Source organism: Colletotrichum fioriniae, assembly GCF_027942845.1.
Source record: "Colletotrichum fioriniae strain IMI 355084 chromosome Unknown scaffold_4, whole genome shotgun sequence".
Taxonomy (NCBI): domain Eukaryota; kingdom Fungi; phylum Ascomycota; class Sordariomycetes; order Glomerellales; family Glomerellaceae; genus Colletotrichum; species Colletotrichum fioriniae.
Genome location: NW_027076840.1, coordinates 82,657 through 219,830, shown reverse-complemented (window position 1 = coordinate 219,830; position 137,174 = coordinate 82,657). Strand labels below are relative to the sequence as shown.

General features: G+C 53.1%; 28 protein-coding genes across 28 annotated transcripts; 14 read left to right on the top strand and 14 right to left on the bottom strand.

The window, feature by feature from the left end:
* Window positions 1-9,361: 9,361 nt before the first annotated feature.
* N0V96_003926 (uncharacterized protein) lies at window positions 9,362-10,673 on the bottom strand (the record flags this gene model as incomplete). Its single annotated transcript, XM_065756979.1, has 2 exons — window positions 9,362-9,883; window positions 9,942-10,673. 2 exons carry the CDS (start codon window positions 10,671-10,673, stop codon window positions 9,362-9,364), a joined length of 1,254 nt encoding a protein of 417 aa, XP_065614192.1.
* Window positions 10,674-13,482: 2,809 nt separating this feature from the next.
* npr3 (Nitrogen permease regulator 3) lies at window positions 13,483-15,778 on the top strand (the record flags this gene model as incomplete). Its single annotated transcript, XM_065756978.1, has 4 exons — window positions 13,483-14,314; window positions 14,367-14,763; window positions 14,820-15,275; window positions 15,325-15,778. 4 exons carry the CDS (start codon window positions 13,483-13,485, stop codon window positions 15,776-15,778), a joined length of 2,139 nt encoding a protein of 712 aa, XP_065614191.1.
* An 890-nt stretch (window positions 15,779-16,668) lies between these two features.
* Window positions 16,669-18,279, bottom strand: N0V96_003924 (uncharacterized protein; the record flags this gene model as incomplete). Its single annotated transcript, XM_053187988.1, has 1 exon — window positions 16,669-18,279. The coding sequence occupies one exon, from the start codon at window positions 18,277-18,279 to the stop codon at window positions 16,669-16,671; it is 1,611 nt and encodes a 536-aa protein (XP_053053950.1).
* A 6,675-nt stretch (window positions 18,280-24,954) lies between these two features.
* SFT2 (protein transport protein sft2) lies at window positions 24,955-26,245 on the top strand (the record flags this gene model as incomplete). The annotated part of the gene is made up of 4 exons (XM_053187987.1): window positions 24,955-25,177; window positions 25,391-25,511; window positions 25,881-26,031; window positions 26,093-26,245. 4 exons carry the CDS (start codon window positions 24,955-24,957, stop codon window positions 26,243-26,245), a joined length of 648 nt encoding a protein of 215 aa, XP_053053949.1.
* Window positions 26,246-31,808: 5,563 nt separating this feature from the next.
* Window positions 31,809-34,251, top strand: N0V96_003922 (uncharacterized protein; the record flags this gene model as incomplete). The annotated part of the gene is made up of 2 exons (XM_053187986.1): window positions 31,809-33,122; window positions 33,190-34,251. The coding sequence occupies 2 exons, from the start codon at window positions 31,809-31,811 to the stop codon at window positions 34,249-34,251; spliced, it is 2,376 nt and encodes a 791-aa protein (XP_053053948.1).
* Window positions 34,252-37,707: 3,456 nt separating this feature from the next.
* Window positions 37,708-38,626, bottom strand: N0V96_003921 (uncharacterized protein; the record flags this gene model as incomplete). The annotated part of the gene is made up of 3 exons (XM_053187985.2): window positions 37,708-37,912; window positions 37,968-38,459; window positions 38,553-38,626. 3 exons carry the CDS (start codon window positions 38,624-38,626, stop codon window positions 37,708-37,710), a joined length of 771 nt encoding a protein of 256 aa, XP_053053947.1.
* A 3,678-nt stretch (window positions 38,627-42,304) lies between these two features.
* Window positions 42,305-44,422, top strand: N0V96_003920 (uncharacterized protein; the record flags this gene model as incomplete). Its single annotated transcript, XM_053187984.1, has 1 exon — window positions 42,305-44,422. The coding sequence occupies one exon, from the start codon at window positions 42,305-42,307 to the stop codon at window positions 44,420-44,422; it is 2,118 nt and encodes a 705-aa protein (XP_053053946.1).
* A 2,566-nt stretch (window positions 44,423-46,988) lies between these two features.
* CLF1 (NineTeen Complex (NTC) component) lies at window positions 46,989-49,063 on the bottom strand (the record flags this gene model as incomplete). Its single annotated transcript, XM_053187983.2, has 2 exons — window positions 46,989-48,658; window positions 48,715-49,063. The coding sequence occupies 2 exons, from the start codon at window positions 49,061-49,063 to the stop codon at window positions 46,989-46,991; spliced, it is 2,019 nt and encodes a 672-aa protein (XP_053053945.2).
* Window positions 49,064-49,482: 419 nt separating this feature from the next.
* PRP31 (U4/U6-U5 snRNP complex subunit prp31) lies at window positions 49,483-51,408 on the top strand (the record flags this gene model as incomplete). The annotated part of the gene is made up of 2 exons (XM_053187982.2): window positions 49,483-49,809; window positions 49,909-51,408. The coding sequence occupies 2 exons, from the start codon at window positions 49,483-49,485 to the stop codon at window positions 51,406-51,408; spliced, it is 1,827 nt and encodes a 608-aa protein (XP_053053944.2).
* A 13,423-nt stretch (window positions 51,409-64,831) lies between these two features.
* Window positions 64,832-65,728, top strand: N0V96_003917 (uncharacterized protein; the record flags this gene model as incomplete). Its single annotated transcript, XM_053187981.2, has 1 exon — window positions 64,832-65,728. One exon carries the CDS (start codon window positions 64,832-64,834, stop codon window positions 65,726-65,728), a length of 897 nt encoding a protein of 298 aa, XP_053053943.1.
* Window positions 65,729-67,998: 2,270 nt separating this feature from the next.
* On the bottom strand, window positions 67,999-69,313 carry N0V96_003916 (uncharacterized protein; the record flags this gene model as incomplete). The annotated part of the gene is made up of 2 exons (XM_053187980.1): window positions 67,999-68,488; window positions 68,550-69,313. The coding sequence occupies 2 exons, from the start codon at window positions 69,311-69,313 to the stop codon at window positions 67,999-68,001; spliced, it is 1,254 nt and encodes a 417-aa protein (XP_053053942.1).
* An 823-nt stretch (window positions 69,314-70,136) lies between these two features.
* N0V96_003915 (uncharacterized protein) lies at window positions 70,137-71,711 on the bottom strand (the record flags this gene model as incomplete). Its single annotated transcript, XM_065756977.1, has 6 exons — window positions 70,137-70,224; window positions 70,428-70,437; window positions 70,547-70,570; window positions 70,637-71,209; window positions 71,269-71,393; window positions 71,500-71,711. 6 exons carry the CDS (start codon window positions 71,709-71,711, stop codon window positions 70,137-70,139), a joined length of 1,032 nt encoding a protein of 343 aa, XP_065614190.1.
* Window positions 71,712-74,419: 2,708 nt separating this feature from the next.
* On the top strand, window positions 74,420-76,941 carry N0V96_003914 (uncharacterized protein; the record flags this gene model as incomplete). The annotated part of the gene is made up of 8 exons (XM_065756976.1): window positions 74,420-74,506; window positions 74,670-74,758; window positions 74,831-75,101; window positions 75,183-75,204; window positions 75,273-75,355; window positions 75,414-75,858; window positions 75,977-76,450; window positions 76,523-76,941. 8 exons carry the CDS (start codon window positions 74,420-74,422, stop codon window positions 76,939-76,941), a joined length of 1,890 nt encoding a protein of 629 aa, XP_065614189.1.
* Window positions 76,942-77,191: 250 nt separating this feature from the next.
* N0V96_003913 (uncharacterized protein) lies at window positions 77,192-79,527 on the bottom strand (the record flags this gene model as incomplete). Its single annotated transcript, XM_065756975.1, has 6 exons — window positions 77,192-77,572; window positions 77,663-77,743; window positions 77,833-78,016; window positions 78,089-78,183; window positions 78,252-78,745; window positions 78,879-79,527. 6 exons carry the CDS (start codon window positions 79,525-79,527, stop codon window positions 77,192-77,194), a joined length of 1,884 nt encoding a protein of 627 aa, XP_065614188.1.
* A 665-nt stretch (window positions 79,528-80,192) lies between these two features.
* Window positions 80,193-83,301, bottom strand: N0V96_003912 (uncharacterized protein; the record flags this gene model as incomplete). Its single annotated transcript, XM_065756974.1, has 7 exons — window positions 80,193-80,987; window positions 81,038-81,280; window positions 81,330-81,993; window positions 82,046-82,315; window positions 82,386-82,463; window positions 82,523-82,883; window positions 83,010-83,301. The coding sequence occupies 7 exons, from the start codon at window positions 83,299-83,301 to the stop codon at window positions 80,193-80,195; spliced, it is 2,703 nt and encodes a 900-aa protein (XP_065614187.1).
* A 2,772-nt stretch (window positions 83,302-86,073) lies between these two features.
* Window positions 86,074-86,301, bottom strand: N0V96_003911 (uncharacterized protein; the record flags this gene model as incomplete). Its single annotated transcript, XM_065756973.1, has 2 exons — window positions 86,074-86,247; window positions 86,296-86,301. 2 exons carry the CDS (start codon window positions 86,299-86,301, stop codon window positions 86,074-86,076), a joined length of 180 nt encoding a protein of 59 aa, XP_065614186.1.
* Window positions 86,302-88,842: 2,541 nt separating this feature from the next.
* Window positions 88,843-91,611, top strand: RIC1 (WD40 repeat protein; the record flags this gene model as incomplete). Its single annotated transcript, XM_065756972.1, has 3 exons — window positions 88,843-89,342; window positions 89,556-90,456; window positions 91,168-91,611. The coding sequence occupies 3 exons, from the start codon at window positions 88,843-88,845 to the stop codon at window positions 91,609-91,611; spliced, it is 1,845 nt and encodes a 614-aa protein (XP_065614185.1).
* Window positions 91,612-92,088: 477 nt separating this feature from the next.
* CKB2 (casein kinase 2 regulatory subunit) lies at window positions 92,089-93,179 on the top strand (the record flags this gene model as incomplete). The annotated part of the gene is made up of 3 exons (XM_053187975.1): window positions 92,089-92,145; window positions 92,333-92,578; window positions 92,703-93,179. The coding sequence occupies 3 exons, from the start codon at window positions 92,089-92,091 to the stop codon at window positions 93,177-93,179; spliced, it is 780 nt and encodes a 259-aa protein (XP_053053937.1).
* A 1,022-nt stretch (window positions 93,180-94,201) lies between these two features.
* N0V96_003908 (uncharacterized protein) lies at window positions 94,202-95,607 on the bottom strand (the record flags this gene model as incomplete). The annotated part of the gene is made up of 2 exons (XM_053187974.2): window positions 94,202-95,297; window positions 95,366-95,607. The coding sequence occupies 2 exons, from the start codon at window positions 95,605-95,607 to the stop codon at window positions 94,202-94,204; spliced, it is 1,338 nt and encodes a 445-aa protein (XP_053053936.2).
* A 5,006-nt stretch (window positions 95,608-100,613) lies between these two features.
* N0V96_003907 (uncharacterized protein) lies at window positions 100,614-101,905 on the top strand (the record flags this gene model as incomplete). Its single annotated transcript, XM_065756971.1, has 4 exons — window positions 100,614-100,761; window positions 100,893-101,275; window positions 101,389-101,480; window positions 101,560-101,905. The coding sequence occupies 4 exons, from the start codon at window positions 100,614-100,616 to the stop codon at window positions 101,903-101,905; spliced, it is 969 nt and encodes a 322-aa protein (XP_065614184.1).
* A 1,069-nt stretch (window positions 101,906-102,974) lies between these two features.
* Window positions 102,975-104,650, bottom strand: CLB2 (G2/mitotic-specific cyclin; the record flags this gene model as incomplete). Its single annotated transcript, XM_053187972.1, has 4 exons — window positions 102,975-103,117; window positions 103,169-103,307; window positions 103,361-104,560; window positions 104,645-104,650. The coding sequence occupies 4 exons, from the start codon at window positions 104,648-104,650 to the stop codon at window positions 102,975-102,977; spliced, it is 1,488 nt and encodes a 495-aa protein (XP_053053934.1).
* Window positions 104,651-106,562: 1,912 nt separating this feature from the next.
* On the top strand, window positions 106,563-107,831 carry RML2 (mitochondrial 54S ribosomal protein uL2m; the record flags this gene model as incomplete). The annotated part of the gene is made up of 3 exons (XM_053187971.1): window positions 106,563-107,541; window positions 107,598-107,671; window positions 107,730-107,831. 3 exons carry the CDS (start codon window positions 106,563-106,565, stop codon window positions 107,829-107,831), a joined length of 1,155 nt encoding a protein of 384 aa, XP_053053933.1.
* Window positions 107,832-107,837: 6 nt separating this feature from the next.
* Window positions 107,838-108,510, bottom strand: N0V96_003904 (uncharacterized protein; the record flags this gene model as incomplete). Its single annotated transcript, XM_053187970.2, has 2 exons — window positions 107,838-107,913; window positions 108,143-108,510. 2 exons carry the CDS (start codon window positions 108,508-108,510, stop codon window positions 107,838-107,840), a joined length of 444 nt encoding a protein of 147 aa, XP_053053932.2.
* An 871-nt stretch (window positions 108,511-109,381) lies between these two features.
* N0V96_003903 (uncharacterized protein) lies at window positions 109,382-109,669 on the bottom strand (the record flags this gene model as incomplete). The annotated part of the gene is made up of 1 exon (XM_065756970.1): window positions 109,382-109,669. One exon carries the CDS (start codon window positions 109,667-109,669, stop codon window positions 109,382-109,384), a length of 288 nt encoding a protein of 95 aa, XP_065614183.1.
* Window positions 109,670-114,832: 5,163 nt separating this feature from the next.
* Window positions 114,833-120,755, bottom strand: CCH1 (calcium channel protein; the record flags this gene model as incomplete). The annotated part of the gene is made up of 4 exons (XM_053187968.2): window positions 114,833-114,926; window positions 114,980-116,751; window positions 116,804-119,188; window positions 119,241-120,755. 4 exons carry the CDS (start codon window positions 120,753-120,755, stop codon window positions 114,833-114,835), a joined length of 5,766 nt encoding a protein of 1,921 aa, XP_053053930.2.
* Window positions 120,756-123,363: 2,608 nt separating this feature from the next.
* On the top strand, window positions 123,364-125,773 carry N0V96_003901 (uncharacterized protein; the record flags this gene model as incomplete). Its single annotated transcript, XM_065756969.1, has 5 exons — window positions 123,364-123,528; window positions 123,598-123,692; window positions 123,760-123,865; window positions 123,931-124,029; window positions 124,085-125,773. The coding sequence occupies 5 exons, from the start codon at window positions 123,364-123,366 to the stop codon at window positions 125,771-125,773; spliced, it is 2,154 nt and encodes a 717-aa protein (XP_065614182.1).
* A 7,225-nt stretch (window positions 125,774-132,998) lies between these two features.
* Window positions 132,999-134,488, top strand: N0V96_003900 (uncharacterized protein; the record flags this gene model as incomplete). Its single annotated transcript, XM_053187966.2, has 3 exons — window positions 132,999-133,052; window positions 133,122-133,193; window positions 133,250-134,488. 3 exons carry the CDS (start codon window positions 132,999-133,001, stop codon window positions 134,486-134,488), a joined length of 1,365 nt encoding a protein of 454 aa, XP_053053928.2.
* A 935-nt stretch (window positions 134,489-135,423) lies between these two features.
* Window positions 135,424-135,938, top strand: N0V96_003899 (uncharacterized protein; the record flags this gene model as incomplete). The annotated part of the gene is made up of 2 exons (XM_053187965.1): window positions 135,424-135,479; window positions 135,554-135,938. The coding sequence occupies 2 exons, from the start codon at window positions 135,424-135,426 to the stop codon at window positions 135,936-135,938; spliced, it is 441 nt and encodes a 146-aa protein (XP_053053927.1).
* Between the last annotated feature and the right edge of the window lie 1,236 nt (window positions 135,939-137,174).

Here is a 137,174-nt window from a genome sequence, read left to right as displayed (position 1 = left end):
CGCGCAATAATAACAGGGCTCGTTCGAGTCGCACTACCGTCATGTGTCAATGAACCTACACCAGAAAGCTGTCGTGGACTATGATTCTTACCGGTTGCCTGGTAGCCATACAACGCAAACATGGTCCAGAGTCTTGAAGCAACCTGAGCTCGCCAATCGACTGGAGGCGAGACTGGCCAACCCTGCTACGCTTCAGAGGGGGCAGCAACGGGTCGACTTCGGAATCAACAGAGCCGCGTCCTGGAGCGGAATACTCGCTGATTAGCGAGTAGGATTGAAGAGTATCGCGGCGTTCTTTCGGCTGGCTTGTTGTCAAAGGGGCTAGCTGGGTGCCGGGCGATGGCTTTGGGAGTTGAAGGGCCAGCGGCTGCTTTCCTGTATCGGGACCCCATGGTCGCAAAGTCTGGTATTCGGGAAAAGAGATCGGCGGTGTGTTGCCGACTGACATGCCCGAGTCGCGATGAGGGTGTAAGGTATGCTCTCGGGCGTGATTGTCTCGCTCGTCCTTGTTGTGGAAGCCGTAGATGTAATGTATGCAGCGTTCGTCCCAGCACTTGAAAGAGGACGTGGACCGAGACGACGGTGACAGGCTTTCCCTCATCTTCCATCCACGGACTACCGGGTCGTGGCCCTCAAGATTACGGTCTAACCAAGCCGCATAGCCAGTCGGCGCTTCGTCATACAGAGATCGTTTGAGGGCATCAACCATGTTTGGGTCCAGCAGATCGTGCCCTGGAAACTGTGTTAGAAACCAACTGTGAGTCAAAATTTGGGCGGGACGGGAGCAATTCACCTTGCTCTAGGCAAGCAGTCTCTATACATTCGCATCGGTACTGCAAAGACCTAGCCTCCTCGAACTCAGAATTGACTGGTATACCAGCAGAAATATCTGAGTAAATTGTCAGTCGGACGACCAAGAGGGAGATCTGGCAAGAAATCATTGGAGCGCGGCATCTTACGGTGATGTTCAGAGTAGGCTTGCAGAACCCGCAACTTGTGGCGGAGCATATCAAGCTCCAACTTGACATTGAGACCATACTTTGCGGGCAGCAAGGCAGCAAGCCTCGCCTGAATCTCGGCCTGCTGATCGAGAAGTTGTCGGATGGCGCTATCGAGGCCGGGATCGGTGAGGTCGGCCGCCATTCCTCCCGGGCCACGAGGGCGTCCTCCTCCCACCAACGACGACGACAATGTGGGCGTGCTCGAGGATTGTAGTGGACAAGGCGCAATGAGAAATTGCACAAGTAGACATGAGTTGTCGTCTGTTCTGCTTCTCAAAAAGCCCTTTCGTTTACACGTCGAAGTGACTGGTACGAGTGCATCAGATACGAGCTTCTAAGAACCGGTTCACGCCGTTTCTCAAATCCTCTCCAGTCGCAGACGCAATGTGCATATCATCAGTCGTTGGGAAGGCGTCTAGGGGTGATGCTATCGTTGTTTTTGGCGTTGCTTCTTGTTGGCGGGTTTGCCGCGGGCGTTTTTTGTGTAAGGTTGGAATGGAATGGGCATGTATGTGATGGTCGGGTTCATGCTTTTTCTAAAAGATTGATCAATGGGTACCGGTGAGTATGTTGCATGCTGTTGCTCGCTTTTCTTCCCGGCGTCCGCAGATCTTTCTCTGTCTTTGGCGGATTCGAGTTATTTCCAACTTTTTTGCCTCATTCCCACCAGGGGTGGTTCGTCAGGATCGAGCGAGGTGATGTAAGGTACAACAGGCGAGACTTTGGCAGCTTGCTTGGATGAGCGGGACCCTTGATCGACTTTCCATTCCAGTTCCAGGTCTAGCTCCAGTATCCAGCTCCAATCCACAGGTGGCTGAGATGTCAGCGAGCGAGAGACAGGTAAATGGTGGTAGCGGTAGCGGTAGTAGTAGTGGTGGTGGTGCTGTTGCTGGTATGCGGTCTCCGGTTTTGTTTCCGATGCAAGCTTGGTCCTCACTGCCGCTCAGATTCCCGTCTCTTTTCTGGGCCGATCTTGGAAGAAGAAACACACAATGCACAGGCGAGACGAAGGAAGAGGAAGAGGGAGAGGGAGAGGAGGAGAAGGATGATGCAGAGATTGTGAAGAATTGAACAGGCCGGAAAGATTTCAGGGCAGGAATCTCGGTATGGTGGGTTTGAGGGTCGGATTTTGGCGGGAATGGTCTGGATAGCGAGTGAGCGCACCGTACCCGATCGCGGTGCTGGTGTGCTCCTCCCTCATTGGGGAGACAGGACCTTTTATTGCCTTAGAGTACCAGGCCAGGGTTCATTTGGGGAAGTGGGGCTATCGTGGCCAACGGTCTTGTAAGGTACTCCGTAGATTAGAGCAAGATATGGAGCAGAGCAACGCGACGGCGAGCAAGCTGCAGCTGGAAGAGAGCAGCAGGGCAAGGATGGAGAGAGAGAGGCGACGTGACGCTGGTGTCTCGTCGGAAGACAGAAAAAAAAAAAAAAAAAAAAAGGACCCCAGCTGGGTTCCAGTTTGGACCTGGAAAGAGGGGGGGGTGGTTTGATTACAAAAGTGAGAAACGGTGCCACAGGGGAGACGGGTTGAACGGTGGACAACAGACAATGTACGAATATTATTGTTGATGGTCCGGACTGACAGGTAGATGGCAGGGACACCGTGACAGAGGCTGACAGAGAGAGGAAGATGAGGATGAGAAGGCAAGAGGGAGAAGAACACCAGAAGGGGAAAAAAAAAAAAAAAAAAAAAAGAAAGAGGCTGGATGCACCCACTCTACACGCAGCGTGGTAGTTTGGGGACGAGGATGGGGACGAGCCCAGGACGATGAAAACCAAGACCGGGACAGGTGAAGAGCAGCGACAGGTCCAACCGGGATCTGGCAGGGTGTCTTTTGCTTTGCCGCCTTGCGCAAGCAAGCAATTGGATAGAGCAAGGTAAGGAAGGTACGGTAAGGAAGGTACTTCGTCCACAACACACCTCACTTACCTAAGTGCCTCCTTACCTTGCCTTCGGACCTTGGGTAAAAGCGTAGGTAGGTAGCTGACAGATATGGTTGGCTGTGGGGCAAGCACGGTAAGATATCACAAGGTCCTGGAGGGATTATGGATGCTGGTTATGGATATGGATACGGAGGACCTTGCCTGATGGATATGATGACGGCACGGAATAGCTAAGGAAGGAAATAAGGAAAGTCTTCAAACTACCTTACCATAAGGTAAGGTAAGTAGGTAACTCGTTCGCTGCGGAGTAGGGTACACGCCAGCTGCCTCGCCTCGCTTCTTTCATATGTTGCATCCCATTGCTAATAGTGCTCTTTCCCATGTCCGCTTCGTACCTTCTCCTGATCACCTTTCTCCTTTTTACGTATGGTGGGTGTCAGGTACTTTTTATTTATTTTATTTTATTTTACACTGATGTACCCTTTGCGCTTTCCTCACCTCCACCTTTCGGTACCTTCCCCAAACATCGACGGAATGCATTTCAACTCAAGGCAGGTACTTCCAAGTTCCAAGCCGAGCAATGCGCGATACCTCACTTCAGCTTGTCCCGTAAGGTAAGGGGGCTGGCCGTGTGGCTGTGTCTGTCGACTTTGACCCAAAGATCTCACTGATACCCGCAATGATTGTGACCAAATCTCCAACTTGTACCTGTTAACGTTTGCCTCCTGCCGGCCCTGATTCCGTCGAGCCCTTCAGCAACTTCCCTCTCTTCAACTTTGCCCTCCCGTCTTCTCCGCTTCTTCTCATGTACTTACATTCCGCTTGGAATAACCCTAATGAAGCACTCGACCTTCAGTGCCGATACCTCATCCATCACGATTCACTCACCAGCTTCGTTCGCCGACCACAGAAACGACCGGAGACATCAGGTGCTTCTCAAAATTCGACCACCTCGCCACGGGATATCCCTGGACCATGTATCAGGGGCTTTCCGTCCCAAGGTTGAGGTACTTTCTAATCAAGGCACGTTGTCCCTCATCGTCTTCTATGCCTGCCGGCGCAATCATCACCGGCATCATTCCATGATCTGGATCTGCACTGACGAACCCACGAAGAGCACCGAACAGTGTCATGGACGGTCGTATTTCTCCTTTTCTCTAGCTCGGTGCCGCTCTCTGACAGTCTGCCCTTCGCTACGTAAAGGGTACAGCCGACTACCAACAGTCCATCCTTCTCCATCACGCCGAACGCACAGTGGGAGACTTCGGCCGCCATCCGACCGATGTTTATCCAAGGGTCTCGATGTACCCTCACCGTACCTGCGCATCCGATCCATGGCCGGACAGACACTATGTACGGACGGTATGCTTGCCTTGCCTCATCTTGGCTGGCCTGGCAATGCCGTCCTTATCGTCTTTCCATTCCCATGCTCAGCCTGTTCATAACGCCCTTGAGCCTGCTGGCCTTCTGACTCCCTTCCTCCCCTCTCTCTTACACCCCCAGGAAGAGTCGACAGTCGACCAGTGGCAACACAATCCGCATGACTGCGCCATGGACGTTTCTGGATCTAGCAGGTAAGGCGGGAGCGGACTTATCGAGCATATGTTGGCCTCGCACGCCTTACGCCTCTTATCAGCTCCCCCTTCGGCCTTACCTCGCCCGTCTCCCATTCAATGACGCCCGTCTTCGAACCGTACCGCCCTCCGATTCGCACGGGGCATGGGCCACAACCAATGCACACACCTCGAGTCCCTGTTGTCTGGCATCCCACACCCCCGCCTCATCCCAGCTTCTTCCCTACCAAGTTACATTAGCCACTTGCTTGACTGGTTAGCTTCCTAGCTCTTTTGACCAGCAGCTCGCAACAGAACGCGTTTCTGTCCCAACTGCCTTCACGCCGCATGCCGTCGCCGTGGTCGCAGCGCAACCTCGAGCTGCTATCATGATGACTGCTACATCACGGAATCTTGAGCTACTGCGGGCTGGGGAGAGAGGAGAGGGACAAGAAGTTTACAGCCGTTGTGTCGTTGAGGGGGTGGTCAGCCGCCGCACACACACTCTCTCAGTCAACCACAACCAGTCTGGCACGTTTGCCTTCCACTTCCGACCCCTTGAGCCTCGACTCCTCCATGAATCCTATCCTTACCTTCTAGTAGGGTCTCCTGGTAAGTTCTGTTCTTTACCGCTTTATTTCCCGCCTTGGGAGTGGAGGAGCTGCGGCAAAAGCAACCAGAGTGATGGGCAAGTGAGGGCTTAGGAGAAAGATACTAGTGTAGCCAGAAAGCTCCGTCCAACGGGTTCATGGGGCCCATGAGCCTGGCTGTGGGCGTCGACGACGTGGGGCCGCTTGCGCCATCTCCGACTCCCCGACCGCCGGCCGCTGCCCCCAAGTCAAACAAAAGCCGACTAGTTACAGGGAGAGAAAAACATCAGACGAGACCACACTAAACGTCTGTTTAGCCTTACTGCCCGTCCGCCGCCTCCGTCCTGTTTGTGTACCCTTCGGCTTCGTCTCGAGCCAGTCCGTCTGCTCCTCGCACGAGTCTTGACGTCTGTCAGCTGCATTGGCAGCACATAACCACTCGCTGCCCTGACCGTTCAAGCTTTCCCTCAGTACCTCAGCGGGCCATCTTCCATGCCGGCGAAAGCCCAACTGCAGTCTACGAGCTTCGCGCTTCTACGTCGCAATGGTGTACACTACACAGCAGCTAACAATGCGTTCCATGGACTGCTGAACTTGGCCTGGCTTTCCCTTAGGCTTTTCGCTCGCTAGTGCAAGCTTGCAACGTCAGGTTCTATCCGGGTTGGGGGCGGTTCTCGAAGCATCACGCGAGTGCAGGGGCATCCCTCCGTGGGCAAGAAATTGCGACATTTCCGCCTTGCCCGCCAGTCTGCGCAGCCACCAGCCTGCGCAACAGCTCCTCGCTGCAGCTCTAAGAAGACAGCCCTGACTGGTCTTCGCCTCGAATCTCATCTCGCTCTGTCGCTCGACGACGCGGGTATTTCCCGTCACAGACGCATCTAGAAGGCACCTGGAGCCAAACCCACGTCTATATGGCCACGCCCACGCCACACGGACCAACTTGCTAGGCTCCACGTGGGCCATGGAGTCCGTGGTACGATGCTGGGGGGCAGTCCCGGCAGAAACAAGCATGTGCCGAGTCACCGTTACAACCTGCAGATGGCTGCTGCGGGTGACGGCGAAAGGGGTGGATCACAACCACAGCTTGCTGAGCAAACCTGCCCTTAAAGCAGCGATAGACATGCAGCGTCGACCGTCACACGGCGGATGGGGTTGCCAGGCTCTAGGCCTCAGGCCTGGCAAGCGGTCTCTCGATCGAAGCACCACGACTGGATGGACGGTTCTCTTGGAACCCTTCCCCACCAATCCCTGCCGTTCTCCTCTTGGACGAAGTCAAAAGTCACTTTAACGGAGAGTGTGTGAAGAAAGATATTGGACCAGTCGTAGTACTCTCTAATCGTACGCAACGTCTCGGACACGAGACCAACTTGACTACATCCTTCTTTTGCAAACAGAAGCCCTGGTTCACAGTCGTACGCGTCGGTTCATCATCTAACACGGTCAAGACAACTTACTTGACGAGCCGAAAACTCTCCTTGGACAGCACTACTAAGCGATATGAAGTTGGCCGTTGCACACAGGGGAGAGTTCAGCCCAACTAAGAGGGCCCGCAAGACATCGAATAGACCCTGTTCACGGCGAAGGGCACGTAAAGTTCAACGATACTCAAATGTTCGCGGCTTGAACTGCAATAGCCCCATGGTTAGACCATGATGCCCTGGTACGTGCTCATGGCTCGTTCGCCATGGCACATGAGCCGTGTCTTGCCATGAAGTCAAAAGTTTTCCAAGGTAGGGATGTCGCTAGATTTTGAGTTGTAGTTGATGAAAGCAGGAGATGAGGAGCATGCAGTCCATCTACCCGTCACTGCCCGTACCACACCTGGCAATCCCAGCATCCTCCTAGCCGCTTGAATTGGTATCCAGAGGTTACCATTTGGCATTTCCGGAACGTTGGTTGGTCGGACGTTTTCTACCGCACGGCAGACTTTGTATCGACATGAATAACCCCCCGATGACTCTCGGGCCATCAGCTGGCTCTGGTTCGGTCCAGTGGGGGAGTTCATCCTCCTTGCAAGCCAATTAATTCTGACCCCCGGCAGCTAGTATCCTGATCCCTGGATTCGGTACCGAACAAGACATCATCGTACAGGACGGCAAATTAGTCAAATAAGCCTCGTGAACAGAAGGCGACGTACCCGATGCCCAAGTAGATGGCCGAGGTGTCTCATCAATAATACTGCGTAATCTGGCAGTTTATTGGGGTCAATTCGGGCGCGGACACGTTTTCGTAACCCTCTGGCAAATCAGACGTTCCGCCAGATTTGATTTTCGAATAGGCACATCGGCGAAGCCTTCACCCGTTGTTTCGATCTGCCAGTTCCACGCGCGTCAGAAGCAGCACGGTTGGCCCAGCGGCTCCAGCCTTCGAAACGAAACCTCTGCAAAAGGACAACAGGATGGGATGGAAAACAGCGGAATTACTGCCCCGTCACCAGGTTTCCTAGTCTTTTAGGTTTCTCGTCAATCTCGACTACCCGCCTGTCTCATTCCAACAGAGACACGAGCGAGGCAGCCGGCTGCCTCTCGAGCCCCCTCCCCTCGATCTCCATGTTCGACTCGACAGATCTCGATTGGACAGCGCGTACCCGCGAGCGAGTCGTCTGTGTCACTGTCAGTGCTGTGCTGCTTGCCGATGTTGTTATTATACGCAGGCATGCAGTCTTATGGCTATACACTACTGCTGGTTTTGAGCCTCTTTTATACTCAGCCCTAGGCAAAATACCTTTTCTTATCGTGCTTATGTGTCTAGGTTAGGCAAGGTACGGACGGCGTGAGGGAACCTGATCGAATCGGCAGTGTGTGAGGTTGCCAGGTCCTTTAAACCCCCCGCCTCCCAAACGTCAGCATTCGTCTTCTCCACGATCGATAGGTTTGGTAAATGTATCGGTAAGGACGCACTGATGGCAATATGGAGGGCACAGAGATCGATCCTCATCAAATGCCCAGGCGCCAGAGATGTGGTCAGTGCTGAGGCTGAAAATAGTGAGGAGAGAAGGACGGCAGGGTGTGTGCAGCTGTGCTTGTCCAAGCTTTGCTCTCTCTCAGTCTGTCAAGGTATTCGTACGGCAGGAATGAATGAGGAGGGGAACTTGGAAGGGGAGGGGGTGGGTGTTCCATTCTCGGGCAGGGTCCTCCGTACACATACGGACTGACAGAGTACGAAGTGATACGGCTATGTACGAAGACAGGTGAGGTGGGCAGAATTTCCTCAATTTTAGCATGTGCTTGCAGCTCGCAGATATCACACACACACACACACACACACACACACACACACACACACACACACACACACACACACACACACACACACACACACACACACACACACACGCACACGCACACATACGACGCTGCGGGCCACATATGTTGCTTTCTTTTTTGTATTTTGCAATATTGACTCTATTGCAGCCGCCTTTACCCACTTGCTTGACTCGCGGCAGGCAAGTGGACAGGCGGTGGATGTACGGATACCTAGGTGCGTAGCTAGAGCTCTGAGCTCACGCCCAGCGGCTGTGGTCCACCAATCCGTCTGGCCGGTATTAAGACGGTTTGGTTTGGATTTTTGGGGGGCCAAAACGGGGAGCCGGGGGTGGCTAAGGTAGATTGCCGTCGTCTGCTCGCCCGGAAAGGAGACCGTCGGGTAACTTGGCCCAGTTCGGGGGGCACGGGGGGTGGGCTATTGATACCTTATTACCAAACATGTTTCTCGGACTTCAGTCTTAATCGGGTCCAACTTGGTTTGGAGACTTGGAGTGTCGCCTTGGAGTCGTTCTTGGAGGTTTTCTTGGAGACTTTCTTGGGGTCGCCTAGCGCAGGAGTCTGAAAGTATCATCTCCTTGGCAGTTCCGTAGGAATTTTTTGATCCAAGTACACTACTTAGTTATCAGGTACGTTTATGTGTGTATCCTTTTAGTAACTCACTCATGAAACCCGACTCCCATTCTCCGTTTTCGAAGATGGTTTTTTTCCCCCGTTGGTCAAGGAAGTCAAGTTTTATTTTATTTCCTAATTCTCGTTCTTTGCGTGGTATTTGATGGATTATATATGAAGAAAACTCCCATCTAACCCCTCCCCCAAACGCCCCGGAGCTCGGTCCCGGCCTTCGTCGAGCTCATGTTGAATGACGCCGGCCCATACTGATACTATGCTTCGCTTGCTTCAATCCATTTCTGTTTCGCAGTTGAGGTTGACGTCCAGAAACCCTTCCTCGCCAAAACTCCCTGGAAAGCTTGTTTTCTCTCTCTCTGTTTTGTCCCTTAAGGACTGGCAGTCTTCAGATCTCCGTAGCCTGCCGAGTCAAGTTCGATCGTATCAAGGTCCTCACTTTACTCCAGTTGCTCCCAGCGTCTCTCACGCAGGGGCTTCTCTTTGCCAGCCGCGGCTCTGCTGCCATCTTTCTCTGCCTTCCACGCCCAGTACTCAGCCAGGCGCGTTTCCGCATACGAGGCGTAATCAAAGTCAATCTCTGAGATGACGGCTTGGATCAAAGCCCAGATGCCCCAGTAGAATCCTGGCACGCCACGGAAGAGGTCTACCTCGTGTGTGAGCTTTCTGACCTCCGCCTCGATATCAACATTTGTGTTGCTCTCGGAGTACTTGTAGAATGAGCGGATGTACTCCTCAATGAACTCCCGACGCTGGGATTGGGTGGGCATAAAGTTATAGTCGCAGTCGAATCCACCCCACTCGGCCAAGTGATTGGCAATATCGAAAGCGGCTGGGGACGGCGTGGCATACTCATAGTCGATGAATGTCACTGTGGCTTCCTTCTTAGGGCCTTTGGCGGGCTGGGTACTCGGTAACACGATCACGTTTCCGCTCAACAAATCGCAATGGGCAAAAACCAGCTTTTACGAGAGAACCGTTAGCAACCATAGCGGATCGTGACGGCTCTATATGACTTACGCCTTCAACACCTAGCCCGGGGCGTTGGCTGAACTCCTCCACAATGTATTCAAACTCCTTCTGAAGCTTGTCTTGTCTCTCCCTCTGCACCTGTGTGTCGCTGGGTAGGGCCAATATCCATTTTTGCATCACTGACCATAGGTTCGGCACAGGCTTCCCAGGTGCGGCATTGTCGATGATGGCGTTCAGGTCCTGATCGTGGCCCTTAACATTACCATTGGTCGACGTCTGGTGTGTAATGCAGGGCACAGTCGCATGCCACTGCGCTAACCTGCTGGCGACGGCTCGATAGATGTGTGGCTTCCTCAGGTCCTCCGGGGCTGTGACGCTGCCCTTGATGAAGCGGTATAGCATGCCATTTTGGAATCGGGCGAGCAGTTCGGGGGCAAGACCATGCTTCATGAGCAGTTCATGGTTCTGGGCTTCGCGCTCGCGATCGATGAGGACAGCGGTTCCATTTCCATATGCGCGCAACAAGATGGCCTCCCTGTCTATATCCTCCTTGGACCAGCCCTTTCGCTTGTTGATGGCTTTGAGAAGGGTATTGGTAATGCCGTCGGTGAAGCGAACGAATTCGATGTTGGAGTCGTCGGAGGCCCAGTCTGGTCGAACAGTCAGGATTAGACTAGTCGCAGATTGCTGGGAGTCTTCGCTGTCGTAGAAAAGGGGAAGTGTTCGGACATGAGGCAGCGCCGACCCGTTAGGGTGGCCGTTGCTTGCACCTTGGGTCATGATTTGACCGAAGGGATGACCGAGGGAAAGTATGCGGGCGAAGGAAGGGATGGGTATGTCGAAAGGGCAGGGACAATACCGAAGAGGTCAATCGCTGGATGAGGATGCCTCTGTGGAATTCGGCGGTTTGTTCAGTCGCTAGTGTCGTGCGGCTTTGGTGGTCTGAATATTCGCGGAAAGGGGCTCACGGCGGTCTGCAAGACGTCAAGGGGTAGTAAGGATGAGGCTCTTCGGGAGAGGAGCAGAAGGCGATAGGATAAGGCGAAGTAGGTATGGATAGGAGTAGGGCGATATGTTGGTGGTTCACGCTTGTGGGGAGAAGAGATGTGAGTGGGAAGAGAGGAAGGTGGGTATTGTCGGATTGATATTGGGAAAAAGATGAGAGACGAGGGGGTACTGGGTTGGGATTGGCGCCGTCGAGATAATGGTGGCCGAGCACGAGACCTTTTTCCTTCCTCGTGCGGATCCCGCAAGGTATGAAAGAGAAAGGTAGTACTCCGTATCCTTAGGGAGTACCCAAGTGCTAAGTGGTAGTGGCTCTGGGAATGATGTGGTGCGTTTGGTAGTTTAAAGTGAGATTCGCGTTGGGGAAATTACGGTATGTGCGTGTGGCTAATCTTCTTTTGTCGTCGGTCAACGAATCGAGGTAGGAAATCAGAAGGAAAGAAGGGAGAGACTGTGGACACTGGACGAGACACAGAGACACAGAGACTGAGCGAGAGAGAGCATGTGAAGAAGGTGCAGAACAGAGCAACTTCCCACTTTCCACCTTCAGGGACCTTATGGAGACCACACTCGCAGAACAAGCCAATTACCTCGTGCCTTGCTCAACTTACGACCGCCACATGAGTGGGCCTGCTTCTACTGTGTAAGGTAGGTAGGTACCTTCCCTTTCTCCCAAGACCCTGATTCTACTATTAGTTTCCCGGGTGTGCTGTGTATGCGCGTACGGACACAGGAAAAGAGCTTTTGATGGAGCAGATTTTCACTCTTCATGTTCAGGGTCTCTCTGAGCGGGGGCAGTGCCGCAGTGGGAACCCGTTGTGATTGGGGGACCGGGGCGTTCCCGCGGGCGCTTTTTCCCAACAACGCCTCCGCTAGCAAGGACAGACCTCAAGCAAAAGCTCAACCTGGAATGACTCTACCCTCGTTTGTTGGCAGTGTCTCTGTTTCTGCACAGGACGCAGGACGCGTGGCACGAGCGTCACGGCATGGGCACCTAGGAGAAGGGACCAAGGCACGCTGCCATCCATCTCCGTGGCTTACCTATACGCAGTCTACCTACTGTCTAAGGTAAGCGTCTTGAGGTAAGTAGGCACGAGGAAATGAATGGGGTCCGAAACCACAACGACTGAGGCGCCCTTACCGTCATTGTTGCCTCTCTTTCCCCAAGTCCTGTTCCCTTCCCCCTCCACACCTCGGGCTATTGGGTGGCCTACACTAAACCCGTACCATACCTTACCTTACAAGCATTGACTTCTTTCAAGAGTCCATAGCAGTGACATCTAAGGGTCCTGCAGCTGCTCGGCAATGCAGTGCGACAGCCACAACGGCCTGACGAGCCTGGATTGGATCGTAGGACCTGCCTTCTGGACCGTCTCAAGAGCTTCCCCTCATCCAGTTCCATCCAATAGTTGTTTCCGATTCCCAGGAGCCATGCTAGAATTTCGTCATCGTTGGAGTTGACCCTAAGGTACCTAAGGTGTTGTATCCGCAGAGCACCGTCACCTTCTCGGAGGCTTCTCCTCGCCCCTTTCTCCAGTCATGATCAACGCGGAAACCCGTATCGACTCACCATCTCTACAATGCAACTTTGAATGACGACAGTCTTGCTTTTGTTAGTGAACCAGGATCGGGAACTAAGTGCCAACATTGCTATACATACAACGATCGCTCGTTTCGCATCCGGCTGTCGCAGAGGCGCATTCCCTCGATGCACCTTTATCTTCGCTCAAGCCATACTACCGTAGGCTACCTTAGAAGAGGCCTCACCGACTCTGTGTCTTTCGTCTCCTGCAGTCTAATCAAGTCCAGCCCGGCCTAAGCATCTTGATCGCGAACTGCAGTCGGATGCCGTGTCTCATCTTTTGCGTCAAACCGGCTAGCTAATAGGCATCCCTAAACGGGCCACACCTCTGGCTGAGCACTAATCATAATCACTCCAGCCAAAGGTATGCGATACCGAAAGGTTCAAGCTCGCATTCTCGCATTACATACTGTAGGAGAAGCCTTTTGAGCCGTTGATAGACTGAGGTCTGACGGGGCTTGCCGGTTGTCCACTTCTCACTCCTCCTGCCTTCAGCCGAAACCTTGTGAGCCTCAACCCCACCTTGAGGTGCCGCCTAGGAAGGTGACGGGGCCAGGCCGGCGGTGCTCGGACCACCTTGCACCTTCCGGTGGCTGCTGGGCCGTTTGTACGGATACGTACCGCGGACTTTGACGTCTATTGGTCGTGCTCGTCGACTTCCAATTCCCACGATCCAGCCACCACCCTCGTCCAACCTGGGCTTACTACAGCAGATCGGATCGAGCCTGCGACCTACCTCATCCCATCTACGGTCCAGCCACGACAAATAGCCGCATGTACCACTCTCGCCCTGCTGGTCTGAGTCCCATGGAATGTGGACTGCCAGTTCCTCTGGCGCATCAATCCACACCTAGGTTTTGCCGACTCTCCTTGCACACAGCCGCCACGGTAAAAGACTTCTGAGCGATGATCGCCGGGCACGGCACCGTTGACATCTTGGAGTCCTTGACCGCCCTGCCATAAGCTTTCACAACCGCCATTGGATCTCTTATCGCTCCCGAAATGGCGCCGCCCGTGCTCCCGAATCCGTCCAACTTCTTGGCCGTAGCGCTGGTTATCAACAGGTCTCGTGATGGTCCCAACTTCGTCTTCCATTATCCCCCAAGTGTCTTGCCGCCCAACGCGCAGTCCAAGAGTCACGAGCCAGCCGATGGCTCGGCCGAGTATGACGATATCTTACTGGAGCGTCTTAATGCGCCCGGCTCAGCATCTCTCGACTCCGATGCTAACGCGGACGAGCTCCAACAATGGACTGCCGGGGATGATCACTTAATCACCGAAGATGGTACGCAAATCGTACCATGGGAGCATGTGGCTGGTTTTCCTACCAAAGACCTTGCCAGTATTCTGACCCCGGGGAGAGCGTACCACAAGAAGCTCTTCCAACTCTCTCTGGACCCTTTGTTCTGTGTTTCATATCCCATCCACGTTCCCGAGAGTGGGACGTGGAAGAAGAAGAAGAAAAACAAGAAGGCCAAGTCAGAGAGATCCAAGTCGGTGCGCACGGAGGAGTCGGCAGTATATGTCGACTTCGACCCAAATGAGGATAATGAAGATGCCCCCAATGGCACCGAGGCGTCGCAAAATGATTCCAAGGAGGAAGAACAGCCCCAGCAAGACGAGCCTGACGACAAGCGGGCGTCCATGACTATGTTCAACCTGGTGTTTTTTCTAAACCCAAAGAAACATGAGGCCAAAGAACTCATCGAGACACTCTATTTCAACATCATTAAGAAGATCAACAAGGCATTTAAGTACTGCCAGCAACGAAGCGAATTCGTGTGGAAAGAGTCGAAGCGTATTTCAGCCCTGAAGGATAAGGGACGAGAAGATCGTAAGCCAGATCACGGAGCACCATCGGATGTAAATCGCTGACATTCATACAGGGCGCAAAATGAGTCTGTTATGGGACGAAATTCTACAGACATCGTCTCTCGCAGCTGCTGTCCAAGACATTTACGAGGCCGTCTCCCAGAACAAGATTGCGGCCCTTCAGCTCGACACAGCATTGGGCCCAGTCACACCATCTGTGCAGATTCCCGTGCCGTTTTATGTAACGGACTTGCACAACTATGGACAGACAGAACAGAGAGGCCTCTGGCTGACGACCGCCAACTCGTTCATCGGCGAAGATACCCTAGACGAGCCCGGTTTCTTGGACCGCAACTTTGCCCTCTTGCTGATGGGTGATGAGAAGAAGATCATCGCCGAATTACAGGCAGATTTGGATCCAAGCACTGTAGCCATGGTCGAGTTCGCCCGACTGTCGAAGCCAACGCAATCGTAAGTGGTGAAAGCCCTTCAAAACCCACCACGTACTCTTGCTAATGTTTGTTCAGTTTCTATCAAGTAGGCCAGAGCAACGTCCTGACTTTGAGCCAAGTGCGCAAGTACGCGCAACACTTCATATTTTGGCGGCGTGCTATAGCAATTCCGCCCCTCCATGCCCGCGACACATACATCATGTCACCGAACTGCGATACCCGCAACCTCTCCAGGGCAAGCCTCGAGTGGCAAAAAACGTTCCCCCTCGCACCGCCGCTCACCAATTTCCTCGCCGAGCTTTCGTACGCGCCGAGATCATATAAACACTACTGTCCGAGTAAAGCCCATCGGCCCACGTACCTCGCTATGCTCGCTTGGCTCATGCGCGGGGCATGGGTGACGCAATTATGCACATTCGCCTACGTTGTTGTCTGGCCCGAGATAATCTACGAAGTCGAGCACAAGCTCGAAAGCGATGAACTGCGCAAGGCCGAGGATACTTCTTCCCCTCAGCACCAGCAACCCACTTAGTAGCTCAGTACTCGACGCGGCAGATGGGAAGTCTGAGGGAGGGAGCAGCAGTGGTGGGAGTGGAAGCGGCGGTTTCGGCAGCGGCATCGCAGCGTACATCCCGTCGCACATTGAGCAAACGGCAGAAAAGGCACGCCTAGAACGCATCGCAGAGAAGACGCAGCGCGAGGCGGCCGAAAAGGCTACGGCGCACGCGCGGAAGCTACCGCCTATGGCGACGGATCATCCTTCGACCAACGAAGCGCCGCATCTGGCGCGAATGCCCCCCCACATCATCGTGGACGCCAAGAAGGCGACGGGCAAGGAGTCGCTCTACCTCGCGGCCATCGGCAAGCGGTTCAAGGATCCCAAGGTCGCCAAGGCGTGGCAGGCCATGTGGAAGTATTTCAACGGGCAGACGGCTCTAGAGAGGATCGCATTGCAGGAAGACATGAAGCGTAAGGAGGCATGGAACCTGCTGACGGCGATGAGCGAGCATTTGCTTTGTGTGAGGCACTGGTAGGCGTTTGGTCACTTGCATGGCATCGCATGCGAGGAGGGATTTTTAAGAGGGTCATTTCACGAGATGCCGCAAGCTGAGAGTCTCGGACATGGGCAGAGACAAGAATCACGACACGCACTGTGCTAGTATGATCATGTAGAGGAACATACGGCAGGGTCACCGCTCATACGTTATGGAAAGAAAGGGAGGGTATCATTGTATGTGTGCGGGAAACTGAAGCAGCAAGCAGGTGGAAGCTACTTTCCCCCTGATGTGCCAAACGCAAAATGGACACGCGAAGTCTGGAAGACAAATCACGCCAGGGTACAACCAACAAACAGAACCAAGTGATCCCAAGCAGATGTGTTGAACCTGAGACTGCGTGTAAGCATTGAGAGAAGAGATTTGTAGAAATAATTCCAGGACAGGGAGAAGAACAATTGTGGACAAAAAGATTGCCTGAAAGATATTGAACCCGCGAACCTTCCCCCATACCCGCCCTGCAAATTAGAGATGACCTTGAAAAAGAAAAGAAAAGACCTTGTGCAATGCCCATCCGAACCCAGAGGTATCACGTCTCCCAGTAGATGATGATGCTTAACAAACCCAGAAAACAGAAACGGAAACGGAAACCCAAAAGACCCCGAGCCGACCCAACCAAACACATCCCATTCCTCCACGTTGTGCTTCACTGGCTGTTGGCAAGCCTCTGGCCGCCCATATAACTGAAAAAGACCTCTCAACGCCGTCTCCCACCGAAATCCTTGACCGCCCCAACGCGCTTGGATGCAACAAAGATGCCATGGCTGCGCGAATGCATAAACAGAGCAGGAACCTGAATTGAGAAGATGACCGCAGTAACATCAGAATGAAGACGACGGGGAAATCGTCATGGATTCTAACAGTCCTTCCTACTGTGTCAGATCCATGCCGAACTCGTCTTCCTCCTTGAAGTTCAGCGAGGTCGGACCACTGTCGTCATCATCCGGATCATTCCAGAACTCGCTGCCGGCGTTGAGATCATTGGCGAGACCGGTGCCGTTGGTAGCGCCTGGGCTGACAGAAGTGCCGTCACCAGCGTTACCTGAGCCATTCATCGGCTCGCCGCGGAAGTCGGTGTGGTGAGGCACTCGAAGACCAGATCCGGTCGTGCGAGAGTATCCTGGTACTTCGTTCTTGGAGATGGCTTCCATCAACTCGGTTTGCATACGCTTCTCATCCTCTGTGAGCTCAAACGGGAAATGGCCACCGAGTTCCGCAATGGCGTTCATCAACTCCTCCTGCTGCTGCAGCTTCAGATGCAGCATCCACATCAGATCTCTCGTCCAGCTGACTGCGCCATTCAGAATATCTCCCTTGTTGGGGCCCTTATCCTTGTCCTCGAGGGGAAGGCCGGTCGTGATATTGCCTGTTGCGCCAGCTGCGCGGCGTGCGCCGGGACCAGCAAGGCCTGAGGTGGCCTGAGAGGGGTTCGAAATGCCGGACAATGTAGGCGAGAGCGGGGTACCGTTCTGAATCATCTTGCGGATCTTCTCATCCTCCAAGCGATGGGCGGGGACTAGTCTGCTGAGATCTTGAATTCTCTCGTTGATGTTGTCTCGGCGGCGTCGCTCGACGAGGTTGTGAGACTCCCGACGCCGCTTGCGCTTCATCTCTTGAGAGGAAACCGCACCACCGGGTTGAGCCCCCAGCTTTGCGGGCATCGATGTGCCACCCTTCATCATAACCTCGTTGAGCTGAGCGAGGCCGGGTTGAATAGGCGACGAGAAGCCAGAGCCATAGGACGCCGCCATGCTTCCCGTTGGGGTCTGCATCCACTGACCTCCTGATGGTGATTTCTCATGCATACCTTGGGCCCGAATAGATTGAGGACCGAAGCCAGTAGATTCCTGGGTCGCCATGGGTACCGAGTGCATTGCCGACTTGGGAGTCATGGGGCTGCGAGTGTTGGAAGATGAGCTCTTCCGTTGCATAGCCTGTGCCATTCTAGCTCTGTTCTTCGCGTTGAGGTAGTTGGTCTCGGCAGCATCACCAGTGAGGTCCGAACCAGCCAGGGGCGAGCCCGAGTAGGAGATGGGAGACTGAAGCGACGTGCCGAGAGCCTGGCGGTGGTGCATCTGGGCGAATCCCGAGTTGTTGAAACTGTGCACGAAAGGGCTTTGAATGGGGTCACCGTCGGGGGTGTTGGAGTAGCCGTTGATGTGGTTTTGGTCTAGGCCATGATGAGAACCGTAGATGGGTTGGTTGAAGCCCATATCCATGTTTGACATTCCGCTACCAAAGTCCTGGCCATGGCCATGTAGCGGCTGTTCGGTAGGGCTTCCGAGGCCGTCGAGTAGCTCATCGTCTCCAAAGAGGGCAGAGCCGCTCGAAAATCCGTTTGTGTTTCCCGAGTTGGAGTTGTAGTTGTTGGAGTAGGATGATCCATAGTTTCCGCCCATGGCCAAGTCGTTGGGATCGATGCTTCCGCCGCCACCTCCACCGTGGCCACCGTTGAACTGGCCGAAGCCGTGTTGTGCCATTGTGTGTACTGTTGACACGACGTGGATTTTGAGTCCGCCTCTAGTATATGCTGGATCGGCGATTTTGCGAGGTCTCGCTGACTTGTATTACTCACACCGCCTCTTTCGTCAAGAAGTGCAATGACAGGGCTGCACTGTGATGCTGGAATAATTCGGGAAAGTTTGACTCGGAGAGGTCAGAGCTGTAGTAAGTTGACTCGTCAGCGTTCCGGCCGAATACGACAGTGAGGTTGCGCAAATCAAAGGTGCTCCGAGGGTCGCTGCGCGCAGTTTTGCTTTCCTGTCGGACAGACATGAACCGGGGATTGTATATGCGGATATTCTCCACAAAGGCGCAGGCAGTTTTGAACGCCACCTAGACAAAGTAGGCAGGGAGAGCGAGCGGGAGAGGAATGCGAGTATGGGAAGGAGAACGCGACCAAGGCAGGACTGACTCACCGAGCAAAAGGGAAAATGCAGGGAATATGTAATGTTGGTCGACAGCACACAAAACCGTTGTTACACGGCCATTCACTGCAGTGATATGGATGGTGCGGGGATGTGTCTTAAGTAAGGAAAGCCGGTGTCGTAGATGGTAGCGAGGCGAAAGGCGGTTAAGAGGGGGCGTGTGTGTGTGAGTGTGCGCGCGAAAGAGACTGAGAATGCGAGAGTGTGGGAGTAAGCGAGGTAAGGTTTGCGATCTAGGTCGCCTGTCGCACAAATGTATAAAGATGAGTAGAAAATCGCTGCCTGTCCGGTTGCAGAAGCAGAGACAGGCGATAGAGGACAGAGTGCTTGTCGAGTCTTGAAGGGAGGTGGAGAAGGGGAAGGAGGAGGAGAAGTAGAAGAAGAAGAGAGTTGAGTCTTGTCAAGTTGCGATGGAAATGCGGTGTCGGGGAGTCGGGGGTTTGTAGTGTGGTGCGCAGGCGGTTCGATGCGGGTGCGGGTGAGCGAAAGTAGTAGGTATGAGTAAGAAGTTGGTGTAGGAGCCTCGGGGCTGGGCGCTACGGCTGCGCTGGACTGGGCTGGGGAAGAATTAGTTTAGGACTGTATTGAAGGAGAAGGACGTGTGTAGGTAGTGTCAAGTATTTGTTCAAGTGCACGATTATCCGTACATGGGGGGAGGGGGTGCTGAGGAAAGCCCATGCGGGAGACCGATGCCAGACGCCGAGGGCGAGGGCGGGGAAGAGGCGAGGGTACCCAAGTACCTTGTACTTAAGGTACCTTAAGGTGAGTAAGGTAAGGTAAGGTAAGGTAGGTTTGGGGAAAAAGAAGAATTGGGGACGGGGGCGGACGGGGACTGGGACTGGGACTGGGGCTGGGGAGGGCCCTCTTTCGGCTTCACCTTACCTCTGCCAAAGCTGTGGGGGAGCGAAAAGGTAAAGCTCGTGTCGGTGAGTTAGTTGCCTTTGGTTGGTGACGGAGGTGCAGCGTCTTTTGCGTCTGTTCAGGAAATAAAAATGGGACGCGTCCGCTGCAAGGGAGGTTAGAACACCTCTACTGGAATGAATACGGATACTTTGGTCGGCGTGAAGCACGCCTCATGGCTTGGGTGATCCAGGCCCAGAGACAAGGGGTCGTGAAGGGGTTCAAAGCAGGCAGGGTTTGCCAGGATAGGACAAGACAACTTGTGGTTCAGGACCTTGAGGTGTGCTTGTGCTATCGAGCATGACATGTCTGCAGCCCGGTCCGTGGGCCGAGGGGCAAAAAGGGAATAAGAGCAACGCGAAGGAGAACGGACGAGGTGAAGTGACGGGACACGGATGCAGACTTACAGAAGAATATGGCTGGTGGGTAATATTCACCCAGTCTCCCAACTTTACACGGTAGATGCTGTTCCTTTCGAGAGGTGACGACGACAACAACGCTTTGGCTCGGCTTTCCGCCTGACGCTTGACGTTGCACAAGAAGGAAATAGAGGTGAGAGTGAGGATGGTGGTGGTGGTGGTGGTGGTGGAAAGCAGCTCTTGTCGACAGGAAGAGAAGGGAAGGAGGGGTCCAATACCAGAAAAAGATGGTGTGCTGATTTCTTGGTGTTGCTACCGTACTTGGCGCTGATGCTTGCTTCCTGGTCTGCTTGCTTGCTGTGAAGTGCCCGCTAAGTATAGGTAGGCGGGATGTCGGACTGAAGTATTGTTGGTGACACTCGAGAGTGCGTGAGAAAGTGCGACGGACGAAATGGGTTGCCGCCGGTTCGGACGGGTCGGAGACAGGTGGAGGTCTTTGCTGCGATGGTTGTCGGACCCTTGGTACAGTGACAGTTGACTGCTTATACTTGAAAATGGCCGAGCAATGCAGGATGCTATGCTTGGGGCGGATATAGTGTCTGTCTCTCTTGAGTATGCGCCGATACCAAGGCGTGGTGAGCAAATAAGTTGCAGTTGACTACCGGTAGCTGTATTTGGGCCAGTCAGATATGGCATCCGCGAAAGGACAGTAGGAGGAACAAGGGGGAAGAAAGGAGCAAGTGAATGGATGCGATGCAAGGAGAGGGAATGGAAGAGGGCGGGTATGCCATGTATAATAAATCTGTGGCGGAAGAAGCGGCTGTGAGGCTGAGTCGTGGAATACAACTCAACGAGGTAGGGGGAGAGGAAGGCTACGTTTTAAGGAAGAGAAGGAGATTGGAGGATGCGCAAAGTAGTGTGTACCAACCTTGCCAAGGAGAAGGAGGAGGGAGTGACGAAGTATGTCTTTCTCTCTAGATCTTCAACGCAGAAACAACGGGCGGTTAGTTGAATAATGTCTGATGTGAAAGTGAGGTGGCGTTTACTCACTTGGATAGGTATTAGTTCCTGGAAAAGCGGTGCGGTTGACGTGCAGCGGTTTCTGGGGTCCTCTACTGTTGGTTGGGGGCGGTTTTTGGAGCGTTTGTTCCAGGTAGGACGAAATAATTCCTCCGTGGGGAATGCGGCCTGTGTGCGGGTACACCTCACCGTAAAGGTCCACGGGTACGACTGGAAAGTTGGAGAAGTCTGAAGAGGAGAGGGCCAAGATCGCAGTCGGAAAACGGCTCGGAGTGGTAATGTGCGGTGATCCCTGTCGATCGCTGAATGTGCGTCTTTTCGCACACTGCTAGGGCGAAAGGTAACGTTGGTGTTCGTGGTTAGGTATATCAGGGTCGTTTGGTAGACGCAGATGTGATTTCTTGCGCGGGGGGAAAAAAAACAGGAAAAAAAGACAATGTCTCGAGCAAGATAGAATAATGTAGGCAGCTAAGGTGAGGTAGAGTGCGTTCGTTGCCTTCTTTCCAGGTTGGTAGGTACAGAGGATAGATAGTACAGAGTACTTAGGTTGCCTCTCGAAATAGGACCTGAGTGGGTTTGGTTGCTGTCGCTCCAAGTGTCGCCGTTATTGTGCGAGGAACGAGGTCGCTGCGGGCAAAATTAGGTTTCCGCCTGCCGATGTCTGGAGCAAAGCTCCCGGTCGGTCCAGAAAGAAAGAAGGAAGGTAAAAGAAGGGTCGTCGGCGAGACGGACTCAACGTGCTCCTCTTTCTCGAGAAAAGACCGGAGTGAGAGCTCCCCGAATTGTATTGTCGACGCCGATGCGCAGGGGTTTCGGACCCGGCGGCTTGGGATTTCTTAGATAACTCGCGCACACACGTATTCGCGATCACTAAGCAGTGACCAACTTTACACCTGAATGTTCCAACTTTTCAGAGAACCTGGGCGGTGATGTCCGGCGCTGTGTGTGTGTAAGGTAGGTATCGTCTACTTCCTGGTCTCTTTGCTCTCCACCTTACTATCCCAGCGTTCTAGGTCGGTGTTGATGAGTTGCGATGGTAAGCCTGTATTGATTGGTATGAATGAGAGCGTTCCTATGGAATGGTGTCTTGTGTCGATGGTCTGTGCGTCGGTGAGTCGAGGTAAAGGTAAGGAACTTTGGGGCTTCTGATGCATTGGTATTGGGTATTGGGTGTCCGGATCTCGGCTGGTTGTTTCTGTCCTCCCTTGTCAACTCTTGTTTCCCTCTTGGGTCCCGTATATTTTGTTTCGTTTGCCAACTCCCAGAACGGGGCATCTCCACCTACCTCCTCTTGATTTGTGTTTTCCACGTAACTCGAGAGTCGAGAATTGGTCGTTTCTGTTGTTTGAGGTGTTGCTTGCTCAATCGTTTTCTCTTCTCTTCTTTCCTCTTCCTTTCTCTCTCTCTGGCACAGAGGGAAACGCGCTAGCATTTATATCAAGGCCGCGTTCTATTAACAGATACTATATCATCTGGATGAGGCTTGTCACTTCACTTGCATCTCCTGACTCGTCCCATATTCCGGGGGTGGCACCCCCATTCTACCCTCACCGGGACGTTTTGGCAGCCTCTTGGTCCGAGTCGGGATAAGATGGAGGGCAGCCCGGACCCCGTGATGCCTCCAAGTCAGACGGCTAAGACAATTTACCCACCTACTGGACCCGCGCCGGCCGCGACGACTCACGACGCTCATCGGGACCTGCTTAAGGATCGGCAGAAGTAAGGTGGTCATGCACTTGAAATGTCTGGTTTTCTCTCAAAAGAAGACATCACGAACTCATGTAAAACTGGGCTGCTCCATGGCTCCTAGACTGCCCGGCCAGGAACCCGAGGCCAGAAACGCCCCAGAATGCCCTTGGCTTAGATATGGGATTCTGTCTCATTTCGCATCGCCTTGTTAAGGAACCAGTTTTCACATAACCCCGCAGAACACCTTACCCATGGCGCCCCCATGGTCCATGGCCGGCTCGACTCCTAGTTGGACGACATGGCTCTAGAGGCCTACGCAAACCCCGCCAGCAAACACATTCCTACTAGGAGAAGCCTTGTCGACGCCCAAGATGTTGGCTTTTCAGCATTCAGTTCAGGCATGGAAGGGAGAGCCAGTATCCGCGAATCTGAGATATCTACCCAGGTCGATGCAAGACTTGTGTGTGCCAGAGCCTTGGAAACTCGCGACATCTGGAACAGGTGCAAACATCTTCACCGCCTCGAACCTTTGCCTTATCATCCTTCTGCCTTGACTATGACTCGCTTAACAGAAAGACAAAGAGCTTGACCGCCGTCTTGTCGCATACATTGATATCTTGGGTATATCCCGTTTGGGGTAGCACACACACACACACACACACATACACACACACACCTCTCTCATACCTCTGTCTGGCAAGCACCTCAGACAATCGAGAGGCCGCCGCTGTGATGTCAATCACCCTCGAGCCTTGCCCCCTGTGGCGTATACATACTGTGTGTAACCTGGGCTCTTGCCGCAAGATACATGCGAATTTGGTTCAACATTTGAAGAGTGTCGTGATTAGATGGGCGGCGCCAGCGGCAGTGACAAATATCTCAAACAATGTCTCCTAACGTTTGGCTCCTCTTTAGATCATCACCACCACCATTACGGCATAACAGGACGAATATCTGCTGGGAAAACCACCCCTGGCCAAGATGTGATCGTCGGCTCCGCAGTGAGTGCCGGCGGCAATCCTACCCCAAGTGGCCTCTACCTGCTTGATGCGGCCTCGACTTTCCCCCTCCTGCACGGCTACCAGCAGCAAGTCTCAGAGTTGCAGCCGCACTGTATCAGTGAACGTAGAAGATGGTGAACCTGTCAGAATCGCGGTTCTTGCGCCAATGTAAAGGTTGCAAAGTGCCTCTGGAAGGTCGGCTCGGGTGTGGAGTAGGAGAAGGCTTCCAATCATGTGCTGCCGATTAAGGATAAGAATGACCTTGTGGACCCACCCAGACTGAGTCTGAGGAAATGGAACTGCATGTTCTCAAGGTCTCAAGGTGAATGTGGTGCGTGGGTGAGTGTGGTGAGGTGCTGGACCAGAAAATCGATAACGCTGGTGGCTGTGTTGGTTGGCTAAAAGCCCGGATTTCGGGGGGATCATGGGTACGTACTTCCAGCCGACGGGTGGTCTGTGTGTCTGGGGAATGATGCAGCCGCTGATTGGCCGAATTCAACCGCACCTGGTGCACCTGCGCTGCTTCGCTCTGAGACATTCTCAAGCTCACCCTGCCTTGCCTCCTCTGCCTCTCAACCTCCGTCCTGTTCCATCACCTCCCCACCCCCTTCATCAAGCTATCAACCTCGTGTACCAGCCGCCTTAGCCCCCCCCTCCATCCTCAGGCCGTTCGCCGTTTGCCTTTGGCCTTCGCCTTCGTCTTCGCGTCTGCCTCTAAGACTTACGTTATTACGACACGGTGCGGTACGCGCGGACACTAGGCCACCACAAAGAGATCAAGACCAGCCTACGTCGCATCACAAACCGAACAGGTGGTCTCCCAATAGCCCACCCTCTTGTGCACATTTAATCGTATGCGCCATCCGACCCTCCCCTCCATCATGGACCATGACCCTGTATATCAACCAAGCTGACCATCTTGGCTCTGGAGAAGCAGCTCGACACCCGTCTTCCTGACGCTCATCTGTCGCGCTATACCAGTCATCTACTCCCGTGCTCTCCCAGTACCCTCGACGGAACCCACCCCGAAGTCGCCCTCCACCCAATAGCAGCCCTTCCGCAAACCGACTCCGAGCGGACTGTCCCCGATACTGTCAAGGGCCGCCTGTCACTTGACCAAATACTGCTTGACGCACAGAGAGGACGCTCCCGCTCTTGCGTGCATCTTTTACTGTTTATCTGGTCTCCGCGGGAGTAACGACACCTGCGTCTAGCACGTCATAGTTGCATCTCTCAAGTTCCCATATCCCACCGTTACGATGGCGTCCGCTTCTTTCAGAGACTCGATGAACTCCCTGGGCTGGTCACGACGGGACCAGGACGTCCCCGTCAATACGGCGCAACAGTCCGGCCTCATGTCTTCGATCAAGTCCCTCAACCCCTTTGGAAACAACAGCTATATACAGCTCCCAACCACCGAGGGCGCCGGCGCGCCTCTGCCTGCTGCCAACAGGAGGGAGGAGGAGGAGGGCTTCGCAACGCGTGAGTCATTTCGTCTGTGTGCTTTTGCCGTCCCACCACCTCTAGCAGCTTCATCCTTGAGCTCCCAGCTCCCCTGCAACTGGCATGGCCTCTAGTTGTGATTTCCCATGTCTCGGATTGCCATGTGAGCAGGCGGGCTTACGAGGTGGTGTTGTCGTGTCCGCTTCATCTTCTCCGGAACAGCCATGCTAACGTAGTATATTCCACTTCCAGTGAGTCGATGGGACCGTTTGCTCATTTTTGGTGCTTGCAACCTGGGCGCCCTCGCCTGCTTCGTCATCTGCTTCGCCTTGTTCCCGGTAGTAGCTGTGCGGCCGCGCAAGTTTGTGATTCTGTGAGTTTCCACGTTCCCTTCTCTCCCTATCCTCTGTCCTTTGCCTTGTCGTAGGCGATTCTGCTCTCTTCCGTGCTCCTGTGGAGGATCATCCCACGGGTGCTTATCAACCCGGCTAGTTGCCGGCGCGGCAGATCGACAAAGGTGTGTTTGGATCGGTACCTATTGTGCCGTACCCGAATGTAGCCTTGCCCCTCTGTATCTACCCGCCTTTCATGCCAGATGATCTTGCATGGCGAGCTAGTTATGAACACCTTATCCGGTGATCGTACGGCGTGATGAGGACTCTCGAAGAGCTTAGCGTTGATACGGCGTTCGCGTTCGCCATCTTCGAGTTGCGTACCTGTTGCTAACATTATCGTTTCCTAGATGGACACTTGGCTCCCTCCTGTTCCTGGCGTCCTTCGCGGCCGTCATGGGCCCGATGGCATACGTGAAACACCTTGTCTCTGGACCGCGTTTGCCTTTCACTGCTGCCTACTTTGGATCGCTCGGGCTTTCCATGTACTTCTCTCTCGGTGTAAGTACCATGACGTCGTTATCATTGCGAGGTGAAAGCACGCCGGCTGACTCCGACATAGCTTCACAGCACTATCTTGACTTTGATCTCGGCTGTCATTCAACTGGCTTGCCTCGTTTGGTACCTAGTCAGCTACTTCCCTATGGGCTCGAGTGGACTGCGCCTGGCCACCACGTTTGGCGCCAGACGGGCTGCTGCCTGGATGACGGGTTGAGCTTGGAGCTCTCATGTACACTTTGTAAGATGAGGACGAAAAATGATTATGGATGATTGTACCACGGCAGCTAGTCGGCATTGTTCTTCATGTTTGCATACAGAGTGGGCAAAAAGAGTGTCGAAAAAGGCAGATTTCAAAATGTAGTTCATGTAAACGCACCAGATAGCCGGAGCATTTGGCTGCAGACTTGGCCGCTCAAACTCGCCACTAATAAGAGAGGCCATGACTTTGACTTGAATCGATTTCCCCGACCAGGTATGATGATGTTCCACCTTTCGGACACAATCATTTTGTTTCGTTCTTCGTTTGGAATATGAGTCCCATCTACAGCCGTTCCCCCGGATTACGTCGCCAATTTCCCTACAGTAGCCATACATCAACCCTTCCAGTGAGGGAGTCATCACAATGAAGACACTCTTGAAAGAAACCCGGCATCGTTTGATCACATTATGTGAGTTCAACTAGGGACACCATGGGCCTTCGTGGGCCAGGTTTCCTCCTTTACACCTTCGTTTTTTTTTTCCCCCACCCGATGGGGATTCTCCGTCTCTGCCAAGGGAGTGATTCGAGGTTGTGAAAACAACCCGATTAGTCGCTGCACCTGAAACCAGCGCATTTATTCTGCGGGCTTCGACAGTCTCGAAAGTGCCTTTTTGTTTTTCCCTGCCGAGAGCTTCATGAATAAGGGCCATCGAGTGACTGTTCTCCGGCACAGAAAGGCATGTATTGTTTTTATATTTTTATTATTTTTTAGCGCAAGTTAAGTGTTACCACTGAATGTGAAGATTGATCATTTGCTGGCTATACACACCCGCCTCGTATAGTAGCCGTCTCCATGGAAACTCGTGGGAGTGAGTTTCACTTGCACATCTTGACTTGTCAGCTTGAACGATCAGAAACTAGGTAGGTATCATGAAGGAACGTTACAAAATGCGGGACGCAAACAATATGGGCTCTTCTTCAGATGAATGTATCCCGTACTACTGGGTGAAGATCGTTAGGCTTCGTGTGCTTGGATGCCCTATCTGTCTTTTTTGGATTCTCTTTTTTTTTTTTTCTTTTCTTCATTAAGGGTCTCTGGACAGCCCGGCCCCACAATGATCGACGGGTTAGCCTCTGCCGAGAACCCTGAGAAAAGGAAATGTAATGGTGACTTTCGTGATCCTTTCACCTCTCAAGTGATACTCTCGGCGCTCAAGGGTAACCTGCCTTGGACTTATCAAATCCCGCCGTCGGTTTCATTGTAAGGCTGAGATAATTTGGTAATCAGGGGCCGAGAGGGAAGATCTCACGGGGGATGGAAAAGTCACCGAAGCAGTGTCCACTTCGGACGGTGGATCCCGGCACGGCCAGGAAGCCTCGGAAGGCGAGTCAGTCCACTTCATTCGAGAGAAAACGATAAATGTTCAAGGGCCCCGGTGGAGAAGCGCTGATTGTGAAATGGGATCCTGGGAGGCTGGGAAGCTTCGCCGAAGAGGGAAGGGGGGGGATAACAGGTTGTTGGCCGAAATTCCCGTGTTCAGGTGCGTGTGCGTAAACCCTCTTAGATGAGCTTTTTTGATGCGGCTTGGTTACGACGGTTCCCATGCCCTGTCTATCAACCGCGAATATTCAATGTGCCAGAAGAAGAGGCTCACCGTGTTCAACGCGCGTCACACTTGGCTTTCCCTGCAAAAAGTTGTTCCGAACGAGCTTCTTCCGAAAGATGTCGGGTAAAATTATCCAGGGTTCTGCATCAGACTGTACTCCTTTGCGCCATTCGAGCGGTGGCTGGAGGTCGAGACATCATAAGCAAAGGCGCCTAGCCAGTGTGGCTGGCCTGAATCGTTTTTGACTGCCTGCGCAGGGCTTGCTAAGCCTTTTTGGCTCTAGGCAGACAAAGATACAATGCATTGGATTACCAGACTGTGCTGTGTCGGGGTGAACCACGAAGGCGCATCTTTCTATCAAAGGAGTGGGCTGGCCTGCCGGGTTATCGTTCGTAAAGAAAAACTCTCAGAAAATGTCAAAAGGAAGGAGACGAAGGAAAGAATTGCGGCCGGGGTCGGGAATTGCCCACCGCGTATCCGTAGGCGAACCGCCGAACCGGACATGGGAAATCGTCGTCTTTGATATTGCCCATATAGACCTCAGGGTGTCGATGATGAGTAAGGCAGCCAATACGATAAACGTGAGAGAGGTGGTCATCGCGACTACAATAGCCGAGGATTCGACAGATTCAACCGTGGCATATTCCGCCACCATCCAGTGCATAGAAGGGCCCGGAAGTCGTTCCGAAAACAAAATGTACAAAGAAAGATTGGCCGAAGGTCAATGACCAAGGACACGCCCTGTGGCGGTGTTTATGTGTGTGTGTGTGTGTGTATGTGTGGCACAGTGATGCGGCGTTTTCGTACTTGTAGACAGTTAGGTAGATTCATTTGACGCTCGTGGGACAAGGGCTTCGAAGTATAACGTGGCGTGGTTATGTAATCCACATTCTGGAGTTTGAACAAGGAGAATTGTAACCGCGCTTACCGTTACCCTCTTCAGTGCTGGTCATGGGGATTCAGAGGATTGAATGCAACGCAGACTGCAGAGGAGAGGCGGTCCAACCGACAATCATTGCAAAAGAGAGAGGAATTGTGCGTGGGCCGTGAATATGCAAATGGAGAGGATTCCAAGAGTCAAGCGGGCTTCTCAGTCTTCATTTTCTCCGCGTCCAGGTACGTACCGATGTAGCCAATGGCGCCTGTCATTCGAAAGGTAACTGAAAAGTGCATACCGCCTCGACGCACCTGCCTTACTTTGGACATATCAACTGGAATTCGCAAAGAGTCCCTTTTAGGTAACTTGCAACTTCTACGAGGATGTCGATGTATAAGTGAAGGGCAATATTAGGAGTCAGTCCCCCCTTCACAGGGCCCAGATACTTACCTAGGTCTGACTTGCAGCAGAATCGAAACCATCCATCTGCCCGCTCGAGCGGAAGGTGTGGTGCATTTCGGCGCAGTGAGGTGCGTCTGTACATAGGTCGACAACAGCACTCCACGACATACGATACAATCGACACGGGCGAATAAGGCTTTGGCTGAAGGGTCGTCACACAAAAAGGCACATGATAAAAATGAGAGAAATTGCCTTGGCCTGGTGAACAACCGACTTATATTCGCGCAACCCCACCAGAGCCGACAAGGAACCGGAGGAGGAATGGATGGGATGGGCACGCATGCAGAAGGTCGTAGCCAGCAGGAAGAACACGCAGAAGCAGAAGCGGGCAGACCATTCCGGGGCTAGATACGGATAAAGGAGTTGGTAGGCGAGAGGGAAAGGAAAAAAAACCAATGACCACAAAAAGGTAGAGACATCCCAGGATTCGGTTTGATGCAAAGCGAGGTAGTGACTACGCAAAGACTAACACTTACAGGCTACCCGTGCTACCATGGTGGAGGCCATTGACCAGAAGAGGAGAGGAGGGAGGGGTAATCGGTATATGTTTTTATTTTATTTTTAATGTCTATGTTTTTGTCCCCTTTCGTCCAAGTACTATCCTTTGACCTGTGTTTTCCTTACACAACTCAACCTTTTCTGACTTACACCGAGGTCATGATCCAATGATGGGCTTGCCTTTCCCACCAATCTTTGTGCCATGTCGGGTCCCGTCGGTGCGTCTTGCTTCCTGCTTCCTGCCTGTCACGCCTGTGCCATGCTATTGCTACCTTGCCTTGACTAAGGTACGTAGTGTACTAGGTAAGGTATGTATGTAATAATCAGTGCCTTGCTTGTCTACCCTGCCCTGCCGGGTCGGAGCGATGGGCAATTTCTGCCGTTGCTGGCCACTTTAAGCCTACCCATGTCGTCGGAAGCCTTGAGTATCCGCGTTTCCTGACTGGTCCAGGCTTTGTGAGGTACCATGCCTTAGTCCCCTCCAGCGGCCTCATGGCCTCAGGTAGGAAATATTTCGGCCACCGCCCGCCCCGTCAAAGACAAGACTGGAGTCAGTGGACGCCCCAACCCACGTCAGTCGGTGGTGACCCCTCCATCCTCGGCCTCCTGCGCGCTCTCCCACTTCTACCTACCTAAAGGCACCTCATGGATGGATACCTTAGGTCGGCTTGCTCCCCGTCCCATCCTTTGACTCCTATTGCTCACAGCAGATGGCCTGAGACATGGACGTATTGGATGCTCTGGGTGAATGAGACTTCCAAATTACCTACCTACCTACCTACCTACCTCTTCGTCTTCCTATACGCTAGGTGTCTTGTAAAGTCTGATGAATGGTCGGGCGTGTCTTCTATTAGATGAGGTGGTGCATGCCCTGCTTCACCGACAATGTCCTGCATCTACCTTACCTTAACCTGCCTGACACCGGGCAGAGTGTTGTAAGCCTTGGCCTGTAAGGTAAATGCCCTGAGATGAATCACCAAGGTATCCGTACATGCCCTGGAAACCCGTGGATGAAGCACCCTCCCGCATCTCAGTGAATTGTCAGTGCCTTGGGGTCCCTTCCCTCAACCCCAAACCTCCAGGTCCCAGTCAGTCGCCAAAGAATTCCAATCACCCGCTGTGCCAGCGTCCCTTACCCCCCTCCCCGCTAAAAAGTCAGGTCAACCAAGCTGCCTCCACCTTTTACCTCAAGTGCCAACCTGGTAGTGGCTTTCCCGAGAAGAAAAAAATTCATTCACAAAAAAAAAACTCGGGCCTCAGATTTTATTCCTGGGTCTTTTTCTCCTCCTCTCCCACAACCACACATATCTCTCTTTCTCTATCCCTCTCCTCCACAAACCTTGCCCTACCGGTATCCTTGTGGTCATTCTTCCTCTGTTCACTCGTCCTGCTCGGCCGATACCTTTCTGTTCGCCAATTTTACAATAGCGGACATTTCGTACACGACCAGCGAGACCCCTCAGGCCAACAACCAAGCCCTCCTCCAATCGAAGCCTTGCGTTTACCGTCTTCCACGTTTTCTTTGGATCGCCGCAGCCCGAGCATCTCCGGAACGTCTCGCCTCGCTTGTCTCTCGCAACCCAAAAAAAAAACACACACTTCGTTGACGTGCTCTCAACCCACCTCCCCCCTCTTCGTTTACGAGGAACACAGCTTCCACCGCACCTCATACCACCTTGCTCGCGCACTCGATCCTACTGATTCGTCAGTCCTCGCGTGCCTTCGTCCTAAGCTCGTTTCCGCACTCGCCCGAAAAAAAACTCTAGCCACCTTCCGGCTTCACTGGACCAGCAGGACCTGCTCGTCCCGACATCCTTGCGTTTTCCTCAATCTTTGACGGCTTCCGACGACGTCAACCGGCACCTGATTCCTTTCACGGCACCTCAGGCCGCCGATCGACTCATTCTTCCGGACCACGCGGAGAGGTTTGGTTCGCCCTCTCCGGTCTGTCTCCGTCTCAGGAGTTGCTGGTAAACCTCGGTTTACCCAACAGCAGGATACCCAACAGCCCGTTCGCGGCTACTACCTCAGGGCCTGGCAGGATTAGATCGGTTGATCATCTTCCCTGGTCCCTTATACCCCAATAGTCTTTCGAGGCATGCCTATTTCTGCATCAGACCTAGCATCAGACACGATGGCTACTGCATTTTCTTACGCTCAAGCCGCCAAGGGTCAGGCGGCCACAACACCCGCGGCCCAGACCACCGAGAACGGCAAGGACTCCGCGAGCTCAGTAAACGGCGAACAATCGGGTGCCGAGCCCACCGCTGTCAAGAGCACCGACTCCGCTGACGACGAGTCCTCGAGAAATACCCCTCTCAAGACCCAACTGGCTGCCAAGCAGGAAGTCTCCTCTGCCCAAGCAGAGGCCAACAGCACAAACACACCATCTGCCGCCGCTTCCGTCACCGACTCGCGACGCGATGACGAGGAGGCCGTTACCGAAGCCTCTGCCCGCCGAAGTGAGAAGAGCGTGAGGTCGGCAAGCGCATCTACTCGCGTGACCGACGAGGCCGAGCCGAAGAAGGGCTCTAGGAAGCCGAGAAAGGGCAAGGCCGGAAAGGAGTCAAGTGAGGACGCGAAGAAGGACAAGGCCGCAGAGCAGGAGAAAGAAGAGCCCAAGATTGAGCTCGTTGAGGCGCCGCTTCCTTCGGTCAACATCTGGACCCAGCGCAAGGAGACAGCGGCTCACAAGACCTCTGTCACCTTGCCCACCGCTAATGGTGCTGCCAGCGCATCTACCCCAGTTGACACCTGGCCCAACAGCCAGGAGTCCAAGAAGAAGAACAAGGCCGCTGACGGCGCTGAAGCCACCAACGGCACTGCTGCCGGCAAGTCTCAACGCAAGGCTGGCGATGGTGATGCCGCCGCCAGAAGAAATGGTGCTCGCGGTTCAAGGGTTATCGAGAGAGATAGCCGACTGACCGAGGTCCCTCCCCCCGTTGGCGACGTTCACTCATGGCCTACGCCTGAGACGGCGGTCAAGGAGATCGTCAAGGAGGAGAAGCGCAAGCCTTCTGAGAAGGTTGAGCGGGTAGAGGCCGAGGTTCAGGATGATGCCGGTGCCAAGGGCCGTTCAAAGGACAAGTGGGAGCGTATGGACTTTGTCCCTACTGTCCAGTTCTCCACCCCCATTCCCTCAGTTAGAGGCTCTCGAGGAGGACGAGGTGGTGCTCGTGGTGGACGCGACATTACTTCTCGTGGCGGTCACGGGGCTGCTGCTGCTGCCTCTGCTGACAAGCCGGCCGGCACTGCTGCCCCTACTAAGGCTGGAAACGAAGCTCGTGACCGTGCTCGCGATGGTAACGCTCCGGCTAGAGCCAACTCTCAACCCCCTGCTGCGAACAAGCGGGCCTCGATGGAAGTCTCCAACGGCAAGGAGCAGCGCAAGCCCACGGCGCCCAGCTCCGGCGAGCGCAACAAGGAGTCGCAGTCAAATGCCGCCAGTGTAAGTTGATTTCTGTCTGGGTTGTCCTGCGATACTTTCAAAAACATGTATGCTGACCGATGGAAAGGAGCAGGCCGGTCCTGTTAGAGAGAGAGGCGAAGGCCGCGGCGATAGAGGCCGCGGCGGATACCGAGGCCGCGGAGGTCACCCTGGAAACGTGCCCATGCACGCTCAGCAGTCTTCATACATGTCTAACGGCAACTCCTTCGGCTCTCAAGGTCCCAGACAGTACGCCAGCCCTCCTCTTCACCAGGGCGGCAGCTTCCAATCCTCCTACGGAGGCTCGCAGTCCCGCGGTGGTCGTGGTGGCCGCGGTCAGTCCAACGGCTCTGGAGCGTTCCGCGGTGCTGGTGGCCCTTCGAACTCTGGCCGTATGCGTCAAGTTCAGACCAACATGAACCAGGTCTCCTGGGATTACGGAGTCCCCATGACCCCGGGTTCTTATGCCGCATTCTACGAGCAAACGAGACATATCATGATCCCTCAGATGGAGTACTACTTCTCCGTGGAGAACCTCCTGAAGGATACCTACTTGCGCAAGAACATGGACAGCCAGGGTTTCGTACCCTTGGAGCTTGTCCTCGGCTTCCAAAGGGTTCGTTCGGTGGCCGATGCCCAGACTCTGCGCGCAATTATTGCCGAGTGTCCCCAGCTGGATTACGTTGTCGGTGACGATGGCATTGAGAGATTGAGATCTCGTACCCACTGGCAAAAGTTCGTCTACCCTAACATGGAGCTGCGCTTCGATGCTGCCCGCAATGAGGGACCTCAGTACTTCTACCCCCGTTCCCTTCACGCCATCGCTCATTACGACCACGGCATGCTCGGCGACTACCCTGTCATTTCGCCGACTGCTGCCTACCCCAACGGTGCCGAAAACAGCTACGTCGCCTACCCTACTGAGGCTCAGGGTGGACAGCCGAACGGCACTGTGAACGGCAACGCTGCCGAGACGCAGCTTTCTGCTCAAGTCCCCGAGTTCCAGCCCGGCCCTGCATCCGAGCAAATGGCCGAGGCCTCATCCGAGACGGAGAAGGCTCAGGCCCTCGTCAATGGCTCTGCCCACACAGAGAGCGCACCCTTGACAAACGGAAATCACGCTCAGCCTGCTGAAGCCCTCCAGTCCTAGTTGGACGAAGGCATTGTCGTGGGCTGTGGCAGCGAGGCGGCAGCATCAGGATGCGGTGACGACAGCAGCAGCTTGTCGAGTCCTTCTCAACGCGCACATCTGCTGATGCGGTTTCGAGGCGAGAACTCGGTTGCAGAGTCCCCCATCGACGACATCCCGTACCCTGAATTTCGTCTGCGCGCGCTCTCCCAACGGCAAGATGCTTTAGCCGGGGATATTCCCGGCGACATGAAATCCCTTTATCGGTTCTGGTCTCATTTCTTGGCCCGGCATTTTGATTTGGAGATGTTTGAGGAGTTTCGGGCATATGCAGTGGCGGACGCCACGGGGGGGACCATCAACGCAACTGGCCTCAAAAACTTGATTGCATTCTATGAAGCGGTCTTACAAGAGGACAAAGAATACCCTCTGGACAATCTGGAGTCTCTCTATGGGGAAGCGAAAAGGCTAGCCGCGACAGCCGAGAGCTCCCTTGAGAGGTAGCATCTGGGTCGGTTACCATGACGAGGATGTTTTACGAATTGGGCAACTCTTGTTGGAATTTTTTCGACAACAAGCTGTGATAGACCCATCTAGGTTGCGGTCGCTCGGATTTCCGTCTTGGCCAATGTCACCGAGCGCATCTTCCCAGTATCGTTGAAACTGCAACGTTTCTTGGGGCTTAGTCGGGACGAGACCGTAGCTATTGTCGTCTTCGAAGGGTTGGAAAAGTTATCTGCTTCTTTTTCACAAAAGGGGATGGGCCGCAGCAGAGAGATATGCTACCAGGTGGCTAGCAACATACCCATGGGAGGTTTGATTCGGAATTAATTGGGACGGGGGGAATAATCAGAGGCAACAAAATTGAGGCAAAGAGGAAGGCTTCGCCCCTCTTGCGTTGGCATGTGAAAGCTTCGTCTTAAAGGCAGCTTCAGACACGGGTTGATGAAAGTCTCTTCTCCGGCGTAACTCGGCATACAGGTCCGAGATGACAATCATCGGTCTTACTTTCATTTGGCGGTTTTTCCTCATCATGGATGGATTTTCAGCTTCCTTCTTCTCTCCCCTCGCCTCATCGCTAGACGAAGAAAAAAGTTTTCTTCTTTTTTTTAACTCTTTTATTTTTATTTTTTTTTACTGCACATAGTTCCTGCATGCTTTATTCTGGGAAAACACAAACAGGGAAACAGGGGAAGGGTTATGGGCATGAAATGCATTCGAGCGGTCACAAGAAATTGGAGGCAATGGTCCATGGTTCTACTAGACTTTTCCTCTTTCTTCTTTTTCCTTCCTTCCTTCGCTTGTCAACATACACGGGGATTGGGGGGAGGAAAAGAAAGAGACGGCATCATCACGCAAAATCAGTCGAGCTGATGCTGTATTGTATGAATAGGACCTCTTAAAAATGAATAAATCGGAGTATATGGCGTTCATATTGCGTAAATTCCATGTCGCATTGATGTGGGTGAGGTCATCGCGGAAGAGGCGCTGTCTTCTTCCTCTCTGGGAAGCTGTAGAGCAGCATGCTGAGCTTCACTTGGAAAGTATCGAGAGAAACAAACGTTGCCATTTGATGCGTGCACTCGAACCGTGACTACACACTCGCTGCAAGTCAAATCTGGATATGTTTGGGTAAACGGGACGGGTGGAGGAGAAGCGACATGTTGCTCCTGCGTCGTTGGCAACTATATATCCAACCTCGGTTCCTCGAACTATCACATACGACCATACCCATTGGAAAACTCGGGATCCCGTCCGCTCTCCCATAGATAAGCCAATGAGGGCCGGATTAGTAGTTGGGTCGGTGACGACCAGCGAATACCTGGTGTTGTATGTAATTTCTTTTGAAGTTTTGCAGACTTTTGCATGGTGGTGGAGAGACATCGTGAAGACTGACGATATTATAGACGTGGTTGCGGGCGACGGCGTCTGAATGGAGTGTAAGAAAGTTCCAGCCGTGAGATATCGTGCGGGGTAGACAAGTTGCCTCTCAACTTCTCAAGGCATTCAATTGTTTTTTCTTCACAGTTAATCTCTCTTACTTTGTTTTTTGGGGCAGGGGGGCCTCCTATAAGGGTTCGAAATTCCTGGTGCGTGACCCTTTTCTAGGACTCGCACCGCAGGAATCAAGTGTCGACAACAACTTATGTCTGCCCCTTATTCCTCCAGTAGTTTCTACCGAAATGTAAAGTGTACTTCCCAATAAGGATTATTACAGCCGTGCGAGTTCGTCGTTCCCCAGTCCTGGTTCGGCGCTTGATCAAGGGAGACTGTCACGTAAAATATGGGAAGAGGACCACCGGGGGAACTCCCTCTACAGCCAGCATATGAGCTGAGTGGTATTGAATTATACACTTGAAGTTCTTACCATTTAACAGCCAGTGTTGGCTTCCTTCAGGTAGACACGAGTGACCAGATCCTCTCCCAAACGGTAAAGGCGAGGCGTTTGCACGCGAGGAAAAGACCCCCCCTAATTACCGAACGACTCTGTGAAGAACGCCTTACATGTCGTCGGTGTGTCCGAGAAGCTGATCAAAACGCCATCGGATAGAATGATTTGGGCAATGTATAGCAAAGCATCCTTGTTCATCTGTCACGGATACGTTCGTGCCTGGCACTTCTCCCTGATGAGAGTTGGATGCCAAAACCATTATTCTCGTCATACGTCACTGCCGATGATTGTTGATGCTCGAGTACCTACCTAGTCGCGGGCCGGTTCCTCTTCCCTTCTAGATAGCTACTTCACGTGCGTAAGGAAATCCAGCAAATGATCGCTAACAAGACGGTAATATTTCTATCTTTGAGGATGCCTCTAAATAGGTTGTGAGACGCAGGGCATTTTCCAGCCTTTCCGCAGCTCCTTTGCGCTTTTACAAAACGGCAGACACTGTTTGTAGAGCCTATATTCTCGCAAATTAATGATACTTATACCAATCCCTTAAGGAAGGACGTGGTGATCTCACAGCGCCCATTCGAGAGAAATGGACTTAGTTTATATAACTTCCGATGGAACCCTGCTGCCTGGTCCACCGAGATAGCTTCACGCTCAAGCTAGGTTCATTACCTGCTCTTGTGTATCATAAAGCCGTAAGCCAATAGATCATCCAGCCGTATAGAAACAACAGGGCCTGAGTCAATGAGTTCATATCAAGACATGTAGAAAGTGCCTTGGGTGCTGTGATTCATGAGAGACCGGGCTTCTACCTGTCATACCCGACTTGCAGTTTCAACCAAAACACCATTAAGACTATACGAAAATATGATGGGAAAGTCATGCCATATTACTCATTATTACATAAACCGTCCTAGTCTCAAGTCTCACTATCTGCCGATTTGACAGAAGTAGGGACACAAGAAGAGAAGGTGATTAGACCGAAAAAGTCAGTATCTACAAGTTCTTCATGCCGTCTGCCTCATTATTTCGACCTTTTATTTCGTTTCACTCAAGATACATCCCTCATCATCGCCTCATCCCGCTTAGAAGGCCATAACGAGACCGACAGCAACAGCGGCAACAGCAGCGAGGCTGTGGGCCATGGCGGTCGGGGCAGCGTTGGGGGCCTCGGTGGAGGAGGGTGCAGCAGAGCCAGTAGCAGAGCCGGAGGCGTCAGTGGCGGAGGCGCCGCTGGACTCAGAGGCGCCGCTCTCAGTTGCGGAGGCGGACTCGGAGGCACCGGTGGTACTGGCGCGCAGTGTTAGGATATATGCGAGTGATGGAAGGATATAGGAAAACTTACCCAGCAGTTCCAGTGGCGGACTCGGATGCGGTGTTCAGGACAGTGGAGGTGAAGGCACTGCCAGCAGAATCGGTGCCGGTGACGACGCTGGGGGAGAGCGTAGGCACGACATCGGTGGTGATTGTGGTGGGGATGGGCGTGATGGTGGTGGAGATCTCGGTGGTGATGGTGCTGCCGTCCGAGTTGGTGGTGGTGACGGCTATGACGGTGGGCACGGGGGTGCCGGCCGGGGCAGCAGTTGGGCGGAGGCTCTCAATGGCGGACTCGAGAGCGCCGTACTGGCTGGTGTACTGCGTCGGGATGGCCGCGGAGAACCAGTCCGGGGTGCTGGTGGCCTTGAGGACGGAGTAGATGTAGGACTTGAGATCCCCGGTGACGCTGGCGGCGCTAGCGGCTGAGCCGAAGGCCGAGGTCAGGGAGTCCCACTGGTCGGTGGGAATGTAGGCCGAGATGAGAGCATCGGCGGCGGCAGTGAAAGCCGGAGCGTCAGAGCTATGAGGGCTGTGTTAGTATGTGTCTGGCTAGCTCCGAAGCTCCCCTTGAGCTATCTTTTAGATCCCGAGCGGGTGAGGCTGTGTGTCTTACACTTGGCGCGCGTCGATGGGGTTGGCAACGGCGAACTTGGCGGCAACGGCCAGAGGAATGATGGCAGACTTCATATTGTTTGTTGGTTGAGGGGGTATCTTTGCTCAAATCCGAGGGGTGGGTATCACAGGTCTGTTGAGGACGAGGCGGAAGAAGTTCTTGCGAGGGGGGTATCACTGGCTGGCTGAAAGCAAACAAAGGCGGATGGAAGGGAAAGAGAGTGAACTACGGGACACAGCTTCGGAGGGTGGAGGAATGATTTAAATAACAGACGAGAAATCGTGGTGATGCAGTCAAGAAACAAATGACGCCGTACGCGGTGAAGCTGGCGCGGGTACGACCACGGAGCAGGCCAGAACGAATGGGGAACCCGTGGCGACAGCGATGGTGGAAGCGAAAGCTAGGAATTGCGCGTTTGTTGCCCATTGTGAGGGGCGAGAAACAGGCGGGCCAAAAATCTTGGTGTTGGTCTTTTTTTTTCACGCACCCTGGTCTGTATTCCTTGGAAAGCGGAGGTTGGGTAGAGATGCTCGATGCTTCGAGGCCCTTGCAGCCGCAGTAGTAGCAGGCCAGAAGCAGCTCTGAGCTGGGCAACCGGGAAAGCGGGCAAGGCGCGAACAGGGAACAAACAGACGAAGCTGTAAACGGAGGAAGACCTGACGAGAAGCAGGAAAAAGCAGGGCAGAGCAGAGCCATTCAGGCGTGACAGGCTGAAGTGAAGGTGAGGCCCCCGGACGGGATTGAGCTGGCGTGACGTTGACGGTTGACCCGGTTGCTTGCGTGTGTCATTGTGCGGTCGAATCAGGTCGCGGAGGATTTGCCTTGCACGACGTGAATGATTGCATCGAAATGGGTACGGATACACGGGTGATGGCATAGCGGTGTTGGCTCACTCGAGCAAGCAGGGGATCTGATTGGCACCAGGTTGCGTGTTTGCCGGCCTTGATCGTGGAATGGGGTTGTTGAGAACTTGGGAGGCTGGGGAAAAATCGAACAACCTGAGGATTCAATTACGAGGCCGAGAAATCCCAGTTACCCAGCTGCAGGTATCTTGGGTATTCTGTCAATTGTCTTGGCTGTATGACTTGTTTGGTACCATACTCGTGACTTTGAAATCTTCATAGTCGTCCGTCCGCCTTGTTGTGAATTTGAAGACATCGATGTAGAGGCCTTCAGACGAGTCTGCGATGAAAGCGTGACTGGCATTTGAGCGAACTCTGGTGATGAGGATGCGTTGCCCCGCGCGAACGCATTCAAGAATCAGGTTACGGTGAAGAGATGCAGAGCGAGGCAGGTAGTGGAGGTGGAGGGATGTGGTTGGCGGGTAGTAGCCGTGGCTCCGCATTCTCGAGCTGGGCCGCATCATTGGTCGACGCCGTTTTTTCTAGACGAATCACACAAAGCAATTGTTTGAGCTGGGGAGGTAGGAACAAGGGATCCCCACTCACGGCCGGTGCTCCCGTTTTCCGCCGTTAATCCAGGCACATGCTAGGATGAGGTAATTCTGGAATGTGATGACGCACGTGACCAGAACAGTGGAAGTCCAGACTGCCAGTGACTGGGCCACACCCGCCACGTATCCACCGTCCACGTGTGACACATTCCGATGCAAAGTGTGGCTGCGCCACGCAACCAGCCCCAGGAGATGCTCCGTTGAGACTTGAGAGGCAGCAAGAGTGCAACACTACGTCACGGGCTCAAGACCACCCTTGCCCTTTCGGTGCAAGTTTCCAGGTTCCCCTCCTCAAGTTTGTCACCGCGGGGCATTCCATTCGCTCCACAGTCCACCTCGGAATCTCAGCCCAATCAACTCACCCACTTTAAATGTTCTACTCGATCACTTCCCTTCCATGATTCTACGAAGTATCTGCTTGTCATCCGCGACTACGTACCTTAGCGTATGCTCGGTAGGTACTGTATCTGGACAGATACCGAATGAGGTTTATTGCATTTTCGGTAACCACTTGCTGGTTGGAAACGAATGATATCATGCCGCAATTACGGCGAACCCCAAAATACTCGCAACCTAACTTGGACGTGATCAACTTGTCACCGAGAGAAACAAACCTCGGGGGTTTTGAGGCATTAAGAGAAAGGAAAAAGGAACAAATCAACAAGGATCTTCAATTTTGGCTGCAACAGACATACTCCGTCGTGTACATAGTTAGGCATCGCCTGGCTCAGTGGGAAAACAGAAATCCATGGGTGTTTTTGTGGACTGACCGAGCACTCGGTGGCAGAGCCCCCCTCCCATAGGTACTGTGGAAGGTACCGGGCCTTGGACCCCCTCCTATCGGCGCTCGGCCAAGTGGAGGGCATACTATGAGAGGTAAGGCAAGAGCGATTTCTGATGTCTCATTGGTTAGAATGCCTGTCGGTATGAGGTCATACTCTCTCCCACTGCTTCGTTGTCAACTCGTCCCGCCCTACCCTCTGCCCTCCAGCTACCTAGGTAGATTAAGGTACTCCAGTGAACCAGTATGCCACTGCAACTCCCCCGGGCCCAAGGTCACAGGCACAGGTTGCAGGTGTTACATGCAGGAAGGCAATGCCAACTGCATCGGAGGCCGCGCACATACCATGCTCGTTCTTTCCGCGAACATAGAGGCGCAGACTTCTTTGCCATCTTTCGGAGCAAGGAACATGCGCTGCACTGCTTGAAACCCGAGTAGCTGTTGCATACTGGCCTGATTCTCAGAGAGGACTCCCAAAGTCACCCAAAGCCACCACCACTACGCATCCATCACTTCCATTGCCTTGGACTTAAGTTTTTGGTGCGCAGCGGCATCGGGTTTGTCGCAGGGAGCACCCGTCCTCTCATGCCACTTACGACAGCGCTAGCACAAGTCTCTAGGCGCACTAGACAGCCTGCCTGGCCACTCGTCTTACTTTTTCTCGGTGCCCAGCCAATGTGAGAATGAGCAGCTGGAAAATTGGACGACCCAAAGAAGGGCACACTATTTTCGGTCAGACGTTGAGGGGGGAGGGGGGCTTTACGGCATGTCCAAATGACACTTTTGCCAGCGGCTTGTGTTGTGTAGATGGGCCATCTTTCGGACGAGGAAAAAAAAAAGGGTCCCGTTTTGTTCAAGAACAAGTTTCAAAAGTAATTGTTCACGGTAATGTTGCGGGCGAGGTACTTTCGCAGGCCCGTATCGAACATGCCTTGCCTTAGCATTCCTTTCCCTGAAGTGGTTCCCGCACCCTCCGTTTCTGCTGCCGCTGCCGCTCCAAATGCTGCATCTTTGGAAGCAACGCTGAGTCGTCGACATGTCGCATCCATGTCTTCGGACAGCCCAACCCTGTTCTGCCCTGCCCACTCCAGGCCTAAGGTGGCTGTATCTGGCTGGCTTCTCTGCCTGAAGTGACCTCCCCGTCCCTGCCGTCTCTTTCCTTCCATGCCTGATTGCCTTTGCCCTCCCGTCTTGCTGGACCCTTGCCCATCCACTTTCTTCTAGCTAGCCCTGGCCCCCCCTGTCTTCGCTCATCATCTCCTCCCCTCCTTCATTTCTTCCCGGGGCTTGCTGTCCTTCATCTTTCACCTTTTACAACTCATAGACACTTCAGCGTCTTCATCGAAAATTCTTCAACCGTACGTCAGTCTCGCCAGTTGAACCATCATCTCTGGCGGCACACTCGAACCAAAACCTATCACTGTGTCACTTCACTCATACGACTTACATCACCCCGCTTCAAATCGAAAATTACCCACCGAGCCTGCTTGGCTCTTACGCCCACTCTCGTCAACCGACATGAGTTACTACGAAGAGCCTCAGCGCACTCGTCGCTACGTGCGCGAGGAGCGTCGTGAGGAGAGAATCGACCCCCGGTATGCAGACGAAGGGTATCTCAAGGTTCACCAAACTCGCGAAATTATTCCTCGGGCCCGAGAGAACAGCGAGCTCTCTATTGAAGAAGTCCGCCGGGACTTCCCCCCTCCTGGTTATAGAGATTCCCGAAGAACTCGCTCAGCAGAACCCGGCTACTACGACGACCCCCGTTATGACGACCGGGACCGATACTACGATCGCGAATATGATCGTCGCAGCCGGAAAGCTGGCAGTCTTGTCTACGCCGAAGAGGAGAGGTCTCGTAAGCGCGTCATCAATCAACAAGAAAAGATCCTCGCCGCTGTTGCAGGTGCGGCCCTGGCCTTTGGCGGCAAGGAGCTTTACGACAGAAAGGAAGCCAAAGAACACCGCGGCGAAGTCGAGAGAAACTACTTGACTTCTGCGGCATTGGGGGCAGCTGGAGCTCTTGCCGGCTACCAGGGCGCAGAGTACTACGGCAAGCGCAAGGAAAAGGAGGAGGACAAGTCCACCTATGTCATGCATCGCGGCCGTGACGGTCGAGTCACCGAGTACTACTCCGACGAGGAGGGGGACAGGGAGAAAAAGGGTCACAAGTCTTTCTTGGAGAACGCTCTCGCAGCCTCTGGTCTGGGAGTTGCTGTCAAAGCTCTTACAGGCGCCAGTGGTGGTGATGACCGGCGCAGTGACACTAGAAGCCGACGAGGCAGTCCCGACTCGAGATCCTCTCGGTCCAAATCTCGAGGACCCGGAAATGAAGCCGCCAGCAAAATGCAGAAGGCTGCCATGGCTTCCCTCATTGCCGGAGCTACTGAAGCTTTCCGTGTTGCCAAAGAGCCCGGTGGCTGGAAGGGCGAGAAGACAAAGCGTATTATCACTGCCGCTGCCGGTGCCGCTACCATCGACGCTGCACAAGGCGGCGAGAAACAGAGCAAGCTGGGCCTGGCCGAATCCGTCATCGGTGGTCTGGTCGGCAACCGGGTCATCAACGGCTCCAAGCGCAACATCGAGGAGGACCGCCGAACCGGACGAAGCCGATCGAGGTCTCGCGCTCGCTCTGACGGCGGAGGCGGCGGACCTGGTTTGGCGGCTCTGGCAACTGCCGGTCTAGGTGCCTTTGGCGCAAAGAAGGCTATTGAGAACGTGCGGTCCCGGAGCCGTGGCCGTAGCGCCGACTCTTATGACAGCCGGGCCTCTAGCCGCGATGGTCGCGACAAACCCCGCCAACGAAGCAGAAGTCGCAGTGTCGTCGACTCTGCACGAAAGCGACTCGCCAAGATTGGCATTGGCAGCAACCCGGAGGAAAAGGAGAGAGAGAAGTACGGCCGAGATGATTACTACGACGACGACCGTAGCTCTAGACGCGGCGGTATGACCCGGAGATACTCTGATGAATACGACGACTACGACAGGGGATCCGCACGTGGTGGACGCGACGTATACGATGATGACAGGTCATCATACACGAGCCGGCGCCGGGACCGTTCTCGCCGCAGGGGAGGGAAATCAGACGCCAGTTCCGAATCGGATCTTGGAGACTCGGACGATGATGCGAAGCGCGCAAGGAAAATGAGAGGTAAGCAAGTCATTACAACCGGCCTAGCGGCCGTTGCCACCATTCACGCGGCACATGGGGTCTATCAAAGTATGGAGAAACGCAATTCAAGGCAGAAGGCTGTGAGGGAAGGGCGCCTCAGCCCAGAGGAGGCGAAGAAGCTCAAAACCAAGGCTCTCGTGCAAGACGCTGCCTCTGTTGGAATTGCTGCCCTCGGTATCAAGGGTGCCTGGTCTGAGCTCAAGGAAGCCAAAGAGATGACACACGAATGCAAGGAATTCCAACACGAGAAGGAACTCCGACATCAGAAACGACTTGAGCGGCAAAAGAGGCTCACCGACGGCCATGGTGGTCGACGGAGTAGGGCTGATGACTGGTCTCATGCTGGCTCTCCGCGAGGAGAGCGGTATGACTACGGTTCAACTTACTACGACGATAACCCGTACTCTGCCGGGCACCTGCCTGCACCTCCCGTTGGTTATGACGACAGGAGATACAGAGACTGAGAAGTCTGGCCGAGAGCAATTCGGTCCTGAGCGGTGGGGTGTTTGATCCTTGGTGGTACTCTTCGGATTCCTCAAGACAACGTCCTCACTCGCACGGGCTGTTTGTCTCACTCTGCCCTCAAACCCTCGGTTTCTTTTACCACCTATAATGCCTGTATAAGACACTACGACGTTACGACATTTCCTACAGATCATCTTTCAGCCACCTTCATATCTGTTTTCAAACAAAGCCGGGAAAGATTTTTGTGGAAGACTAAGGGGATGTGGGAGTGGCGTCCCACACGTTTCACAACGGCCCTCGACGGCCGCCACCTTGCATTGCGTTTACTCAGATAGATGGATTCCCTTTTCCCCTTCTGTTGCCAATCTACACGCAATCTTCTCTTGTACCCGAACCATAACTGATTCTAATTGGATTGTGACAGACCAACGCCGCCGTTACTAATCGGCCTGCGCCGCCTTCAAAAAGAACCAGATGCATCGTCACTGGTCAAGCCGTTGTCTTCGGCCCCTGCGGATGACAGTAGTACCAAATGGAGGGCATCGCAGCATGCAGCTCAGACAAAATGAGCAAACGATGGAGCCGAGATCGAGGCTGATCGGCAGGGTCTGATTGGAACCAACTGTTTTTGTTCGATTTAAGCAATGAAGGGAGAGAGGGAGAGAGAGGTCTGGCCACCACATGGCCCCGGGCTCGTAGTGGTTGAAGCAGCCAAGCGGACCCCGATGAGATGGGACCCCTGTTCCTGAGACAGACCGGACATTTTTCGCTAGCGCGAGAACAGACAAGCGGCGGTGAGAGAAGGCGGCTACCATTTGGAAAGATTGGGGAATAGACGGGAAGGGAGGGGTGGCATATGCGGGATGATGATATGCGACGGAAAAGACGGCTACATGGGCTTTATTACTCGGGCCAGAGCACAAGATCATCATCGTCGAGATACTGCAAGGCACTCGCTGCCCCTCCCCTTCCCCCAACAACCACCATCACACGATATCTTCTGGTCTCTTGGTTTCACAGTTTCCTACTTAGACGGGAGGATGGGCATTTTGTTATCATGATACTTGGTTGGATATGTAGTTCCCGATTTTATGAGTATGAGATATGATGACCGTTGCGACCCAACCTCCTCACCCGATTCGTCTTTTATTGAATAAGGCTGGGCACCATTTGGTGACTGAACACTGACGCTTTGTGTGACTTATGTGACACGCAACAGACAAATCCCCCGGCAAAAGCGGTCGGGTCCGAAACAGCCCATGCCTCTCCCCCCTCTTACCATGTCTTCGGCAGTGCCTAGGGCCAAAAGCTGCAGCCACCCCGCGAGTAATCGCCTGCTCTCTATTCGTACCGAGAGTACATATCTTGGGCTGCTGCTTCTTCTTTGGTTCACTCGACCAGACCTATCGGAACAGCGAGGCAAGTGGGAGGGAATATGTTCTAGACTGTTCCTCCACGACTCTCCCCCACTCTCCCGTCCTATCATTGTCATGTCTGCTGATATTCTGATAGGCAGCTCTGCCAACTTTTTTTCATGCCTCTTTTAAATTAATTCTAATTTGCCATTTTTCTGCTTCGGTCTCGGTCAAGTTTGGGAAGAATGCATCATGCGGAAGAGATGGGGTGTGGTGGAGGACACATGGGCGGACGTCGCCACCATCCGTCGGCTGATGTTTTGCTGTTCTGTCGTTCAGCCTGTTCAGCCTGTTCTAACTTCTTGGGAAGGGTAAAGAAAGACATGGTGAAGGGAAATCCGATCCGATCCGATCCAGCCCAGTCAGTATGCCATGGTTAGCTTCCCTGCCTCCCCCCGTCAATCAACGTCAAACTGCCGCGGACAGTAACAGTGACTCGTGCCTACACCACATCCCCATTAGCACGGATAGCGTGCGTTGGTTGCTTGACGGCATCGAAAGATGTCGTGTGGTGCCGTGGGAAAGGATGGTGGCGGGTGTGACAGGCGGCTGAGCAATCAAAGAGGAATATGACATCATTGTACATCCGCCGCATTTTTTCTTTCCTGGATTTCCCTCTGTGCCCCTCCCCCTTCCCCCGCGCCTGCAGTCGCTATTGGTGAAGACATCGTCAGTCAGATGACTGGTCTGACATGTTCTATCCCGCCGCCATCGCGATGATGGGCAAGCCCCAAAGTCCAGTACCATAGTCTGCTAAATTGCACCAACTACTAGGTCATCTGTGTTTATTGGCCGGGGCTCGTTGGGTTGGGTGCGAAACTTATACGTTACGTGTCTGGGGCAGGGAGTTGGTAGGTAGACCTGAAGAAGCAAGAAAAGAGAAAGAGTCTCGACTCTCGCATGAAATAAGGTTCGCCGGCTCACCCATCCGGCGGGAGCTTCAGATGACTGGGTACCGGGGATGCCCATGGCGAGACAAGAATAATCTGGATAAGATGAGACATATATTTTGGTCCGAACTCTCTTTTTGATGCTGGGTAGGGCAACTCAAATTTGATTGAAGCTTTGTTTTTGGGTACAATGGGGGTTGCTAAAGAGCATAGAAGTACAAAAAAATACCAAACACCATCTTCTCTTCCGACAGATGATTTTATGCAGCAGCATCTCCTCCCTGCTGCTTCCAGGCTTGCGCCATGGCTAACAAATTCGACAGGTTCTGCGTCTGCTTGTCGTCGGCAGGGAAGACATAGTCGATGTACTCCTCGAAGCTGTCGTCCTCTAAGCGCCTTCTGCGCTTCGTCTTGCGTGGCATCAGCTTCTGCACATTCTCAATCTCGTCGTCCCCGCCGTGTATCCTCTCAAACGACAACCACGCGTTGAGCAGCGTGACCGTCTCCTCCTTGAGCTCCTTGTCGCGCATGCTCTTGTGCGCGCGCTCAAAGACCTTGCGTGCCCTCGCCTTGGCTTCCTTGCTGATCGGTGCCTCCTCTTCTGCTTCTTCCTCGTCCTCGGGTATGTTGAGCTCAAAGTGGGCGTAGCTGATCCAGACCTTGACGTGATCCGTCTTCTCGAGGAGGCGCTCGTAGAGTTCCCTCGTGCGCTCATATTCTTCCTCCTCTTCCTCGAAATCGATGTAGGCCTTCCATAGCAACTCGGGCATATCGAGAACTGGCTGGCTCACGGCCAACTCGAAGATAGCCCGGGTCCGCTCCAAGTCGTCAAGACCACGCTCGAGCTCGGCGAACTTGATCCACGTCTGGCAGTTGGAGGCGTTCCACTCAATGTGCTTCTCATAGAGTGTCCGGCATCGCAAAAACTCAAAGAGCTTCAGTTCCAGCTCGATGTAGCCCCTGAACAGCTTGTCCTTCGGGCACATGCCAATAGCCTGACCCAGGGTCTTGCGAGCCGCCGTCAGCTCACCCTGCCGAATCTCGAACTGCGCCTTTAGCAGCCAGACCTTGGCAAACGTGAATTTCTTGTGGGGTATCAGTTCCAGGCAAACCTTGTAGATTTGCCTTGCACGCTCCATGTCCTTTGCCTGCAACTCCTCAAAGATTGCATAGTTGATCCAGAGGTAGATGTACCGTCTCCAGAACCTCTTCTCTTGCGCCGGTGGTACTTGTGATACTGCCCTCTCGTAGATGTCGCGGACTCTGTCGAGGTCGCCAGCAGTTTCCTCCAGACGTGTGTAGTCGAACCATGTATCGTAGTTCTTCGGGTTCTCTTTGACTTGTGCTTCGTAGTAAACACGGCGTTTTGAAAGTACGACGTCCTCGACGCCATCCTTGTCTCCGAACTGCTTCTCAAAGGTCGTATAAGCCTTGTGAAGGATCATTGATTTAGAGCGAGGAAGGCGATCCAGTGCGTACTTAAAGATCGCCCTCGCTCTTTCGTACTCCTTCAACTTTGCCTCATATCGCGCATAAGCACTAAAGAGCTTCTCGTCCACGAATTCGTCGCCCAGCTCTTCAATCGCAGTACCAAATACATCGCGCACCATGTCACTCGTGCCGAATTCCTCCTCAAATTTTGCCCACTTGATCCAGTTTCGAGGTTCCGGGTGGACGAGTGTGAATGCTCTGAAGATGTCTCTGGCTCGGTCGAACTCGTTGTATCTCTTCTCCAGCTTGATGTATGCGCTCCACGCAGCTTCGTCGGGCTGCCATTGCATCCAACGGTCAAAGACTTGGCGGGTTCCTGGAACGTTGCCCAGCATCTCCTCCATGTACACATATTTGTACCAAAGTTTATCGACACGAGGTAGTCGTGTGACGGCTCTGTCGAGGAGATTGCGCGCATGATTGATGTTTCGGCATTTCACTGTGAGAAAGTCAGCTGTCTGTCTCGTTGCAGGGCGTTGGGGATGGATTCCATACTCTCCGACTCGATGTATCTGATCCACAACTTGATCTCATTGGGGTGCACATCGAGCGCGCGCTCAAAGATTGATCTTGCGCGCGCAAATTCCTTCTGCTCAAGCTCCCAGTCCGCATATCGCATCCAGTTATTGAGGTTGACTCTATTGCGTCGAACATAGTCTTCGAACTCTCGTCGTTTCCGGCCCTGGAATTCGTGAAGCTCCTCTAGATCGGCGAACCGCTGGGTAGGCGCCTGTAGCGCGACCTCTTGCCGGTCAACAGCCTCTCGTAGAAGTTGCTCGGCAGAGATCTGAACAGGCGCGGCGGCCTTGTTCTTGACCTTCGGGGGTCCTCGAGATGCCTCCATGGTGTCGAGCAAAGTCGAAGTCGGTTAAACTCGAGGAAACGCGCGAAATCGCGTGTAATCAGGATCGCTAGATGTGATGGTACAGAATGACAGCTTTGTATGGGTACTGGCAGGTTGAATCGCGTCACCTTATTGCCCAATTGATGATATTCTGCATCGGTCGCAAACACCAACGATCCATCCTCAGGCGGCAGGCCCAAGGCTGAATGAAGCGTTGGAAAAACGCAGCTCTTATCGGCACCAGCCACTCCGATAACGAGCTTCTGTGGCTTAGACCCACCCGTCACGCCAAAACTTCCGTAGCCTCGCGAGGCTTCCATAACTTTATATCTTCCTAACCTTACAACTTCGTCACGCCGTGTTTCTTTCCTAGGCGATTTTACGATCCAAGAGCTACTTCGGTAGGTGCGTCTGGCAACATGGCGACTCTAGCAGATGAGCTGCTGAACGATTTCGAGGACTCTGGCTCGGAAGCAGAGGAGACTCAGCAAGACAATGATCCCCTAGGACTTGATCATGCGCCCGAAGCGAGCGGTCGCAAAGCTTCGGGCGGTATGGATCTGGACGATGACCAGAGCGAACCCGAAGACCGAGATGAAGAAATGGGTGGGACGCCAAAAGGTGCTGTCGACCCTGTCGAAGATGCAGAGGATACAAAGGCAAAGGTCGAGAAGATGCAGTTGGGTGGAGTCAACGATGTTCGCAGCGTCGCGAGTCTTATGTTAAGTTTGGAGCCGGTATTAGAGGTAAGTGAAGCATCCGAAGACACGACTAGCTTGGTGGAAGCTGTGTTTACATCGTCTCTTGGGAGAACTAGCCCTAACATCGTCACTCGAACGCTACAGAAAATTGCACACTACCAGTCGCAACCGACTCCTACACAACTGCTCGGCAATATCGAAGACCATCCCGAATACCACCTCCTGACGCAATCGAACAGTTTGTCGACTCTCATAGACAGCGAGATCGTCTTGGTGCACAAGTATATCAGAGACCACTACTCAATACGATTCCCAGAACTGGAGACGCTCATCACCAACCCGCTGGAGTATGCGAAGGTCGTCGCGATCTTGGGCAATGGGCCGCTTGATTCGGAGAGTATCAAGAAGCTTCAGCACTCAACGGACAATGTCCTTCAAGCTTCCTTGAAATCCGTCCTCGACGGCCCATCCCTTATGATCGTCACAGTGGAGGCTACGACAACGAAGGGCAGAGACATGTCGCAAGAAGAACTGGAGCGCGTATACAGAGCCTGTGAAATGGTCATCTCCCTGGACAAGGCGAAGAAGACCCTGACGGGCTATGTCCAGTCGCGCATGAACCTCTTCGCGCCGAATTTGACTGCTATGATCGGTTCTCTGACGGCTGCTCAACTGTTGAACGCCGCCGGTGGCCTGACTGGCCTATCGAAGACGCCCGCGTGCAATATTGCAGCGTGGGGTTCGAAGAAAGGTGCTGGTGCCGCGGGCTTAGCTACGAACATCGGCGTCAGGCAGCAGGGTTTCCTCTACCACTCACCCATCATTCAAGGCATTCCCAACGACCTTAAGAGACAGGCTATGCGCATCGTATCGGCCAAGTTGCTGCTCGCTGCCCGCGTCGACAGAATTCACTCCAGCGCCGACGGCTCGACGGGCGAGGATCTGAAGGAGCAGTGCCTCACAAGACTCGAGAAGCTCACGGAACCGCCTCCGAACAAGGGCCCCAGAGCTTTGCCGGTACCAGATGACAAGCCCTCCCGCAAGCGTGGTGGTAGAAGGGCAAGGAAGGCCAAGGAGGCTACGGCCATGACGGAATTGCGCAAAGCCCAGAACAGAATGGCCTTTGGCAAGGAGGAGCGCGAGGTCGGCTACGGCACAGGGGAGACTACTGTTGGCATGGGTATGATCGGACAGGGTAACGATGGCAGAATTCGCAACCTCCAAGTCGATCAACGCACGAGGGCCAAGCTCGGCCAGAAGAACAAGGGCTGGGGCGGCGCAACGCCCATGGGCGGAGCGGCGTCCTCGCTCAAGGGTTTTGGACAATCAGCAAACTCCAACATTGACCTACGCGGCAAGGGCCTGAGGACGTCAGGTGTTGGCACATCGCTGGGCGCGGGAGCGGGCACGGCATCCTCGCTGGCCTTCACGCCTGTACAGGGTCTGGAGCTCGTCGACCCCAAGGTCCAGGCTGAACTCAGTCGCAAGAGAAAGGCCGAGGAGGACCGGTGGTTCAAGGGTGGCACTTTCACTCAGGTCGCGGGCTCGTCCAATGATGGCTTCAAAAAGCCAGACTTGCCTCCCAGTAAGAGGGTTGATACCGGCGCCGGCAAGATGGGACCTCCTCCTCCGAGGAGCGGCTGAGTGAGCCCGCCTAGCCGACGTGATTGTGGCAAGAGCGGAGGATGTTCACGGTGTCAAGCAGGGATTCAAGAGTTTGGGAGAAGAAAGTCTACAAAGCATATCTCTTACCCGAAAAGCTAGCTCCGGCAGAAGAAAGGGAAATGGAGGGGAAGGGGGGGTGGTTGTTTCCAAGTTGTAAAAACGGGTTCCGCGGCTGAGCAAGACGAAAATGATCACTCGACTGGCGGGAAACGGCGTGCGGCGTTTTGGGGAGGTTTTTCCAATATTCGAGTCATCGAATCAGTATCAGTAGCAGCATACCATTTAGGCATTCTAGGGCGGAGAATGGGAAACGAGACGAAATTTTTGTACCATTGCTCAACTTTGGGATGCTGTTCTTCTGTACAAGGGGGGAAAAGGAGTGGCCAAAAACGGTCCAGGTACGTTTGTCCGTTCCTCACCATGAAGCAAAGCCCACGATTGCCGGCGCATTGCCGTTTCTACGTCTTGTCGGCAGTTCTTCATCTCGGCTTCTCTGTGCGTGTGCGCGCGCTCGCGTGTGATTGTGTGGTGAAGAAGAGGAAGAAGAAAACTTGAGACGATGAGAACAAGATGTAGATTGGGAATCGCATGTCATGTATGTAATAGCCCAACGGCCGTGTCGATCAAACGTCTTTTTTTGTTTTGGGGTCCCAATTCTCGCTCTTCAGTAAGCTATCCGTAAAAACTCCCCGTCGTCTCCCCGTGTGCTATATCCCCTTTACCAAAACGCCAACGTTTTGTTCCCTTTTTTCTTATAGTTCTTCTGGTTCTTTACCTTGCCGTCGTAAAAAAAAGAAAAAAGCATGATTTCGCAGAAACGTCTTTGCGGTTCATGCCAAAAAAAATTACTATGTTTCTTGGCTCCTTTGAAACAACGTTTGCTTTGGGGGGGCCTCATCACCCGCCCAATCTTCACGACCCTTTGGTTCGAAGGGGGGAACGAACCGTCGATCGTCATCCGTGCCTCGAAAAGTTGAAAAGGTAACGAACGTGCTCGGGCAGCGTGGCAGCGTTTGTTGGGCGAGCAACGCATCGCAACGCAAAAGACTTGGGTAAAGGAAAAACGCTCGTCCCTTTCTTCGAGAACCACGCGGAAGTACAGATATCGGAAGGTGGATGGAAACAATTAGGCACGGAAAAACAATAAAGAAAAAGAAAGAAAAAAAAAGACCACGAGGGGAAAAACCGTCGGCAGGTCGAGAGTCTAATTAGACAAGAGGAGGGCCGTGATGGCCTTCTTTTGCCCTTTTGGCCATGCCTGTTGGGGTCTGGGCTCACCCAAGGGAAGAACGTTTCCTCTGTGCACACACACATACACACATCGTCGTCTTTCCACACGTCTTTGATGTTGGGCTCATCCCCGTCACCCACCTATCAAGAGCATGCCGCTTTCTGCCGCTCGAGATCTTTGAGAACAAGACTTTTGTTTTTTTGGCCCAAGGTTCAGCTATTGTTAGGTAGGTTCTGCATTGAAGAGCTCGCTTACCATTTTTCTTTGGCTCCAAGCTCCCCGAGTGTCTCCCTTTCCCCTCACACACCCCACCGTTTCTTCGCGAAAGCTTTCAATTTGGAGTACCCAAGGGCCGCGACAGGCTCGAATGGGGGCCACGAGGCGACGATGCCCATGAAATTGAGAACAGACGGGATGCATCGTTTAAGGGAATAAGGAACCTTCTTTGGAGGTCACCTTACACAGGATGAAGCCCGCCCATCATCTGTGCTCATACCTACTTACCTTGACGAGAGGTAGGGCCACCAGCTCACGCGACCACGCCGCGCAAATATTGAACGCCCGAACCCGTCGTCGTTGCGAGGCTTTCTAGCATTCGACTGGACCAGGATTTTCCGGGGTATCCCGCTATGAAACGCCGGTATTGGAACCTCAAGTCTAGGCTTTTCTCTGCCCTCACGTCCCCCCCAATCATGGCGTGACTTTGTTGTATCTGTATAGTTTTTTTTTTTTGCCCCTTTCTTTCCTTTCTTTGGCTTTTTCTCGTCAAAGGTTCTATACTGGACCCCGAGGATCCCGGAGTCGATTCCGACGGGCGAGCAGTGATCACGCCAGGCACAGATCGACGGTTGACGATAGAGTTCGAAGCAACGTTGACACGAGCATTGCTTGACGGAAGCTCTGTGGGTTTGTACTCGCACATCCCCGAAAATTACGCATTTTTTTCGGCATGCCAAATATTGTCTCTTCTCGGGAAGGCGACCCTATTCTTCTACCAAGCCCGGAAGGCAGTTGTCATTGTTCTGAGTTCATTGGCGCAATGGGTGCAGATCTCAATTGGGAGGGGTGTTGCAAACTTGCAATGGGCTTAGCAATGCGCCTTTCGTGCCTGGAATAATGGGCTCATGTTTCGGTTCGCTGTAGCCCCCGTTGGCCCAGCAGTAATGTTCTGTCCGTAGCACCTTACTGTATTCGTACAGAGTACACCGTAGGGCCCGTCGGGAATATCGTCCGCGGCCGAAAGACAAGCGGGGCCGGTAACGCATGCCCTCTGCCACAATGACGTACCGCTTACCATGACACGAGGGTTGCCAAAGCCGGAGTTAGGTCCCTTGAAAATCTATAGGTTGTTACCCTTAGTATGAGTGGGGAGTCAGGATGCAAGCTGCAAGCTGCACTCCGAATGCAGTCCGTACAGCAAACCATGATCGATAGAGGCCCAGAGGGAGGGGGGCGCTGCCTCACATGGACAGAGTCCCCGCCCCGGTGAGCTTTGCGAGGTCCCTGGAGTTTTCTGTATCTGTATCTGTACCCGCATCGTTCGCAAGGGTCTGAGGGAAGGGGAGGGGTTAGACCGGACAAGAGCAGAAGAGGGGAAGAAAGGGACCAAAGCCCATCACCCTCGTATGTTTGGAAGCACCCATCAGAGGAAAGAAAAAAAAAAGAAAAAACAAGAACAGGCATCTTGTTGGTAATCTCTTGCCGACTGTGGCTTGTCTCATCACCTTCTCTGGCAACATGGACGTCTTCTCTTGCATCAGCACATCAGCATGGACCCCAAAATCCCATGGTCTGGCAGTTCGCTTTGATGGCACCTCCGAAATTTGACTTTGTGGCTGCAGTTGGACCCCATGTTAAGAGGACGGTCCAGAACTTCAGGGACCAGCGGATCGTCCTGATAAACGCAGGGGAAGCCCCCAGTACGGATACGTGTAGCAGGCGACTTGTTCCCCAGAAGACCTCAGGCAACAAGGGACCAAGTGCACGAGGAAACAGGCCTGACAGTACGTACCAAGGATACATAACCTCACACAGTCAATAGGCTACCAGGGTCAGCAAATTCATTCCCCCGATAAAAGAATGGAAAATTTGCCAGACAGCGTTCCGTTGGTTGACTGATTGGAATTAAACCTAGTAGTCTAGGGGTCCGTTATCGTTGATCTCGTGTCTTGCCGACCGCTCGAAGGGTTCTCTGTATAAGACTTGGGCCCAGGAGTGTTTCCTTAGATTGGGCGGCGGGCCAATATTCCGAGCTCAGGACTTTGCCGTTCAAGTACCCTAAGCTCGTAGACCGCGCTTGAATTCGAATCGAGTCTCCGAGGCAAAAAGGGAAAACGAAGAAAGAAAGAAACCGAAAGACAGGCCACTCGCAAGGGCCCACCTGCCAATGACCCCGTCTTCGGGGAAGACGTAGGGATGAAAACTCAATGACGTGAGGGTGATGTTGGGTTATATTGGTCCCCAGCCGGACTGCGGGGAGGCACCCTTCTTCCCCGACCAACTGGACCCGGCTACAGCGTTAAGGGATGGTGCTATAACGCAAGCTGGTTGGATGAATGGAAGGCAAGGTGGAGAAATAAGTACACTCGAAACGCAGGCAGAAAACGGAGAGAGAAACGTGCATTTGCCGAATTGAAGCCCGCCCGGAGACTGAGAGCACGCTTTGTTAGAGGTTCCGAGGAAGAATAGCGTTTCCAGGATAAATCGAAACAGGACGCTGAATCGTTAACCGCGATCCTGTTGGGGGAGCAGAAAGACAGCATACTCGGCCACTGAAGCGACAATGAAGGCGAAGAGACAATTGAGACAATCATTGCGCGGTACAACGTGTCAGCTAGCACCTGCAATCAGTCAATACTCAATGCGAGTTACACCGGGACACCACGCAACCGTGATCGTAGGGGTTGCGCGTAAGGAAGCAACGAACCTGTTTTCTCTCTGCGCCCGCGCTGTATCTGAGTTATAATTCGTACGTCTGTCTGTATATGCTTAACCCAAAGGAAAAGTCAACCGTCAGGGTGCAGGCATGATCGCGCAGGGCAAGCCTAATACGGTTCTTCTGTCACTCTCTGTCTGGTTGGTCTGTCAGCAAGGCACACAGCAAGGAGCGGATAGCTGTTTAGATGCATAAAATACATGGAGCTACCTTACCTTAGGTAATGAAGCTCCATCCCGCGGTGGGGAGAGGTGCCGCTTTCACAGTTTGCCGGTGGAGTGGGATAGGATTGTGGACTCGTCTAGGCCTTGCCAAGGGGCACCCGATGTATCCGCCCGGCACCACGGCGTGGTTGAAACCAGGATAGGGTAGCTGCGCTAGGTGCGTTGGAAGGCTGCGGACTCCCATGTCCCTGTGGTATTTCTGGCACGAGTGGAGCTGTCGCGACTGCGCGAAAGAGAGAGAGAGCGAGGGGCGGCAAGAAAGTTTTCGTCTTCGGGGATCAGATGTGTTGCGAGAGACCCATGTATCCGTACCTACGTCACTCTGGCGGTTGAAGGACGACAAAGGACCCGCCGAGAGTGACGGGTATGGAGCATGGAGTACGGACCGTGGAGGAATATGGACCTGAAGGCTGAAAGGTACTCAGTAACCATATTTTGATCTTCAGCAATGGGGCGGTCATGGTGACCACGGTGCTGTCTCGAGGAATGAATGAACCAATGCATTGAAGTGAAATACCTATATCAGCTGTCCTTTCTTCGCGCCTCACATTCAATTGGTGTCGAAGGAACCGTTGCCCTGTGTACGCCTCAACGCTCCAGCTCTCGAGATGATTGTCTGCAGCAAAGCAAGCCCATATTCCTGTCTGTCTTCGCAGAATGCTTGAGAATGTGCTGTGTATTCGCATGCATTAAATGGTGCAAATGCAGAGGCTTACCGTACCGGAGCAGGCACTCCGGAACATGTGTGCCTGTCAATCGGGATCGGTGATCGGTGATCAGTTGTGATCAGGCGGAATATTCTGCGGCTGGTGCGACGTTATCTTCAGGGTCTGAATGGTGCATTAGTTAGGTTGGGCTCCGTCAAGAGTAAGACTAACAGCGAGGGACCTTGGTTCGGTACCCTAGGGGTCGTGATCGTCGATCTAGTGTACATACATTAGAGCTGAGGATGGATGTGGGGAGAGGAGGAGGAGGAGGAGGAGGAGGAGGAGGAGTGCAAGACTCGAGAGTCAAGAGTGCGCGCGCGCACACCGCACACCGCACACCGCACGCCTAGCGTCCACAGACGTTCTCCAAGATATTGGACGGGAAAGTAAAACGGGGCGCAGGTTTGCGGGGCTGTCGGGTTGGACTTGCACCCTTAAAAACGCAATGTGCGAACTGTGAAGTATCCGTATTCGTACTAGCCAAGGAGGTACCTCAGAATTTTGCTTACATGACATAGGTACAATGGCTTATCTGAGTGCGCAGTAGAAACGCCCGCGAAAGACGCGACGGAATCCAATCCGAACGGTACCTTATCAGGATCACCGCAAGAATACATCCGTACCTGAACCAATTGCACGGCAAAGAAACTATTACCCACGTGGAAATGGTCTTACAATAAAGATAAAATCGTAGGAGACTGGCAGAAGCGCACAAAGGGACAGGAACGAAAATACCTTCAACTCTAACAAGAATACTCATGACAGTCGCAGGAGACTGAGGCAATAGAGGTGAGGGATAGAGGGGACGCTCACGCCAGTGGGTAGATAAGCAGGGCACCCGTGGCGCATGATTGACGGTAAACGGACTGGTGTGGGTTCCGTGTCTGCAATGGTTGAACGGCGCTGTCCGACGGAGCAGCTAAGACCCTGGAGATCGGAAAATACCAAATGATGCACCATGCCTACCTCAGCCATCATTGATGAGGGACAAGTCACCACCACATGGGATTGTAACGTGTGGCACCCTTGTTCGCTCTCCGGTGATTGCGCCACAGGGACGTGGAGTATCAGAGAAGTGACGGGACGGGGGGAAGTGAGGCACAGGAAGAAGGACATGAGGAGAAGAAGAGCAGATGTAATGGATAGTTGCATATCCGCACCGACAAAGTCTACCGAAAAGGACCTCAATGTGCACTGAACGTGGAAAACGGACACATGATAAGGTACGGAGCACCTCACAAGCGGATATTAGGATCAGAGCCAAAATGGGGTAAGGAACCTCAAGGGCAGGAACTCTGGAGCACCATTCCGGATGTCGCAAAGCAGGGAAGAGGGGTGATGAAGGATGACGTCTACAGCCACCCCCTTCTCACCCCAGCGGGGTACCTCCCATTCAACCTTTTTTGTTATGGTTCCCAAGTATCTGTTCCAAGGGCCCGAAGACGGGCGGTCGGGTGCAGGGGTTATTGAACAATGGCACCTCAGAAGTTCAGAGTCGAGGGGTCCAGCAAGCAACACAACACAACACACCAACCCAACATCAATCAGGTGCAAGGAACCTTTGGTGGGGCCGCACCAGCCCGCCAGCATGCCCAGCCCGTTTTGAGCACAATGGGGCCCCGACGCCTTTTTTAAACCCCGATTCACTGCCATTCTCGAGATCTCGAGGTTCACTGGTGAGAGCAGTCAGCCGTAGGACCCTTCAAACTCTGTGACGCCGCAAAGGGGAGGACAAAAAAAAAACTTGCTTTGCCCAACCCGCCGACTTGTTCCTTGGAATGGCGAAGCATTAGCGCCGCCGCCTTTGGGGCCACACGTCCCCGAAACCCCATCTCCTCCCATGGCAATCGCGATCTGTTTGTTATATGGCGATTGCCATGGCATTGCACTTGCAGTTGCAGACTCTGCTGAACCGCTGAGACTGGCCAGTTCATCTCCCCAGCATCAGCATGCCTCTAGGGTCCTCCTCGTCCCTGATTTCTCGCCCTGCGTCGTGTGCCCTCGCGTAGCCCCGATGCTCTGGAGCTTCCCCTCCGCGACTCCCAAACTTGTCATGTCTGTTCTGTACTTCGTAGGTGTCTTGTCTCGTTGGTTGTTGCGGCATGCACACAAGCTCGACTGGGAGTAACTTTGTACCCGCGGCTTGAAGCTGCCTCTGCCTCACCGGTCTTGAGCTAAAAGCAACTCTGGGCGGTACGTATCTCACAGCCGTGCGTCCAACCCCCCTCATCTTAGGTAATCAGGCTTGTTTTCTTCGGTGCTGGCTCCCTGGTCTGCCCAACCTTACGGATACCTTAGTCCTGAACGGCAGGTGCGTATGGTCCACGTTCCATGAGTTCGTCCACCGGTAGTGCCAGTCAGGGCATTACGCCTCTGCCCACAGCACGGTACCTGGCTGTGACTGCCTACCTGGGCCTACCTATCCGTACGGGAAGCCACCGTTCCCAGTCTCTGGAACGTGCACCACACCGCTTGCGAGGGTTCCGCCTGCCGATTGTCCAGCCATACAGATCTCGACCGGAGAAAACTCCGCTCCTATGCGAACACCAAAAAATAGGACAGCCAAAGGCCGACGTGCTTTTAACATTGCGCACAAACTGATTCTAACGAAACGCCAAATACAAAGCATCACTCGAAGGCCGGCCGATGTATGAGCACACTTCGTTCCTTTCAGTCAATGGTGATTATCGCAGTGATCGTTCCACCTCTCACCTGTTACATTGCGGCAGGGTCACTTACTCGTGGACTTACAGATAAACATGGGCCCCGTCTGCAGCGAGCCACTATCACGCAGTCGCGAAAACGACCAGACCACCAGACCTGGGCCTGGGCCCACGGGGACAGTGCTGTCACGTCACAGCAAAGAGGAGAAGGATTGAGAAAGCATAGTCGAGCTTCATTGAAACGGAGATTGCCCCCTTTTTGCGTCTTCTGACATCACGAACAATGATCAACGAACGCCAGTAAGCGAGCAGATGGTGGCGATGGAAACGTTGAAGAGTCGAGAACGATTTCGCATCAATTCTCGGACATGGCCGATTGCGAAAGCATGCATTTGTGAAAGAATGCCATCCCACTGACCTCGGATTCAAGTTCTCAGCAAGTCAAAATAGAAGATCGGCCCTCCTGCCATGCGGAGACAAACCTAGGCATACGAGTAGCTTTGCAAGGTTGAAAAGTCCCTGACTTGAGATCTTCATAGGGTTATCTGGTGAGTGGTGTGTCTTCGTTCCGCCACTCGGGTGATCATGAAAACCGTCATCTATCCATACTTCATGTGCTTGGCTTTGAAGTTTGCCGATGCATATGACACCCGACGGGAGAACCTAAGAGGGTACGTCGACGGCATTAAGACAAAAACAACCAGGTGGACGGGAATCATTCACTACCAAAACAGTAAGGCGCTTGACGGTCACCCTGGTCTAGCACTTACTGATCCTCACCCGTCTGCCTAAACCTTGCTAGGCAGGCTAGGTAGGTAAGCAGTCGTAAGAAGATGCGCTCGCCGCTGCTAATCCGTAAGGATAGAGCTGTCCACTGCCTAGTCAAGAGCTGCGCGCCAATCATTATCGATAGATGGTGAAAATGTGAGGCCCGCTTACCACCCAAAACTGCATAGCTTGGCTTCCCTTTAGAGCCCAGCCCCGACACTCCAGAACGTTTGCCGACCAACTTCAGTCTTCCGGTACTTTTCAAGTTGTCACGAGCCACAGAGAGAGATCTCGATCGTGGACGATTATTGCCCTTCTCAGCATGGCAAGTGGACCAGCATAAGCAAGCTAGAAGACCCTTCGACGCCACATTACAACCCGTTTCCCACTTGATCGGGAGGCTCATCCGTTCCAATGGCCCTCGTTGATGGGCTGCCTTTGACCCTTACGCCCCTTCTTACTTTTCTTTTCCGGCTTCCTTTCCCCATAGCCTGTACCGTTTCTAGCACAACTCCCTTCCCCTCCCAAACCTGAGATCAGCTCCAGACTTACCAGAACCCTCAGCCCACTTTTGTCGACTCCTCTTGAGTCTTGTCATCTCTCTACACACTAGGAGCCGTGAGGGCTTCCTTTCGGCTGCATATGGTGCTAGCATTGCAAAGATATCGCTGCTAACTTATTTGTCTTTCGGAGATACACTCGCGGAACCCAGTGCTCTTGCCGGTATCTTTCTTTGAGCCACACATCCGGGAGGTTGGACTCGGACTTATTGCTCACAGCATAAGGCCAGGCCGCTGGGCGAAATCACAAGCTTTACCTACTCCTTAGTTGGCAACTAGGTAGCTTGTGACCCAGGCTCGTTTATCAACTGGAAATTGCCAAGGGACTTCTGGAAGGGCGCTCCGGGTGCGATTTGATGACGGTTCAATTATCCAAAGATGCGGCAGCCGTTACAGCATCCTTGTCCACAGCCCCAGCGTAACAACTCGTACAGTTTCCCTTTTCGAGTACGCGAGCCTTGACATTCGGATTGGGTTCAGATCCAGCGATTCGTCCGGAAGCCAAGTGCCTACTTTGCGCTACGTGCCTCTCCCAGATGACCGCCGTTGCTATGCACAACAGTGCTCATGGTGGGAGTTTCTCTCTCGCCGAATTCATCGCATGGTCGATGGTTGTTAAAGCATTGATAAAACGGCTTTAGACTTCCCTTCACGGTCAAAAAAGTCGGGTTGCGGAAGGCTCGGGAAGCAACTGAGTTGACTTTTGGACACTTCAAAGCGCTTCTTCTGTCGGCAGCAGTAGGTACCACGGTCAATCTCTGTCTCTGTTGAAACGAGACTCGACTTTTCTCTCGGTACCTGAGGACGAACGTTGCGAAACAAAAAAACTCGCGTGTCGCGTGGAGTTGACTTGACGCCCGGTCGAGGGGGTTCAGCCTAGAGCTGGAAGTATATTGTTGCCCTGTCGTTCTCTTTTGGTACGGAGTACCTTTTGGGCGGAATGCACGCCCACAGGTACCGCAATGAGCTTGACATAGCTATGACGACATTGCAAGGAGGAAATTTTCCCTCCCCCAAAGGACGTAGTACGTACCAAGGGGGCCCTGCAGAGCGTACACTACATGGGGACTGTGTCGGACGAGGGAGGAGGGGCGTGGGTGTTAACCACCCCTTCTTTTCTACCCTTGCTCGTACCTCACGCCAGCCAAGTTAAGGAAGCATCCTGCTGCTGAAGCCGCGCGAAGTCAGGTACCCCATCACGGAAAGTAGATTTGGGAGCATTGCCGCCTTTTGCTGTTTGCTCTCCGTCTACTACGTACAGAGAGAGGCATGTAGATAAACCGCCATGGCTGGATATTCGACAATAACGAGGCCCGCATGACCGACCATACGCGCAAGTTCCCAAACGACACCTCACAAGAGCAACGTAAACGACCTCGGGCAGGTCTTCATGCTCTCTACCAGCCTACACGCCTCGTTGAGTCGAACAATAGTCTCTCCATAACACGGATCCGCAGCGAGTGGGCAGTCTACTGTTTGTGGATGACCTCGACCATCGAGAGCCTTGCTTCGGCGCCGCCCCAGGCCCAAGCCCTAGGGGGTCAGGGTATGGAGTACGGTTGCTTAAGCTCTAGTCGGGGCTTGAAAGATGAGGCATCGTCTAGCAGCCTCAACGGGCCACTGACGTCACCCTCGCGGACCCTCGGTTCGCGCAGGGTCTCAAATTCCTCTCTCTTTTATTCTTACTCTCCTCCTGGTCCGAGAAATACGGCCGAGTCAGGCGCGTCCACTTTTCCTTCGAGATCGAGATCGTGATCTTCCTCAAGATTCCTGTGCAACAAGGCCCCATTTGGCCCTGAGGAATCGTGTGCTGGACGGATTCGGGAGCACACAAACGACTCATGTTCACCCAGTGGTCAGCTGGGTTGACAGACATGTTGTCACCCAAAGAGCAAACATTGGAAAGAACCCTGAAAATAGTGCTGATTTCAGGAGAGCCTATCTAAAGTGCTCCTAAAAAGGATACGCCGCCGTCTTCAACTCGCTGTGAGAGGCTCCACCAGAGGGCAGTCCTCTTGACCACCGGGGCATTTTGCTCTGGTTCCGTGGCCATGTGAACAACTACCTATTTCAAGACGGCTCAGTCTATAAAGTGCGTACAGTCTCAAAAGAAGAGCATAGGCGGAAAGAGAAGCTCACGAGACCCTGGATGGTGGTTTTGTTGCGCCGGAACTTCAGCTCCTGAGAATTTAATCAAGCTCAGTTCGCAAGTTGATCGATCGTTGTTTAAAAGACGATATAGGGTTTTTTGCCGGCTCAGACAGGTGGAGATGTTGCCAAAAGGAGGAAATGACTGAATGCAAGTCCTGGTCCCTTGTCACCAAGCGAGGCCCGAAAGCAAGGAAGTTGGCACGGTAGGGCAATTGGCATGCGCAATCCAGATCGAAATCGACAGCACAACGGGCCCAGAACAGGATAGAATGACCAGGGAAAAGCCAGCAAGCCAGGCACACACGGTCACCAACAGGCATATGGCCGGCCCAGGAACCGTCTTCTGTTGTCGGTCTGCGTCTCAAGTGCGGCTAGAGGTAGGAGGGGGAGACCGATCGATTGGGATCGGGCCTGGTGTTGGGGAGGGGGAAAAAACAACAACAATACAATACTGCTTCAAGTGATTAAATGGATATAAGAATGGGGATAAGCAACCAGGGGTGTACGATACATAGCAAATGAGAAGAGGGGCCTTGGAGTGCGAGAAGAAGAAAAAAAAGGATATGTGTAAAAGGCGGATAACTTGGCTGCGCATCACCCACTCAGACCATGTCACTCATTCGTAAACTGTCGGTCACGGAAGCAGAAAATCTTGATTAAGTCAAGGAAGCCGAGAACTGCAAGGTAGTTCGGCTACAACGTCTACGAAGGCAAAAGGACATGGACATCCAATAATGCTATTACCACGACAGTCTCTACGGGTAGGGAGAGGTACGGGAAGTTGAGATTTTAGAGATTACCATCGTGCGTACGGAGTAAACTCCCCTCCTCTCCCTCCCTCTCCCTCTCCTTCTCCCTCTGCCGTGAGAGCTTTCTGAGAAATACCTAGGTACCTAGAGAATAAGCCCCGGAAGAGGCCCTAGAGTGTGAGAGCGAAAAAAGAGAAAGAGAGGGGGAGGAGGAGAGTCCACACCTCCCCCACCCCGGGGTGCGTAGCCGCCCGCCGCGAAGACTCGGGGAGCTACCCTGCAGAGAGAATTGGAGCTGGAACCGCTTAGCAAGGGGTGCTCATAACAAAAAAGAGATAGAGAGAGAGAGGTATCCTGGAGAGATGTGGCTCTGATGAGGGGACTTAGGGGTTGCCAAGGGGAGGGGTGGTCTGAAGGAGGTGTCGCACACGGTGGCTACCTTACGACCGGACCTTCCACGCTGTGGCTCCGGCCTTTCCTTACCAGGGTACGTACTTGGCTTGTTCGCACTTATTCTCGACCCCTGCCCAAATCAGGTAGGCTGTCAGGTACGTACAGGTGCGCTACTGCCTGAGGTGCTGTCGTTGTGTCGCTGCTGGGAGGGGAAGACACGTACCGACACCATGACTCCAGTCTCCAGGCACATTGAGGCAAACCTTGGATAGGTAGCTCACCCAAGACCCAAGGTATCTACGCAGTAATACACACCTTGCTGAGGTGCGTCAAGGTACCTCACCTCACTGCAAAGAAGTCTGGTACCTTAACCCACGTACCTTTTGTGGCATCCCGGACAGCGACCACAAGGTGCCAAAGGTGCGCAATTCTCTTTCCCATGCCCCATGCTCCTCTGTGGTCTACCCTATACCCAATTCTTTTCCCCCTCTTCAAACACTCCCATACACTCCTCCACCCCATTCAGCTTTCTGCACACTCCTTCCCTTTCCCTCCATCCATGCCGACCGGCCCAGGTCCCCTCGTTGAGATACTTTGCTTCGGCCCACCCCCCTCTGCCCGCTGACCTCCCGAGCTCCTCTCTGCCTCGATCCGCATCTCTCTCTCTCTCTCTCCTGGCTGGTATAATACTTCACTTGCGCCTCACCCTCTTGCGACTTGTCTAGCTGCACCACTACTTCTCACTTTCCCATCACCAATTGCTCAGCCTCACCTCACATCAACTTTCCGGACCCTTTCCAAATACTACTTCATACAGGCCGACCATCTCAGGCACGACTACATCGTCAATAACCTCTACATTAATCACTAGTGGGAATCAACAGTAGAACCTCGTCGCCAAACACAACACGGACTTGATACTTCTACTACTGCTACTCTATCAAAGAAAACACAAGGGCACATATTCCGCCTTGACTTAAGCACACCTTTTCAACGCGGGTTTATGTCCAATTTCTCCAAAATGCATGCCCGAGATGCCACCGGCCGTCAGGTCTCTCTCCTGAACGACGAGCCTATCGCTCAACCCACCCACCAAAGAATGGACTACCGCACAGTTAACCACGTTCTCTCACAACCCTTCCACCCGGCACCGCGAAGCAATTCTTCCTCACCTCATACTCCCGAGCTCCTCCGCTCCGACTCCTACGACTCCAACGCGAGCAACGATCCTCTTTCGCCCATGACTCCCACCTCGTATGACCCTTCGAGAGTCGGCGCATTCCCTGGCCAACCTATGTACGACGATTACGACATGCCCGCAAAGCGCCCTGCCTATGCGAACAACAGCCGCGCAGCTTCCTATGAGGAGGACAGCTCAGCAACATCACCCTTGCCGGAACGTCCGGGCAAGAGATACCCTTGCCGCTATCGTGACAGCCACGGTTGCGAGAAGACCTTCACCACTTCAGGCCATGCTTCTCGTCACTCCAAAATCCACACTGCCGAGAAGGCTGTTCAATGCACTTTCCACGGCTGTCAAAAGAAGTTCACCAGAGCGGACAACATGAAGCAGCACCTTGAGACCCACTACAAGGACAAGTCTCGCTCCTCTGCATCAGCGAAGGCTTCGCGTCCCTCAATGGGCGGTCTGTCAGCATCCGGCCGCAGGTCCTCATCATCATCCGTCAGGGCCGCTGCCGCCAGCAACCGTGTCTCCCGCGACCAGCCCATGTGGGAAGGCGAGTCTCCTTACGGGTACCCTCCTGGCCAAGCTCCTCTCCCATCCCCCGCCGCCAGCAGCGCATGGGATCTGCGCGGCCTGCACATGCCTCTTGTAAGCCGTCCTGGTGCTGCGAGAACACCCAGCAGCGGCCTGGACGCGCTGGCCATGGCTGTCGCATGTCAAGAGGGGGCATAGAGCTTTGTTGGCATCAGAAACATTGCATGTCTCTTCTCTCTCTCTCTCTCTCCCTCTTGGGCAGTTTCAACACTTATACCCGGCGGACTCTTGCAGCGTGTCCTATATAATACCCCATCATTCTGTACTTCTTTCGGCCGTTCTTGTGCGGTCAACGGTGTGGAGAAACTTGTCAGGATGGCACTCGATTGTGATGGTTTATCAGCCTGTCACATCGAGGAGTCTCTTCTCTCCCACGTTTCCCTCCTTTCTGTTTTTTTTTCTTCTTCGTTTTTTTTTCTTCTAAGTTATCTTTTGGGGCAATAGAGGGTCGCAAAGCATACGAATGGCGTACCTGCACATATACGGATGGGAAATAAGGCAACAAAAATGGCGCGGCGTTATATATCACGTATTGTTTTGAACTGCGAAGGTTCACAACCCCGGGGGCGAATATCTTCTCTACACGGCGTTGGTTTCCTTACGGTTTCGTACACATACCCGAATCCTCGATTCAACCAGTACCGAGGGGCAGACGCATCACTGCGATTATTTGTTTAAGATGAGGAAAAAGGCTATTTCTGGTTAGGAATGGGATACATATACACGAGGTTTCCCAGACAGGCTCTCTTTTGGAAGAAAAGCGGGATGATGGAAAGTTGGAGAGTGAGCTTTCATGGATGGGCGCGCGGATTTCTAGATACCAATGCGCCCAAAGACGTAGTGGACGATCTTTCTCATAGACCACTTACATCATGAGTGGATGGGAAGTTGGAGAATCCGTCCCAATGTCGATATCACTCACTTTGCCTGCCGTCTTGGTTCACAGCCAGCGGCAAGGTCAAAATACAAACACACGTTGAACAAACATATTCACTTCTGTCTATCGTAATTCGTTGTCTTGTTGTACGTGCGTATAGTCGCCAAAGTGGCTGGCTAATCCGACCATCACGATGTAAGTCGAAACATCATGAGAGAGTATTTAAGGGAATGTTGTCTCACTCCCCAAAGTGTCTCTGTGTCACGCAGCTGGTGAACGAGAAAGAACAGAAAGAAGCAAAAACAACAACATGAAAATTCCCACGATGCATTCCAACAACTACCTAGCTGTATGAGCCGACGGCATGGCAAAGACATCAGAATCTGCGCTGCCTCCCCCAAAAATGCTCCCCACGCTGATTAGCCTTTGTGATCCCGATCAGACGGTTGAAGACAAATTCCAGAGGGTCAGTCTTTTGTCTTCCCGTGTCTCTCGTTCTGAATCCCAAGTCCGGCATAGGAGTGGATATCCGTACAGGGATATTTTGTCTGGGAAAGAAGGGGAGTTGGGGAGGAGGAGGGGGTTGGTGGTTGGGGAGAAATTCTCCAGCATTTGCATGTGTTTGAAAACGTTCCTAGATGTTCGGTTGGGGGAGGCTGCCATGCCATGCCATGCTATGCCGCATTGCCCATCCCGTCGGATCCCTTCAAGCTGCAACGATGTTTTGAAGATCTCGATCTACTGGGTTTTTTTTTCTTTTTCTTGTCCCTTGTTTCTCCTCGCGATTTTTGGTCCTTGAAACATGGGTAAGAACCGCCCCAGCAACTAACTCTCGACCTACCTTACCTCCCCTCGGCCCGAACATGGCATCCAATGCGTACGGATATGTCTCTATTTTCTTCCTGCACCACCACCACCACCACCACCACCTCGTCCTCCTCTCTATTCTTCTCTCTTCCGCTTTCCATCTTTCTCCACACCTTCCGGAGACAAGTCCCCGTCTTAAAGCCTGCCTCTCTCCCGTTGGAATGGAGCGAGGCGTGAGTGGCAACCCTGGATCGGTCAACCTGTTGTTGCCTGGGACATTTTGGGCGCCGTCAACCGAAACGACGCCGACCATTCACCCGCTCGCCGCTGGAATGCAAGTTTGGAACATCCCACGCTCGTTGGTCGGTATACGCTAGATCGCAGCGCAAACGGTTTCTTCCCACGAGGTCTGCGGGGGCGTGCGGTAAGGCTAGGACGTATGGGCACATGGGCGTGTTCCGCTCCGGTTGAAGAACTTGTTTAAGTGGTCTCGAGGGCGGCCAAATTCGGTGTATGGTTTCGTCCTTCTATTGAGTCTATCTTGGAGCCTTTTGGCCACTGCGTTCGGTATTGGTACTTCTAATTATCCGTCTGTCTCAACCCAGGACTGCTGCGCCAGCCCCGTACGCCAGTGGCTTCCATCATCAGAGCAGACCTGTGCAACATTAACAACTCATCGCGATCGTTGAGAAACCGGCGGTTGCCCCTTGACACGAGCTGAAGCCTACTCCTGTTTCCAGAGCTCCTCCTTCTCGGTGCAGAGTCTTGCCATCTCATACTGCTCATCCGTTTGGCAGACCAGTGTACGGCACTTGGCTCTGTTCTTACCGACTTCCTGCACCGTATCGACAATCTTCTTGCTGTTGAGCTCATCGTCGATGGTGAAGCCAAGGCAATTGCACTGTTCTACGACGCGTTTCCGTAGCTTATCGCTCTTCTCACCGATGCCACCGGCAAAGACTAATGCATCCACATCGCCATGGAGGGTGACAAAGTAGGAGCCGATGAAGGCGCATATCCTGTCAACAAAAATGTCGAACGCAAGTCTGTGCGTAGGCTCGTCCGAAGAAGCAATGACGCCGAAGTTGGTCGTTCCTGTCAGGGCCTTCCATCCGCTTTGTTTGTTGAGAATTTCTTCAGCCTCGGTAAGATGCAATTTTGACGTTGAATTAGGGGAGAGCTTTCCGACGTCACTCGCGTAGTGGAAGACGAGACTGTGCGCACACAAGTTAGCCAGCTGCTAAACACGCGCAACGGATGTTGCCTGCGATTTACCTCGGATCTACATTCCCGCTTCTCGTGGCCCCGGGCAAGCCGGCAACGGGCGTCAATCCCATGCTTGTATCCCAACTCTGGCCGTTTCGGATGGCGCAGGCGCTTGCACCACTACCAAGATGAAGAGCGATGATGTTCAAGTCTTTGGTCTCTTTGCCGAGGAACTCGGCGACGGACCGTGTAATGAATGAGTAGCTGACGCCATGAAATCCGAACTTTCTGAGGTGGTTCTTTTTGGCTATTTCTTGGTTGATGGGGTATGTGCGGACGTGCTCGGGGATGGTGGAGTGGAACTGTGTGTCAAAGCATGCAACATTGATAGCGTCGGGTAGCTGCTCCACGCAAGAGTTGACGATATCAAGGGCCGGGCCGTTATGCAGCGGGGCAAGGTCGCTGAGCTCCTCTAGGTGGTGATATGTGTCCTGGGTGATAACTTGGGAGCACGGATAGTCGCCTCCATGCACGATGCGGTGACATGTCAAGGCAATATCGGCCTTTTGCTTGATCTCGGGTAATTCTGCGTCATCAATCAGGGTCTTTAGAAGCACCTTGAAAGCATCATCTTGTGTAGACACCTTGTCCTCCAGATCCTCGTTCTTCTTGACTTCAACACCGCCGCGGGTGTAAGATACCTGAGCCGGTGGAGCCGTCAGACCACTGATAGATGTCTCTGCAATCTGGTGGGGTGACTGCTTGGGCTCGGCCGAGTAGACCGAGATTTTGACAGAGCTCGACCCCGCGTTGATGGCAAGGATAACCTTCATCGTGGATAGGGTCTGAATGTGCAGTGGTGGTCTGCAGTAAGGACGGAGAGTTCGTCTCGAATGCCTTTTGGAACCGAGAATCGGCAGCGAGATGTGGTAGATCGGCGTGATATGCAACGCACGGTTTAGTCTTCTAATTCGATCGGTGAAAGTGAATCGACCAGCTGATGGTGGTGTCTTGTATTAGACAATTGAAAATCAATGTGTTGAATTCACGGCGCGGTTGGACGAGACGGGTCAAGATGTGACGAGCTGAAATGGGCGAGATTGTAAGCTTTTAAGAAGAGCATCATCAGCAGATTTTGGCGGTGGAATGGTCAAAAGCCGAAGTGGGTGGTGTTGCCCTGGGCACCATGATCTGAGGTTCCTCTCGCTGCAAATGCCCGCCTTGGCCGGGTGTGGTGACGTTCCATGGTGCAATTGGACTTATGGGGGCGGGGGGTTGCTGGGAGCTGGTAGCTACGGAACCCCGCGCCGTGCCTTGTCACCCCACCAGATAGTGCAGAAGTGGAGGCTCTGTGGGGCCTGTCAAAGCTGTCAACGCCCGGACCCGGAAACCCAAAGCGGCGGCTTCTAGCCATGCAAATAACACACCACTTTTTGGAGTTGCCTGATGCAATACACCAAGCCCAGTTGCGAGCTATCGCGTGGAACCACAACCCACCATCGCGCACTCCGTTGTGATGTCGATGTTCTGCGAGCTGGGTGTTGATCGGGAATTATTCCATCAGGATTCTGTGCAGCGTAGCACCACATAGGTATCATTCATTCTTGTAGGTGGCGAAAGTTGCAGAACAAGCCAGGTCGAACCCCGAGAGACGAGTCAGTAAATGGTAGCCCGGCTCCTCTCGTACGACCGTTGTTCTGTGGCTTGAAATGGGTGCTGTTGAGGTTTGTCGACGATCGGAGAGCTGTTCAAGTAGCCGGGTCAGACTCATAAGAATCTGGGGGCTCCACCACTGGCTCTAAGCCTCGAGAGATGTCGGGGGACGGCAGTTCGGACATTTCCCCAGGAAGCATTTCCGGCGATGGCAGCTCAACGTGGTGGGCAGGAAAAGGTATGCCGTGAAACTCGCTATCGGAGCTGTGAGATACGACCCAACTCTCTAGGAACCGAAGGTAATCTGTCGCGTGTAAGTCAAATGTCCTTTGCGCATTTTAAGACGGGGCAGCAAGGGTATGATGATTGGGTAACGAGACTCTCAATGCCTGCTAAGAAGTGATTTGCCATACCTTCACGTTTGCTGAACTGTACGCCTATGTAGCGAATGTTCAGTGTGCCTGACGGTGGTCCGTCAGAAGTCGATGGGCCCCCTTGAGAACCAGAACGCACACGAGGACGCATTCGTTGTGCCAGGTTAAATCGCGAGCGGGAACTGCTGTTATCGGGAGCGCTGCTGCGTCGGCTTCCGCGAACTGTTAAGCGGACTTGGCGGTGTCGATCGTCGCGGTTACGCAGTTCGCCCTCAAAATTGTGAATTTCGTATTCTCGATATTGACGACCGCTCGCACGGTTGGCAAGAATGGTCAGTGAGTGATACGTCGAGTATCGGTCCCTCCAAAGCTTTAGCCTCTGTACCAATCCCATGCCCCTGATATTACCAAAGCCGTCCGTTCTTCCATGCTGGTCGGACCAGACGACATCCACATCGTAGTAATCAACCAAGTCTTTCCGACGGATATCTCCCTGGAAGCGTATGGAGCTCTCCACGGTGGTGAACTCGTACTTGACCTCGGTAAGGTGGTCATGAAGAACCACACCTTCGCCGGTAGTGTATCTGACTCTGTGTGGTTCGCGAAAGCTGACAAAAAGCTCGAGTTCGCAAGGATCCGTGTACGGACGATGACGGGCGTGTAAGGTATGAGGAAAGATATCGGCGGGCACGTCGGACGGAACTTAATTGTAGTCAGCATGATGTCTTCGGCTCGGATGATAAATGCGAGGGATGATGTACGAAAGTGTTCAAGAAGCTCGCTCTGGTAGCTGCATTGCCATAGTACGCGGCGCTGCTCGGAGCCGACAACCTCCCAAGGGCCAAGATAAACGGTGCGCTCGTTGGGAGTGTTCTCAAAGAGGGTTCTGGAGGATCAACAAGGGTCAGAAAGGGGTAGAGACTACTTGCAAAACGTATGGCTATGGAAGTTTGGAAAGAGGGGCATCGCATGGGGTAGTGAAAGAATGGTACATTGTTGCTTGATAACCTGGAGGTCCAAGGTCCAGAGGATGAAGAGAGGCGTGCGGTGCTGAGGCCTCGGAGGTGAGAGCCGATATGGACGACGCAACTGACGTTGGTGTCCAGGTCGAGTCAATGGGGCTCGCGTATGGCTGGCCGTAGGAAGGGGGTCGGCCGAGGGAGGACGAAGTAAAAGACGAGCCGGAGGAAGACGAGGCGGCCATGCTTGGAAGGCCTTGGCCTAGTTCTTGTCTCGGAGCCTTGTCAACAAATCAATGAAAGCCTGCGGGGAGTTGAGATGGCAATCATGGCATGGTGTTGGAGATTTGGGTATATGGCCGATTCGTCTGGTGGTTCGGAATCGTGTGGTCGTCAGGAGGGTAAGCGCGCTTAGATCTCGGGACGGATGCATTCAAACGACGGGAGGATGCGACGGCAATAAGGTATACGGATGCCAATTCCTCGCTCGAGGTAGCGATGGTGCTGGAGCTTTGCACGGGGCGACAGGTGCTCTACCTAGCATCAACCTAATGTTGGGAAAAGGGCGATAAGGCGGATGAATGTATCGCAGACGGAGGAGTAACCAAGGGCGCCGAGGCAAAAGACGGCCGGCAGGGTGCAAGCTTGGTATTTCTGAGATAGTAGGGATAGTGGCACCTAAGGTAAGGTAAGGTCAGGTCGGGTCGGGTACCGTTGGAGAAACCAAACAGCCAAGCCGTCAGCAAAGGAGGTGCCAATGCCAGTGGCGGGGCCGGGGCCGGTGGAGGTTGTGAACTGGCACAAGACTGGCACAAGACTAGCACGGCGCCGTGTTAAAGCGAGGCTTGATGTTGGAGAGGAGTTAACTACCTTGGGTAATTGAGTTGGTATGGTTGAGGTAGACAAATACGCGGCTTTCCGAAAGTCAAGCGAGGATGGGGGACGATTTGACGGATGGAGCGGGGTCGCAATATGTTGGTGGTGAAGGGCCGGGTGCGGAGTCAGATGGCAGAAGAGGGGGGGTCTGTTGGCGAATGGACTTTGGTTGATGAACAAGCAAACAAGGCGGAAGGACGTTCGGAACAGTACCTTACCTTACCTTACCTTACCTTAATATGACGGGAGGTCCGGGAGGTAAGGTAGGAAATGATTGATGCAGCGACCGGATACTCAGGTACGCAGTAAGGTAGTGAGTGGTGGGCAACGGGAATACCACTGGGCCCCCAGGTGCGGACGAAGATCCGAAGAATTGGTCGGGTACCGCCGTAGCGGAGACTAAAATTGTCAACGGTCCGCCGGTAAACTGTCTCGCTTACCTCAACCAATTGTGTAGGTTCTAACGGTAATTCTCTCCTTCATACATTCTCTAAGCAACAACCTACGTGAACACTTCAGGGTCTAGCCTTTGGGATGCAGCGTACCCAAGGCAAATAAGTGCTACGTTATACCACGGGAAGGAACCTTACCTTCGGTATCTGCACTGAGTACCTACCTGCCTGACAAAAGTAGATACCTTGACAATGTACGGATGGGTGATACGGATAGGTACTACGAGATGGATCGAGTATTGAGGTACTATGTACCGGTGGGGTTGGGCATGCCAAATCCAGTTCGAGGTGCCCGCCGCCGTCATGTTGGGTCGGCCAATGGCAGCGCCTGAAGCGACGGCATGCTCAAGCGACTGGCACTGGGACTTCCCGTCGTGCTCTCAGCTCGGTGTCCACCTGCATGGCCCATGTCCCTACTGAACTATTCTGGTCCAGTTTGTTCCTGCTGCCACCATGTTCGCTGCCAGTAGGCTGCGCACCTGCTCTACGCTCTACATGATGGCTCCATCTACGGGCGTAACGGATCGAGTCCTTGCAGTCAATGGTCACATTGACAGGAGCCTGATACCTTAGTGTCTGTCAAGTCAAGTATTGGGATCACGATGTTCAGCGAGGCAATGCAAGTGGTGCGTGTTTTGATAGCTCCGGGATGCGACATTCTCCCTGTCTCGCCTCAACCTAGGGTGACTTACTTTCCTCGACGCCAGAGCATGGTTCATCATCGATGTCCCACAACCTTATTCCGAGGATATGGCAAGTCCTGGTTCGTTATACGTACCTGACACTGAGCTCTGTTGAGAGAACAAATATCGACTATTGACAGCCTCTGGACGAATACGGTCACATTGTTTGGTTGCTGATGCTGATAGGTGGGGGTCATTGTCAATGGAAAGTTGCTTTAGTACCTTACCTACCTCAATTGAGACCAGGGGATTTTGACAAGATTTGCCGCAACCTTTTTTCTTTCTTCGCCCAAAACCAGAGATCCAGGCCTACGGTTTCCTACCTACCTAACCTTCCTTACCTTACCTTAGGTTCTTACTTAGTCTTTCCAGCGCTTGGCAGCCCTCGGCCAGCCTGCTCTGCGGTTAGCGTCTTGTCTTGTCCTGTCAACCAACCTTACCTTCCTACCTTACCTACTCAACGTTCTTTACCTGGCCTCGCTCTTTCTTCATTTCATCGCTTTGGGACAGATTTGCTCCCGAGTGTTCCTTCAGGCCCTCTTCCCGTTGTTTCCGCATCTTCATTTATGACTTCTCCTCGACACAGAATCACCTCTTCACACTCAATCAACTCAATGGCCCTTTGTCAACTACCCCCGCGACTAAGATACCCTTGCTTGTAGATGGGTCCCGCTTACTGCGACCCATTCTTCCACCTCCCCAATCCGACTATCCGACCTTTCCTGCATCTAAGCATAACACGCGCTGCTGCGTGAGCCTATCTCGCCTCATACTTTGGTAGCGCAACAATTCTCAATTCAAGGGTTGATTGTGTATGTGGGTTACATCCCATGCTTACCGCCCCGTATCACAAGTCTCACTTCATTCCACGAAGCCGTGTCTCCCTATTCTCATCCACCGACCGTAGATAGTGAATCAGTTTGAGAGAGTCGAGCGGCAGCCATGTCGGCTTTGCCCGACCCTCTCGTGAGAAGGAACCGGGGCTATTTAGGCAGTGATAGTTCCGCCTTGTCCGCCCGCGATATTCAGGTACGTCCATTTGCCGATTTCGTCTCGTCTCTCGTTTCCTGTTCCCATACCGCCGCTTGCCTCTGTGCGCCTTTACCCATTACTTGGCCTTATTCCGCACCTTGACAGCTGCCTCGACCCTTCATCGCATCTTACATCGGACGTTAGCTCATCATTTTTTCAGGACCGCAGTCAGTTGCGTTATGAGCTCGACCTCAACTCGTGGAACCTACGTATTTGGGGCGTGGCCGCATCGGGTTTTTTGACAGATTCGTGAGCCATTCTTTCTATGTTCTCACTCAGAATGTGATCATCTCCCTGCAGTACATTGACTATATTGCGTAGTTACAATCTCTTTTCCACAAATGTCATTCTTGCCTCCATAGCATTTGTATACTGGCCATCACCCGGCGAAAGATGGCAAGGGCTGCTCATCAACTTCTTCACTCTTCTGGGCTCTGTGATTGGTCAATTGCTCTTTGGTTTTCTGGCCGATTTTTATGGTCGAACACGCCTATATGGCATTGAGCTCGTGCTTGTCATTGTGTCGACAATTGGTGTTGCCACTAGCAGTTACGGCTTCGATGACATGAGCTTCTTGGCTCTGTTCATCTGGGTGAGTTGTCATCGCTGGTTCAACTTGTCTTCTCTCCTCTCCGTTGAGGGCTTTGTCAGCTGACATATAGGACTCTCATAGTGGCGCTTCGTGATGGGTATCGGTTAGTTACCAATTTCGGCCGTTTCGATGATTCCGCTCGAGTAACCACGACTAACTCATTAACAAAAGGTATCGGTGCCGAGTATCCCCTTAGCGCAGTAATAACCTCAGAATGGTCGAGCACTCAGTCCCGGGGAACCATGATATCTTCTGTCAGTCAGCAAGCAACTGCCCAATCTCAGGACTTCACTACTAACCAAAAAGTGCTAGACATTCATGATGCAGCCCATAGGCCAAGCTCTTGCCCAACTTGTCGGCCTCTGGGTTCTCGTCGGTCGTGATAAAAGTGAGGGCCTACAAGCCATGCAGTGTGGCCTCGATACGAAATATGATAGGGAATGTCGCCGTGCCGTGGACGGCATTTGGCGCATCGTGATCGGCTCTGGCGCCGTCCCCGCCCTCTTAGCCATCATCTTTCGGTTCTTTTTATTCGACTGTGGATTATACAGTCTCGAGGTCAGAAACAAGCCCGGTATTGCCTTGAGAAACACGCAGAGAGTATACGGCGCTCCTGCTGGCGCGACAGCCGGCTACCCCATGACCCCTCAAGATGGGATGCAACCGACCAACTCACAACAGCCTATGCCCATCCAATTTTCCAAGCAGGATCTTTACAAGTACTTCATCGAAGACGGGAATTGGTACTATCTATTAGGTGAGCTCCTCGCCCAATGTTTAACGGCCTGGATCACGAGACCTTGACTTGGGTCTTGAGACCTCACACGAGTGGCCTCTTGTGTTTGAGAAAGATACATAGACTAACCATGATGTAGGCACCGCTGCAACATGGTTTTTCCTTGATGTAAGCTTCTATGGTCTCAGTCTTGATAATAGAGGGACTCTCTCAGACATGTGGGCGACCACGGGACCAACACCCATCGACGACCGGCTTCCGTGCTGGAACTCCAAATTTCCTGGCGGGAACGCAACCGCACGACTATGGAGTCAGACCGGCCTTCCAGTCTGGCAGACGGACGCAACTCTACCTTGCAATACCATTTACGATGTGCTTCTGGAACAGGCGAAGCAGTACTTGTTGACTGTATCCATCGCCTCAATCGCCGGCAGCGCCTGTTTCGTCGTCGCTGCCAACAGGATCCCAAGAAGACTGTGGCTCACAGTTTCATTTTTCGTTCTTGCTATACTATTCGTCATCACGGGCTGTGTATACTACGGCGTCAACAGAACCCCGGGGGCCCCGGCGACAGTCGTGTTTGTGGCACTATGCCACTTCATGTTCAACTTTGGTAAGTGTCTTCTCTCCTCTGCTTACATGCCCGAATAAAGTCCTGGCAGCGGCAAACTAACAAATTCCCCAGGGGCAAACACCTTGACTTTCATCATCCCAGCCGAGATTTTCCCAACCTGCTACCGCTGCACCTGCCACGGCATCTCCGCCGCCGCCGGCAAGCTGGGCAGCATCGTGGCTCTCCTCGTCGTGTACGGCATCAACTCGTCCTACACCGCCGTCAACCGGCAGGGGCTCATCTTTTTGCTCTTTGGCTCCTTTGTCGCCGTCGGTGCCGTCTTCTCCTGGGCCTACCTGCCCGACTCGCAGCGGTGGGTCATTGACGAGGACACCGGGCGGCGTGTGCTCGAGCAGAAGACGCTTGAGGAGCTGGGGGAGGGGCGCGAGAGGGCGAGGCAGCTGGGCGAGGTGATTACCGTCAAGGAGAAGTGGCACGATTTGAAGAGGAGGAGGGTGTCGCCGTCGCCTTCGCAGGCAACGAATCCATGAGACAGAATGCTTCAAACAGTTGGGGATTAAGCCATATCTCAGGATACCTAGGATGAATAGTTTGGTTCGAATAATTTGCTTGGAGGGCATTGAGACTCTCGACCTCCTATTTCTTCGGCCAATACAGGTATATAACTGTTGAGGTGTGTTTCACTCTGCTGCCTCGTCCGATCCGTCCTCTCAATAGGTCATGTTCACGCGTATCACACATCCACCAATGCACATAACTTCCTTCTCCCACAAACGGTTCTCAAATACTCAGCTGCCCATCGGGATCAAGAGCCACCTGCAAAAACTCCGCAGTCTCGGCATACACAGCCTTGCCGCTCGTCGTAGCCTGTACATGCACGTTACTCTCGAGCGCGTCGAGCCATTTCGCCCAGCGCAAGCCCGGCGCGGGCGCCGGCCACCCGCACAGCGGCTGCAGAACGCGCGAGAGACGGACGGCAAAGGGCGCAAAGTGGACGTCGACGAGGGACATTGTGTTGCCTAGAAAAAAGGGCCCCTGCTCGTCGGCGGCGAGGACGAGGTCCTTGATTGCGTTTTGGAGGCGCTCAATGTACTGCGGTCGTAACGTTGGGTCTGGACTGCGGAGGAGGCGGTAGAATGCTGGGGCGAGGCGGGTATTTATCTAAAAGTAAAGAGTAGCTCTGTGTTAGAATTTTTGACGCTGCTCATGTTGCCCTTGGAGAGGAGAGAGGGAAAGGGGTGTGTGACTAACGTGGCTGATCCATTGTCGACAATTTGCGCGGAGCTTTACGTCCGTCGGGAAGAGTGGAATGGTACTGTCCATATCTTCGAGCTGTAGAGCCAGCAACGTTGCGAATGATCAACAAAGAGGGGTTCCTACGAGGGGGGAACATCCGCATCCGTGGGGGAGTTTAGACTGACATATTCCAATATCACACCGCTGTCGGCACAAGCCCAGTCGCCCTGCCGTATCGCGGGAACGGTTCCCCTGGGATTCGCTTCCAGCAGCGGTTGCGAGGCGGCCACCTTGTAGGGGTCTTCTTCGCAGTACTGGTACGCCAGCCCCTTCGCTTCGAGAGCGATCCAGACGCTTTGAGAAAAGGGGCTGAACGAATGAGAGGTTCTAGGTCAGTACATATGGAATGGAGAGAGAGTTCTGCGAGAGAGAGGGACGAACCAGTAACATGCCGAGTACAGCTTCAGATCGCTCTCCTTCTCATGCTTCTTGATGGTCCAGTGAGCTCGGCCCGTTGCCTTTCTAGGCCCATCATTCTATTTTAGCCACATGGCATCAGCTTCTGGGGGCATATCTTCACTAGCAGCGCCATGTAAACTCTCACCTTGGCGGCATCGGTCTTGTGCTTGGCAAGATACCGCTGTATACTATTCTTCTTGACCTCGTCGCTCTTGGCTAGGGTATGCTGATGCGGGCCGGGAATTCCGCTGACGCTAATGTGGCCATTCACCCGCTGAATTGTCCAAAACTTCTGCCCCGGCGCGGGCAGGTTATTCGGCGTAGCGGGCGCGACCCTCAGCTCCCTCTCGCCGGGCGGCGCGAGCACGGTGTGCGCCCCGTTGAGCGCCTGGCCGCCGTTCAGGGGCACGTAGGTGCCGTCGTCGACGTCGTGGAGAGTGGCGCCCGGGAAGTACTCTGTGATTTTGATCTTGACGTTGCACAGGTTGAGCTTGCGCGAGACGCGGTTGCGGCGCTTCTTGGTTGGGTCGTCGGACTTTTTGGTGCCCGGCGGGCGGCCCTTGAGGCGGCAGTCCCAGTAGTGGGAGATGAAGGGCTTCTTCTTGTAGTTTTGGGTCGAGCGGTGGGAGTAGACGTTGTCTACGTGTGGAAAGTAGGTTTCGAATCTTTTGACATGGTTAGGAAAAGATGTACTTTGTGTTTGTTTGACAGTGCTGCTGCTGCAGCCGGAAGAGGGGTAAAACGGACTGCTCATGAGTGAGAATGATGAGACCATCTGCGTCAAACAGCTTCTGCCGCCACTCATCGAGGTTTGGGGGGTCGAGAACCCATTTTGTGCTCAAAAGACTGCCGTGCGGCCTCCATCCGGGGGTGGTAGTGCCGTCGATGGGGATGAATCCGGCGGGCCCGACGAGAGACTCGCCCGTCTCAATCGTAATGGCTTCTGGCATTGCGAGGCCCGGCGCCAAAATGCCAAACTGGCCATGCTGAACTGGTGATGGCTCCATCACGGGGCCGTGGACTGGCTGATGTGAAAGATTCGACGGTGACGGCCCCGTTGGTCCAAAACCACTACCACCAACACCAGGCACTACTACAACATGTTGCTGCTGCTGCTCAGTTTGTCTGTCTGCGACAGAAGGCATATGTACATCTTGATCCCGTGAGAGCTCGGAATGAAACACCGATTGGTGGGCCTCCATGCCAGACATATCGATGGAAGACCCGGTGTTAGGGGGGCCGGAGCCGGGACGGAAGTGGGTTACGGCACCGGCATCGGCACCGGTAGCAAAAGGCGGAGGCGGCGGTGGCTGCTGCTGCTGCTGTAGCTGCTGGGCAGCGGGGTGGAGACTATGCGGAGGGATGGTCTCGCCCCTGCTGGCTGGAGAGACTTCAAACGGCGAGGACGGACCTGCTAGCATTTGCCGCACGCGGGCGGGTGTTAGAAAAGATGCGGCGTGTTGCTGCTTTAATGCGTTGTGCCTTCGTCGACGCTGCAGTGGTTGGGGAAAAGTGGATGACGAGTGTTGGTTGACGTTGGGTGCCACGGGTGCCCAGTAGTTTTACCTCAGCATTGTGCGGCCGGGGTGCGGCCGGGGTGCGGCAAGGCGGCAACTGGTGCACGGGCCTGAAGAGCTCTGGCCATCATCACCACCACCAACAACCTAACACTAAGGTACATGAGGTACTCATTGTCACCTGGGACTGCCTTTTCATGTCAAAGGCAGGTAGCCTTCTTCTTGATAAGCACTTCTACTTACCCGGGATGAGGTGGCCAAAAATTTGCTCACACTATACGGCAGCTTATAGAGCTTCACTCAAATGTACAGCACCGGTAATCATATCCGTGGGAGTCGTCTGGTTTATTCATAAGTCCTGCCGTAATCACAGATCAACGCTCTCAACCATTTACCTGCCTCTGCTAGTGCGGTCAGTTAGTCCCGTATTATACACATCCATGACTATCGAATTCCGTTCGACATGATCCACAATCACCTGCCGTATTTTGAAACATGAAATCACTCAGAATGGCTTCTTGGCCGTGAACTCCTTACTCCGTGACGTGGTAAGTCAAGTAACATCCCGCTCAATTTGTCGCATCCCACGAGGAAAGGTCCATCGCGTCCATCGGCCCCATATTCATCAGTGATCGAAGTACACCCTCGGCAACAGGCGTCATGCCCGTCTGGCCCTGCAAGTCGCCCCAGCCATTGGGCATTCCAAAGTCTGCTCCAGGTGTATCAGGCATAGAAAACCTTTGGTTCGGCGTCAGCCCAGTGCGGATTCCAAACCCGCCTGCATCGTTGAAGTAATTGGCATTTGCGTCTGCGCTACCTCGTGCATTGTTGTTTGATTGCGCCGTGGCTGAGTTGGTATCGAAAGAGTTTCTCCCAGACCCATCGAGTCCGCCTGCCATACTCACTCGCGGATCCGAGGCGGTCGAGTTCGGTGTTGGCCGGTTAGACTGGTCACCATCTGGTGACCCAGACATGTTGTTGTCCCCACTGCTTTCGCTTTGTCCAAACCCAGTGACACGCCCACTGCTTGATCCGGATTTGTCGTACATGGATCCAGAGCTCGGCGTCAATGAACTTCCATGCAATGGGAGGTTGTTGGTACTGTTTGAACCATACAACAGGGATGCCTCTGCAGACAGCCAGCCGCCTGGACCACCGAGATTAGTCGTCGCGGAGGCGGAAATTGGAGCGCTTTCGTCATTCTGGCCAGGCTCGACAATGTTGGGCGCATTGGCGGCGTTTCCATCGTCATCCACAGTCTTCATAAAGTGGCACTCGTTACGATAGGACATGATACCCTGGACGCCTTCCGGATCGTCACACACAGCACCACTCTTGGCGGTGCCGCCGTTGGCCGAGCCGGGCTATCAAATGATTAGCACATGTATAATCACTACCAAGATTGTTCACTCACGCTTTCACCGCTGCGGGGGAATGCCGTCTTGAGTTTTGGTATTCTCATCGCAAGGGCTTCTAAATCAACGTCCAATTGCACAAGGAACGATTCTGTGAGAGGGTTTCTTCTCTTCAGGGCATTCATGGCTGAGAGAAGGAACCTTAATGAGTCGGCTGTTTGGCTATCGTCTGGACGACTCTTGAGATATTGAACAAATACCCTTGCTGCAACGTAAAGACAGAAGGATATAAATGGGTTCATCTGAGACTTGTTAGTAGCTCGAGTCTTATGGCAATCTTGCTGAACGTACCGCTGAGAGATCCATGTGTGAGATCATTCTCATGATACTCGCGATCTCGTTTGCCGCAGTAATACAGCGCACCTTGCTTTCTGCACTGACCGAAGCCGGAAGTTTGTTCTTGTCTGCCTTGAAGATGGCGGCCTGGTGCAAACAGATTGTCGATGTGTGAATGCTCATGTTGGTGAAGACGATGTTGGGGTTGCCCAGACCAATGGGAAGTTTGAGGTGCGACGGCAAACAGAGAGAAGTGTTGAGAAGGATGTTGTCCATGTTGCGGTGCCGCTTCCAGAACTCACCGTTGAGGTCGTGGTCTCGATCATCGGGGTCAGGCCGGTGCAAGTGAATCAGGTTGCGGCCAAAGAGGCATGCCATCAGTACGATGCCTCCAAAAGAGGAGAGTTTGCCAGCACCAGACGGGCTCATGCAGTCTTGCAGCGACTGCGTCTGCTCGGGTCGGCTCATGTCGAAAGACTCCTCTGTACAAGGCAGGTTTGTCATGATGTCCTTTTCATCCACTGTCATCGGCCACCCGGTGCCAATACTCGCGTAGCGATCTTCACAAAATGCCATCCAAAAGGTACGCCGTCTCTCCTCGCGCTCGGTCCAGTCTCTTGGCGGCGGAAGACACTGCTTCACGTCCAGTCCGGCACCATCGAGGCGATGTAGGCCAATCCTAAGCACAGATTAGCTATCGAGTCCTGGGTTGGTGGATATCAAAAGCTCACATTTGACACAGGCGAATGGCAGACCCCGTGCTCATCCAGGCCCTTGGGAAGTACATCATCTTGAATTCGTATGAAGCAAGCAGCACATGGGTCTGAGCATGAGCCACAGATATCATGTGTTCGCCATACCCTTTGATGTAATCTGCCTCGACATACTTACGAGCTCTTTGATAGAATAAGTCTTTGAGGTCAAGGTATTTTTCAGTGATTGAACACGACAAGGTCCATATGGCATATCGGAGTGCAACAGGCGGACGTTGGTTTGGGGCCCTGTCAGTCATGTCAGTGTGTTCTTGAATAGGGCTGCATCTAAGCATGGCTAGGTGTATGGGGCTCGTACAAGTTCATGGCTGCTAGATATCTGTATTTGTGGATCATAGGCACGGATGGATGAACCTTTTCAAAGAAGATTTGGTGGCTGTGAATCAACCGTCAGTGAGTACAGTGGTCTTCAGGAGATATCATGATGATACTAACAGCTCGTCAATGGTTTCCTGTGGCGGAAGAGGTTCTTCAAGGCCCAATCCAATCATTTCCCAAGTGAAATTGCTCCCGGCGTTGCTCATGCCCATTGACATGCTCGAGTTGAAGTTGAAATCATCCATAGGAGGGGCAGCCGCATTCTGAGCCTGGGGAGACTCGCCGGTAAAGCGCCATCGGTCGACGTCGTGATCACCGCCGAGACCAAGAGCGGGATTGGGAATACTATAACTAGTCGGGGCGGCGGTGGCTCGGCTACGATTGGCGGCGGTTGCGTCCAAGTTGTGAGGGATGTTGGAGGAGGGATTGGATGGCACGGGGGGAGGGTCTTGGGTCTTGAGCAGGGTTTCGACTTGTTCTATACAGGGTGTAAAGACGTTCAGTCAGTCAAGGCGATGGACAACAACACGGTAAAAATAACAAGACGTGGAACGAAGAACACAAATATCAAAAAAGAGCAAGGCGCAAAGACGGAAATGCTCACTCAGTCGTTCCTCGAGAGCCTTGACATATCCTCGCTTGGGGCCACTCTTCCTGCGAACCTCATCGTAGGCGCAAGAATGGCCCAGCCTGGCGCAAGTGCTGCAACTGGGCCGCACTCCGTCACACTTCAACTTGCGCTTTCGGCATATCATACATGCTAGGCGTTTCGGCTTGGGAACGTTGCTGTTATCGGCGGCCCCTTCTCGACCATTGGAGTCGGCGTCTGGGCTGTGAGGGCGTTTGTGGGAGTTGGCGCCATTTGTATCTGGCGGCGTGGGTGTACTTGAGGACATGGCGAGGGCAAAGTCTCAGCGATCCCAACTACTATTTCAATATCCGCCGGTCGAACAGTCGGGCAATCCGGAGATTGATTGTGGAAAAAACAAGGCGATTTCTCTGGTTATCGGAGGGGGGAACCGAATGTAAAGACGCCCTCAATCCATAGGCGCACGCGCGCACAATTACAACGGATACGGCTGCTGACTGTCGAGTTTCGCACTAGTCGAGGCCCGTCGCACAAAGGGTCAGAGGTCGCGGGGCGCTTCGAAATAGGATTGACGTCGAGAAGAGGTTTCTGATTATTCGTACGGAGCAAGGTGCTGCAGAAGATGCTAAGTTGAAAGGGAAAAAAGGTAGAGGTCGTCGGTAACTGGTAGTGTAGGCAAAGATGAAAGAGCGAAGAGGGCGGGCGGAGAATGGGTTATCGGTCGTCGTTGGGGCGGTGGAGAGGAGAGTGGAGGGTACCTAGGCGTAGAGGAGACGGGAGAAGCAGTGTCGGGTTCTGTCAAGAGCGCGAGACTTGGGGTTGAGAAGCAAGGATGGATAGAAGCGGAGGATTAGGTGCAGTGGTGCAGCTAAGCGTGAGGTGAAGTAAGGTAAGGTGGTATAGCGGCACAACGGGCACCAGCGACCAGCTGCCAGCAGCGCATCTAGTACCCATAGACCCGTACTGAGCCGGCTGGCCATTGGCGCCTTACATTAGTAGGTAGGGCTCCTTAAGTTCTAACTAAGGTACACAATTAGTGTGGGAGACTCGAGTGTCTGGCAGTCAATCTGCGAGCCCGGTAGCGTCACGGCCTGGCCGCCATACCCTTTCCAGCTGAGCCCATGATTAATAAGATGCTCCGTATGCGGTACCTTCGATAACGTTCAGGTACATTATCGACATGGGTCCCTAGCTTTCTGTACCTACCGCCAATGTCCACTCCATCTACATACGCGGTTATGATACCTACGCAGTATGCCTAGTACGATGGACAATCCGCTGACGATGGACGCCACAGAAACCGTGCTGCCTAAGGTAAATGTTAGACTATTCGTGGGCACTTTGTTCTGGGTATCTCACCTCGAAGCATGAATGATGAAGAGTTCGCATCTTACATCTTAGGTGAGTACAGTAGTGAATGCCCACCACGACTGATCCAGTGGTGAGACACCGAGAAACCCTGCAAATATGTATGCGTAGTGGGCAGTGCCGCAAAAGACCCTGCGTTGAAAGCGAAAAGCGAGAAACACGAGTAGGGTCGGAGACTAGCACAAGATCGCGAATACGCTTATTGGCAATTCGGCACTGTATCCCAGGTCCAATTTCTCACTCACTTTCCCTCGCGTACTCGCAGTTGCGGAGCGGAGTACTGCGTAGAAGTGCGAATCGTCAGGCATGTGCTACCTACTTTGGCCTTGGTGTCTGTGGATAACCCCAAGTACCGACCATACCGTGTCGGGTACCTCAGATATAATGGTCAATATTGTTATGTATCCGGTCATTTGTCACCCTTGAGCTAAATTTCTTCAGGCAACTGGAAGACAAACTTTATTCAAGTGTTAACATTTACTCCCCCCGTCCATCCTTCCTCCTTGCCCTACGATGTCGCGACCTTTCTACCGTTCTTTAGGTCACATCACATCATGCATGAGAGGTACCTTCGTCAACGTGTCAACCTACACCAGCAACCAACGTTCGGATAAAAGCCGGGAGCAGAGCTGGCCGAGGCTCATGGTAACGCAAGGTACTTAGGCGGGAGTTCTCATCAGCACTCCTAGGCAAACGCCTGAACGCGCAACTCTTGCACTCACCCTCACACCACAATCTCATGCACCACAGCCACACTGCGCTAGGAGGCAACGGCTGCGTAGCCCATCAATCCGGTACACCGTACAGCTGCCCACGACCCCAGCATCTGCCGTCCGCCAATGACCACATTTAGACACCTCTCTGCTTTGTATCAAAGGCAGATCATCTCATAATGGTGACCCAAAGAAAAGTAAGGTAAGGTAGGGTGGCACACGTTGCATGTGTAGGTGTAGGTGAGCACGTAGGGTACTTTCTGCAAGTTGCACCACCTTCTCGTCAGTTTCCTCCAAGGAGTCCCAATGAAGAACTTTCTCTTCCTTTCATCTTATTTCCTTGCATCTAGCACATACATATGTATGTGCTCTATAAAGACGCGTAGAATACCACGTGCGAAACTCATTATGAACATCTTGTGTCTTATCCACTCTGGATTTCATCCGAAAGCGATGTCAGGAAACGTGAAGCATAGCGCATGTTTCTGGCAAGCTATGTAGGTGGAGAAGAACGTAGGCTCCTCAGCCTACATATTCAAACAGAACGTCTTTGGACGCGGAGATTATAAAGGTCTTCATTGCTATGCTGGCGATCTTGATGCTGCTACTTATCCTGCAGTCAGCTGTCAGAATAGCTCACACATCTTGATAGGGCCGCAATCGTGTCTCTGTCTCCATCTCCCGTTTCTTCCCTAATCGGCGTCAAATTGGGCCGATCTGACATTGGCAACAGAGAATTCAGCTTCTCAGTCTTCCGATCTTACAGCTCAAGCTGCCCTCCATCAACCCTTATGCCTGAGAGGTTTCTGTAAAGTTGACACATAACTGCTCAGCTTCCAGAATTAGTAGGCATGACGCTGGAACCTATATCTTCCTTTTGGGGAAGAAACTTTCGAGCTTCTAATCCCATCTGTGTCACTGAAGAACCCACCTACTCGGGGCTGAAAAGGCTATTTCTGCGCCGTAGTAAAGAATTCCACCTCATCGGAATGGTGACATTATGTCTCGTCACTTCTTCTCTGCATCCACTCCAACGATGCGAAGGACGCCAAGATCACTGTATGCCAGACAATATTTCGTTGGCGCCCAGGCCACAACCGGGCAAGGACCAGCTGTCTTGAAGGTGTGGACATGGTCTCCTGACTCTGCATGTCGAATATCCAGTCCAGAGCCTGGCGATGTAGTTAGTATCTGCGCTTTTCTTGCACCGAGCAACTTACCTTCATCGCTGCCTCCAACCAAGAAGTTGCCGTCGAAGGTGAAACCTATCGAGCCATTAAACAGTGCCCACAGTTGAAAGCATTTTACTTCGACTCACTAATAGACCGCACTGGGCCGATCATGCTGGTTATGGTTCGCTGGCAAATCCAGTCTGTCGTGTCCCACAGAGAAATTATGGAATCTGAACCTCCCGTGGCAAGATAACGTCCTGTGGGCTGTAGCTCGGCTGTCAAGCAGGAAGACGTGTGTCCGTTGAGGGCAAACTCCTTTGGCTCATCACCATGGTTGAGTTGGAAAGCAGGCTTGAAATCGGGATATGTCAAGATTCGTGATCTTCCCTCGCCGGTTGTCAAAAAAATCGTATCGCCGGCCCAGCCAAAAGCGATTTGGTTGGTCTGACTGGGCTGCTGATGCGACGCGATCGGCGTAGACTGCGTTGGTGACAGCACAAAGATGTTATCCGTCTGGTGGATCGAGTGTCAGCAGAATGTCCCCAAATGATGCCAAAATCGACGTGACTGACCTTATTTCCAACGACTAGAGATTGTCCATCGGGCGCCCATACGAGGGTAAAGGCGTCTCCCAAGCCTCTTATCTCGTTGATGCAAGTCTTGGATCGAACGTCCCAGAATTTGACAACTCCGTCATTGCTTACACTGCACAGCTCAGCATCCTTGACTGGGTTGAATGCAACCTTTTCAATGGCAGCAGAGTGTCCCTTCAGCTCAGTCGAGAACCGCACATTTGGCTTCTCCGGATTCCCTACAAAAGTAAGGGATGTCAGCCTTATTGCCTCATGGGCAAGCGGATCACTTTCATCACGTACAGACGCGTAGCGTTTTGTCTGAGGAGCCTGTAGCGACCAAAGTTCCCAATGGATTCCCAAGCTATCGATCGTAACCTGTACGGATAGTTAGCATTACAAGTCAAAATATCAACCGGGACTGTCCATGGGCAAGGCCATACGTGTGCCCTCTAGAGCTTGAGCTGGGATCGTGGTAGGGCTGACTCTTGAGGTTAGTCAGGAAAGCCGGAAACCTCTCCTTGGAGAGGCTCAGCCTTGTGCGAGGAGGCACCATGACAACGCGCCAGGAACACCTTATATGATGAGCAGCAAAGTGGGTTGAGTACAGTCCTAAATGGTATGTCAATATCAGTCTATGAGCACAACGCAAACAGTGGAGGATCAAGCTGGAAGATACGATAGTAAGCAGTGTGTGTCGACCGCAGGGGTGACAATTCAAGTGCACAATTCTACCAATCGATCAGTACATACAGATTGAGTCTCTCAGCAGAATAGAACCAATGCTGTCTAAGCTGTGCACTGATTGTTGTTGGTCGACGCCAAACCTCAGAATGGACTTCACAATGTTGTCGTTGGCATGCAGAAGCGAATGCGGTATACGAAGTGGATATCTGTACCTATCTGAGGTGCTTGGGTAGGTAGGTACCTTACTCCCCTGTAGTACCTCAAGGCACACCTCGTTGAGTCCATCTTGCGGTGCCACTGATTATCTAATGATGCTCGGGTAAGGCGGTCCGAACAAAGCGCCTGTAACGTGCTGGAGTGCTGCGTGCAGCTGCCAGAGACAGAAAAAGGCGGGTCGGGTACCTTATCGACGGGAAGCTCCCCTGGTGGCTTCACAAGCTCCCGCCGGCGACGAGGAGCTCGTACAACGATGCTTATTCCAAGCCGCCAATTCGCATCATCAGTTCCCTTCCCACTCCGCATATTGGTTTCATCCAAGGGCCTTGATTGATTGGAAAAGGACATGATGTTTCTCGTTTGAAAGACAATAGCGGCCATGATCAAGACATTGTGCGGCTCGACGACAAAGAATACCAGGTCTTCGGCTCGACGAAACCCCCGTTTGTTACCAACAACACCCTGCCATTGCGACGGCATATCCTCATCGAAGCGATCGACGCGTTTACATAGGGCCTTGCCGAGATGTATTGGCCCATAGGAACCCCGAGAATCTTCGCAACGAGCAGCAGGTCTGGTCCTGCCTTCAACCTAGTCGTTTCTCACGATGGCCTGCCCAATCCCTTCGATAATCGGCCGACAGATGAGGCCTCAGAATCGCCGTCCGGGAATGTGCAACAGCAACAATTTCCGCACGATGCTCTTGAGCTGGCGACGCCAATGACACCGCTGACGCCCGCCATCCAGCCAGTTGACGACCAAGACCACGACCCGGAAACGAGTCGGCCATCCCCCCGCCTCAACGTTAATATTCCCCTGAAAGATCCCGTCCTCGCTCTGCGCATCTCCCGCCCTGGCCACCTTTTTGCATCGATAACCTCCACTTCAATGACAATATGGCAAGCTAAGGTTGGTCCTTCCTCCGGATAGCTCTGTCTTGTAAAGTCCAATGAACCACGCTTACGTTCTTCTCAAGCCCACTGTGATTTTGGCAGTAGTAGTGCGCTCGGAAACTTCCCTGTCGACTTATGGGGAAAACGTCGACCTTCTGATGAGACCTGATTCGGCTATACTTGTGGTTCGGACTACCCTAGGCTACCTTATCACATACTCACTCGCGATGGACTCTGAAGCCCAAGTCTACAAACCGTATTTCCCGAGCTACGCAAACATCCAACGACGTCGTCAGAACCATCATGGCCAGCCCGGAAGTACAGCTCCAGACCAGTACCTCTGGGGCCCTGGTGAGGGCCAAGGAGTGCGTGATGTAAGCGTTCGTTTCAGGATGGTCATCAAAGTTGATGCTGGTATAGAGAGCGCCCTGGCACTGGATGACGAGCTGGTTGTTGCCACGCGCAAACCAGGCGCCATCCAGTGTATCCGCTGGACCCCGGACCAGAGCGGAAGCCAGACTAAGACAGAGATCATCAGTCGAATGGGATGGCTAGAAAAAAAGATAACCGTCATCGAGATGACCCACGATCGGCCTATGAACCTGTCAACCTGGACCACCAGTGACGGCAAGGTCTATGCAGTCCAGCGGCTTCATCCTCGCGAAGAGGCCGACCCAAAGAAGCTTTTCAAAGGATATTGCTTCCACACGCCCGCTAAATCGGAGGAGTCCGCCATAAAAGCAGTCATCAATGCAAGATTCTCATTGATTGCTGTAGGTTGTGCAGATGGGTCCATCCGTGTTTACTCGGCTCGAGATTATGCTGGCAATATTCCTCCTTCGCATACACACACCATTCCAGTGTCAACAACGGTTTCTGGTTCACTCACGACTCTTAGCTACTCACCTGACGGCTACTGTTTGTTTGCTGGATATGAAAGCGGCTGGGCTACATGGAGCGTCTACGGGAAGCCGGGCAGCAACAGTTTTGGCGCGCACGATGCTATCATTGAGGCCAATGGCGAAAACTGGATTTCTGGCATTGGAGACGCCGTCTGGCTCGGCAGCGGTTCGGAGATCCTCATTACGCATCGCAAGCACGAGGCGATTTGGGTGCTGGAAATGGCGAGAAGCGCAGTCGTTGGCAACTACAACGCTGCAAATCTCATGCGAACCGTTTTGCAGACAAGTACCAACGTCATGATATATCGCGGATATGACCTACCAGATCTAGCCAGTATCTCTGCGGAGCCGCACCTGTGGCACACAACTAAAGTGCCCTCAGCCTATTTACTTCAGCAGTGGCCCATCCGCCACACTGTCATTTCACCAGACGGTCGATACGTTGCTGTGGCCGGGCGCCGAGGATTGGCTCACTATAGTGTCAACAGTGGTCGGTGGAAAACGTTTGCCAACGACGCCATGGAAAATGAGTTTCAGGTTAGGGGTAGTATGTGCTGGTATCAGCATATCCTCGTGGCTGCCGTTGAGGCTAATAAGTCGCACGAATTGCGACTCTACTCGAGAGAAACGGCGCTCGACAACTCTCAAGTGCTTCACACGGAGCGATTACCAGCTCCAGCAGTTTTAGTGACTACTTCAGGAGAGGACTCGTTACTTGTGTACACCTACGACAACCTACTCTACCACTTCATTTTCGCGCCCACCAACGGTTCGATTAGATTGGTTCAGCTAGGACAGATCGCATTCCATGGCATCGTGCGCTCGCCTGCAAGAGTCCGCGGTCTGAGCTGGATTTTGCCAGACAGCCAACTCGTTGACGGTGATCCGTCGCAAGATGTTGCCGTGGCGTCTGTCCTATTCCTAGTAGATGCCAAGTTGGTATTGCTACAGCCCTCATTCAATAGCGAGGGCAATTTGAAGTACGACATGAAAGTCATCGCTCAAAACGTTGAATTTCATGTAAGCATGCGGGACCAGCCCCATTTTGATGGACTAGCTACACATGCTGAAGAGTTGTCGCCTACGGGGGCAGACGTGACTCTACGCAACTCACTCTGGGTGTTTGATGGCCAGGATTTCAAGGTCTGGGCAGACATACAAGAGGTGCTGCAAGCGGCTTCAAATGAGGCACAACGAGAACTGCCAAAGACAATATCGGTCCCTCTAGACTTTTACCCCCTTTCGACGCTTCTTGGAAAGGGTATTATCCTTGGAATTGAAGCTGATCTAATACAGCGACGAGACATCAGCTTCTCCTTCTTCCGCTTCGCCATTCGAGTCGGTTTGCCATCACTAATTTTGAGAGACACCCTGCTAATAGTTCATTAACAGACACATTTATTCTTGCCTGACATTCTGCGATTCCTCCTGACCGAGGGCCGGAAAGTAGATGCAGTCAAGCTTTCGGACCGGTATCAAAACCTGGAATATTTCGCACACGCGCTGGAGATACTACTTCACAAGGTATTGGATAAGGAAGTTGACTCCGGACCAAGTCCTGAGGAAGCAATCTTACCAAGAGTACTTTCGCTTTTGTCGTCTTTTAAGCAGTACCTAGATATCGTGGTGCAATGTACAAGGAAAACGGAGGTGAGGCAATGGCGCACACTTTTCGCATACCTCCCGCCGGTACAAGAACTTTTCGAAGAGTCGCTTCAGCGAGGATCATTGAAGACGGCCGGAGGCTATCTCATCATCTTGCATACTCTAGATGAGCTTGGATCTGCGTCAGAACAAACAGTACGCTTGCTATCAAGAGCAATGAAGGAGGGTGACTGGGAGCTGTGCAAGGAACTTGCGCGGTTCTTGGCAGCAATGGATGAAACTGGCGACACGCTCCGTGAAGCAATGGAAGGCGTGAATATCTCCATGCAGGGTAACAAGGATCAATCAGGGCTGATGAGTCGTCTTGATGTGCCTCACGGCAAAGCCGTAAATGGCTTGGGGTTGAAGTATATAGAGCAGAGCGACGAGATGGAGTCGGAAGGTCAGTCGGTCAGCTCGGCCGCCAGCTTTAGTTCAGATGGCCGCTAGAAGGTGCTGACATATTTAAAATGAAGTTCATGAGTGCCATTCTCAATAATTCCCTGTGACATTACAGATATGATGAACTCGTCTTCTAGATGACCGTGATGGACGAGGCGCTGGTGTCCCGTTGCTACTTGTGCAGACGCGCCTGCATAAACTCTTGGTTATGCAATGACCAGTGCGACGGGTACGTACCTCCCCGGCCCCCTCCAGCGTCCCTGGCAGGCACGGCTGGCCAGCCGCACCACAGCCCCGCCAACTGCTTTCTGCCCTGCAGACGAGCGCAGAGAAACACCGTCAATCAACACCCAATGAGAAACACATTCGCTCCTGTTTCTTCCCACCAGCGTCCATAATTGAGACGGCCGAGCGACCGCGATTACTCGACATTCACGAACGATCTAGACGTTCCGACGCGACCGTATCTCTGGGCCATGATCTGAGCGCTCGTCGAGGCACGAGTCGCACTTTCTTCCCGCCATGATGGATGACTTCGTTAGCGAGTCGGACAGTGACTATACGAGCTACTGGCGAGACTGGGTGAGTGCGGAAAGACAGGCGATGGGCTATTTGCGTTCGAAGGGAATTTCGATGAGGTTGGAAGCCGAGATTGCGGGCTTTGGGCTGCGACGCGGTCATTGGCGTGCTGTCGAATGCCCTCGCAATAGCCTCGGAGGACGTCCACTTGACCAAAGACGAATCACCTGCTGACCATGGCTCTTCGTAGTTCATTTCCTCTCGTGGCAACGAATATTTCTGCGAGATCGACGAGGATTACCTTACGGATCGGTTCAACTTGACTGGGCTGAACACGGAGGTCCAATACTACCAATATGCACTGGATCTCATCACCGATGTCTTCGACCTTGACTGCGACGATGAGATGAGGGAGACGATCGAGAAGTCCGCGAGGCATCTGTATGGTCTCGTGCACGCCCGATTCATCGTCACGACAAGGGGCTTGGCTAAGATGGTAAGCTTCATCTCCCCTCGGATCTTTCTCCAGCTCCTTTTTTCATTTGCATCGAAAGGGATTCAGAAGGAGGGTCTTGGACGCCTGCATTTTTAACACGATGGCAAACTAACGCTGCTCGCAGCTTGAAAAGTACAAGAAGGCAGACTTTGGCAAATGCCCCCGCGTGATGTGCCATTCGCACCCTCTCCTTCCCATGGGCCTCGCCGACATCCCCAACCTGAAGCCCGTCAAGCTTTACTGCGCACGCTGCGAGGACATTTATAATCCAAAATCCTCGCGCCACGCCGCCATCGACGGCGCCTACTTTGGCACCTCATTCCACAACATCATCTTCCAGGCCTACCCGGCACTCATCCCCACCAAGAGCGCCGAGCGCTACATCCCGCGAGTCTACGGATTCAAGGTTCACGCACCCGCCGCCCTCATTCGGTGGCAGCACCAGAAGAAAGACGCCATGCGTCGTCGCCTGCGGAAGATGGAAGTGGACAGCGGGTTCCGGGACGAGGATCTCCTGGAGGAGGACGACGACGATGTCGAGTTCGAGGGCACAGAAACCCGCGTACGGGCCGGGGATGACGAGGGCGTTGCCATGGCGTAAAGTAGAAGGAAGAACCAGGGGAAGACGGTTTTCGCTCATCTTTGGCTACATCCCTAGCCAGGTACCACATCGACACTGCACACGGGGGCGACCTGATAAAAGGCCTTCTTTGGGCCAGGGCATGGCTTCCTCCCGCCTTGCTGTTACTTTTCTTTTCTAGTTTCATCTCTTCTCTTCGGTAGACTGGGGCCTCGGGAATAATGATATGATGGCTTTCATGATCAACCAGTTACCCTTTCGTGCAGCGGCCGCTTGACAGTACACGTGAAAACTTGGTGTCCCTTTCATCATTCCACAAACCATGGATTCGTTGGCAAATGTATCCAAACCTCTACGTCCACTGAGCTGGCAGATTCTCTTGATTCCCAAGTTAGGTAATTTTACGGCAGCAGACCAGGGCCATGGTCGTCATGGCATGCTTTATATCTTCCCAACATGACAGCACAGTGGAAATGCCATGTGGTAAGGTAGACTAGCTAGATGCTTTTGTCTTGTACCGCGATCCATAGTCTACTCGGCCAAGCGCAACTAAGCGGATTATTTGGGCAATGCTAGCCTGGTCTTGCGGGCAGGGAGCCCGGTGATCGTGAACATACGTGTTACCCCCTCCCCCGCCCCCCAGAGACATTTCTGGACTGTTGGTAGCGCCGTGGTCTGGGCGTCGTACAGATAAAGAGCCAGACGAGTTGTCAATTCAGAAATTCGGAGGTAGCCTACTACAGTCAAGGCCCTGCAGACCTTGGTGGGAAAGAGCTGTAGCGGTAGGCAAGCTATCAACGTTCTTTTACATGGTCAACATTTCGCACAAGTAGAGAGGTTTTGAAAGCGGTCGTCAGTCACAAATCTATTCCGTAACGGTCATATCTGTATGCCATGCCTGGCCCCAAAAGAAACAATTGCCCTAGGTCTCCGCCAGTTCCTTTTCCAGGCGGGTGGTATACCGTTAACTCCGTTCATGCCCCAATATGCCCAGTGTGGAAATGCGATGGATGCTATAGCACGCCGCATCCAGTCTATCATAATCAGAACCGATTTTCAGCCTCAGGCTCGTCATGAGAGCCCTGCTTGCCCATGTACTGCGTTGATGTTGCTTGACCAATGACTGGTCTCGACGCATATGCCTCTTCCTCATCGCCAGGTCGAATAAAGTCTCCTTTGTCAGTCGCGTAGCTGTACGAGCCGACACCAGACCACCAAGCTTTATCGTGGCTGCGAGGACCCCAGGCCCAGCCAGCACCCTGAGTGATCGGAAGGTGGTAGTAGCGGAAGGCGAAGATGGATGTGAAAATTCCAATCATGTAGCCGAAGAGGATGTCGAAACCGTGATGGCGGAAGTCAAACCAGCGAGAGCCAGCAATGAAGATGGAAGCGAACCATGGTATAACAACGATGGTCAGGAGATAGATCGGAGGAGCAGCAGCTTGTCGACGGACAGCCGTTACGACCTTGTTATGCTCGGCCAAATTCCTCGCCGCAGTGGTGGAATCAGGGTTGAGCGACCCGCTTTCGCCGAGTCCGACCTCCTCATAACCGGAACCAGACTTCTTGATGCGAGAGGGGAAAGCCGAGTGTGAATCGGCACCGTTGTCTGAAGCCACGAATGGTAGGGTGACGGCGAACTTGCTGGCGAGGAACAGAGACAGGTAGATCAAACCGGCGGCGGCGGAGCTCGAGTGACCAGACGGGTAGCTGCGGAAGCCGTCGTTGAGCGTGTGCGAATCGGTATTTGTGCAAATGGCTGCAGACACGAGCTGGCCAAAGCCTGCCGCACCTGTCAAGCCGGTAATGTTGGCGGATGTGCCACCAACGATGTACTTCTGTATATTGGCTAGGTCGGGCTGGCATCGAGAAAGAAGATCGGGTCGTGGTTTACCGAACATATTCTTCATGCCGTTGGTGATGAAGAAGGCGCCAACGTGAGCGAGAGCGAGACCGAGGTATCCAACGTGCAATTCCCACAGCTTCCGTTTCCAGATGAGAGACTTGGGGGTTCCCTTGGGAACGGTATTTCCGGGAACGAGGATGAGACACACGGCAGCGATGACGACGATGGGGCCAGCGACAGCAATGATGGCAGCTAGCCACATGGGCACGGTCTCGTGGTGGGTGAACGGGAAGCTGTTGAGATTTGGGTCAGCAAGATGCGGTAGAGGGAGGGACGCTAAGCGGTGGTTCTAGTGTCTTACGAGATATTGGGGTCGAGGACAGAGAAAGGACGCTTGTTCGGCTCGACAATGCCCAATACGGTGGCAATGCCGCCGACAACGGCGAGTACAAGCCAGTCGAAGACGTATGATCCAATTAACGAGGGAGTCCAGTGGCCGCGATGCGGACGGCGCCTGGAATAGGGCGCTGGTGATTCGGGCATCTTGTAGTACGAGGGCCTCGACGAGGGCGACAAGTTTGCGAGAGGAATGGACGAGGACATGAGGTGAAGGGTGAGGGAAGAGGAGGAAAAGGCAAGAAGTAGTTGGGGGAGGAGAAGGAGGTCATCCGAATCCGAAGGGAGGTGGCTCCAAGCTACTTCAGGTGAATGAAAGGCAGCAGGCGTATGTGTATGGGCAGAGGGAAAGAGAGTTTTAGTGTTATGGGGTTAGGAATGGGGAAAGGATCCGCACGGCGACGATGATGGCGTAGTGAATAGTGCGCGCGGATACGGCACCTGGGCGGTGGCTGGCCGGGGGTTGCGGTACCTCACGGAGAGGTATCTATGTAGGGTGAGATGGGTGAGAGAGCGAGAGGCAGGGGCAAAAATCGGGCTGATAAAATTATCAGGCCGAGGTGAAAGTGAGTCGGGTCTGAGTTGCGATGTGAGAGTGAAAAAGGTAAAAGGTTGAAGGTTGGCTGGCGCGAGTAAAGAGAGAAAGTGCAGAAACGGCAACAAGACACGAGGGGCCGGCGACTTGTTTGATGTTTGAATAATGTGTAGTATAAGGTACGTGTAAGGGACCTGAGAACGCGCCAAGCGTAGTAGCACGGTACATGCGGCGATGTGGATTTGGTCTGTTGGCTGATCTTGTCTCTAGCGAAAATGGGCAGTGGAGGACAGGTCACGGATTGTAGGAAACCCGATGGCAATTGAATACGCGGAGACGTTTTGAGAGAATATGAAGAGAAGTCGAGCTGCTAGGCACTCGTACACTCAGGGCTCGGGACTAAGGAGACATGGGAGCTGCCGAGAGAGATGAAGAAAAGAAGGTGGAAGGGACGGGAGCACTTTGAAGTCGACGACAGGGAGGGAGGGTGCCGAAACAAACGGAGTAAGCAGTCGCGTGGCAGTGCTCGAGACGGCGGCGGTAGTTTGGGGCGATTCAAGAGGAGCTGTTGGCTAACGTGATACGTCGAGGTACATCGATCAGCGGCAACACAACCTCAACATCAAGCAGCCAGCCAGCCCAGCGACGCGACGGGCATCAATAATTATACGGCTCATGAGCCGTCGAATGATTGAAGTATGGCCAAATAATTTTTAGCATTATCAATTGCGTTAGGGGTCGTTCATCCGTACACGTCTAAACTTTGATGGACATTATGGGGTCTGCAGATGACTGACAGCGCAATGCATGAATGCTGAAAGGTGAGCACAAGCTTGAGCTAGGTACGCCAACAGCTAACAGATGAAGGAAGTCCCCTGATGCAGGCGCAGCCGATCATGGGCCATCGCATCTAATGTATTTTTGGGCTTGGACGAAGCTAACAGAGTACAGACTAACACAGCATGGCCGGGCCATTTGACGAAGCTGTGCGATTAGTATATGGCTCTTTTCCTCACTCGGCTAATCGCACAGCTTAGGATCCCGCGGACTCGTTGCCACAGCCCTGCCATTTCATCACCAACCATAACCGGAACCCGAGGGGCGGTACACTTTAGATGGCAGCAAGTAAGGTATCCATATGTTGCGCGTTACGCGTTGCGCGAAGAGCCAAAGGAAGGACGAAGAATAAGAGGGATACGGCAGCCCCAGCCCTTTCGTGACTCGAATGACCAATCCCGAGTCTCTGAAGTGTTTGAGAAGGCGCCTGAGGGAGCCCATTTGGCCCGTCTTGTGTCCTGTGCGACTTCTATCACCGTGAGAGGGAAAAAAGGCAGGGATGGAATATAGGTACCTGGTAAGGCTGTGCCTGGCGGGTACTTGCAAGGTACCTCTGATTTCCATTCCCGTTGCGGAGGTGAGGATGGAAGGCCCCGTCTGAGACTTCGTGACTTCACACCAGACCAACCTGTGTGCCTGTGCGCCTGCTTCCCGTGTTCCCGTTGCGAAGTACATAAGGTACCTACCTATGTGCCTACTTTCTGCTTAAGGAGCCCCTTTCGCTCACCTTAGCTAAGGCAGTACGTACCACATGATGCACCGGCGAGGGTGGCTTGGGTCTCGGCACTGTGGGTCACAAAAAGCAGTCAATCGACTGAATCCCGTCACTTCTGACTCTGCCAAGAGTCTTGTCAGCTTCACTTTCATCAACCTGTCACTTTAACTTGCCCGTCGCACCGCGTTCTTTTGCTCTGATCATAGACCATGTTAGGTCTACGTAGTAAAATTCTGTGAACCACGTAACAGACCAAGGATAAATGATTGCGCACCAATTCGTTGCTCTATGCCACAAATATGCCAAGCACGCGCCGTCACTCGATCTTCAATTACCAACTACTGACCGGCCACTGGCACACACATACATATACGCACACTACGGATACTTCGTACGCAGTCACAGCTGACACTTGTATCCATAATAACGAGTCGTGAATTCCATTGACTGTGCGTTTAACTAATAGAGAATCACTTCCAGCTCTAGACTTCGCCTGTCGCCTGCGACTAGGTATTCCTGGGAGATTCCAGGCACGTCCCAGGGTAGCACACCTACACTCCAACATATTTCTTACCATCGTCTTATTCAGCCAGCCATCGCGACTCACGCCCACTCGCTTCTCGTCGCACACCGGCCTTGTGTGCTCGCCAGTTCCGCCTTGGTCCCAACCATGGCCCGGGATCATCGGCAGACCGGCACGTCGACACCTTCGTCAGTTTTTCAAACGCGTGGCCTTTTTCCCAATGCCACAATTCAGCCCGCCTAAGCCGAAGGCACATTTCAGAAAACATTGCTAACAGGAATCGAAATACGGATATGGGTTCTCCATATTTTACTGTTTAGAGTCTCTGTTTAGCCGCCACAAATTGGTATGGCACCGCAACATGGCTATCAAGTTTTCCCTCCACTGTAGTTTGACAGCCAGTAAATGCTCCGCGGTATTCTCGGGCACCGATGCAAAGCATGGGAAAGGTGTTCAATCCACATTGATCACTTTCTTGCAGATCGTCGCTAGAGCAACCTAAAGTACTGTGGCACGGCGGGCGGAAATAAATACCTACGTAAAATTTACTTTGTTCAATTGTTCAAATGAGCCGAGAACCTGATCAGGACTATCTGTACAGAGTCAAAGACCGCACTCCGTACGAAGTGCAACTCGAAATGTTTTCTGCTCATGCAATGCAGCAAACCCTCCCTCCACCCCCCCATTACGCCTCCAGACTGGGAACGCCAAATTAACCCCTTGTCCCACACTGTTTGGGGTGCTTCATTGGTATGCAGATCCCGAACCATGCCTATCGGCTTGAGGTCCAATGACCCTCGCTCATGTCTCCAAATGGCTGCCACCCCTGAGATGGGAACGGGTTCAGCCAACATCCCGTCGGAGACAGGGTGAAGCTGCGGTTGAGGGCAATGAATTCTCCGAACCTCTGAGGTGGCAGTGATGAGTCGTGATTCGCCAGCACTTGGCTACCCACCCTAAACAGAAGCAGCCTCACCCTCACTGCCTAAGTAAACTGGTGCATCTGGAACGAGGTTCGCAGTCGACCATGTTTATGTATTCCTCAAGTCACAACACCAAAATATGTTTTCGGGACAATGTGTGAATGCTTGCGGCCCCGCTTCTGCCGTGGCTCGGCCGGGACATTGTTTTGACATTTCGGTTTCCGGAGACCCTCAACCCGAATTCGCCACAATTGTCGGCATTCAGCGTTGAGGATATCAAAACACCAAAACAAAATCCAGCTGTCGTACACGGGCTCTGTTATTCACCTGCAGCAACGCGAGCTAACTTCTGAACGGCCACCGTCACCAAGGTTCGGATCCAAGTGGTAATCCGCTCAGTTGGCTTGGATTTGCGATCAAGCTCCAAATAGGGTCAATGGCTTCCCGTCGTCAGATATCGTCAACCGCTCGTGGTCACGTTTTCCCATTCTCATCGCCAAATCTTCGGTCCGCGATACTGACGTTCAGCTAGCGCACAACATCTATCACGATGGTTCGTGATTTGTCTCAATGATGCCTCAGGGCCGGATCTCAGCTCCGTTCAACCACATGCAGCTAGGGTAGCATTAGGTTGTTTCCGAGCAACTCTGACCTCGTCGACACACGGTCCTCGAGGGAGCATCCGCTAGCCGCATCCTACATCGTAAAAGCAGCCTGTTTTAGTCAAAGCCCCCTATTCTCGCCCGCACATCGCTATGCCCAGTTTGGTCTTCCATCTCTCTGCAACGGCACCAGGAGTCTCTGTGGAACTAGAGCCATCCACAACTCTGAAAACGCCACCATCTCATACGATGTAGCAACCGATGGTAGTTTGGCGACCCAAAAGTAGTCGACCCTGACATTGAACTGATTCTCAAACACAGCAGCGGGGCCCCTTTCCTACCGCGCCATGACAAAGATAGTCCCATCTCGAGCCTCTAGAAGGATCTCGCGGCTCACCGTTTTGGTGATTCGCGTTTTTCACAGCTTTCTTTTAGGGGCTTTTAGGGGCAGAGGCTCGATGTTCTTAAATCGTCTCCTATCGCCGCATTTCTTGGCTCGATCTGGTTGACATTCACTCGCTCTTCTCCACACCACGCTCGTTCTTCTTGGCTCTTTGGGACTGTGCCTTGTTACTTGTCGACTAACAGCTCAACATGTCTATCCTCGAGCTCCTCGTGCTCGCTCTTGCCGGAACGGCTGTGGCCTCGCCTCCCCTAGGCATCCGGGCCGTCTCCCCAGACAACTCATGCGGAAAGACTGGAAATGGAGGTAGCTCCAAGGCGTACACCTGCCCTACCAACCTGCCATGCTGTTCGGTCAATGGCTGGTGCGGCTCTACTGATGCCTACTGCTTGCCTGCCAACGGTTGCCAGACCGGCTTTGGTACGTGTAAGGGAACGACGAGTAGCAGCAAAGCACCGGCGGCGGCGAGCAGCAGCAAAGCATCAGCGAGCGCCAGCAAGGCACCAGCCAGTAGCCCCAGCAGCACCGCCGTGGCAGTCAACGTCTCTCCGGACAATTCTTGCGGAAAAACTGGTAACGGTGGTAGCGCGGCGGGATACTCTTGCCCGACGGATCTGCCTTGCTGCTCCGTCAATGGCTGGTGCGGTTCGACTAACGACTATTGTCTGGCGACCAATGGCTGCCAGACCGGGTTCGGTACTTGCACAAACGACGGTAGCCCGCCGGCAAGCGGTGGTGATGGCGGAGATTCCGGGTCAGGGGTCTGCGGCCCTGACAACGGGAACGCCAAGTGCGCCGCGAACGAGTGCTGCTCTGCTGCAGGGTAAGTAAACAGTCCAATCTTGAACGGTATGCCTGTATCGCTAACATCATACCAGATTCTGTGGAACAACTGCTGGTAATGAACCCCCGTGCCATGTCGGTTTAGAGAAATAATCCCTAACATGAATGTAGAGCACTGCAAGGCTCCCGACTGCTTGTTCCAGTACGGCCCGGCATGCGATGCCAACAAGATTCCTCCTGGTCAAAACACCTCTAGCATCGCCCGCCCCAAGCTCGGCTCAGTCGAATACGGCGGTCCCGGCGTGTACAGCTGCGTCAAGCCCGGCGATGTTGCCCTGACTTACGACGACGGCCCGGCTGCGTACACAAACGACCTGTTGGATCTCCTGAAGAAGTACAACGCCTCGGCTACTTTCATGATCACCGGCAACAACAACGCAAAGGGTGAAATCGACAATACTACGTTCCCCTGGGCTAACACCATCAAGTATGACAACTCTGCTTTTCAGCAAGACTCTGAGGGTTCTTTGGCTAACGTCGAGCGACAGGCGGATGTACGCCGAAGGTCACCAGATTGCCAGCCACACCTGGTCTCACGCCGATCTGGTATGTTTTCTTGCCAATGGTCCGTCTTCTCGCCGATGGATTTGCTGACTTGAGAACCTAGTGCAACATCACGTCGGCGCAGCGCAAGGATGAGATGTACAAGCTGGAGATGGCTCTCCGTAACATCATCGGAGTCTTCCCTACTTACATGAGGTATGCCAGCAACCCTCCTCCCAATCACCTAACCCTGCGAGAGAATCCGCCTAACACTCATCTTTCCCCTCCCCAAAAGACCCCCTTACTCCTCCTGCACCGCCGCCTGCGGCTGCGAACGCGACATGAAGGCGCTCGGCTACTCCATCATCTACTTCGACCTCGACACCGCCGACTATCTGCACGACAGCGCCACGGAGATTCAGCAGTCCAAAGACATTGTCACCCAGGCCATCGCCGCCAAGCCTGCCGCCAGTGACAACTTCCTCGTCATTGGCCACGACATTCACTACCAGACCGTCTACAACCTCACCGAGTTCACGCTCCAAAAGTTCAAGGGCAAGAACATGGTCACCATTGGCGAGTGCCTCGGCGATCCCAAGGCCAACTGGTACCGCACGGATGCGCGCACCACGCTTGGTTAAGTCGTCCCCAGGTGTATCAACAGATTCCAACAGAGTACTATTTTTTACCCTCTTCAAAATAGCTGATCATGCATGTTCGAATCCGCCGAATAATTACCTTGTCTGAAAATCTGTATCAAATCGTAATATAGTGTATATTATCTAGTGTTACATAGTTCTTGTTGAATAATATCTTTATAAACACAAAACAGCTTCTGATTCTGACTCCATGTAAAACTTAAGACTATGCCCTCCCCTCCCCTCTTTGAAGACGTCGAATATGAACTTCAATCAACCTACTTTGACAGGCTCGACTAAGTCATCTCGCGGGTGTGGCACTGCGATATTATGAGCGTGTTGAGCCATCCGCCGAGAACGCATCCCGTATCCAAGAGTTCACTGGCGGCATATCAAACATAGATACGTGAACTCATGATGACTCCCATTATGTCGAACAGAAAAACGCAATGCAATGTATTCAGCCCTCCCTGAACCCGATTCTCCGAACTGATGTATGTACAGGTTTTTTCACGATGCCGTTGGCGATAAGCCAGCCCCCACCCCCGCCCCGATGTATGGTATGTTTGCCTTCCCTCATTGCACATCATCAGAACACTCCAAACGGGAGCAACGATTAGACGACGACAAGACACCCTCACTTGTAGGCCAGCCATACCTTAACACACAAAATAAGTGAATTCCATGTCTTGCCAGCCCAGTGGAAGACAGAGTCAACGAACTCCAGCCAAACCGTCCGCTTTCGTGATATCCTTGTCCTCTGACTCCATGCGCCGTTCATGAGACAAGAGCAACGAAGTCCCAATGCGATGGAAAAATATAAACCCACAAAAACAAAGCAACACAAAACAGCTGCCCATATCTGACAGATGAGTCTGGACACAATCTAACCCAGAGAAAAAGAATAAGCCCAATCGCCTTCCCCGGCAAGCCCGTGAGGGCTGATGTTGAGAACCTGTGGTAGCGCGACAAGGATGACTACTGCACCTATAGAGGTGCGTGTCGCCGATGTATGCATTCGTAAAAGTGGCCGTAAACGCTGAAGATGATCCAACTATTCGGCACAAGATCGCTAATAGTTGGCCTCCTCCTCCTCCTCTTCCTCAGGATAGTGCTCGTCTTCCTTGTTAGAGATCTGGTCCAGGGAGAGATGAACATCAACAATGCCGAAGTGAGGAGCACTCTTCTTCGCCCATTGGCGGGTGAGGATGGAGGCTACACAAATGTCAGCGACGAAATAAGGCACGGGGCCAAGGAGGTACTTACCCTTGAGGAATTTCTTGCTCGCATACTTCTTGAAGAAGGCTTCATGGACGACCGGGCGGGCAAGGTAGTCCACCATGAGGCGAACGACAGGCTCAATCTCCTCTTCGTTGTAGCCGGCATAGAAGGCGATGGTGTCATCCTGTTGGATTGTCAGTCAACTAGCCCACTTTGCTATGATCCATTGGTACATACCCAGTCACCACGGTCCAGGATGAGGCGGGCCAGGTACATAGCGCCGGCCGCGACATGACTGGGACGGTAGGCCATGAAACGGTGATCGAGGAGGCTGATCTCCATTAGGTACTTGCCGATGGTACGGCACTGGATGTCGTAGTTGTCGGCCTTGCTAATGCGACGGAGGAAGTTCATGGGGTTGGGATAGCTCAGGTCGTAGTTCAGGGTTCCAAGAACGAATCGCTCCGCGCTAAGGATCTCAGCCTCGCTGAATCCATCATCGGCAACATGGCGGAAGTTGGCGACGTGAGGCGACAAAACTTCTTCGTACTTGGAGGCGATGAACATGGCGGTGATGCCGACAAGCTGCAGGCGGTCGAGCTGCACGACCTTCTCCGAGAGGAAGCGGTCAATGATGTTGATGGCCAGGAAGAGAGTCTCGGGTAGAAGGTGGAAGCGTGTGTGCACCTCAATTAACCAATCGACCAAAATTCCACGCGTCTTCCACTCCAAGTCATCTTGGTGCTCCATGTAGTTGGGGTTGGGAATGGAGTTACACTCCAAATCCTTGAGGTACTCAAAGATCTCATTGGCATACTCGGCCACCATCAACGGGTCGTCCAGATCCTCCTCGTCCAGGTTGGTGACATTCTCGGGGTAGCGGAAGGGCTTGTTGGCATTGACGGGCTCAGATTCGACTGGAGTCTGGCTCTTGACGTTCTCTTGGTCGGGCTTGGTTCGACGACTCTCCGTAGCGGGCTTCTTGCGCATAGGTTCGCTGTCGTCCAGAGAGATCTCCTTCTCCTCTTTGATGACCTTTGTTGTGACCTTTCTCTTCGAGATCGCGCCGGATCCTGAGCCGGGTGCCTTGTCCTTCTTCTCTCTGGGTGCAACAGATCTGGTGGTGGTGGTAGACTTCTTGGTGATTCCGGTGGGCTTCTCAGCCTTGGAGACGAGGCCAACCTTGCCAGCAGGCTTCTTGCCTGCGACAGCCTCTGGCTTGTTGACGTTGCTGACATCGCCGAGGGCAGCACGTTTGGTTCGTTGAGCTGCCGGAATCGCGTTGGTTGCAGACTTCTTCGTGGCGAGAGCCTTTCCTGGGACAGCGAGCTCGTCAACGCTCAGTGCGGCTGCCTTGGCACGCGTCATGCGCGTGGTTCCGCTGTTCTCATCGTTCTCGTTGGAAACGAGGCGTGTTGCACGCGCCGGACGGGTAACCTGAAGGTAAGGGTGAGTATGATATCGACGCGACGAGAGCATGCTGAACGTGTTGCAAGAACAAGCATTTACGAGGAGACTTACGGGCATCTTGTCAACTGATTATGTCAAGTTGAGTATCTGAGGTGTAGAATTCTATGAGGTCAAGGTTAGCATGGGGACGCGTCGAGATGCCGGTGCCACCTAAAAGATTGTGTTCCAAGCAGAGACAGTATAGGTTATAGCAACTTGAGTGCTCAGAGGAAGAGGAAGAGAAAGAGCGCGGCAATGGAACGAGGTGAGCAAGGTCGAGACATGCATACCTTGGGGAATGATAATGACGGGCGACTCGAACGCGGGCAAAACGCTTGCTCAGGCTCGACGCCAAACACTTGATGGGCGAGATCAGTCGCGTCCCGGGAGCCAATTGACAAAGATGCAAAGATGCTGAGACCAAGGAGAGGAGTGCAATACAGAGGTAGAGGTAGAGGTAGTAGGGAACTGGGCTTTGGGCAAAATTGAGGTTGTTTATGTGGGAGGAGGTGAAGGGACAATCAATGTGTGATGTGTTTTGCTAAGGTAGTGGGAACGGATGGACGTGATGTGGTATGCAGTGGGTACCGTATTGTGAATGGGACCAGAGCCGCCAGCTTTGGGGGGGTACGTACCGATTTTTTCAAGTCGCGGCTCGCGGTGGCCCTGGTTTGGTCACCACAGTAGCGTATCTGAAGCAGACAGGCGTGCAGTTGGTGCACACGCGAACGGCGGACAGGGAGTGGCTTCTTGACTCTCGCTAAAGGAAAAGTCGCGTCGGGGGTGTCTTTGTCGTGAACGATGGCTGAGGATGTAGTCGCGACTCAGTGAAATCTCATAAGAGAATTCGGTTTCTTTGTGTGCAACAGGTGAGGAATATAAGGTCCGTACAGCTGGGCTAGATAGATATATCCAGCTCTGGGCGTGTGTGGCGGTTGGAGGTAGTGAACCGAAGAAATTCACTGATGTGAGTGATTCAGATAGATGGCCTGGCGGTGCAGGCTGTGACGAGCAGTCTGGATGGAATACAGGTGAGAAGGTGGATGTGTGCGGTATGCGACAAGAAGGATGATGCCGTGGTGATGGTTTCGATTGTGGTAAAGTGAGGATGAGAATGAATAAGAAGCTCTCTCGAGGATAGAGGAGCAGCTTGAGCGGCGACAGTAGTGAGAATGTGTATCTGTTGTCGGTTGCCTGGGGCGAGATTGAAGATACCTCGAAAGGAGCAGCAGGAATATCAAAGTGCCTTGACCCGGAGATAATCGTAGGCTTATGAGGAAGTTCGAGAGTCGTGGTGGTAGCCAAGCGAGAGTGGAAGCAGTGTGAGGGTGGATACGCGATTGCCCCGGCTGCACGCGAAAGAAGGTCTGCTGGCTGATGGAGTGGACTGCAAAAAAAGACGTGGAAAATGGGGAGTTACCCCGGTCACAATAGCAATCAACAGCAGCAACCGCGGGGCAACCAGAACACCATTGGCTGCCTTCCCGACCACGTCCCGTCACGCTTCCAGAGGCGGCCTGGCTGGTCGTGTCGAGGCGTCTGAGGCTCAACTCGCTTGTTGAGCCACTCGAGTCCACTAAATGTGGCTGAAGCTTTCGTGCAAGCAGTACGTACCGCCAATGACCGGGCTTCCATTCCTGGACGTCAGTTCATCGGCGCCGGCAGAATAATTCTTTCCTAAAGCTCGAAATCTGCACTGGCCTCAAGCGTACCTTGGAGAGCCGCTTTAGCGATCACGACAACAGGGACCGTATTCCCACCCAACGAGTATCCCAACGGCAATTGGGGTCGGATTCGGATCGTTCTGAGCTCAATTGATCAATTGAGACCTATCTGAGGGTTGTCTTCGCCTTCCTGCAACCGCTGCACCCCGACCGAGCCAGTCCCTTTACGCGATATGCTGCGCCTGACCAGCTTCTCCTGAACATAATCAACCCACTCGAGAAGAGGGAACCTTCAATCCGACTCACAACCGCACATCGATGCCAACATGTCGCGCTCCATGATGCTCCTGTCGGCTCAGAGGAGCTGCGCAAGTCTCCTTGGTTCGACCGCCTTTCGTGGGCTTGCGATTCGACAATATGCCACTGCTACGAGGAAGAAGTCCGTCGAGAAGCCCGCCACGAAATCCAGCGAGCCTGCCGCAACTGCCCCCACCATCGAGAAAGCAAACAATGACTCCGTCATCATGCGCACCTACAAGCCGCGAACACCCGGTGTCCGTCATCTGAAGCGTCCGATCAACGATCACCTGTGGAAGGGCCGACCCTTCCTGCCTCTGACCTACCCCAAGAAGGGCCACGGCAAGGGAGGTCGTAACAACTCTGGAAGGATCACCGTCAGACATCACGGAGGTGGCGCGAAGAGGAGGATACGAACCGTTGACTTTGAGCGCTGGCAGGCTGGTCCGCATCTGGTCGATCGCATCGAGTACGATCCAGGTCGAAGTGCTCATATTGCGCTGCTATCGAACAAGTCCACTGGGCGCAAGAGCTACATCGTTGCTGCCGAGGGTATGCGTGCCGGCGACGTCGTCCACAGCTACCGTTCCGGTATCCCCAAGGACCTTCTCGACAGCATGGGTGGCGTCGTCGATCCCGGTATTTTGGCAGCCAAGACGGCCTGGAGAGGCAACTGCCTGCCCATGCACATGATTCCTGTTGGCACTGTCATCTTCAACGTCGGCTCGAGAGCCAAGGGCGGTGCTGTATTCTGTCGCAGTGCTGGTACCTACGCAATCTTGGTTTCCAAGGAGGAAGAGACCAGAGACGACGGTACCAAGGTAGTCACGGGCAAGTACATCAACGTTCGTCTTCAGAGCGGCGAGATTCGCAGAGTCAGCAAAGACGCTTGCGCAACGATCGGAGTCGCTAGCAACCCCCATCACCAATACAGACAATTGGGCAAGGCTGGACGAAGCAGATGGCTCAACATTCGCCCCACGGTTCGTGGTCTTGCCATGAATTCCGGTACGTGTACCCAACCTTGACTATACGTATCGGAATCGCTAACAATCGTGTGACAGTCGACCACCCTCACGGTGGTGGTCGTGGTAAGTCCAAGGGTAACCGCCACCCTACCAGTCCTTGGGGCACTCCCGTAAGTTCTCCCTATTGTCCTTCCTGCTCTCGCAGTTACTGATACACATATCCTGCAGGCCAAGGGCGGCTTTAAGACCCGTCGCAAGCACAACTTCAACAAGTGGGTTGTCGAGCCCAGAGTACGCAACATGGGCAAGAGAAGAAGCAAGGCCTCATGAGTCGTGCTAGTCCATCGCCGAGATCCTATCGTAGACGGACACGAACAGACATTTACCGAGCTTGAAACGAAGCTCGATGCCCCTGTTGTAAATGTATGTCATAGTATTTGTATCATAGAGCTATTCATGTTGAGTTGCCGATCTCCGGCGCATTCTCCCAAGATACCGCAGCTGCAATTTTTTTATTTTTTATTTTGGATCATGCGCCTTATCCAAGTCTTCCGGTCAAAACCATCTACTATCCCGTCCAGCAGTAGCGGCGCCCTCTATTGGACTAGCCATGCTATCAAGCCAAGCTCGTAGACACTCACCCATCTCCCTCGGTCCTGTTGTGTCCAGCAGCGGTCGTCTCCGTGCGCTGCTCGGGATCTGGACCCGCCCCGGTTCCGTCACCAGCGGCTTCAGCTCCACGGCTCCGCTCCTCCCTCCAGGCCGTCACTCCGCCGCCGAATTTCTCCTTGTACGTCTTCTTCGCCCTTTTCAGCTCTTCTTTCGCAGCCCTCTGAGCCTTCTGGAAATCCTTTTTCTCTTTCTCCGCGTCTCGCCTTACCTTATTGCGTTCGGCCGTCATGGATAGAAGGCGGTTCCACGATGGGGATGATGCGAGGCTGTTGCCGCCCACCATGATCCACCACATCTTTGGAACGTGGTCATTCCCCGTGGGTGTATTCTGGGACATTTCTTCTTTTTCTTCCCTAGCAAAAGGGCTTTTTGTGTCGTCTGGTTTGCTTGTCTAGGTGTCTTTGGCTTTGAATAGCTCAGCAGCTCACGATCTTTTGACAAGCGTCAAAGTATATCGAAGTAGCCTGTTTCGAATTGATGTTAGGACGAGCGGCCCGTTTTGATTGTGTACCCGCAGTTGTTGCCGACTTGCGCTAGTTGCTAACGTTGAGGCGATGGGAACTGTCGCCTTGGCTTTTCTTTGTTTGATCAAAGTAAGTAAATCACTCGCTCGTCTTCTTTGAGAAGCTGCAAGGCACTGCTAGCAGGTGTAATGCTAGGTTGGTGAGCTGGTAAAGGAGTGGCACAAAGGATCTTTTTATGATGACAGACTTATTGTGCTTCGTCTTTCCCAACGGTGAATCAGACGGTGTCACTAGCAGTAGACGTAGTGTCAAGAGCATCCATTTGGACAATGTCAACATCACTCACACATTCACTACTGAGGCTTTTACAATGCCACTGTGCTTGCTTATCATTTGTCTTGGTTTAAAGATATGGAAAAAAAGACGTTTGACATGTTGCGTTGCTTTTAAAGCCGCTTCTCTATCGTGATCGCACCACGGCGATATCTCAACAGTGGTAACCTAGCCTCCAGCAAGTAAAAGAAACCATGAGTGTCTCCTGGGACGCCTGTTCTAGGCTTGTCCACCAGGATTCAAACTCCTAAACGCCGCTTATTGTGTTCCCAAGCTTTTCCATTGGGAACATATCCCAGTCTAAGCTGATTCAGACCCAAGAGCTCCGAGGCTCATAAACATAATGGCATGTCGAGAGACCGTCGTCTCCGCCGTTCGTAAAAACATGTGATCAAAGCATATTGTTGGCGCCTATAGTGATCCAATGCGCTCCTCGACGCTGCCGAAGTAGAGAACAGGGCGTGGCTCGAGGATGCTGAGCTCGCTTCCGAAGCTCTTGCGCTCTTCCTCGAGGTCAAGCATTGAGGGCTGGCGGAAGACGATGCTGTTGATTGTGCTTACGGGAGACGACGCCGTGGTAGCAAAGGAGCCTCGGTCGCTGCTGGCACGGGAGGATGCTGATGACGAGCGGCGGAAGGTGGTTCTGAGTGTGCTCGGAGAGAAGCGGGAGGTGATGGACTGGAAGCGGGAAGACTGCATTTTGAACGAGAATGAGATGTTTCCGACACTTTGGTACGTCTAAAGCTCTGGTGGATGTGGATGGTATCGAGATAGTGGGAAGTGACGGTGGGCAAGTTCGATGACAACACCTGGCGATGTGGATGTAAATATTGGATATTGGAGGCTTAGCCTGAAGTGTGTATGAACGAGTGAATGGCGAGAATTGAAAAGGTTGGACCGGTGAGAAGACTGATTGCAAAAAGGGTTGTGGACAGCGGGAACGGGATAGGATTATATCAAGTGTCAGAGGACATGGACACTCGGGAGGGAGAATAACGTGAGGCTAATAGTAGGCTAGTAGCAGAGTAGGTATGCTAGATTCGGCAGCAGTAGCAGTCCGGCTGAGACGAGCGAATTGCCCCTGGCAGGGAATCAATCGCAGACGAAGCGAAGTGGCAGAGAGAGAACAAGGGGCCGCGGGAGGTGGAAAGGATGGGCAGGGAAGGGAACTGGGAGGTGGACAGGGGAGTGAGGATATGCGGAGGATTAAGAAGTGTGAGAAGGGTTCAAATACCAAGGATGCGTACATAGTTGGTATGGAGAAACGGGCTTGAGGTTCAGGGGTGTGACGCAGACGGCATCAATGCGAGGTGTGGCATCAGGACGCTGCCTCTTTTGGCAACGAGCAATGCGGTGGGAACTTGGGAAGACGAGATGCATGGATGCCACCGGTGCTAGATGGTCGAAGACATGTTGTTCAGACGACGGACGCAGATATGCCTATTCTGTCTGCACGGCAGCATGTAGGGATGTACGAAGGCAACGGCATGCTTTGAGAGTTGGCTTGGGTAACTTGACCAGCTCTGAGATTCGGTCTATGAGACGGGAGCGATGGGCCGGTCCAAGTTGGACGCTGAGGCCGAACCTGGCGTTGAGCCCGTCCATTCCTTGGCGGATGAACTTTGGTCGAGGCATTCGGTAGTTAACTGTCTACCCACTACATCCTATTGTGATAGGTACTGAGGCAGCGTGTCTGTCTAACATGAAAGACCTGTCTACGGATTTCTATCAATGGAAGACTGAGGGGCCGGTGGGAGACCGAGAGACCACATGAGATATGAGATGGTGTGCCGCATATGCGATACCTGCGCACCACTTTACCAGCGAGAGACGCGTTCAGTATCTGGAGATGCTGGCTTACATACCTAATAAACAGAGTCAGTTACGGATCCAGAGCAAGAACCATCGGTTTATGGAAGCAGCACGCGAGGGCAAGAGGCAATAAGTGCTCTGTAACGTGCAAGAGATGCCCCAGTAGCCGGTGCAAGGCAGTCTGAGGTATGTAGCAGCCTCCTGCTCCATTAGTCCCAACTGGCTGCATTGTGTGATCGTCGTCGGGGGAGGGGGGCCGGCCAGGAGCAAGGGATGAGTTTCCCCTGGGGTGCCTTGAGTTACTCGTACCTCTTCAGGTACCGATCCTGCGGTACAGGTATGGGAAGAGTACAGGCGGGTACGGAACGGCCTCCTCGGACTGGCTTGTCTTGGCTTCCGACCGACTTTAGAGGTACCCGTAGTGCCAAAAGAAAGAAAAAAAACTATGTTAACGCACAGGCGGCGAGCGTCCATCCTTCAATGTACCTCCCCGCGCATCATTGCTTCGATTCTACTGACACAAGGGCCAAGATAATACATCGGATCAATGACTTTGGAGAGCAAAGTCTGATAAGATACGTCTGCGCGAAGAGTGGTGCTCGATAAGGTGTCAGGGGGCCACCGCTACAGGCGACAATCAGAGTGACAGCCAGACAGCCTAGCGGTGCAGACAAAGAACGCACGGCTGTTTCAAGGGCGCCCGCCAACGAAATTGCCGATGTCATGCGTGCTTCATGGCTGACGCTGATGCTGACGCCGACCCTGACGACAGTTCTGGGACTTACAAGTTGGTGAGTGGCCACGATTACGTACAAACACCTCACTCTCCTCAGCCTCAGCGTGTGTCTCCATCCGGATAATCCGCTGCTACTTATGTGGAAGCCTTCAACAATATCATCTTTCCCAAAATAAGAAGCGAGCATCACCCAAAGCCTCAGCCTCAAGCCTGGGAGGGCGAAGGGCAAGCTATGGGCAGGCATGTGCGCTATGTGGTGGATGGTTGCCGCTGGACGGTTGACCGCAATCGCATAACGTGCTCATCGCCATAGCGCAGCGTTCGTGCCACTCGTTCGCACCAGCGTTTGCCCTTGACGAGGATGGCCATTGCCAACGCGGCGGAAAGCCCGTGATGTGGGTGTCGAAGCCTTCTGGAAGAACTCTCTGAGCCACCGTGGCAATGCTCTGCCAGGAATATTCTTGGGCCTGCCCGGAGACTTACTCATATAAGCCCAAGATATTATATGCTAAAAAGAGCATATCAATCTAGGAGAGACCGTGGCAGTCTATCTATGTTATCCTCCCATTGCGATGTAAATGACAACGGTGAAGTAAAAAAAAAAAAAAATGTACTGCCGATACCCGCAGTGGGTGTCGAGTTGAAGCTGGACACAGAAAACAAGTTCCACCAGGGCAATGTGCGGCGGACACGTAACATCGAAGAGATGATATTCCTGTCACCTCTTCATCCCAAACCCCGTGTTGTTGTTCTGAATACTAAACAGGAAGCTCGTCCGTTCCTTTGAAGTTATACTCGAATCATAAACGCCATCACACGCACAAAACTCTCCAAATCAAGGGTCTTCACTCTCTTGGTCGCTTTGCTGTCGCATCCCCCAACTGATCTTCCGGTAAAACAGAGGTCCAAGTGTCCTCTCTTTCAGTGGGCGTGTGTCGATCTCGTTGTTGAAAGCTAGGAAAGGGGAGAAATAACGTGATGAGACATGGGCTTACTGAATCTGGAAACAAGGCCACCCCTGGGTACCCCCCCACCTCACTATACCCCTGTCCTGCCCATGGCCTATCGTTGCAAATCGTGCCCAGGTCTGTGTAGACGAGTGTCGAGCGAGACTCTGGGTGATACTACAAGCAGTGAAAGCATGCAAAATAAAAACATTATCTCTCAATCTTGCCGATGACCCCCGATTCCCCGTCAGAAGGTAGACCGCCAGTTGTGCGCCCAAGAAGGACAAAGTAGGAGAGGAGGGGCATATTGAAACATTCGCGAAAATGAAACGAGTAAGTGCCAAGCGACGACGAGACACGGGCAACACGAGACCAGACCAGACCAGGGCCTACACCGGACGAGACGAGACATGAAGGCCACGAAATACGAGACTCAGACCCGTCGTTAGACTAGGACTTTATCAATTCCCCGAGGCCTACCCCCGGAACCATGTTCGACCCCGATGGATGACGGTCGATGAAGCTTCTTTTCTACTTCGTCCCGTCTGATCTTTCTACTGCCGGCCTCTAGGGCAAGGTCTAAGACAAAAGATTACTGAAGTTAGGGCCAGGCATCGAAGCCAAGATGCATTTCCCAATGTCATAAGCGGTGTTGTCGGCGCTGTTGCAACTTGATCTATCCGTCATCCCGCCAAGAGCCCAAATTTGTTCACTGTCAATGACCCGTGATTTTATATTGATATACACAAAAAAGACTGGCTTGTCAGCCAGCTTTCTTGTTCAAGCATGCATTCCTACTAGTGAGCGCACTCGTTTGTTCAATAATTATTGGGGCAGGGTGCATAGGCTTCGACAATAGAAGAGTTCCTAGAGTCCTTCTATAAGGCGCTGTAGGAAAGTCATTGCTTCACCCCTCGGATTCTTCGTTCGTGGAAAGAAGGTGAGCAAGGTTTCAAACTTCCATAAAGGGAAATCCAGAGTACTCTGATGCTCGGTTCATGCACAAGAAGTTTAACCTCTCTTTGACGCCTGCCAAGCAAACGCTGTTGGTTTGTTGTCTGAACCCAAGACGAGAAGAATCGCGAGAAAGCGTACGAACGGAATTAAAGCTTTCAACGCAAAGGAGAAGCTCTCGATTTGCGAGGGTATTCTGCTACATTGGCAAAATATGACACGATTTTATATGCTTGACCTTTGCAGTCACGACATGCCGGCTCAGTCACTGCCTTCTCTAGGAATGAATTGCCCTTTGCAATGAGCTTTGCAATCATCGTCTTCAGATGAACGAGAAACTGGTCTCTTCATTCTAAGCATCTATGTCTGGTCGTAACGTCTAAGCGGAGCATGAATCAATCTGGCTCGAGTGCAGTCAACTATGACTGTGTATCAGTATCAGAGACACGCACAAGATTAATATCGGCCGTTCTTGCCAAGAAGACTCGAGACTGATTGTGGGATTTGTGTATGACACTAAGACAGCGAGATTGACAGCACGGGTGCCGACGTTTTTTTTCACACACATTATGTGTTGATAATGTCCTCCACATTAGAACACTACCCTACGTGTAGTCTACGAAGCCCCTGCCTTGATGATAGCTGTCATCATGCCGCATGTATCAATCAAAGCCGTGAGCAAGTTGCTTTGTCTATCTTTCTATCAAGCATGGAAAACAAAAGGTTCATGATGCTCATGCCTCTCGTGGTTTAGAAATGATCTAGGAGCTACGCCCAGAATCGATGACACGTCTTCGTCTTAAACCTGAACGCCGTCGCTGAAGCAACAAAATCGACTACGCACCACCTTCTGGTGCAGCTATCTGCTCCAATCGGATTTTCGGACCGATTTCCGTACTGTTGCAGTTCTCCGAATACTCTCAAGCCAAATAGAGTCGTCCAGCATGTTGCTAACTTGTGCGGGGCTGACGGGGCTTTGTGGAGTGACAGCACTTCCCCTTCTACTGCTCTGAGCTGAGGTCTGACCCCCTTCTTGCAATTCAAAGCTGAAAGCAGAATGCGTCGATTGGTGACTCGGCGTTGTAGGCCCAGATCTCGGGAAGCTAAGCGGGTGTTGGTAGTCGCCGTCAGACGTATCTGTCGGTCCCGGTCCAGACCAGCTATTGTGTGCCGATTTGTGAGCGTCTTCCACTGTCAGCAATGCTGACCTCGTTTGCCCTGTCCCTGCCACTGGCGAGGACTTTTGGCGGGTGTCATCATCGTCAACAAGAATGTGGGGAATGTCGAGCTGGGGAATAGCAGTCATCCTCGCCGACTTTCTCATGTCAATGTGTTTCTTAAACTTGCGAGTCCAGTACCTGGAGATGATGTCGTTAGTTATGGAACTCCATAGTCAGTAGCCACCCAGAAAACTCACAAGGTGTCAAAGAAACCAAGTACGACCCTGCGTCGCACCTCCTCCTCAACTCTCTGTAGTCGAGCACGCCTTCGCAAGAACTCTTCCAATCTGCAAAATATGTTAGTCTGATCAGTAGTCATGCTCAATGGAGGAGACCTTACTTCAAACTCTTGCTGTCATTGATGATGTTATAGTGGGCCAGAATCATGAGCACAGAAGTAAATGAAATGCCTTTGTCGGGGTCCGCGGAGACCATGACTTCCTCGAAAAAGATATTGAACCGACGGCGGCGCTCGCGAACCTTGACAACATCAATCTGTGCGAGTCTCCGATTGAGTCGTTGTATGTCGATGCCCGCGCTGTAGTTGCTCGCAGAAGCAATAGACATATGGCGTGCTCCAGATGTTGAGGCATCGTTGCGGACATCCTCGAGAATCTGTCTGACCGAGTCGTCGGCATCGTAGATGCGCATTTCAAAGACTCCAGAGAGCTCTCCTAGAAGTCGAGGGAATGCATCCTTGCTTATGAAGCCGGTCCCGGCAGGATCGACGCTCCGCCACGCCTCCTTGAAGCGCCGGATCTCATCACGGTCTACCGCAGCCAATCCGCTAGACCGCTGGTATACGTAACTGAAGCTCTCATAAATGAGAGAAACGAAAAGGTTGACAAAGATATACATGCTCAGAATGTTCCATGCAACGAAGAGGAAACGAGCCCAGGGTTTGCTGCCGCAATCACTGTTAAAGAAGTCGGCATTGTCAACGCAAAGCGGCGGCTCGATAGTGGCGTAATCTTCCATGACCTGGTTCCAGCCTTCACCGCAACTCATTCTAAATAGAAGAATCAGGGCGTTAGGCACACTGCGGAAATTGACGTTGGCTTCTTCGTTCTCGCCAAAGCGTGTCAGACTGAATGCCTGTGTCAGAGCAATGGCGAAAACCAGGAAGAATACAAGCCAGGTAGCGAGCAAGTTTCCGATTGTTGTTAAACTCGCAGCGGCCGTTTTGAAGAGCTGGTCAAGAGCATCGTTCCGCGGAATAAGAAGTAGGAGGATGGCCACGAGGAAGAACTTGTGGAGCTGCACGTAGGTATCGCTGTTTCTGCTGATGATGAGCACAGATGTAGAGACGAACGCGCCAGTAACAACTACTAGCGAGTATAAATCCCATGAACTCCTTCGGAACCGAGCCCAGCCAAGACCAATGATCCTGATGGCAATGTTGGCCATATAGACTAGCGTGAATGCCAAGAACAGTCCATCCCGAGAGTCTGTCCACCATTGTGGTTCGCCGTGATACTCGAGTAGAAGGAGTAGAAGGTGACATATTAGGACGTAGGTGACGGCTGTGTACCATTTGCCCCTTTTCTCTATGGCGCGTTTGTGGCACCACTTCTTCCAAGTTTTCTCTGATTCATTGTATGAGCTCTTGGACGGGGAAATCTGTCGTAACAATTTTCGTAACTCGAGCCAAGACCGCTGCTCAGCTGTCAAGAACGCAACTCCTGTCTGCTCCGTGTAGTTGCGCATGAACACTGAGATGAACAGTGTGAGGACAAAGACTGTGGCCAACAGATTAAAGACAACAAAGAACATGGCATTTCCCTGACGATTGAGGTCTTTGGGCTGATTACCGAGCCCTGTGACTGCCTGTGCCGCGAACATGACATCGGTCCAACCCTCCTGACTGACGATTTGGAAGAGGACGAACAATGACGCTGCAAAGTCATCAAAGCTGAAATAGTCGTTGGAGGGAACACGTGGCGCCAACATGGGCCAATCGTCATTGAAGGGTGTATTGTTGAATTCGCCAAAACAATCGGAGATGAGCATGATGGAGTCATCTCCGTCATTGCATTTGACCATCTGGCCGTTGAAGATATTCAGTCCGTAAATGGCGAAGGGGATTAGCAGGGAAATGGACACGAATGCAGCCTGTCGAGTTAGTGAGAATAGGATTGCTTTTGGGTTTGGAGGTCAAGCTTACACTGAGGATCTTCCATCCGCCAACTACAATGAGTGAGTGGAAGGTATCCCTCGCGCTATCGCTGACATTGAGTAGGCGTAGAGCACGCAGAGCCTTGAAGGCACCAATGGCTCTGGAAACGGCGCCATCGTTGGCGAGAAGTGTACCAACATTGATGAGCAAGGTGATAAGCACGATGCCATCGATAAATCCCCAGGAGCTCCGGTAGTAAGCGTTCGGCGTGAAGAAAAAGCCATCCGCGACGACTTTGATTACAGCCTCAATCGAGAAGACTGTGGCAAATGCCAAGTCCGTCCAGACATACCAAAAAGTAATGCTGAACTCCGGATGCTCGGCTTGGTACTGCTTCTGGTAAAGCGGTGTTGTGACGCAAGCAATGACGACCATTGCGACGATACAGGCGTAGATGAAAGCTGAGGAAGTATACCAAGCAATCTTATTAGGCTCGACACCTTCGAATCTTTCATTTCCTCGGCCAGGACCAACGATTCTTTGACAGAACCGCCTGATAGGGTTATTGGGCGTAAAGACGAACAGCGAGTTATTGTAATTGGGGTGTCTCGCAAGATAGTCGCGCTGAGCTTTCTTGCGCGCTGAAGTGGCGGAAACTGCCTGTCGTGCCATTTGTCGTGGGTCCAGGGTATCGTTTGGACCATCAAACCGTAGGTTCGAGTAGAACGGATTCGGATCTTTGCTGCTGAACATGGACTTGAACTTCCCCCACATTGAAGACAAGAAACCAGGCCGGACCTCACCAACATGATGCGTTTGAGCCCTTGTTGGCGAACGTTCCTCATTTGGTGTGTCCTGCGGCATGTCTGCGGCATCATCAAGGAATTCGTGCACTACGGCGTCCTTGAGAAGCATTTCCATCATGGCAGGACCGTAGTCCAGAGGATCCTTTCTCCGTCTAGCCTTGCCGAAAGTAAAGATGTTTGACAGTGTGAGGTTACCAGCGGATTTGCCCAGTTCTTTTCTTTGGAGAAAGGCCTTGACCTGCTCGAGGCGCTTCTCATCCTCGGAAACATCGAAATTCTCTTGAATGACAGCAATGAACATATTGACGAGAATCAAGAACGACAGGATGAACCAGCCAATCAGGAAAACTGCGCCAATCCAGCCTGTATCGTGCTCATTCAAGTAAGAGGTGACGTTGTACAGCATGGAAGTCCAATTTTCACTGGACAAGATCTGATACATGCCGAGGAAGGAGTTATAGACAGTGAAGAAAGAGACCTCATTGAGGTCGCCACTATCGCTGTGACTTGGTATCTCGCCTCTGAACAGTTGAGCCGCCAAAATTGCCATGAGAAAGGTGATTAAAAAGACGAATAGCATCAGATTGGCAATACCGTTCGAGTTTCCGAGAACCATGACAATAAGTTTCCGGGTCATTGGTACAGCTAAGACAAGTCGGTAGACTCGCACAATTTGGAAGACCGTCAGCCATGCATAGGTTTCTCCAGAATTCCGAATTGGTGGGATCAGGATGATGGTTGTGATGATAGCGAGGCCTGCGTCGATGAGGTTGCGTTTGCTCTTGTGGAAAGAGCGCCAGCCTGCGGCGCAACGTATAATAATTTCAATATCCAGCAGGATGGTGACAGCAACCTCAGCCGAGTCAATAAATTGCCCGCGTTCCTTAGACATCTTGGAACTTCTGAAGCACTGTGCCATGAGACCGAAGGCAATGACTGCAATCCAAAGCAGAAAGGTCTTGTCATAGATTCGCTGCAGAGCAGGCACCTTCTGAGGGGGTTCGTCCATGGGCTCCTGGGCTGGTGGCTCTTCGGGAGCTGTGAAAGCGCTCGCTCTACTTTCCTCTCGGATGACTTGGAAGGAAGATGTGATAACCGCAATAAGCAAGTTAACGAGCCAAAGCATAAGAATCATGATGCCGGCGCCGAAGAAAAGAGCCGCGGGGAGGTAATCAGAGTTGGTTGTGTAGTACATGATGTCGGAGAAAGTGTTGGAACTGATGATAACAAACACCATTTCCAATGATTGAGCAATATTGTCGAAGCTGACTGTGCCGTTGAATGGGTTGTCTTGCTGGAGACAGATCGAGCCACGAGGGCAAAGAAAGCCTTTCCCGGCTTTGCTGCCGTTTCTGAAATTGTCCAGAATACCGTCATTTTCCATCATCACCCAGGGCATGCTTGCCCCAGTATCGTTGTTGAGGAATCCTCCACAGAATTGCATATCGTTTGTGAAGGATTTCTCCTTGCTGGTCGGGTCTGTTGGGTCAAGCCAGACACATTGCCGACTCAAACTGGCCTTGAAGCTCTGCACTCCGATAATGGCAAACAATATCCAGAAGAACGTGATCAGGAAGGCGACTCGTACAAGCAGCGGCGCAGCTTTTTTCAGACTTCGAAGGATAATCTGAATATGTAATTAGTGGCGGACTTATGAGGGGGATGGCAGGGTTACTAACCGCAGTGCCGTTCGTCAAAGCAAGCAGTCTCAAGATACGTAGACATGAAATCATCCTGAAGACGTAGAGATGCTTCTCACTTTCGACGCCAGTGATTCTTAACGCAAAGGAGATCCAGTAGGCGACAATAGCGAGGAAGTCCAGCCGGTTGAATGAATGCCGCAGGAATGCTCGTCGGGCAAGTTGATACCTCTGCTGCTCCTCGACAGTTTGTGGCAGCGTCTGACCCTGCATGATTGTGAAGGACCGCTGAAATGCTGAGGGGCCAAGATGAATTTGTTGTCGCGGAGCCTTGACAGACTTTTGCCGTTGAGGCTGGAATAGATTTCTGTACTGATCGACAACCGCTGCTCGGACTCCTTTTTGGCGATCGATGGTGCTGTATTCGGAAGCATTCAGGAGGAAACCGGAGACCAAAATACGAGCAATCAACTCGAGCGTGAAGATGATGAACAACACTAAAATCGCCCAATCAATCCAAGTGACTCCCCATGAGGCTGGCCGCGGGTTCGTGAAGACATCTGGAGCCGATTCCACGGCCAAAAGAGTAGCTTGAAGGATGATGAGTATGAGAATGAAAGGCTCAGTAAACGGGTGTACCAGCAGATCGCATAGCTTCGTTCTGATTGGGTGGTTGGGAGGGAAGATGCCTAAAGACTTTCCTTTTAAAGGATTCTGCATCGGGACCCGTTGTTGCATGGGGGGAGGAGGGTCAGCGAAGACATTCTCCGCTTCGGGACCCTTCTCGGGTACCTGAAAGAGATTGGAATGGTATGAGGTATCGGTGAACATCTGAGCAGAGTTGTGTAGCTGCTGGCGACGATCAGGAGCCGGTGACGGAGATCGACTCCGAGACGTCCGGTGATCTACAAGTTCACCTTCACCACTGATATTGACAACACGCTGAGACATGGCCCTCATGATGGAGCCCGCCCTAAGGAGGGCGCCAGTAGTAGAGGGCGAGCGAGAGCGTCGTTGCTCCCCTCCTGGGCTCAGTGTCGCTCCATAGCTTGGACGTCTTCCACCAGGTTCCAAGTCGTACCCAAGCGATCTTGCATCCCGCGTCCTTGGTGGCGCATTGTCGATGTCGGATACTGTCTGAAAACTATCTCTCGGCTGAGCGTCCCCCACATTTGCGCTTAGAGAGCCGGAAATGGGCTGAGCCCTGGATGTAAGAGGCACCCTATCCTCATAGTAATCGGGATTTGTAGCCTCGTCGAAGTATGGCGACGGTCGGTCGAGGGAGTCGAGAGATGGCGAATTTAGTCGGGGAAATGGAGGAGGCTGATTGATATCAGGTGGTAGGGCAAATTGTAATGCTGAAGCATCGATGGGGGAGTCAGGGCCTCCGGAACTGTTAGACTGAGCGTAGGGTTGTTCCCAGTATGTCGTAAGACCGAGTCCATTGGCAGACATTTGCGGTTGGCCCTGACGGCCGCGCTGAGATTCAGCTTGGGAGTCTGCCTGCAGACCCTCCCTGCCAGAGCCCGAGGACTCGTCTTGTCGCGAGCTCATCTCGTAGGAGTAGGGGTTGTTGCTTTGCATCGAAGGATTTTACTTCGATTTGCGCCTATATTGCCGCTCTTGGTCCAGTCAATGAAGTATAGCCGCTTTATAACAGACAGATACTGCCGTTATGCGCGAGCAGAAGGCGTGGCGGTCTTGTGTGCCGGTCGGAGGGTAGCCAAGCCCACGGATCGCATGTCCAGAACTATTGCCGGTAAGAGATTGCGAACATGTCGCAGTACGAAAAAGCGTCGCGTACGACGATTTGGTTTGCCGGATATCAGATCGAATGGAACAGATTGAATCGCAATTTTCGGAAGTGCCGTAGGGCCGTTGTATGAGAATATGAAATGTCACTGGTGAGCAATAGACGTTGCGTCGGTCGTAGAGTCGAGGTTTGGATGCCTGTAGAGAGGGTTTGGCGTCGTGTTTTCGTACACCACCAATCTGGCAGTGTGGACTCTGTGTTTCCGTCGTGAGCGGGGCGGTGCGTTTGCGATTTCGTCCTGTGGTCCGCGTTCGTTGTACGAGGGAGAAAAAGAGCCAGGGAACAATAGCAATACTGTCAATTGTTTCTTCGTATCGAAGTCCCCGACGAGGTGACGGAGTGAAGGAGAAAGAGGCATAGGCTGACTAAGGCGCATTGTCCAGGGTAGATTCAGTGCCCAGAGTCAAAAGCACTGTAAGGGTACTTATCATCGGTGCCCCCACAAGGCGGGCAGCTGGAGACGGGAGTTTCTATTCTCAGCTTGTCCATGGCTGACTCCCCAAGGCCACTGGCGCGGCAGGGGCCTCCCCCACAAGGCAAGATGGAATGGTAGGTACTTATCTAACCGTTGAGGTTCCTAGGCACTAGCAGTACCCAGGCACTTTGGAGGGCAGCGAGGTGGGCAGTGGCAGAGGCTTCCAGGTTGCTTCGGGTCCCGAGAACACGGGGTGCCGTCAGGGGCCGAAAAAGTACCGGTACAGTGTGTATCCAGATGTGGGCGTGTTTCACCCTTCCCATTCAGCCCGTCTCGAAACTGCCAGGCTGTGAGGTGAGCCCCTGGAACCTTACTTGCTGCAGGGCTCATGCAGAGAGCAGCAGAGGATACGAAGTCTTGCTGGGCTTCCTACTTCCTAATACTGTCTAGGGTCTAGGTAATGCGGCATTCGGATCTTGCTACATAGACTTCCGACTGAGACGATGGGACGGGGATGAGACGGCAGCCCAGGGAAGAACGGCATACGCATGAACGGCTTTCCGCAAACTCGTAATAGTGTGCTCTCTGCCTTAGTCGTACTGTCGGTACGCAGTAGGCAAGTAGGACTCTAAACTATCCAGTCCGGTCGTTTATTGTTGATAGGGTCAACCAATACCTAGTCTCTGCCCTGTGGTGTTGGGGACACCTGCCCCCCCGAAATTCTACTTCTCGGGTTGTCGCTGGCAAGCACGGCAAAGTGCCCAGTGCCCAGCTCGTGTCGGCTACGTCCGGCCGACGCTGTGGAGCATGACTACGTAACTTTGTTCTAAGGTCCCAAAACCATCCTCATCGCCATCAGCCGTGATCTGAGTGTCCGTACATGCCATGAATATTAGCATCGAGGGATTCTGCGAATAAGTAGATACAGTAAACAAGACGCAAGTATCAGTACACGCATGATCGTAGAGCGATATTGGGTTTTTTTGCCTTGGGCCCACATCAGAGAGGTATTCAAATACAGCAGGGATGATTGCCAAGATGCGAGGAAGGATTTTTGAAATTGCCCGGGAAGGGAGAGAAAGAGAGGGAAGACCAAAAGGGTCGGTCGTGCTCCCGATGGATCCACTCCTTCCCGAGCATCACCGGCCGCCGCGTGTTCAACCTCCGTCCTGGACCCCCGGTCCTACCCCGTTCTGTCCTTCATGAGTGTATTATGTAACTTTGCCTTAGGTAATCTGAAGGTACCATCTGGAAGGGAGGTATCCCAAGGTAAGGTACGTTGGGAAGGTTCCCTGTCCGTCAGCGCGCACAAGCTCGGACCCATTTTCGGTGCCACCCGCCGGGCAGGCGCCCACGCGCCTGTACCTTAGCTACGCCGCGGCCCAAACGCGTCCAGAGACAAGATCGAGTAGGCTGAATGTAGCACTGACGTTCGGCGTTCATCCACGCCAGAAAGTAAAGTACTCCGTAATTTGATTGCATCCACTCGACTTCATCCCGTGTCTTTTGCCTCGCCTTGCAATTATTTCACCTTTTAGTACTGAGCAACGCCCCCAGCATTCAACTTCCGTTTCTTCTCAGTCGAATGCCCACCTTGTGTTCTTTTCTTCGTCTTCCTCGATCAGCTCTCGTCTCGGTCCATACCGTCAGCCGCTCGTCATCACCTCACGATCCCTTCCCTACAGTTGACCCGCAGACTATTTCGATTGATCGACGGCCGGCCTCCTACCCCAATCCGAACATACCTCCTCGAGACCTTGACCTCATCGGCGCTTCAGGGCGCGACTATATCGTGTCAATGACGCGACAGTCCTAAATTATACCCAAGACGTCACCAGCAAGCTTTCCGAGCATCATCAAACCCCACGATTTTTGGCCGCAATAATTCCTCCCTCGACCACCTCGGCGCATCAACGCAGAACGCAAGCACAAACATGGTCTCGTCTCGCAAAAGGACACTGCAGGAGACTGAGAATGGCTCGAAAGAAGAAGACTCCCTGCTCCTTCGCTTACGGAATCAATGGCAATTCGCAAATCTGTGCCAGTGGATCTATCTCTTTGGCAAAGTGGTCAAGATTGATGACAACCTAGATACTGAGGTTTGCGACTCTTTGCCCGGACTCAAAACATCCCGTGGGAGCTACCATTCACTGATTGCTCGCTTCTAGGATATTGAGGCCGAATGCCTAAAGCCGAATGCCCCTGTTCTCCAGGATATCGGTCTCGCCTTACTCAAGTTCGTTTCGTCGCATCGTGGCCTCACGTAAGTTATTCAATATTGTTAATGTCGCTTGTCGCATGCAAGAGCTTCCCATGCTAACTTGTCGAAGACACGAGCTCTTTGACGAGTACACACGAAGACAATACTTAGCAAGAGCACCTGAGAAGAACCCATTTGGCACAGAAGAAACTGCAGCCAAGTTCACGGACTTCGATGTCTTGACCAAGGCAAATTCATGTTTAATCTCTGGGCCGGCGCATCGTGTCTAACTGGGACGCAGGTACGAATTCTTCAACAAATGACACAATGGGTTATGGTTCGCCCCGAGCGCGTCAGGGAGAAGATGGAAGAACAAAAGGACATTGATCAGACCAGCTGGGTGAGTACTCGAGTGTTCTTTTGTTATGCTTTGGTGCTCTAACAGGTCCGGACAGCGGATTGAGCCCATCGGCTGGGATAAAGACGATCGGACGTATTTTGTTCTCGATGACAATAGAGTCTATCGAATGACTGAACCGCCAAACCCATCTACTCCCAAGAAGAAGGCCAAAGCTGCCAAATACGGATCCCGCTCAAATAAGAGACGGCGCCTCTCAGCACCAAACGGTAAAGACCATGCGGACCAGTCTGTAAATGAACCGGCCGATAGTTCTGGGGACACAACCGAGGACACTGGCCTCGGCAGCATGAAATGGGAATGCCTCGCTGTCAGCTTGGAAGATGTACAGGAGATTATTGCGTCTTTCCACAAAACCAAGGACGACAACGAGAAGATCTTGCGAGACCAATTGCAGGAGCATTTACTTCCTATCCTAGAGAAGCAGGAGGAGTCGAGGAAGCGCAAGGAGCAGCAGCGAGAGAGAGAGTTGTTGAATCTGGCCAAGATGGCAAATGCGAAGCGTTCTAGCCGTATCGCGAATAAGGCAGAGCAGCAGAAGCAAGAAGAAAAGGCCCAGGAAGAAGCCAAAGTCATGCAAGTCCAACGAGCCGCAGCAAAGAAACAAGAGCAGCAGCAACTCAAGATCGAAAGAGAGCGGGACTTGAGACTGATATCCCGAGAAAACCGACTGAAGGAACGGGAGGCTCGCCGCTTACAACATGAACGCGAACTCTCTCAACTTTCAGAGGACAATCGCAGTGGCTCGGGTCGTATCTCGGAGCGACGGCTGCAAGCCGAGATAGAGAAGAACATGCGAGCACTGGAGGAGCTTGAAGACGAGGAGGAAGACTGGATCTTCGATTGCATCTGCGGTGTTTACGGCCAGGTTGACGACGGCACACATAGCGTGGCGTGCGAGAAGTGCAACGTCTGGCAGCACAGCAAGTGCCTCGGCATTAGCGAGACGGAAGCTGAGAAGCCAGAGTTTCATTTCGTCTGCCAATCATGCCAGCGGCGTGAGGAAGAAGCCGCGGCAAAACCAAAGACGACTATTAAGCTCAAGGTGAACCGCCCAGCTGACGTAGCATCCTCGCCTGCGAAGCAGCCGTCAATGGAGAGCAACCACCAGTCGAGCCCGACAGGCCATGCTGGGTCGGCTCCATCGAGGGGAGAAACGGTGCGCAAGCAAGAAACTGGGGCACTATCAAAGTCTGCAATCACTAGCCGCCGCTCTGGATCACCAACCCAACCTCGAGGGGCAGATGGAGCCAAGGAGACCAGCCCGGAACCAAAAACACCCAAACCTGAGAGTGATGATGGTGATGAAAGGCGAGCTCATCGTGAGAGTGCTGACAAGTCCTTGGCGAACGGTAACGGCAATGTGCCTGTAAGCCCACCGCGGGCTAGAACCACACCAGCACCGCGAGACGTCTCATCGCCCAGACATGGAAACTCCAGTCTGCTTGCCACGCCCATCATCAGTCGCGAGCATGGCATTCCGGGCTCGGCACACTCGTCATTCACGCTGCCCGCTCCTGAAGGTGGACTCTCTCCGACCAAGCATTCTCCCCCCGTGCCTCGTCCGCAGCCCCCAAGCATCAAAACGCCTGCTCTCCCTGCCGTCCTACCGCCTGTCGCGACGCTTTCGCCGTCCCCACGTCAGCAGATACTAACGCCACCTATCAAGCCTGCGGAGCCTGTTCGACGGCCACAGCCTCCAGGTGCAAGTCCAAATGCGCTTTGAGACAAGACGGAGAATCTGAGGCGTGCGCAAGACAGCTAAATCGATGGATACGCGGAATCACTCCTGTATAAGAAGTACAGAAGCCATGTCATGGCTTCTGCCTTGGTGGTTGAATTGTTATGACCCTTCCACAGAGTGGACATGACTTGGCTGTTTGGATGTATACGGATAACACTTGTATGACGAACGACTGCATAGAATACCTCAGGTAGTAACGAGTAGAAGATTCCCAAACACAAGCTCATGTGAAGGCGATCTATGTCAGTTACGCTGGAGACAAAACGACGGGGAAAATTGCTATCCCTGCGAATGAGATCGAGCGTGGGGTTAACCAGGTTCATTTCCTTAGAGATGTGCAAATGGCAACAAGTGTTTGGTACAAGAGACTGGTCGTGTTCAAGGTCAGACGAAGCTTCACGAGCGGCAGTACACGCTAGCTATTCCGTGAGGTCCGTTTGAACGTAGTTCCATACGGCCCTGGGTAAGCCGCCGCATGTCTCAGAGGTGACCGCTCTTACTGGGAGAGAGCATAACCAGCTGCACCAAAGCCGGCCACGATGATTATCTCGCAAGGCTGTATCTGAACGGCCTGGGCCGCATATCCCACTTACCAAACCACTCCCGTGCCTGGAATACAAAAGGTGAAGAGTCAAAGTAAGAAATCACCTCTCGTCGATCAATCAACGAACCAATGGCCTAAGCTTCGAGACTGGCTCGGGCGATGGTTTGAGCGGCAACCTATGCAACGGTTCCCTCATGTCTTGGACGGGGAAGACGGGGAAGACGGGGAAGACGGGCCCACGAGGACAGACATAGCCAGGGTAGATTTCGCCTGGTCTGACCTGGCACGAATCCTTGACGTCGCTTTCCCGGTGGTCTCGAGGGATGTCTCGGGCTGCTGAGATAGCAGATGATCGTCAGCGTGCGGTGGTCTATATCCACCATAGAAGACATCACCATTGGCATGTGACCCCTCAAGCTTACGGTACGGGACCATGACGGGCCATATCCGGCCGTCGCCGTGTGCTATCACCGGAGATGGCGCATTGCCATCCTCGGGTTGCAGAGCAACGGCGTCCTTGATATTATGTTCCTTTAAGGGAGGCAGTTGAGAGCGGGCTTGCATCTCGGCACATCCTCACCGCATGTCTTTCGGCTGCACGGCCTGACCAGAACTGTATGAGCAAGTGAAATGAGCGAGGAGCATGAGAGGAGGGCAAGGACAGTCTCCAAGGAGGACTGCAAGTCTGCCATGAGGTAGGCGTGCCCATGCTGCCATGCATGCACATGCGTAAAAGTGGAGAGGCGAATGGAGACGACCGCGGGCTACCTTGGAGCCGGAAGACATCAGCCAACCTACCTCACAGTAGTGCCAAGATGAGCGCGAGTCGTGTTGGACCTGAAGTAAACGCCGATACGGATACCATCTAGCGGGAATGGCGGAGGCGACGGCGGCGGCGGCATGGGAGTCCAGGGCCCAGACATCATCTCTCACCGAAGTTTATGAGGATCTGATTCTCAACTCCTAGTTCTGCGAATACTGATGAAGAGTTAAGGACCGGCCGGGGGGGCCGTTACAGCAGCCTAGTGATGCATGGCTCCTGCAAGAACAGGTGCCTTGCATGAATGGAAAAACGAGTGAATGCGCAGATGCATGCGGCGGTATCCGTAGCCTGTGGACGTCTAGAGATGATGTGCCACTAGACGAAAAGAGCGGGGGCCAACGGGAGTCGGGGAATTGGTATGTTGGAACTTGGTACTCGTAGGTAGTGTGGTGTGGTAGTTTGTAGATCTGACCGGCTGTGATTATCGGATGTCATTGGATACGCTCCGTTGGGATCGACATGGGGCCTGAGGATGCAGCATCCCACCATCCATCCATCCATCCCACCGTACCACCGCCGGTGCTGTTCCTGTGTGCCTGCAGCGCGGCCGGCCAGTGCCTGCGTATGTGGAGAAGAGAGCGAAACAGAGGCGAGATGGGGCCGCCGTCAAGAGTCAGGACGAGACACTACGTAGTAAGACGCAGACTAGGGGACTTTCTGAGCCAGCTCTAGGGCCAGATCTGGAGCCAAGAGGCACGGACGAAGACATGGCGCAAAGTAGCTTGCAGGCGTAAGCCGCAAGCGCAGGATGACGGGCGAGTAGTTCGGATGGCAGACGACCGGGCAGAGTCCCTTAGGGCGTCTGAAAGCATGGCGGCCAAGGTCGAGGGGGATGGAGAAGCTGAACTGGAGTCCGGAGGTCAGGGAAGGCCGGCTAGGTCAGAGGCTGACTGAGAGAGTGCGGTAGCTCTCCCGCACTCTGCAGAAGGCGGCATCCTTCGGAATACAACGGGCTAGCCGAAGATATGAACCTTATGGACCGGAAACTCTCATTTCTCCGGCTGGGCCAACACTAGGTGGGTAACTCAGGTATGCCTCACCTCAGTCTTGGCCCTAGGATCAGAAATTCCTGATGGTTTTTCGTGGTGTTCGACTGGCCAAGGCCGAGTAAGAGCGGAGAATAGTGTAGCAAAATTGGGGAGAATTCAAACACATAGTTGCTGAGTAGACGATGTGCTATGTAAGGTAAAGGATTGAGCAGATGCATAATAATTGAAGATGCAGTTCAGAGGCTGGTTTCTACTGCGCGCGTTGGGGGTCATGGGTGTGTCGGGCAAACCCTGGACACGGTGGGGACGATTTGCGAGTGTTTCCTATTGATGTGGGTTTGAATGGGAAACAACGAGATAAATTTGCTTTGCAATTGGAGGAGGTGCCCACGGTGCTTGGGGAGCGTGGGGAGTAACGATTAACGAGCGACCAAGGCCGAGCTTCCGACGTCGGCTGGGGGGAAGGGGGTATGTTCAAATGTTGTCAGTTGGAAAGTAAGGCAAGGTAATCCGTAAAGTAGTCTTCATTTAATTACCAGCTGGACGGATGTGGCCATCTGCTGGTCTGGCCCGAAATGGCGAGGCCTGGTTCCGATGCAAGTGCACGGTTGACGATGCAGATACCGGGGCTGCATGTTTGTGATGAAGCGAACGAACAGAGTGAGTAAGGTATGTCAGACGAGTGAGAATAGCGATAGGAACGTTGGCCATGGCTCCAAATATGACTTATGGTACCTTGGAGGAAAGAGAGAAAGAGAGAGATAGAGAGAGACGGACCCAAGTATTTGAGTTCCGTATCTCATACTTGGGATGAACGACAGGCAATCCAAGGTGCCGCCCAAAAATGGAAGTACCTTACTGTTAGGTTAAGGTACCCAAGAGACGAAATGAGCCGGAAAGAGTGAAGGGGACCAGGACGAGGACCAACGAAAAAAAGTTTTACAAAAGTAGGTAGGCACGTAGTAAGGTAAGGTACCTAAGGTACCTAAGGTAAGGTATGTTGCCCAAGACGAGATGGAAAAGAGATAGGTGCCTTAGAGCCGGACATGCACCGATCCCCACGCACCGTGGCAGGAAGGAAAGGCCGACGTAGAAGAGTCAAAGAAGGAGCGAGGTGGAATGCGCGCCACGTTCTGTTTCTGGACAAGACCAATTAGAACTGACGCCACCAACACTTCCGGCAGCAGAAGGAGCAAACAAACATTCCAATTCCCTGCCGGCCCTGCCTGCCTGTGCGGCCTGCCTGCCTCGCCTGCCCTGCCTGCCTCGCCTGCCCTGCCTGCCTCGCCTGCCTCGCCTTCCCTGCCAAAACCGTCTTGCGTGGTTGCAACTTGCGTGAGGTGCTGCGTTGGTTCTTGGTGGAGGACGGGGAGGGCAGTGCGTCCCACGCTCTCACTTCCAATCCCACTCCCACCCTTACTCCCAGCTTTATCCTCTGGGGCTCGTTGCTTTTTCTTCCTCCAGGCCAGGGCACCACGTTGCCGATCATTTTACTCTTGATGCTGGATAAGGTAAGCATGGCAAGATACTTACAAGATCTGGCCGCTCTTCAAACTGTTAATCCTGCTGATTCTATCTGAGCAACCCTCAGATGTTTACATCACATCTTCCAACCCCGGTCACCAGCGGTTTTGTACCATCACCTCCTCCTTTTCTCAACCTTTGCCTCACACGATATCACATCGACTGTAGCATGGCCTCCCTTGCTTCGGCCTCTCTTCCGATGCTATTCCGAAAATCCTGCGCCATGTTTCCTTCCCTGCTTTCTATCACGGATTGTTCATGCTAAAAAGAAAATTTAAAAAAAATTGGCATGTTCAGCCGCGGAGGGAGAGACGAACACGTGCACAGACATCCGGGGAGGCGTGGCTTGGCTAAGGGGAGGGGTGAGTTGAGGAGGGAGAATTGTCAGAGTAAACATTGTCAGAAGCTCAATCATGTATGAATGGGCACGACAAAATAGAGGGATGGGGGGAAGACAAGGGTGCAGGACAGGGCGAGAGGAGTAGCGAACAGGCCATCAGTCAAGCTGGAACTAGAGTGTGTTCCCTCGCGATTCCCTCGTAATTGACTGTGCCAGGAGATGGATCTTGGTCTTGAACTGACCGGCTATCAGCGTGAACCGGTGGGGGAAGACGGGATGAGATGACGAAGGCTGAGGGGAGAGAGCGAGACATGAATCCCTGTTCAGATGGGAGCCGTGCCGTCAGTTCAAGAGGGAAACGATGCGTCTCGTCACTTCTGAATGTCCGCGCTGGTAGCAACATCAGACGAGGCAGATGCAGCACCGCCCGTGCAATTCTGGCTGGAAAGCATCCTCAGACTTCATATGGAGAGGCGTGTCTCTCCACCTCAGCGATGCCCGCCCTGTCTTTATATCCCCTGTTGCTTGTTGGTGAGCAATGTCGTGCCGCGCCGCGCTCCTCACATCGTCTCTGCCGCTATGTTGGTGTATTTGCGTCGTTTACCGCCCCCGTCAACGTTGACCAGTTTCGTATACATGTTCAGGACCCAGGTCTTGCAGGAACATGGCATGGCATGGCATCGATTCCGTGCCGCGTTGGCCACTTGGGACGACCTGACACGAGTAATTATGATGGCAGCCGACGATATGACCGAGTTCGCGATATGGACACACAACCTAACACCAGGACACCGGACACCAGCATCCCCGGCATCAGCAGGGGCGGGGATCTCTCTCGCTCGCTTTAACCGAAGACGGCCAAACAGAACAGCAGCACCAACGGATAGGTTGCCATTTGGTGGTGAGGGCTTGGTAAGGCTGGTACGGCCGCCCGGCGCCGCTTTCAACCCCATGTCCGAATGCGGCAATCAGCTAGATGCTCTTTCGGACACAGAGAAGCCAGCGACGGCATAGAAGGGAAGCTAGAGCAAAAGAAGCAGAGGCCCAACTTGCGTAGATGCACATGCGTAACATGTAGACATAAAACCATCCAGCCCGGCCGAACGCTTTTCTTTCACTCCCCATCTCGCCCCTCCCCTCTTGCAAAGGGTTGAATGAATGAAGCCTCTCATCGGTTCTCCCTTCTGACAAAGACCGACTTCCCTTGGCTTTTTCTATATGCCTCTGGGTTTCTTTGAACACGACCAGGATCTATTATTCGCTTGAAATTCAGACTCAGATTCGGACTCAGATTCAGATTGAGACCCTCAGATATCCATCTGGTACGCTCTCTCTCTCTCTCTCTCTCTCTAACACACATACACACCCATACCATCCACACATACAGCCATCTCAGCTCAGCTCAAGTCAGCTCACCCTTGCCTCCTATTCCCATTTCAACTTCCCACCTATCCCTCTGCAACACCGCCGCACTCCCGTCCAGCTTGTGCATGACCAGGTCCTCGCCCCAGAGAAGGACCAAGAAAGAAAGAGAAAGGAAGCCTACTGGCAAGAAGACGCAGCGCGGCAACCCATCACCATCTTCACCCAACATTGCTATCTTGGGACCGGAAGAGCGGGGGTCAGAAGAATAGCCAATGTATGCCGGAGACGAGCAGAGAAAGAGAAGAGAAGCACCGAGGAACAACGAGAAGCGAACAACCGCCTGAACAACAACAAGAACACTCAAAGCCGATAAGAGAAAGCCCGAAGGTACCACCTAAGAGCATCAGCACTCTACCGCCTCTCTCTCACTCGCTCTCACCCCCACCTATCATCAAAGAGAAAGAAGACAGGCTATTCATGGAGTTTCCTGCGCTTGGCCTCTCGTCATACTACCAACCCTCATAAGCCTGACCCTGACCAGCCCTGGCCAGGCCTTCATCAGCTGGACATTGTGGTTACTTCCCATATCCCAGGAGAACGGTTCCAGATCACCACTGATCCCTGCTTCTCGGCTGCTTGCAACGTCGTTCACCTGCCCTCCATCTTGACCATCCCTGGTCCCTGCAACACCGCACCGCAACTCACTGCATACTTGCAGCTGCAGCTGCGTCTGCAATAGGCATACGGATCAGAGACACATACACAGGCAGAGACTCCAGGTACTTCCTGAACAGCCACCGGCACAAGGGCCCCTCAGGAACGAGCTGCCCGTAGTATCTCTGACTCTCTCTGTAGCCCTACCTCCCGTCCCCCTCTGGTCGCCGGGGACTACTACATACTCCCCCGTCCGATCCATCCTACCCAGCTCACCCTCTCCTTCTTTCTCATGCACACACCACCCCATCACCGGCTCCTCGACATCTACTGAATGTAGATAATCTGTGGATGCAGCTGCCTCTTTCAAGCACTCTGCTCCACTGCTGCCATACTTGTCTTCTTCCCTCTCTCCTTTACTCACCTGGGAGCCTGCGTCCGCTGCCATACACATCCGTCACCTGACCCAGGCCTTGCCCCGTGTTACCATCGGAGACCAACACTTGCCCATCGTCCAACGACTACATTATCCATACAAGAGTACCGAGACAACCGCAAGTGAATAACAAAAACAAACCAACCAGAAGATTTAGGAAAAGAAGCAGAACCCCCTCTCGGATCTGCAACACTTGAGATTCAGGCAACATTGAGAGAAATTACTTGGTCTGCTTCTTCGTCTTTCAGTCCACCGTCTTCGCCCTATTTTTGCTACCCAGTGAGCCAACACTGGTTAGCAACCGTCGACAGATAAATCCAACAGCTTTCCTCATTGCTTTTAGCTCTGTGGAATGGAACAAAACGGTCCTCCGTCTCCTGCTCCCTCGAACGATGATATCTATCCGAACGGACTGCATCACTTGATACGCCCGGAAGGAGCCACATCCTACCCCCGAGAGCACTTACACCCGAGTGATATGGGGGGCATGCAAACTCCCTCGCGATACGGTACGCCTGGTCCACAACAAGACATGCAATACGATCACCACTCTCCATACTCACATCGTCCACACGATGGTCAGATGGTAAGCAGCCCCGTCTTGAGCTCAGCTCCATGTGTATCAATACAGCATGTACTAAACAAGCCTCGACAGTCGTATAGTCATGGATATGACACAAGCGTCAGCTCCATATATGGCCCGATGTCCGGGGAGTTGAGCCACCAGGTAAGCAACTTCGCTGTTCATCATGGCAATACAGACACTTACATGCTTCCCTACAGCCGTACAGTACCCCTGACACGTCGCCACCCACGCCGTCGAGGCCCCCAGATGGGTTGACCACACGTAGCGGTCTCAACATCCAGAAGGGGTCGACTACTATCAAGCCGCTTGCAGTGAGAGCATCACGTGTTGAAAAGTCAACGCCCAAGAAGAAGAAAGAGCGGGCAAAGTCTGCCAAGAAGGTTGATGTCGTAAAGAGTCCGCTGAGCGAATTGGCAAAGGAGCAACCGCACATCCCAGTAGCGGACATTGGGGCCTATGTTCAGCGATCCTCGGAAATACGGATGAAGGAGGTCGAGGAGAGCAAGACGCCAGGCCGGATCAAGCGACCGATGAACGCCTTCATGTTGTACCGCAAGGCGTATCAGAACCTCGCCAAAAGCCTTTGTACGCAAAATAACCATCAACTTGTATCTCAGGTCTGCGGTGCCGGCTGGCCTTTGGAGCCGGAACATATTCGGGACCAATTTAATGAATGGGCGAAGGAAGAGCGGGCGAATCACCAGCTTGCTCACCCGGGTTACAAGTTCACGCCGTCGAAACCAAGACCCAAGGCGAGAGAAGAAGAGGACTCGGATCAAGGCGACATGGACGACATGGAATGGAGGGGCAGCCGCGCGAGCTCAAGAAGCAGGCAAGTGAGGAAGCCCCTACACGGCAGGAACGAAGCACCAGCGTCCATCTTCCAGAATTACCCGCCACTGCAGACAAGTCCCATGGGTCTCGGCGTGCAGACACAGTCCATGTACCATTACAGCAACCCGGGAAAGCCTCTCCCAGCGCCATACAGTCAGAACGGCCTTGGCGGCGGCCAGTATTACCAGCAGAGCGTCCACCAGCGTCAGGACGCCACCGGCTTCGTCGAAGACGTGCTCATCAGGAAGACGCCGTCACCAGCGATGGGCTATGCAGCACCATCGATGGACCACCGATACGACGGCATTGACCATTACGGCCCAATGTCACATCATGATGGTATTGATCCGATAATTGATCCGGGTCTAATGGGCCATGGAGGTCCTGCCTACGGCGACATGTACAGCAATCATATGCTACCGCGATGGACGAATCCGCTTAATTTTGGCGACGGAAGGCAGGAACTGATTGATGGTATGGGATATGAAGAAAGTCTTCTGACAGACCCTCAGATTCAGATCCTGAGAGGACCAGAGAGCAGCTGGAGAGTGGAGGAGCTTGACAGCAGCCACTTCACCAACAGCTGGATAGAACCAGAATGAGCGGAAGGAGATTTGTTTCGGAATCGACTCACTCCTGTTGTTTGTACATTGTCCGAGAAAAGGAAGGGCGTAAGGAGTATCGGGTATCTTAGAACGTAGGCGGAAATCTCATTTCTGTTTGGTTTTGTTGAGACTGGAGATGAATGTGTTATTGAAGACGGTGCTTGGGCAAACGAGCATCAAGTGAGAAAGGGTAGACGACGAGGAGGGAGGCCCGGAATTTGTCCCATTGAGGGCGCACATCCCGTAGCTAAAGCCTCTCCAAATACAAGTACCTACTTATTGCTCTTAACTTGCAGTGCCATCACGATAGGACCTGCGGTCCCGAGAGCTGAATTGGTGTTGATCAGTAGAAATGGCCGCTCTTCATCTTGAGTCCGACGCCCCGTCCCTCAGGCCCGCTCCTAGGGATGGCTGGCAGCTTGCGGGCGGAGTGAGGTTTGGAATCCCTTGTGAGCAGGAGGTTCCATGCCATGGCAATAAGATCCAGCCGTTGATATGTTTCCTAGGGTTGCGATGCACAAGTGACAATCCGGATGGGGTTGGGCGATACACGTGTGGTTGGCCATATGTAACTAAGCCAGGTTCGGCAATGTGTTAGTATGTTATCAGGAGTCTCGCTTGTGCACTATCTTCCCCACAAAGTGACACGCAACCACTATAACGAGGCTGCAGCAACACGCACGCGGAATGCCAAAGCTCCCGGCACCATCGACTTTAACATCGAAACAATCCTAGCTAATAGCCTGGTCCATCCTGCCCGTCGCCCTTCGCCCACCCCACCTACTGAGCTCTTGAGCTTGCTACCTTAAGGTACGCCCGGGACAGTCTCAAATCTTGCCCGGCATCAATTCAGTCAACAAAAATAAGTGTTAACATTCTGGCAGCTGATCAGCATTGCGCCAACGGGCTCGCGCCAAGTACGCTCCTACATCATGACGTGGATCTCGCGCTCGATCACAGCCATTGGCCTCTTTCTCCTCGGCCATGCGTGAGTCTCTTCTCTCCCATTTTCTGTTCCGCAGCTAGCCTCGTAACTGTACTAACACATGTCCTGTTGAACAGCTGCTACTCTGCGCAAGAGCACTCTGCGCTGCAGTCATTCCGAGCAGCTTCGCCTTTAGCAACATCTGCCTCGGCCACCACGTCGCTGCCGGCGGACATTACAATCGAGGCGGCCGTGGCGACTCTCATCGTCGTCCTCGGTATGGTTTTAGGCGCACCCAACCTCCGGCCGATCGAGTGGCGCGTGTGGGCAGGCAAAATTGAAAGAGAGGGCGAGATGGGATTCCTAACGGGCAGCGGGGAGGTGGAGAAGGACTACGCTGGCAACCCGTTTCGCATTCTCGAAAGTCGGCCTGGCTTTGCCGACATTCGGAAACAAAAGAGAGACTTTACGAACTGGGTCAAGGCTGGGGAAACGGCTGGAGCCGCGGCCAAGTCGGGCTGAGTTCTGAAATGGCGATATATAGTCAATCCAACAACATGCCTGCAACATGTTTTCATTGTGGGCACGCCCATGTCAAAGTGCTAATCGCAATGGCCTCGGAAGACAGCTGCCTACCTGGGGGCCACGATGAATTTTTACCCTTCACCACGCAGTTGGCAAGGTATCTAGATGCGGTGTACCTCCCGACACAGAATCAAGAATAAGAGAAAAGCATAACCCAAGAAGGGACGAACAACGGAGAAGACTCTTCCACATACTAGGTACACCAGCATCGGTAAAGTGCTCCTCGAGGTTGCTTTGGAAGGCAACCTGGCTTCGTGAAAGTTGATTGCCTGCTTTAATTACCCACTCATACGTAGCCCCGACGGTTGGAGGAAACTATGGAGAATATCAGCAAAGCTAGGTGCTCCTTCCGCGGTTCCGTCGTGCTTTCTGATAGGCACCTGAAATGCTCGGCAGAGCTACCTAATCAACGTGCGCCAGGGGCGCCATATTCACACAATTGGGCAAATACCATAAGGTAAGGTAGGTACTTTGCCTGACCAAGCTTCCCAGTGTCTTCGAGGCAAGCACGACTTGGGTTGGGATAAGTCCAGGTCCTTGGCATTTAGAGCTGCGAATTATGGGAACCTGCCGCAAGCAAACTCGTGCTAGCATACCTGGACATGCTCGTGTTAGCCGAAATTTGTCTCCTTCCACTACCTAAGTTCTACCGTTCTGAGCTTCTCTTCGTCTCGCTTTCGAACCATCCATACAATACATCACGCTTGGATTTCCAGTCAATTTTTTCCCCCAAGGACACAAATTACTCATTTTTGTCCCTCGCCGTGTCGAATTCAAGTCGCCCCGTCATTCCGTTCCATTTACTTGTACGTCCAGCAATGCCAGGACGAAGCAGCGTCAAGTCCAGTCCCTGGCGTAGTCGACCTCGTAGAGGATTCCCTCATGGAAGTTCTAGAGGTCAATCGAGAGTTGACTTGCAAAGAGGCTCGCGGGGAGACCAACAAGGTGAACCACGGACTGGCTCGGTTGTCAGCTCAAGAGGAAGCTCGTGTACACCTCGTCGTTCGAGGGGATCTTCCGCTCGTGCATTCCGAGGATCGCGCGGTACTTCCAGTGTCGTTGGTCCGCACCACACCTCGCCCATTTTCTCGAGCCCTCGTGGTAACCGTGTACCATCACTTGAGGGGAATTCGCCATCTACAGGACGATACGTTGAAGATATCGGGTATCGAA